Source organism: Mixophyes fleayi, chromosome 3 (assembly GCF_038048845.1).
Source record: "Mixophyes fleayi isolate aMixFle1 chromosome 3, aMixFle1.hap1, whole genome shotgun sequence".
NCBI lineage: Eukaryota > Metazoa > Chordata > Amphibia > Anura > Limnodynastidae > Mixophyes > Mixophyes fleayi.
In genome coordinates this window covers 95,375,153-95,519,331 of record NC_134404.1, presented here as the reverse complement: position 1 = coordinate 95,519,331, position 144,179 = coordinate 95,375,153, and the positions used below count along the sequence as shown (strand labels likewise).

Genomic DNA, 144,179 nt, shown 5'->3' with positions numbered 1-144,179 from the left:
ATTTATTAGTATAGTATGGTACTACTGTACAGGTATGTCTGTAAAGCACATAAATGCCAATAGTGTTGATGTTGGCACTAAGAAATTAAAAGTTATTGACCTGGATTCAATTTTATAAAAGTGGGCAAACTGTTCCCTCCATTACACATTCACTGGAGTTTGCAAATTCCATTACTACTGTGAAAACATGTTATATAATGGAACTTACCAGTGGATGTTTTAAAACCAAGACAATGATCCTTTAATTTTGGCAAACTGCGTTATCATAAGCACGTCTTAACTGAAGACAGTGTTGCCTGCTACAAACAAAAAAAAACCTTTCATCCAGCCATCATGTGATAACATTGTAAGATTATTATGGGTCATGGTTTCTGAATATTCTTGTGACATATCTTCCCTGTTCATCTCATGCAGACCAACCATCCAACGCTCCATTTCCTGCAGAACATCGCTCCATCCCCTTAGCCCGTGCAGTCACAACCGAATCATTTGCTCTGAAGGTGTTGCTGTTGCCTGTATTATATTGTACTATAAAAGGTTAAGGCTTTTGATAATGATACTGTATTTTATTACTGCAGCATGTAATAAACCTACAGTATAGTTTTCTTTATATTATTTTATTGTTTGTTTTCTCCTGTAATTTGTGTGGTCCCCAATTTAGCAAAAACTGAGGAAGTACCTGATGAAAATGTTATTTTAAGAATTTTTTGATGGCCTTACTTTGTGCAATGTGACTGCAGCTTCACTACCATAAGCCCACTTCTTACTACAGCCTTGGTTACAGGAGCCAGAAGCAGGTCCTGCATGGCTATTTCTTCATCTCTTTAGATTGATTAAGTGTTTGCTAAGTACACGGTATTAAGAATAATGTCTTATGATTTGTTGAGTACTCTTATCTTTAAGTAAACACAGAAAGTACACCTGATGTTTGTTATTGTATTCCCGTTAATCGTTATCATAGCATGTCATTGCTTTCCTACTGGTGACTAGATTTGCAAGTTTTGATTTTGAGCACACACCAATTAAACTGAGAAGGTGAGCAAGGCGTTGCAGCATAGACGACTAATTAAATCCTTTGCCCCATATGTTGAGGCTGATCTAATTTGATCAAGACACATGCATTGAAATACATGTTTAGAACAATTTGACAAATCTCTACACAAAAACACACAAGTTACAATTTTGCAAACATATTATAAATTATAAATGTCATCTTATGCTATGCCAAAAAGTTGACATATAGAGATACATTTAGCACTACAACCTTCCTGTATCAATTCCACAGATCCATCACTTTACTAATTTGTTCTGCTTTTGTACCCTCATCCTAGTTAATTCAGACTATGGCTTCCTTCTTGCCTCCATTCCGCATGTCACATCATGATATTCACCTAGACACATATAGCACTATCCTCACTTAGACAATCACAAGATGGACAGGGCACTGCCTCACACAAGAACAATGTATTTATCTGCTGAAATTATCTTTACTACTGTGAATTTTCTGATGATCTGCTTGTTCACAGGCTGTACTATACCTGAACTCTTCAGGGGCAAATGCCAGATTTCTAGATTGGGGATTTCCATGCAACGCCATCAGAGTAGGCATGAACATCATGGAAGGGGGGTGGCTATCATTTTAAACAATTCTAGGTTGCTCTCTACCTCTCCCATCCCTTTCAAATAAATGAGCACTGCTGCATGCATTACTTTTAGGTGCACATAGTTCCCCCTTCACGATCAGGGCAGTGTAATGCGGGACATACCTCCAACTGTCCTTGTATTCGGACTAAAGCAGGACTGTCTGCCAAATTCAGGACAGTCCTATGAGAATCATTACAGTTGGCAGACTATACTGCTTTCTACTACCTGTTCTTGTAGCTTTCGCTACTTGTGGGTGCTGGTGTCTTAAGTTCAATTGCTGCTTGTCTGTGTTTTGTATTGTTGGGGCCCTGTTTTTTTTTTTTTAAAAAAAGATAGGTACATGAAATATGGATAGCCTAGCAATGAGCGAACACTCTAGGCCTCCCCAGCCAGCACAAACATTAAATTAGTAGTATTTAAAATTAATAAATAGACCTATTCCTCCCAGCATGCTCTGACGTTAAATTAAGAGTATTCACATTTAATGAATACACATATTTCCTTTCCAAACCTCCCCAACATTGAATATAGTATTCACATTTAATAAATAAATCTATTTTCCACAGACTGCCCAACATTAAATAATTGATGTTCACATTTATTAAATAGACCCCCTTCTCCCCAAACTCAGCCTCACATTCAAATATCACCAAAGCACTTCAGCATTAAAAAGATACCATCACCCTACTTTAAATTAATAGACACTACCATGACCCCACTATTAAGTTAAATAGTCTTCAGCACCAAATAAATTGTCCCCACCAATAAATTTATATTTCGCACCCACTCCTAAATGATTAGCACCGACCCTCACCATTAAATTAATAGCCCTGCCTCCACTCTAATATAGGAAGATCCCTCCTCCCACACTTACCTTGTTGTATCATCTCTCTTGTTTCCTACACATGTGGGGCGGTGGGCACGTCAAATGGTGCATGCTGCACATGTAACATGCAAGGAACATACACACATTTTTTTCCCCCAGCACACTGCTATAGCCAGCAACAGATCTGCCATTTCTACTGTAGATAAAAATGCAAAAGTCTTTGTTGCACACATTTGCAAATGTATGTTTAAGCCATCCTGCCACGCCAAGGCGCTTTTGCTAATAGGATGGTCCTACTCTAAACAATGAGAGTCCCATATATTTGGGCCATACATATGTGTTTTTAAATTGAGAGCCAACTTACCAAAGAGGTACCCCAGAAGCCTCCAAACAGCAATTCAGTGCCAGTACCCCCTCAGTAGCTGAGAGGGGTAAGATACTGCCTCACCTGCAGCCCTTTCATATGGTGACCTCCATTTCACCCACACCCCCAGACCTGGAGGCAGACAAGGAGGTGCAGTTGGACTACTTCTCTTCTCACAGTGCACATTCACAGTTCTACCAAATGTCCCATCACTCATGTGTAACGCCTGCAGTGGAACTGGACAGAGGCACACAGATGTCTTGGCTTCTAAACAATGACCGCATACCATCCACTTCGGATTCACCCCAGCCACTCTCCGTCTCAGTACCGTCTTCAGTGAAGGTCTGACTTCTGGACCCTGCAGGTGAATACACTAAAGGAGACAGGTGCATACAAATAATAAACAGTTTGGCAGTGACCACATTACCAATGGTCACCAGCTACTTACCTGGGAACAGACGGATAGCGCTCCTACTTACCTGCTCTGGGCCACTCGTGTCTGCTAGAACTCAGCCACTGAACCCCAGCTGTTAAGCCTGTCTTGTCTTGGGGCTCAGGACTTTAAGTGCCCTGTCGGACAGATGAAAGGGGCCTTATATGCCACTCTCAGCAACTTAAACATTTAACTATCAAGGGACCAAGTGTCCCCTACACTACCAAGGACCTAGCGCCCTGCTAAACCAAGGTCTACCGCCTTCTATCAACTATAGGGGCCTAATGCCCTGCTAACAACCGGAACTATAGGGGCCTACTGCCCTGCTAACAACCGGGACCTACTGCCCCTCTAACCACAAGGGCCTAATGCCCTTCTAACAAGGACCTAACGTTCCTTTAACAATCAGGGGCTGCTGCCCTGCTATCCTCTCGGAAGCCTTGCGCCCCACTAAACTCAGAGGCCTGTGCCTCTCTACACCTATGTTCTTGTTTTACATATGTCCTGTTTTATGTATGTCCTTGTCTTCCCTACTATACAGCGCTGTGGAGCACTATGGTGCCTTACAAATCTACAATAATAATAATAATAATAATATGCCTCTTAGTGAAGCAAATGATACACAGAGTAGCCTGCATCTGAAAAAGTGACGTTCTTGGGTACGTGCTGCTGCTGTCCCTGCTGGTGAAGGCGAATCACCAACCCAGTGGGCTGTCACAATCATATAATCTTAAATTTGCCCAGTTCCACTTGTCCAGATATCTGTCGTTAAGTGTACAGTGGGTAGAATGGCATTTTGTAGCCAAATAAATACATTTCTACAAACCTTCTGGTAGAGGCGAGGAATAGCTTTTCTAGTAAAATGGTGTCGTGATGGAATTTGGTAATGGGGACAGAAGACCTCAAGTAACTGTCTAACACCAGCTGCATTAATAGTGGATATTGGACGCAGATCTAATACTAGCATAGTCGCCATGACATCTGTGATCCGCTTTTCGACTTTCATACTTGCTTCCTCTTGCAAAGGATTGTTTAACAGTCAATTGTTGTAAACTACTAGTCTTCTTCTTGGTCTGCTTCTGGGTTGAAATCCACCCCCAGCAGCAGGAGCAGCAGCAATGGGCCTAAAACTCAAGGATTCTTCTGAGGAGTCCTGGATAGGGGAGGAGTCATCTCGCCTTAGCAACTTGGATGCAAGACTAACTCCGATCACTTGTGAGGATATTGATGATGAAGGTGTTGGGGGTGTAGATTGCAGATGCTGGGATCTAGCTGAGAGAAGGGAGGTAGCTGATGCTGGACTGCTTGTTGTTATATTTTTCGCATAAGCTTCTGATTTTCCCAAGAGCTTTCCATGAACTCGCTTTAAATGGCGTAACATGAATAGGGTTCCTAGATCGTTAAGGTCCCTACCTCTAATGACTGTGGCTTTACAATGTTACAAATGTCTAGACAACTGTTGTCAGGATTTGTGCACAAACAATTGCACACATAAGAGGTGGATTTTTTTGGTCTTATGACCAGGCATTACAATGGCCTTCTTCTTATCACTGGCAAAAACTGCTTGCATTGGTGCATGCTTGTTCTGTGGGGGCCCAAACAAACCAAGCACTTCGGCCACAAAAGTGGCACTGCTTGTCGCTGGAGTGCTTGCATTGTTAAACTGTACATGTCCTTTTCAATATCTTACATAAGGGTGGGTAGGAGGGCCCAAGGACAATTCCATCTTGCACCATTTTTCTTTTCTGCCACTGCTGTGTGGCAATGTTTCCTAGATGTACTATGAACTGCCGTGTGTTTGTGTCATTGATCTGTCGTTTAGCATTCAGCCAGGTCGCTGCTGTTTTTGTTTAAAAGTGTATGAAAATAATATTGTGAGCTGTGAAACGGTCAAAATTGACTGCAAATGACTTGGAATTAGTGTTATTGAGGTTAATAATAATGTAGGGGGGGGGGGGGGGAAATAGGGATTAAGAAAAATAGGGATCCAAAACCAAAACACGCAAGGGCGGTTTTGCCAAAGCCAAAACCAAAACACGAAGTTAATCCAGATCCCAAACCAAAACCAAAACCAGAACATGGGGGTCAGTGAACATCTCTTTTGACTAGCAAACTTGTCATACCAAGAAACATACAGAGACAGGGAAACACTAAAATAGAAGGTTACACTATCAGCAAAGGAAGATGCTCCTTACAGTAAGTGTGATTACGCTGTGGAATTTCTTACTGAGGTGGTGATGGCAAACAGAATTTTAAAATAGAGTAGAGATTATTAGGTTTATTCATCCAGGGGATTTATGTGATTTTTAACCACCATGGGACAAAATTTCCATCTGTTACTCTAGGGTTACTCTGGGGTTTTCTTCTGAATCAGAACAATTATAATTTAACTTGATAATCCTGTGTATTTTTTCAACCCTACCAAGTGTATAACTAAGTAACTGTGTTTAATGAATTAGAGATGCTCACTGACCCCCGTGTTCTGGTTTTGGTTTTGGATCTGGATTAACTTCGTGTTTTGGTGTTGGTTTTGGAGAAACCACCCTTCTGTGTTTTGGTTTTGGATCCTGATTTTTTTTTCTAAAATCCCTATTTATTTTTTTTGCTAAAATCACATATTTTTGTTTTTTCCCCCCCCTACATTATTATTAAGCTCAATAACACTAATTTCAAGTAATTTGCAGTCAATTTTGAACACCTCACAGGTCACAATATTATTTTCATACACTTTCAAACAAAGACTGCAGATTTAGAAGACCAAGCCTGCCAGACCTATTCTGCAATGACAATTAGCAATGGAGCTCTCATCTTTGTATGTTACCTTACATAACACAATGCAATGTGACTGCAGATTTAGAAGACCAAGCCTTCCAGACCTATTATTTCTATTTCAGCAAAGATAATTAGCAATGGAGCTCTCCTGAATGTCACTGGAGACTTTGAAGAACACTTCTACCCCCCCCCCCCCCTCTTTTCTACCTATGACACTGCCCAACTGCACTAGACACTGCCAAGAACTGTGCTTCCCCTTCTGTGTTCCTCTGTGAAATGGTTCTGGATCGCCATGTAGGGCGGTACTTACAGACTCCAAAGCTCGCGAGATCCGTCATCCGACGACGTAGCAATGACGTTTTGCCTGGTTTTCAATTCCGGACGCGCGAAAGTACCGAGCCGGGCCTCGAAACTGCTAATTTCAGGTGTGTTCGGTTCTCGGGGAACCGAGCTTGAGCATCTCTATAATGGATACAAATCTCAGAACTGTTCTTATTTTCTATTTATGGACAACTGTCTATTACTAATGCTGTATGTAACTTTCAATACATAGCACATTGTTTTTTTTGTAGACAGCTCTAAAGTGAAGCTTATTTTGTGCTGTATTCTGAAAATGTGCTAAAAGTACTTATAGTATATAACTAGCGTGACCCACAAGTAATTTATTTGTAGTGCACATAGTTCATCTGATGTAAGGTGAATGCATTGTCTGTACTTTTCATTCATGATATCCCAGAATGTGTTTTTGGATGGGGAGAGGAGCCTTCCAATTTTGTTATTGGTCCCAGTAATGTATAGTTATTATGCCCCAGATGTGCTGTGTTTGAGATTTCCACTTGTATGTAACATCCATGTCATTACACCTACAACACTTAGGAGTATATTTACTAAACTGCGGGTTTGAAAAAGTGGAAATGTCGCCTATAGCAACCAATCAGATTCTAGCTGTCATTTTGTAGAATGTTCTAAATAAATGATAGCTAGAATCTGATTGGTTGCTGTAGGCAACATCTCCACTTTTTCAAACCTGCAGTTTAGTAAACATACCCAATAGAGATGTTTATACTGAGTATACTGTAGTAAAGGTTGATTATTGTAATGTATCTTTTATCTAGAAGTACAGGGCTACTTTGATTTATACTTTAGTCAACTAATTTTTACTAACCATGCATTCTACACCTCACTGGCTTTTATTCATTTATTAAATTCCTGGTCATGAACTACATAAGCATAAATTAGCATTACTTTAATTCTTACCGTGGGGATGGATGAAGAGATTCTGTATTTTTCCCTCTGCAGTGTGATGACATGGCATTGTGATAGCAATATCAACTATTATGACTATGGGACTATTAATGATGTGGTCTGACTTTAATGATACTAGATTAATTGGTTCACTGTGGCATGATGGCATAAAATAACTGCAAAGAGTATAGCAGGCACAAACCGTCCTGTAAGAGGGGGAGGACATGACAACTTCTCAGCCAGTGAAGGCAGCCACAAGAAAATGTCTCAAGTCATTACTAGTGTATTATATGTTTACAGTAATAGACTGAGAAGAGATGGACTGTAGATGTAAATAAAGTTAACAAGCCAGACTTTTAGTGAATTCTTATATACAATATTTTATATGGGCCAGTAAACACTCACATTGTCATACTCAACTATTACGATTTTCATTAGCTGAACAAGATGGTGCTGTGTCTGAAGTGAGCAAAGTTTGAGTAGATTGGAGCAGGATTTAAGTGAATTGAGGACCTGCACTAATGTGTCTTGACCTTCCGGTAATGAAACAGGTGTGCAGAGTGACAGTATACAGGTACTATATATGGTGTCTGTGCATTGCTGAGTATACAGTACTTTATGTAGAACCGGAGGATGCAATGCCCCCCAAACACCTTCCAGCCCACCCCCACTTTACAGTGACAGTTATATTTATTCTAAAATATCAAGGTAGCTGAAGTCAGTATACATCTGTCTGCTTGCAGGTTTCTGGTTATGATCTAACCCACCATATCTTTTGGGTAGCACTATATAATAATGTATCTGAACAAGATAACTTTCAAGTTAGTGAGATGAATGAGTCATAGTTTGCATTGACCAGTTGCTTCCACATAGTAGAGGCAGCCTTTATTTGACTGAACCAATATTCAGCTTATAAATTCATTAAGAATTAGTTAAACTGCAAGGTTGCAATCTCACACTGTTTTAGCCCACCAAATGGCTGCATCCCCTGTTTGTAGATCATAGATTTTTTTTTAGAACTCTCAATATCTTGATCAACCTAACACAGAATTTTTGGATATGTATAAGATTGAAACAATGGCGGCCGTCAAATCACTTATTCCATGCTACTGAAAGCAAGTTGATGTCCCCCTCTCTGCCTTTAAACAACGTGATTGGTATGTTGTATGTATGGAAAAGATCACATATTAGCTCCATGACAGACCAGGGCATACATTTATCAAGCTGCGAGTTTGAAAAAGTGGAGATGTTGCCTATAGCAACCAATCAGATTCTAGCTGTCATTTTGTAGAATGTACTAAATAAATGATAACGAGAGCCTGATTGGTTGCTATAGGCAAGCCAGCAGCTTTATAAATTTACCACAAGATCTTGTTACAAAAGTATGCGCTTTTAGAGAAGATAAGTCTTCTCTGACTATTTCTCCCTTGAGCAGTCCCATATTTGTATTCAATGTGGCCAAATCTATTGATCCACAATATAGGTCTCTCTCTGTCACAGCTCATCTGTCCATTTGCAACCATTAATATCCGTGATGCCTTCCATGCTGACCTCATTTATATTTGGGAGAAAATGGACTTTGTACTATATGTGTTTTTATTATTATTTTATTATATTATTTGTAACTGTTACTTGTGTCCGTTGAAAATAAAAAGAAAAAAAAAGAAACAATAATATTAAAAAATGGGTAATTTACCTGAATAGCAAACACTGCTTTCTATGTTAACCATAGAAACAGAAAACCATCCTGCACTCACTATTGTAGTTTTAATACGGCAAATTGGAATTTGTGCTGTTACTATCTCTTATGCTTTGCACCAGCAATTGTGAATCATGTGCATAACAATTTGCCTTTTCATGTAGCTGTGTGAATATATTAAAAACACAGGATTATTGTTACATTTGTAAATTAAAAAATGAAACAAAACAATATTGATATACTATTATTATTATTGTTATTATTATTAACAGAAGATGTGGGTCTGTTGGCCTGGTATTAGCTATTATTGTTTACTATATGTATTGCAATATAGCGAGAGACATTATTGTAATTTAAATTCTGAAGCAGCTCACTCATGACTGGAAGTTACCCTAGGGCCCCAGGTAAAGTACTTAACTAATGTATGTTTAAAGTTACATTTACTTTTGCTTCATTAGGAGATTCTGACCACACATTATGATTACTGTAAACAGATATCTGAGCAAGATTCCTGCAGAAAGGTTCAATACCACAATTTTATGTTTCTCAAAACTCACATTTATGACTTTTTGTAACATCAATACAACTGGGTATTACATATTTTTCCAGCAGAAAGGCCATATGGTTTCAGTGGTGAGTTTCTGCCAGCTTGAGCACAGGAAGTGCCTTGGCTGTTACATTATTACAATTCTTCCCAGGCTGTTTGCCATCTGCTACTGGCAAGGAAGAGTTTCACTGTTGATTTATCACGTGCACAAATATTTTGACAAAACAGACAGAAAAAAGATGATCTGGTTTCTGCCTTGTCATACAAATCCTTCCATAAATGTGAGATCAAGGCATTTTCTGCTATAATATGTACCATGAGTGGAATGATGCATGGGTATGCTGACTCCCCGATTGTCAGGCCAGAACTTGTGGAGCACTTTGAGATACCAGCAATGCAGGAGCGACTGACTGCCCCTTTCTGAGTCATTATTGTATGTGCATCTGATGTTTTTGCTAATGGTGGGAAACTGGCTTTGGTGTGGCATGTATTAGTGACAGCATAAACAAATTCATGACCATTTTTAATTGCTGGTAGACTCATTTTTTTTTTTATTTTTTTTTTTTACAGATTGGATTGGTGGAGCCATGGTGCTCTGCAGTGATTGAAGGGCAAGATAAGACAGCCTTATGTTTTAAGTAATATCACAGCTTAATCACCCTGATGCTGATGATACAATTATTTTCCTACCTTATAATTTTTTGCCTAATATTACATGTTGAAAAATATTTTGGAATTAGGTTTGCTATCTTTGCAATTCATCATTCAGCTTCAGTCTTTGCTCACCTGATTTCCCTTTTACATATTTTGCTACATTTCTTATAACTCCTCAATACATTTTAGTGCTTTAAGTTTTAACAATGTAAATGTTCTTTTTAACCTTAGTATATCCAATTCTTATTTAATCTCTGGTGACTAATCTCTGTTGTACAAAGAGCCATCTTAAAAGTGTTAGTAATCAGAGACACCTTTACTGTAATCGAGCAATTGCTAGGAGAGATCTAAAACTGTGTTTCCTCTAACAGTATGAAGAGATCTCTGCCTGGCAACAAAGGATTGCCATTTATGTAGTTAAAAGAAAATGATGTGTTTAGGTAATCAAGAAATCTATTACTTCCTGATAAGTTCTAATATAAAGAAGTGTAAACTTAACCACATAGTTAGCATATTTAAACCAAACCTTCAAACACCTTTCTTATCTATCACATACACACATCTGTTTATACTTATACTATAAGAAATTACACCTTCCACTTGGTGGGAAGTTCGATATTCCCTACCCTGTTATTTTCAAAAAAAGCTTTTTCAAATGTGGGTTGGCAGTTCCTCTCTGGACTTCTAGAACACATGGGACTGGGCCCTGTATGTCTACATCGATTTTTCTCACTAACTCCCACAGCCAGAATCAAAATTAATGGTTCTCTCTCAGATCCTTTTAGTAAAAATCCCAGTGTCTCTGGTGTGCACGTAGTGGATCAACTGGCCTTATTTGCCGATGATCTCCTGGTGGTGGTTACTAATCCAGTGATGTCTCTCCCTAATTTGATGTTGAAATTTCAGACAATTTGACTTATTTTAAAATAAACTATATTAAATCATTTGCTACTAATCTCTCAGTCCCACCAAATTTATTAGCAAGGATCAAACATGCCTTCCTTTTTGCATGGCACTCGAGTCATAACAAATATTTGGGGATATTAATCACTAATGATCTTTCCAACTTGCTTGGAATGAACTTTATTCCATTACTCTCCAAATTACACTCTGACTTTAGGAAATGGCATTCCAAAGGCTTCTCCTGGCTTGGGAGGTTTAACATTGTCAAGATCTTATACCTTCTCCAAACACTCCCTATTCATATCCCTCCCAGATACCTCACTGACCTGCAATCATTGGTTTGCAATTTTGTTTGGGCAGTGAAAACTCAAAGGATTCCTCAAGATGTACTCTATAGGTGGAAATTCCAAGGGGGACTTCAACTCCCGCTATTCTGTAAATATCCCCCGGCAGTGCTGCTTATTTAAATTCTGGAGAGAGCCCGTGCCATAGTTTCTTTTTAAGAATGGATTTCAATTGAGGGTCATGGTCTACAGTTGCCTCATAGTCTCCTTCCTCCACTCCACAAATTGCCCTGCATATCTCACCCCACGATTGACCATATTCTCCAATTTTGGTCTAGGCTGAGGATACACACATACTTTTTTGCCCTTGTCTTCTCTCACCCCATTGACCCACAATTCGGACTTACCACCAGGTTTACAGTCAGGAGCCTTTTAATTGTGGCTCGAAGGGAAAGTGATTAGGTGTGACTAACTGATTCTGAATAAAAATATTTGTGCCATACTTGAATGCCAAGAAATGCTAAACCTCTTCTCTACAGAACTCTGGCTCTATTTTCAGGCTAGACACCATGTCCAGAATCAGACCATTCTTGCTAGGGTGGGTCAGGAGCTGACCATCTTTGAGCATCTTTGCTGTAATTCTCGAACAATCCAGCACGATCTCCCCTATTTATCAATTGTTGATTGCAAACTTATAGGACTCATTACCAAGGTACACCAAGTCATGGGACCGTGAATTGGGGAGACTAGAATCAGATACTGAACCAATTTGCCCTAAAGTGTTCCAGTTTAGCATAGCATACTCCTCAAACCTCTGTGTAATTGAAATACAGTTCAAAATCCTTTCTAGGTGTTAAAGGTGCCCCTTGCAACTGTGCAGGATGCTTCCAGGTGTTTTCATTTCCTGATGGAGATGTAGCTTGGCCATTGGATCTTCTTTACACATCTGGTGGACCTGCCTCAGACTATCCCTTTTCTGGCTTAAGATTAGAGAGCTCACAGTGGAAATATTAGGTGGACCAGTACCAGATGGCCCAGATCTATGGCTTTTCAACCTATCAGACTTCCCAATTTCCTAGTATAAAATGTCCCTACTTAAGCACTTCAATCAATTCTGCGAAAGCCACCATTCTGGTACACTGGAGTTCACCATCTCCTGGCGGACCAGGATTGAGTTCTGTATGACGATATCTCCATGTCAAGCTAGGATCGATTTGCTGAATTTACAGCTACATGGTTCCGATAGTTAGAGTTTATGGAATCCGCTTCATAAAGCTCCCTAATGGCAGATTGATGTTGTTTTTGTTTTGGTGATCGTGCCTTACTTCCTGCCTCGGTATGCCGCTAAATGATGTTGCTGTTCTGACCACTAGTAGAGCAAATAGAACTTAGTCTTAATTTCCTTTGGCAACACTGTCTCCAAGACAATACATGCCCTGAGGCTTTCCCTACCCTCCTTACACCCCCCTATTTCTTCTCACCTTTATCCTTACCTTCCCCCCATCCGCTGCTCTTCTGGTTTTGTTTTCTGATAAAAATTGCAAACAAAGATACTCCACATCTTGTTTCAAATTGTATACAAATGCTGTATGTTTTTTAATTCCTCAATAAAGACAGATTAAACGGAAGGAAAAAAAAGAAGTTACACCTAATGAAAACCTTTTCTTGCTGCTGCATAGCAAACAGCGAATCTAGTGAATAGTGTTTAAAGAAGACCTTCAATCTGATGGGTAGTGTAAAGCAGTCATCCAAGCTGGTGACTATTAGCTCCATGATGTGCTTCACACTAGTAAAGAGCTAATCAGAGAAGGGGTCTGGGACAATAGACTTTTAGCCGCAGGGTCCCTCAATGATAGCCCTGTTTGTCAAAGGGGAAGTTATTTTTGCTGGTTCAGGTTCTACAGTAGAATAGAACATTTTGGAAAGCATAAAAGTTGCACATAATATAGACATTTTCAGATTCATAAGTAACTGAAATAGGTGAAAAGCTATTGTTGAGTGATATCTATGTATTTTTTTGTTTTATTTAGGTTTTTCCTAAAACAGTCATCAATAAATACAGAGGCATCAGTATCTGCATCCCAGAACCTTAAAATAGTGGAGTTGTACAGCTCCAGATTTTATAATCTATATGCTTAAATTTGAGTATTTATTATCCGTGATTATGTGTGGATTGTTAATGGATGTACTATCATATGACCATATACTGCACAGTGCACTTACTGTTTATAACAGGAACAGATGTACCTGCCCTGTAGCAAAATCTTCCTGGAAATGGCATTTATAGGTTGTCAATTAGGGTTACAGGATTATGGCTCCCATGTGCCCTGTTTTTCCTGGACAGTCCCCTTCTTTATACAAGAAATTTTTTACATTTAACTTCCTACAATTTTCACTCCTTATGCACCCAAACTAACAGTATAAGGGCAGAGGGGAGGGGGCACGTGGCACCCAAAGAAAGGAGCAAATTTTATGACCACAGCAAACTTTAGTTCATGTGGGTGTCTCAATTTATGGATTTAAACATTCTGCAAACCCTCTACATAATACATATTGAATCCATATTCTATATTCATTTCCTAACAATTTAGTCAATATTAAAAAATAATGCTATGTTTCAGGCAAGTTGCTCCCCTGAGACAGTGTAATTTGCACATAAACCACAGGCACGATAAGTGTCATTAGATAGTATTGCATTATTGCAGGAAAGGGAACATGTCATTAGAAAGTCCAGTGCAATTATTCCTCTAGTTGTTAAAACATATGAATGTAGATCCTTCTCCAGGGAAGCTCATGAAGCTAGAATTATTGTTATTCCTAAGGAGGGTAAAGATCCTTCAGATTGTGCCAATTACAGAACCATCTAACTCTTGAACACAGAAGTTAAAATATATGCAAAGGCACATGCGGAGCGTCTTAATGAAGTGTTACCACAGCTAATCCATAAAGATCTAGTCGGTTTCATACCGGTCACACAAGTATGCAACAATACTAGACGTACCATCAATCTTATACACTGTTTTAACACCTCCAAGGCCCTGGCCAATGTGCTCTCTTTGGATGCAGAGAAGGCCTTTGAACAAATCAGCTGGACATTCATGCTGGACACTGAAAAAGTTTGGATTTGGTGGTAACTTCTTGCATGGGATTCATGACCTTTACTCTAGTCCCTCGGTGAGGGCCTTGGTGAATGGAGTACTCTCTTCTTTACTCCCGATCTTAAACGGCACCTGACAGGGATGCCCATGATCACCGCTGATTTTTGCTCTTGTGATAGAGCCCTTGGCGGCAAGGATACATCTCTCCCCTGATATTAAAGGTGTTGCAGTTTGGTCTGATGAGTATAAACTCAGTTTATTCGCAAATTATATCTTGCTTACATTGACCTCACCTCATACCTCCATTCCAATGTTATTCAATGTCCTCGCTGCTTATGGCTCTCTCTCGGGATCTAAAGTTAACTTTTCCAAGACTGAGACCCTTTGTACTTCATCTTCCACCACCTACCCTGGATCTCCTTAAGAGTAAATTTAACTTTTCTTGGCAGCACTCCAAATTAAAATACTTGGGACTGGGTATCTATATCACTTACAACTATGATACTTCGAACTCAACAAACTTCCCACATATTATTAACACAATTAATTTGGATCTGCTCAGATGGCAAAAAATGATTATTTTCTGGCTGGGTACCAGTGAAGGTACCCAAATCTACTCTGCTACAGCTGCCCCGCTGGTTCTCCCAATTTGTCTGGCGTTACAAACCCCCAAGTACCAGCTTTGCGACTTTGCGTAGAGTTACACACAATGGAGGTAGGGGGTTTCCAGATGTCAGTCTTTAGTATAACGCTACCCACTTGGGCCAGGCCATGGCATGGTCTCTGGGGGACTTGGCCAATGGTCGATAGATCTGGAATCCCCCTGCTTACAAGGTGTCTTTCCTGGGTTCGACATTGGGGATGCCAGCGAGCGGTAAACCTAAAACTATGAAAGATCAAACTGTTATTTCCTTTACTTCTCCCATTTGGGACTATTGTAGATTTAATTTTAAGACCTCCACATTACCCTCTCGAGGACCTCTATCTCCTCTCTTGTGATAGAAAACACTTCTATTTCAGGTGGTACCTTGTCCCGGCTAGGTTGAAAACAATATATGGGACCACATCTGATCTATGCTGGCGAGGATGCAGCAAATGAGGATTGTTCCTCCACATCTGGTAGTCCTGCCCAAAGATTGCTCTGTTTTGGGATGATGTGGCTGCCCTACTAAGTTACACCGATTCAAATTCCTTTTGGGCTCTCCACTAGAGGCTCCTGATAGGTATGCAGAAAAGCTGTCCATATAATTCCTTAATGCGGCCAGGTGCCTACTGGCTAAAAACTGGAAAAAATCAGACCCCCCCATCTAGACAGCACCTCATAAATAAAATTTGGTTCCTGGCATCGATGGGAAAAAATTCGGCATTCCTAAACAATAAATCCCACAAACTCTCCCAAATCTGGTGCGATTGTTTATATACAATAGTCCCTCCAGTTCACACGAGACCAGCGCCCACCCTCAAGATACTTTACCCCTCTTCTTATAACCTGGCAAATTTGATGTCATATGCTGATTCTGTTTTCCTTAAATAGCAGAATGCTGGCAGCCGGGAGTCCCAAGTCTACCCCGCCCACATCCCTCTCCCTCCCTACCTTATTACATTACAGAAAATAGACCCCACACCACAATATATCATTCCATGGTTTGGTATTTAATATAAAGGATGTGGCTGCCAAACAACCCCCTCCAGATGTATATGATTTCACCTATTTTGGCCTACTTTGGCTTTCTACATTGTATGTGTACACTGTTTGCTGGTACTTTAGAAATAAAGTTATTAAAAAAAAATATATATTAATGAAATTTTGCATAGCAATGCATAACAATAGTGAGACATTCAGGCAGTGCTCACTGTTAAACATGGTTATTTTACTCTCTCCCATAGAAATTATTTCTGGAAAACACTGTTTATATAGCAGCCTTGTTAATCAATGCACCAATTACAACATGACTCCAACTGCAGACAGATTGGTGTCAGATCGCTTTTTGCCTCATCAGGACATGAAGAGCCATAGGGGCCTATTTATTATAGAGAAAAAAGCCCTTTCTCCATCGAAAACAGAAGTTTTTGCAGGTGTTAGGTCATCTTCCTATATGTTATGGGGATAACGCAGGAGAAAAGTACTGCGAAGAGAGCTTGTACTGTGGCAGTACAAGTGCCCCGTTACTCTTAGTGCTAACGCCATGACAGGATAGCATAGAGAAATTATTGAAAAAAAATCTTTATTTAAATAAAGCATTTTTTTCCCTTAGGGGTTCCACACAAGTATTTATTTATTCTTTTAATATTTTTTTTTGAGGGGTTGAGGGGTTTGAATTAGAAGCCTAAGTCACATGCACAAGTCACATGCACAGAAGCAACTAGGCTAGCTAAAAGACAGTAACTGGTAAGAAACTTGTCCCTTGTCAACACTTGTTATATTTTGGTGAAATTCGATTTGCTATTACTGCTATAGGCGGCAACAGAAAATCTTAGTTATCGTCGATGGATATTAATCAGAGGCCATAATGTGATAACTTCTCCAACTCTTCAAAGATGTTTGGCAGTCTATTTGTGGGAAAGTACTAATTAAGCAGCACACAAAGGGCTAGATTTACTAAACTGCGGGTTTGAAAAAGTGGGGATGTTGCCTATAGCAACCAATCAGATTCTAGCTGTCATTTTGCAGAATGTACTAAATAAATGATAACTAGAATCTGATTGGTTGCTATAGGCAACATCTCCACCTTCTCAAGCCCGCAGTTTAGTAAATCTAGCCCAAAGTCTGCTGAGCAAAATGTTTAGTAGGTGTGGTTACACAAAATGTGAGTGTGACTTTTTTTAGGGCTATTTGTCTCAGATGGAGAAGAACCATTGCTGCTCTCTCACATGCTGTACAAGACTTGTCACAAATATTTCACCCTGCAGTGAAGGGGTTACTTTATAAACATAAGCAGCATCTGCAGCATATAATTAAGTAAAACTGTATTGCTCTGGTGTTATCTGGAAGCCATCATGTTGAATATGAAAAAAAAAAAGTGTAGAGAGAGGATTTGAAACCTGGCTGATGGGTGAAATAATGAGTGAGTGACTTCATGGTTACTAGGAAAATATTAAAGACAAATTAGACACTAAGGGAAGGAAAGCTTGTTGATTCTGTGTAGATAAAATATTCTTTATTGTTATAGATATTGCTGAGACGCTGATTAATAGCGTTTCCCTCTGCAACATGTCCCACACAATACACCTGCTGTTATTCTTGCCGCTGTTTCTGGCTTTGGTCAGATAATCTTCTCAAAGTGATAGTGGATACTAGGATTCAAATTGGCTGGAAAGGTAATGAATAAGTAATATAAGGAAGTAAAGCAAAAAGCAGATACCAAAGCCCAGTGGAAAACTGGGAAATCACTCACCAGCAGATCAGATTACAAAACCCTACTATGAGGCCGGTAATAACCTGCTGTATTTTATGTAACACTAAAATTTGATACACAGATATTTTCAATATAGACATGTTTGTTTCATTATTTTGTTATATCAGAGATCATTAATGACACATTTCCATGGTAACTTTAAAGGGATTTTCCACATCATCATCATATATTTATATAGCGCCATTAATTCCGCAGCGCTGTACAGAGACTGTCACTCACATCAGTCCCTGCCCCATTGGAGCTTACAGTCTAAATTCCCTAATATACATACACACAGACAGAGAGACTAGGGTAAATTTGATAGCAGTCAATTAACCTACTAGTATGTTTTTGGAGTGTTGGAGAAAACCTGGAGCACCCGGAGGAAACCCAGGCAAACACGGGGAGAACACATGACCCCAGTGCTGTGAGACAGAAGAGCTAACCACTAAGCCACTGTGCTGACCAATCATTCTCTTCTAGTAGATACATTGCTCCTCATCCTCTTGATGTTATATCACCTACTTCATATCACTGTAATGCTAGCTCCAGGGTAAACTGATTTATACACTGTCCTTTCTATACTTCCGTCAGTATATTTAGTAAGCGCTGTTCACAACAATATGTATCCTTATACACAGTACAAAGCTTATCCTTACTGAAACTGCTCATCTTCCATTTACCTCACAATAACTGTCAAATTACAACTGAGCTCTGCATACTCAATAACTGTCCTGGCTCATGCCATCACCTTCCTTCCCTTCTCCCTCAAAGCATGTTGGGTGTTTTAGTTCTTCAGTGCACAGTGGTGCATGCGCAGTAACAGTGCTGCCGCCTGGGTGACATAAACAATGTCTTGAAAGCAAAGAGCAGAGTTAGAAAAATTTGCTGTTTAAAATTGGATGCTTTAAGTTTGGATTCTGAAGTGCATCTGAATGGTATTTATAAAGGACAATGGACAGACATTGGCAAACTGTTGTACAAACTAAGAATTCATACAAGTCTTACATATTCTCACAACTAGAACAATATCCAATTTTGGAAGACTCAAATTAGGGGGAAAACTCCCAAAACCCTGAAAGAATAGATCATTTTCCTGGAGAGTGCTTACTTAGCTCAAAGTTGGTAGGGACATGATGCCATCATGCCCCACTAACCTCAATGACAACTGAGTGGCAGGGACATTGTCAAGTCCTATACTGTGCAAGTTTCATATACTCTGAGGGCCTCACGTTAGTCTGCAGGAGTCACCATTTGAGATCATGCCTCTTCTCTGACATGGTGTGGCTGCCTGCTGGTGCAGGGTTTTTCTTTCCAATACCCAGGAGGAATATGTGCTCAAACTACAAACTCTGGGTTGCAGAAGTGCAGCACAGTGAGACACAGTCTCAGTTACCAACACCTGGCCAGTTCATTGAGCTTTTTCTCTGTGAACCAGCATTCTTGTACCTGGCTGCTTACTTGACCACTGGCTTTCAGATAAATACATGTCTGACTCTTGACCCCTGGCTCTCAGACCACATGATTATGTGAATCCCATCATCAAGTCAGGATCACATGTGCTTTAAAAGTATGTACCGTATATACTCGAGTATAAGTCGACCCGAGTATAAGCCGAGGCACCTAATTTTACCTAAAAAAACTGGGAAAACTTATTGACTCGAGTATAAGCCTAGGGTGGGAAATGCAGCAGCTACTGGTAAACAGGAGACATATGTGATGGAGGGGAACTAATATCTTACAGTTTCTGGTGGATCCAGCAGGACATGGCAGATAGGTTGGGAAAATTGGAGTCTAATATCTCCCTGAATATGTTACCTAAACTAACATTTTAGTTCTTGTTTTTAGCAACCATTGCTACCAGCGCCTGAAATATGAGCAAATTGATGCTGTAGTGATTAAAACCCTGGTTGTGGCAGGCTACTAAAGTTGCTGCACCTTACCAGAATCATGGAGTTTTCCTCCCTCGGGGTCTTCTCCACTGCGCTGTTGGGATCGCTAGATTTTTATAATGAGTGTCCACAATTAAGGGTCCAATGTGCAAATAGGCTGCAAGTCAAAGCCCCAGTTCCATGTCTCCTCATTGCGCCAGTTAATTACATTTGATGCTATTGTTGCTGAGACCTCAAAGGTCATCAGCTTGAAGCAGTACAATAAGTGATCAGGAGGAGGAGTTCAGCCTTTTACTTACCTCCACAGTGGAACGCATGTGCGTTCCACAGACAGGAAGTTCGGCGTTCCAAATGCCGAACTTCCTGTCAGTGGAACGCACATACGTTCCACTGTGGAAGCTAAAAGCTGAGGGACGGGAGAACAGAGTGTGTAAGCCGAGGAGGGCTTTTTTCAGCACAAAAAATGTGCTGAAAAACTCGGCTTATACACGAGTATATACGGTAAGTATAGGCTATGCTTTTGAACAGGAGAGGCTTATTTGAACCCATTAGAATGCTGGAAAAATGCATGGTCAGTATAAATGGGAAACTTGGGATAGTTTTTTTAAAAAATAATGAGACTTTTGTTATAGATGATTTAAACAGTAACCAAAAATATTGCCAAACTGAACAGTCAGAAACTAAGGGTTAGTTTATTAAGTTAAGTTAGTAGAAATAGGGGTTTAAATCAATTTCTCAGTTTATTTATATATTCTTTTGCGCAAGTCCTTTAAAATTGTACTATTACAAAATATTTCACAATTTCACAGTAATTTCATATGTAAAAAGACAACCTTCAGGAACTAATTCTCTCTCTTTTCTTTTCATGCTTTAATAAATGTACATGTTAGCAGCAGAGATATCAAGTTTCTATTTTTTTCTATGCTGCTGGTAGTAATGTGTTTCCATTACGGTAGAGTCATATTATTTCTTTTAAATGGGTTTACAATATTTCTCTAGAAATCTCCTAAGAGATCATGGCCATAGGATTACTGGTAGCAAGCTCCATTCACTTTAAAAGCACAAGACATGTGACACACTAATGAAATACAGTCAAGATCACATATCAAGGACATTTTTTATTGAAATAGGTGATCAAATGAAAGACACATTGGTAAATTTCATTAACATTACCTTTCCTCAGTAATGAACCATGTTCTTTTATTATCACCCCCCCCCCTCTTTTTCAGTTAATAACACTACCCTCCTTTCTGTCCCTAAAGTCCGATGCCTAGGGGTCATCTTAGATTTCTCCCTCTCTTTCGAATGTCACGTTCTGTCCCTCTCAAAATCCTGCTACTTCCACCTTCGTAATATGTGCATGATGCGGCCCTTTCTCACCACATAAGCCTCCAAAACTCTTATTCACACCCTTGTAATCTCTTGCATTAATTACTGCAACCTCCTTCTCTCTGGCCTACCCGACTCCCACGTTTTCTCACTTAAGTCTAACCACAATGCTGCTGCCCGCCTTATTTTTCTCTCTCTTTGCTATCCCTCTCTCTCTCTCTCATTGGCTCCCTATGGCAGACAAAATTAAATTTAAACTCCTCCCTCTAACCTTCAAAGCTCTCAATCAATCCTCCCCTACACCTCATCTCTACCCACACTCCTTGCCTCCCTCCACACTCTGCCAATGACTGCCACATCTCTAATTCACTAATTACCTCTTCCCACTTCCACCTCCAGGACTTTGTTCGGGCTGTTACCCAACTGTGGAACAATCTCTCACGCCCTATCAGGTTATCCTCTACTCTCTGAGGCTTCAAGCGTGGCAATAAGACTCATTTCTTTTTTCAAGCCTATCAGTCTTCCTCTTAACTCCCTTGTCTTGGCATTTACCCCCACTCTCCCAATCGATACCACCGTATTTGTTCCTTCCCCTTTCCTTCAGGATGTAGGCTCTCACGAACAGGGCCCTCTCTCCTTGTGTTCTCCTTCTATTGTTTCATCATCCTCTGTACCTCTTGGCCCCTTTTCCTAGCCCTGTTTTATTGAGCTCAGGCCTACATCACGCTGGTCATTACCATCACTCCCATATATAATTTGATCTGCATCGCTACTGACCTGACCACAGCTACCACCAGTCAAAGCCTGCCGCAGGAATCACTCTACACCCCCCCCCCATCAAGCATCGAAGGAAACCAGCTCCACAAGATTAACAACCCGGTACGACCACCAGACTCACTGAAGACAGGTCAGCACCTCTTGCAGTTAACAGGAGGCTGAAATCATTTATCCAGGAACGCTGCAGACATAGCAGATGAAAGGGTATGTGAATGGCAGCGTCTAGCTGTGCTACACCTTTATATTTTGGCATAGTATCACTATTAACACAGTATCAATCAGTGTTTTTCTGGACTGTACAAAGGAACTGTTTTTCATTACCATACACGGATATTGCAGAACATTTACTGGGGCATCATTAGACTGTTTCCTAAAGTAAATAATATTGACTTTTATACCAAGAAAAAAACATTCCCATTTCTTTCTTCTTTTTCCTTTTTTCTTGTTACCTTAGCAGAGTGTGCGTTTTTTTTATTATTGCATCGTTCTACAACTAGTCACTTTTTTATATTGACTGCTACCTGTTCCCCTTTTTTTCTCCTTTTCCCCTGTCTCTTCCTACCTCTTTCTCTTTGTTTTCTTTCTGCCCCCCCCCCCCCCTGATTCTATCCACTGTACTTGTTTGCTTACCATTTGTTTATGTTTTTGTCCTTTGTGCTTGTTCTATGCAAGTTGTTCTGTATTAATGGATTAATGCATATACATAATAAATACACCCTGAATTACACGAATAATATTTGTTTGTTATTTTACCATTATCTCCACCCAATCACACTCAGACCCTCTTTTTGCGCCAGGGAAAATCTGTTTATCTTTGCCACCCAGATTGGGAGTTACACATCTCACAAATCTCAAATAGGGAGCGCAGATCAGATAATACTGCTGCATTGCCATGTTATCTGTATATTATTTGTTTATTCTGTATGTCTGGTATTTGCATTCTGTATATATCATGTACAGTGCTGCAGACCTTTTGTGGCGCCTTATAAATAGAAGATAATAGTAATAATGTTTATTATTTTTTGGAGATTATTAACAACCGGAAAGGACATTACCAATAGCAGCCATCAGATTTTAGCTTCTGTTTTTCACGCTGTATCAGAAAATTGCAATTACAAGCTTATTGAGTGCTATGGGTAAGACCATGATTGGCTATATAAAAATAAACAATAATAATACTAAGTAAACTCAATTATGAAACCGAGAAAAAGCTGGTTAGTATTTTTGCTTCTTCTTATTGGTGGAGCTGGAAGGACCCAGGTGTCCATTGCTGAGTGCAGGCTAGATGCAATAATGCCCCTGAATATGTGCAGAAACAGAATCTTATATAGTGGGATGAGGCATTCTAATTAACTTCTAAATGGAGAGGCATTTAGTGGTGTCCACATGGCCTTTTAGCACTACAAAATAACTTGATCGATCATTAACCACAACCATTTGGAAATCAGGGATTTTAGGCAATGCCTTGATCTGCACAAGATTAGTCCCTAAACTTTGATATACAATCAATATATTGTGAAACTCTTCCCCTTTCTCATCACAGAAATCCAAAGTATTCTGACAGAATTCAGACACCCTGCCCAAAGGCAGCCATGACGTATGTTTTTTCCAAATGATGCTTGAACCAGGCTGTCCCTGACAGACTCTGATTCCAGTGCTGTCAACCAGAACTGTTGTGATTTGGGTCCTGGTAGGTTAATACTAGAGATGGTCACTGACCCCCGTGTTTTGGTTTTGGTTTTGGTTTTGGATCTGGATTACCTTCGTGTTTTGGTTTTGGTTTTGGTTTTGCAAAACCGCCATTGCATATTTTGGTTTTGGTTTTGTTTGGTTTTGTTTTGCCATTTTTGGTCTAAAACAACCTAATTTAGTGCTCAACAAGTTTCTTGGTAATTCTAAAGCTAATAAATTATCCAAAAAACAGTTTAATCCCTGGTAGGCCGTCCTTAATGCGAACACTTGCCTGCAAATTATACAGACAAAACTGGTTGTCTACCTCCTCCATCTTTGATTATTTGCAATGTAGCCATCGTCTTTGGGTGTATATTACATCCTCCACTTGTAGTTGTATCGAAAAAAAAACAGCCTGCATAGACTGTGGAATTAGAAAGTAAAAATAAATGGACCACGGCAGTTTGGTGGCTATCTATGCCCCCCCACCCCCCCGCCCTCCACTTAAAGTTGAATACAAAAAAAAAGCAGCCTGCATAGACTGTGGAATTAGAAAGTAAAAATAAATGGACCACGGTAGTTTGATATCTGTCTGCATCAGACCCCCTCTCCACTAGCAGTAAAATAGAAAACTATTCAGCCGTTATAGAGTCTAGAATATAAATAGAAATTGAGAAAGCAATTTGGTATCTGTCTGCATCATAATCATCAACATCATCATTAGTGCCCTCGTCGCCTACACAAATCTCGCCCTCATCCTCTTCTAATTCCAAAGTGGCATCCTCAATTGGTGTATCACCGGCTACACTCGGGCTATTCAGGCACACATCAGCAGAACTGCTGAAAGGGCCCCTCTTTATGGGTACACTGTCACTAACAGAATGCTCACGATTAGACATCCCACTGTTGGATGGACTCTCCACAGGGATTGTTGTCATTTCTGATTCAGAGCAAACATTATCCTCTAATGCCTTACTGTTATCTTGCAGCTCGGCTTTGACGCGTAACAGTAGTTGTGCATCACTTGTAGGCTCGGTAACATTTTTGATCTGCCACTAATAGAGAAAGGCAAAGGCCTCATTCTCTCTTTGCCACTGCGTGTGTAGAATGGCATGTTGGCAATTATTTTTTTTATCGCCACTTAACTTTTCCTCAGTTACACTTCTATTTTGCTTCAACACAGTAAAAAAAAATTTTGGGTGTGTTTTTTTGACTGATTTCAAAACACTGTGTAGTTTGACATTGCCTTGGCCAGATGACGTACTGGGAACACTACCATCAGGACTGGTGACAGAACCTGGTTGCTCATTCTGCTCATATGTGGACTGCTTTGAATCCATTCTGAGCCCAAAGTACTTGTAGTGCTACAAATTGTTTTAGATACTGCTGACAAATATGACTTTTGACAGCCAGAAATATTTATGCACAATTATGGGGGACACCCCAAAGCACTTGGGAGTGCTAAAAATTATTTGGTAGATACTGCTGACAAATATGACTTTTGACAGCCAGAAATATATATACACAATTATGGGGACACCCCAAAAGCACTGAGGAGTGCTAAAAAATATTTGGTAGATACTGCTGACAAATATGACTTTTGACAGCCAGAAATATTTATGCACAATTATGGGGGACACCCCAAAAGCACTTGGGAGTGCTAAAAATTATTTGGTAGATACTGCTGACAAATATGACTTTTGACAGCCATAAATATTTATGCACAATTATGGGGGACACCCCAAAAGCAATGGGGAGTGCTAAAAATTATTTGGTTAATCTGCTGACAGATAGTAATTTTGACAGCCAGAAATATTTAGGCAAAATAATGGGGGACACCCAAAAAGCACTTTGAGTGCCAAATATTGAAAAAAAAAAAAAAGACTCCTCTATCCTCCTCTCTTCTCTAGCCATTTTTGTTAGCACAATTGGAATCAGAATATTGTATTCTCTGTCCCTGCTCTAATCAGCCTGTGACTACACCCTGCTCTCTCCCTCTGTCAAATGGCGATGGATTGCTGTGGAGGCGTGTATTTATAATCTTCAAGTATCGCGAGAACCGAGCCCCGAGTTCCGACGACGTCACGATGACGTTCGGCCTCGATTTGGATTCCGAGCGGGCGGGAGAGTACCGAGCCTGCTCGGCTCGGTACTTGGATAGCCAAAGTTCGGGTGGGTTCGGTTCCCGGGGAATCGAGCCCGACCATCTTTAGTTAATACACAGTGCTTATTCTGTGCACTCTGTAACCCACTGCTGGAGATGCTGTGGAATCCCTAGGAACTCACAGCGACCTAGACTTCTTCCTTGAGGGAATGGCCATAATAGGGCAGGAGAGATGTGATCCATTGTCTGGGTAGATTACAAAAGTGGGATCTGGTCTGGTCATCAAGTAGTTAATGACCTAATAGGTAGTTAAATTGATATTTTTTTCTGTACAGCATTATGAGATATAAGGCACACAAACTCTTAAACCCTTTTGTGACAGGAGGTTGTTCACATGTTAATGAAATATCAATGTTTGCGTTTTCTGGTTGCTTCGCTGAGAACACTTCTTTAATTCTTAGCCTAATTAAGCGAATGTTACTTTTTCAGGACAGATAGGGCTTTCAAGGCATATTGAAATAGATTTTTTTCTTTTCAATGGGGAAAGTTAAAACTATAATACATACACTTTGCCTGAATATTTTCCTTAGTTACATTCATGTAATTGGTGCATCCCAGAAAATTGCTCCTAACTCTTAGCTCTCCAGAGTATTGAGATATCTAATATCATTACCTATTTCATGGTCGGTAGCAGTTGTAGAAACAATTGTATGTTCTTTGTTCCTTAGTTTCCATGTATTTCTTTTATTGAAACATGGGGAGATATTAAGAAGTCCTGGGAAGATATTGTTAGTTATGTGTGCACGTGGACGTGTGCCTATTTTTCCTACTTGACTTTTGTTTGTTGTATCTTTTTATTACATTGGTCAAAGTGCATAGAAGTGGAAAGTGCACCCGATATAAATATCGGAATGAGATCTGATCTTTGAGACCTCAGGGGTCGTGGAAAATACAAGTCCTTTTGTAGACAGGAAAGGGTTGTGCCGCCTCCCGCAAGACAGGGGACGTGCCTGTAAATGTGCCCTTTTCACCCCTTTATCTCATTTAAAAGAAGCAGTTCCTTTTGAGTGACCCCTGCAGATGGCATGAATGCCAAGGTAATTTACTATTGGAGAACGGGTTTTGCTTTTCTTCATAAACAATGGTGTATTACATATGATCACGTTTTGTTATCATATACCGTATGCATCTGTTCACTGAATATGCATGCTTACTGTAATAATGAAGAGTAACACGAAAGACAGTACAATATTATCATTGTCTGCAGAGCAAGTGGGAGGTCTCCCTTCATAGTGTTCATTCAGAATTGTGTTTTCTGTTGGCAAAACATCTTCTATAAAAATAAATACCAAAGATATAATTTGTAAAGTTCACCCATCATGCATTATGTGTGCTGAACCAATGCTAATAAGAATGCAGTCTATTACTTAATTAGGAACCAAATGAATAACATATATCAGGCCTCTTGTTACCTGTACTTACTGAATTCATAGGGCTAGATTTACTAAGCTGCGGGTTTGAAAAAGTGGAGATGTTGCCTATAGCAACCAATCAGATTCTAGCTGTCATTTTGTAGAAGGTACTAAATAAATGAAAGCTAGAATCTGATTGGTTGCTATAGGCAACATCCCCACTTTTTCAAACCCGGAGCTTAGTAAATCTAGCCCATAGTCTGCACAAATCTGCATACAGATAAAGGGGGTGGGGTTTAATAAGGGGCATAACAATTATTTTCCAAAAACTTGACATTGGTAGTTTTGCTCATAAAAATATAGTTTCCCGTATAAGGTATACCTGGTTGGTGACAAAAGCATAGTATTGAAAACATATGTCTAACTTCAGCCACCTCCAAGCATATTCATTTTAAAGGAGAAAAGTGGTTTTGTGGCCCATCTAAACAGGGGACAATCTCTTTTAAATATCTTGATGCACCATACATTTTGTTTCATACGTGGGAGCAATACAAGATACTTGTTTGAGGCTTGTCCCATTTCAGAAAGGAGCACCTCTAACTGCCTGACTCCTCCCATCAGAGGGATTAACATATTGAACCCCTGCAATTGATTCCATCATTGAGGTACTTTGTTACTCCACACTCCATTAATAGTGTAGGAGGGAGCAAAAGTAGGCAATGCACAGCATGTGATACACTATCTGTTATACCACTAAACTGTTGCCTGATACAATAAGCTCACCTTGCCTTCTGGTCATCATGGTCCCTTTGCTACTCTATGATACATAAAATTTCAGGATTCACGTTTCCAAAATTCTTAATTGCATAAACACTGCTAAAATTGACCCAACAGTGACAATCCATGGCAGGGGAATGTTTTTCACTGATTGCACAACAGTATTGCCTAGTGTTTGACGTGGTATAAATGGAAGTTTTATACAGATAGGTTGGTTAAAAGCATAGAAGAATAATCTGTGTCTGTGTGGTGTAAATGTATGTACCGATATTAGTGCAGGTTTGGGGACAGAGTTTAATGTTTTGGGATTTAGTGAGGGAGAGTGGGCCTCCCATTGTGGGTGTGACAATGGGGGTTGTTTATAAATGAGTGGAATGTGTAGGGATATTACTGTAGACAGTAGAAGGACTGTGTACTATATGTGGGTTATTTATGTGTTGTCAGTTTGTTGGTTATACTGTATGTAGGTAGATGTTAGGAGTGTGTTCTAAGAAATGTATTTATATCATGTGCCCAGCTGTCATCTTGTGTATTATGTGCATTAGTTTAGAAGTGAACGGTTTAGCTTGTTTATTCAAACTTGCATACACTACATATAGGTCTACAAGTTAACCCGTGCATGATACTCATGCATTCTAGTCAAATCAAGCTACTTAAGGTGTTAAAAAGGTTCTTGTCATGCATTTGGGCCATAGCCCAGGCCTCAACCACCAACCTCTCCCCACTGTCACCCCCGGCAACCACCAACCACTCCCAACTGTCACTTCTCCTTCAAGAAATATATATATACATATTTTAAATCTTTATAAACACTTTTAACAATTAACAAATTAAATGAACAAATTAAAAACATCTTAGTATACCAAATTTCAGCCCTTTCTGATTTTTTTTTTCCACACACACTAAGAATTTAGTAGGTCAGTGTATAACTCCGCCCAGCAGGTGGCGCTGCAGCTTGGTTTTATTTTTTCCACACACACACACACACAGACAGACAGACTAACACACGCCACTAGACATTTATATATTAGATACTGTGTAATTAATGGGTGTTCAGCGCAGTGTGCAAGGGTATTACAATAGAGATGGAAATAATGGACCAATGTTTACTAAAAATGGCCTTTCTTCTCATTATCCTGGCAGATTCAGATATTGTCACAACATGGGGAGGTGAATGAGCCGGAATTGGGAGAAGCAGTCCTGATAGTGGAGGCTCCTTATCGGATGACCCTCAATGTATTGTCCATGTTTACTTGGGTAGCCGAGGATTACATTGAGAAAGAGCAACAGAAGTCCTAGGTAGCCCCTAGTGTGTCAGTATGTGATTATGCTCTGACATTTGTCACACAGCCTCCAAATCAGAGAGTTCTTAGCTTCCTATTGCTTCACAGGGTCACATCCAAATAAGTTGGGACAAATGTCACATAAATGGAGAAGCTCTGGGGATAATTGCTTTAGTGTGCAGTTCCCAGGGCTCTGCTGAGAGGAAGAAACAATTAACTAGAAGTGCCCTAATAATTACTTCACATACAGGAAGTGCAAATATATTGCTTGCCCCGGGGCACCTAATAACCTTGCTACACCTCTACAACATTTCTTTCCATTTCTGTTTGCTAATCACATGTGGACAGTGTACATGATTAAAATGCACTTCTATCGTATATTAAATAATCAACAAATCCAATACTCAATAAATCATAACATTATGAAAAAATACCATTTTGAGAATAAAATTCAGAATATAGATTAAAATAGGTGGTAGTACGCAATATAGATTTATTTTCACAATGACAAAGTTATTTTGAAAATAGACAGCCTAAAATATAGCTTACCATCTCTCTGACAAATGAAGACCAGTATTCAAACTTAGATTTTCCTTTTAATAATGCAAAGATGTCCGTATGTATTTTACCCTGCTCCTTACTCTGTCTGGCAAGAGCAGGTTAATGAAATTTCCTGAATACATACTGTACCAAAAATAAATATAGAAAACAATGTGCTACTTGAGCAATTTTCCCAACATGTCAAGCCAGTCCTGGATATTTGGTTTGCAGATATTTATTTTGGAAATAAGTTTAGCCTGCTTCTTACTTCCTGCATTATTTAAAGGTTTTACAGTCATATAAAATGTCTCTACTATGACATGTCTTGTTATGAGTTTACGCAGACAAATTGTGTTTGTCCATTCTTTCATATATTTGAAAAAAATATTATAAAAACATAGTATATCTTATATTACAATGCAGAGTATGTGTCCTGGTTTTTGCATCAAAAAGATGATGTGGCCTCATCGAAAATTGTCATGGATTAGGCATATCAAGCATGATTTTGGCAGCTTATTGAAGAGTTTGGTCAGACTGGGAATGTGGGGCTAAATGTATCAAGCTGAGAGGTTTCTGGCAGGTTTGAAAAACCAATCAGATTCTAGCTATCATTTATTTAGTACATTCTGCAAAATGATAGCTAGAATCTGATTGGTTGCTATAGGCAACATCTCCACTTTTAACACCTGCTTACCAGTTTATACCCCTAAAATTTGCTTGTTACTATGATAGAAAAAAACTCAAGCACCAACAGGTTTTTGGTTAAGCCTTCCTCCCTTCAGCTTGCTGGCCATACATCCACACACCACTACCCCTCCAGATAATCCCCAAAAGTCCTTGAATTCCGCTGCTTCTGTGAAAAGCTTCTGTCAAAACCCACTGGTCAGGTGTTGTGCAACCATTTACTTGGGGTGTCTTGCTGTCATGCGGTATCCCACTCACTTTTGCCTCTGTCCCAGCTTTGGCATGGTTGTGGCATCTGCAACAAGGGGGTCCCCTCAATACTCAGGGATTTAAACACAGCTGTGGTGGTCACCAGTGGTGTGCACTGCGAAGTAAAGAAAATGTTGGGCATCAGACCATCACATAGCAAAAATAAAGAGTTTTTATTTTCCAACACCTTCTTCTCCTTCGTATATCATAACGGTTGCAATGGACTTCAAACTCCCCCACCACAGATTACAGTGGTTATAAGCACAACTTCTCCAAAAGCCTCCAGAATATAAACTTCAGAAGATTACTCATTTACTCTACCTGCACTTCACTTCCTTCAGTCTAGCATACAAAATTACAGAGCTGTGTACCCTGGATGCAGTAGTTCCACACTTCCTAGTAATGCTGTGTTCCCTCTGACAGGTGTCAGCACACAATGGGCATACTTCAGAGGTTCATGCTCACAATACGACAAGGATTAACTACCATTCCACACAGGGACCCTCTTACTCCAGGCCAACTGCTGCTACTGGCCACACTGCACTTGCAATTGACATCCCAATATCCAGGGACCCTTCCATACTTGGGTACCATACTGCACTACTGTGCAAGTCAGGAACATTACATATTCAGACAGACAACTTAAACTTCCCAATAGCCAGGAACTCTGTTTCAGTAGTTACAGTATCCTATCACAGGACTCCATCTACTTCTCACTGTGGGAATTTCTTTCCTGCAGAGAAGCCGACTGCCTAGTTGCAGTGACCCCTCCCTTCACACTATTGAGGCCTTTTCAAGCAGGCTCTCTTACAGGGGAACCTCCTCTTCTAATTTAGCTCCTGTTAGCCATCTGCCTCTGCAGAAATCCCGCTCATAGTATGGTGGTGTTTACAAGGGGGCTCTACACAGTGTTTTTCCACAGAGTGCATATGACTTTCAGCCAATTACACTCATCCCTTCCAAGGGTCTCTGTCTGCTTTTCAAGCCTTTCTCTCCATGCACTGTCATCCAAAGCTCTCCTCCTTAAGGCCTTTGCTGGAAGAGACTCTCCCCCTCTTGTCCAAGTGCAGCTCTAATGCACTCTGGCACCCAGACTCCTTATCTAGTGCCTCTTCTAGGGTACCACTGTAGGTGGGGATCCTGATTTGTAAACTCTACCTAACTCAGGGGCTCTTTCCCAATTGGGGCCCTTACTCCCCTTACTGGGGTAAACCAATTGCGCCTGTTGGCATCTGCCACGCACCCCCCTTGTCGGTCCAGGGACCTCCCACCTCCCGGTTCCCTGCTTCTAAGAATGGCTGCCAGCCCCTAAATGCCAGCCAAATGGCTGCATTTTTGCACTGCACAGCTATGCTCCGGCTAATAATCTCACGATGACTAGCTATGATACATCTTCTATTGACCTTGTCTGCCATCACTGGGGAAGTGGGGCCACCATAAGAGTAATGCTATATACACTGTAGACTGCAGTTGGCGGTAACAGAAGTTGGCCACATGCATATGCTCAAGAAGTGACAACCATACCCTTATGTCACCCTTAATTTCCTTAAAGATCTTTATGAAGTAGTGTTGCTTCTATATACCTGAGGTGGTCATTTGCAGTTTGCAGCTGAATATCCTCACTATGGGTAAAACTGTATGTATGAAATTTAGGAGACTGAATTGAAATGACTGAGAAGGAACTGTGTGTTACTTATTTTGCTACCAAGAACATGACTAAAAAAAACCTTGTCAGATGGCAGCCTACAGACTCCCATTGAATCCTATAAATGGAATAACTGTCTATGCCCAGATATGTGAGTATTGTGCTTGGCCCTTGTCTATCTCCAGCCATTGGAACCCCAAAGGTTTTTAGCAATGCCTCTAAGCAAAATGACATTTCTTGACATTTGCTTGCATTAGCTGAGCTAGCTAGAAGAAGTCATTGAAGTTACCTTACCCTAAAGTAATAAGGAACTGAACTTATGAAGAAGGAACATGAAATAGTGCAGCATCAAGCAATAGCACTTTTTGAGCTTAAAGGCCATACATTTTTTTTTTGTTGCAATGGGAAACAATATTAATGCATATTTGTTTTCTACCAGTTATAATATAACCAACCCAGCCCTGGTAAAGGCTGGTGCTGGAAGCCGCTTCTTTTTATATATCATTTGTTCACATAACAGGAACAAAACATAATCATAGCATGAAATCGCAAAAGACAAAGACCAGGGCCTAGATTTACTAAAGAGCGGTACAATGAAACCCCCAGTTTTCAGTCTTTTTCCTGGCGGCTTTAAACCCGCCACATTTACTAAAGGCCAGAAAGCCAATAAAACAGCCAGAATGAACATTTTTAAAAACCACCACATTACAGATTGCCATCTTGATTTTACACTGAAGAACATACAAACAGCTGGATTTAATACGCTGGGGTTTGCAAAACCGCCACCAAACTGCCATCCAAATAGCCAGAACAGAAGAGGTAGTTATGAGTAAAGAAACTGAAGAAATCACATTTAATTAGGTTGCAGTTAATCGTGATGCCTATAAAAACGGCCGAACAAGTGTTTGCAGGTCTGGGTTTGTTGGAGAATGGCATTTTCTGGTATTGTTGTTCACTCATGCTGCTTTTCATTTGATGGAGACAGAAAAGAGGGAGGAGGAGGATGATGATGATGATGACGCTGAGCAGTAGCCCCAGGATCTGTGAAGGCCACACCGACCACATGCAGCACGTGTATTTGTATATTGTTTGAACCTGGACTCTCTGATCAGGAGGTGGTGCAAATGTTTCACCTTATCCGCACTAACCTACTGAGGCTTTATGATCAAGTGAAAATGGATTTGAAGCCAGAAACATCACACTCCCATGCAGTGTCTGGGCTGCACAAATTATTGTAAGCTGTTCACTTTATGGCCATGGGCTCCTTTTAGTCTGTGACCTCAAAAGTGTTAGGGATAACATAGGCAACTTTTTCCAGACATTTTTCACAGGTGTTTAGTGTGGTGCCCCAAAATCTGAGTACCCTGGGGTGTATCTATATGTTTTTAATTTGTTAATTTAATTTGTTAATTGTTAAAAGTGTTTATAAAGATTAAAAAAATAAATATTTCTTGAGGGAGAAGTGACAGTTGGGAGTGGTTGGTGGTTGCCGGGAGTAACAGGAAGGAGGAGCGTGTGTCATAGCAACAAGTCCACTAACTTTGGTAATAACTGTGAACTCCCAGAAGGCAGTGGGAAGAGGAAAGTTCTAGACTTCTGAGAGAGAGAGATCCCTGTGTCTGCATAGACTGAGAGAGAAAAATAGGGACAGAATGAAAATCGGACAAAGTGATCTATAAGCAGATTAAAAGTGAAGTAAGTGTAAGAAGAGAAGAAGATAAGAAGTGAGCCAAAGAGAGGTGTGAGTAAAAAGGAAAGTACTGAAAACAAATAAGCAGTATAGAGATCTGTGACATCACACTAAACAGACTGAGCTATGTACTGAGAACAGTGTGAGAGGAGAGAAAATAGAGAGGTCTGTGAATACACACAAAAGAGACTGTGTAATACAAAAGATCATCAGTTTATTTGGCGTGAAAAAGTAATTTATGGGCCCCAACCACGTGCAGCACTTCTACTAAATTCCTGTGCACAGTTCAACCCAGGACTGAGTGTAAAATATAGTAACGTTACCAGGGATAATATTGGTGCACCAAATGTTTTAGTTGAATGTTAATGTTAAGTGATTTACCTGAAAATTGATTTATTGTATATTATATGTTAAATGCCATTGTGCTCTATATTGATCAAATGAGTGTTTTGTCATTGCCATTGAGTTGAAGGGGTCAGTGGCGCGGTGGCTTACCAAAATTATCTTTACCGCATTATTAATAAACCCAAGTTATTTGACCAATCCTTGTCCCTCTCATTGAAGTATTATCTCCTGACCACCGGATGTCCGAATAAAAAAAAAACCTGAATCGTGTCTGGAGGACAAGGTGGGAAGGAAATCCCATCAGTCTCGGCCACCACATTTAGTGTCCTAAAAAGAGTATTGCATTCATCTATTTGCTTCCCCCGCCAGGAGTCACAGTGGCATGAGTTGAAGGTAGCTTTTTATAGGCTCTCAGGATTACCTAATGTTTTGGGAGCTATAGCTTGCCCTCATATTGGCCTGAGATCACCTCACCACAAGGAGGATGTTTTCATTCATTACTACTGCAGATGTCTGCTATGTGTGGTTAGAGGAAGTGACTTTACTGCCATCCACTTGCTATTCTGGAAGTGCAAGCTGACAGGAAATACCTGGCAGCCATCTTGAGCTCTCAGTATATACCACACAGTAAAGACATGTTCTCACAGTTCTCCAGCCTTTTCTTATTGATTTGAACTCAGAGAATTCTACAACTACCACTACCACTCCCTGAATGTGCAGGATGTCTGTTATGCTAACATGCTTCTAATGAGTGTTTTTGGCTGGGTATCCTAGTTCATGTCATAATACCTATATCCTGAGGTAGTCCGCCCTTTAATGCCAAGTTTGAGAATGGAGAAATACCAGAGGGATGGCATTTGGGTATGTATAATGCATAATTTTAGGCAACCTTATCCTTGTTTTTTTTGCGCTACCTGTTGTAGAGCATTGTGCATTCAATGTTAGTTAACATATGTATCTAATTTCATGTCATTCAGGATATGGATGTCGCTCCTGGTTGATGTCTCCACTGCTGCATCTGCAAACTCCTGCCCAGCACAAATGTAATGAGGCACACAAAGCCACTAGAGGTGTGATAGAATGTACCTTTGGACTATTGAAGACCAGATTCAGGTGCCTTGATAAATCTGGTGCATTTCTGTGCCCCTGCAAAGGCGTCAGATATTGTGCTGGTTTGCTGTCTACTGCATAATCTGGTTTTACACGAAATTACCCACAGACTAAAGCAGTAGAGAGTGAATAAGTAGGTGTCCGTGAACCATCTGGTGATGTGCAGACTACAGAGGGGGGGGGGGGGGGGGCAGATCTGATTGACAACTGCTTTACAGGTAAGTTGATAATAATATCATTGGTCATTTGTGTTATGTGTGAACAATGCATAAGGGGCCACATTTACAAGTTATATCTATGTATACTTTTTCCTTCACTCTCAACATTAACAATCCCACATAGAGTATAGCTATAAATCAACACACATTATTTTACCACCATACATTACAATATATTCACCACTATTTAAAATAATAACACTAATATCTATATATACAGTATATAAAAGGCTAACTCTGCTCCTCACCATTATAACACACCTCTGTACATCTCCAATAGAGGGCAGTGTTGCTATATGTACAGTGATGCACATTGAATGTATCACATATTGTTGTTAGTTTACAATATTTATGTTATCAGTGTTTGTGTGTCAGGTAGAATATAAAGTGTCTTTATTTTAGACCTATGATTAAATATACATTATAACCTGTTTAGGGAAGTCACATCCTGCCAACATGGCTAATTTATTTGTTCTGAAAGCAGAATGCTTGCTATATTTTCCTAAGAAATGGCCATTATCTTCAATAATATCAGTTTACAGCAAATCTTCCCCCACACACCTACAGCACGCGCACACCTCCGCACATCTAAAGCACACACACAACTCCGCACATCTACACCACACACCTTCGCAACATCTTCCCCATGCACATCACCCCCACGCACACCTCTGCACATCACCCCCACGCACACCTCCGCACATCACCCCCACGCACACCTCCGCACATCACCCCCACGCACACCTCCGCACATCACCTCCACACACAGCTCCGCACATCACCCCCATGCACACCTCTGCACATCACCCCCACACACACCTCTGCACATCACCTCCACGCACACCTCCGCACATCACCCCCATGCACACCTCCGCACATCACCTCCACACACAGCTCCGCACATCACCCCCATGCACACCTCTGCACATCACCCCCACGCACACCTCCGCACATCACCCCCACGCACACCTCTGCACTTCTCCCCACGCACACCTCTGCACATCACCCCCACGCACACCTCCGCACATCACCCCCACGCACACCTCCGCACATCACCTCCACACACAGCTCCGCACATCACCCCCATGCACACCTCTGCACATCACCCCCACACACACCTCTGCACATCACCCCCACGCACAGCTCTGCACATCACCCCCACACACACCTCTGCACATCACCCCCACGCACAGCTCTGCACATCACCCCCACACACACCTCTGCACATCACCCCCACGCACAGCTCTGCACATCACCCCCACATATCTACACCACACACACCCACACATCTACACTGCACACCTCCGCACATCACGCCCTCATATCTACACTACAGACCTCTGCACATCACCCCCACTCACACCTCCGCCCCTTCGTTGGTGGGGGGAGCAGAGTTGTAAAAAAAAGGATGGACAGTGATGGAGAGCGGGGGCAGCATGGCACAGTGATGGAGAGGGGGGGCAGGATGGCACAGTGATGGAGAGGGGGGGCAGGATGGCACAGTGATGGAGAGGGGGGCAGGATGGCACAGTGATGGAGAGCGGGGGCAGCATAGCACAGTGATGGAAAGCGGGGGCAGCATGGCACAGTGATGAAAGAGAGGGAGGGCAACATGGCACAGTGATGGAGAGGGGGGCAGGATGGCACAGTGTGATGAAGTCAGGGGGGGCAGCATGGCACAGTGTGATGATAAGGGGCCAGGTGAAGGGGAAAAAGTAGCATGGAGGGCGCAGTGTGATCATAAGGGGGCACAACATGGTGCACAGTAATGTGTATGTGATGGCACAGGGGGCTTGTGGCAATGTAGTGTGAGGTGGGTGGTGGCTAATTAATGGGTGCAATTTTGTTTGTGGGGTGATGAGTGGGCAATTTTATAGTGCGGACTATTAATTTAAGATGGGGTGGTTTGGGGGCTACTGAATGTGGGCGAGAATAAGGTCTCTTTATTAAATGTGCCTATGCATTATTTAATATCAGTGATAGTTGCGGGAAATAGGTATATTTCTGAAATGTAAATACTATTTATTTATAATGTGAATACTATTATTTTACTGCTGGGGCTGGAGGAATGCCTAATTGTTAAACGTGGGTGCTATTGATTTAACACTGGGGCTGGCTGTAATTTTCTAAATGTACCCATTTTTTTCCAAATAGGGCCCCCAACATTCCAGGATCCAGACAAGCCGCAACTAAGGAAACCTGCAGCGACAGGTGGTGAAAGTGAGAAGAACAGGTAGGAGAGAGCAGGAGTGTGTGTGAAATGTTGTGATTCTAGTGGGACAATCCCAATTTTTGGTGACACAACAATGCAAGTTTTTTTTCTGTAAGAGGGTTTCCTGGGCACGCCAAGTAATTCATAGCTATGCCCCCAATTGTATGACCACACCCATATTTTTGTGGGTGTGGTTGTACAATTGTGGGTGTGGTCGTACAATTTTTTTGTGGGTGTGGTTGTACAATTTTTTTGTGCCGCACAAAAATTTTAGGGTCGTACAAATTTTTGCATTCTCAGCTATAAGGGGGGCCCCATGAAGTTGTTGTACCGGGGCCCTTAATTCCTCTTGGCAGCCCTCGGTGCCTCCCCTTAGAAAATGTCTAGATTAGTCCCTGCATTCTAAGCATCAGAACAAGTATATAAATTATTTGATCCTGCCACAAATCATGCAATGCGGCCTGAGATGGCACTATTAATTGAGGCAAGCAATGTTACCCTGTCTACTAAACAGTGGTCCGTTAAAGGGGTGCTACACCTTATACAGATTATCCTTCATGTCTCAACTTCATTGTTCTTATGTCTGAGCTTCATCATTCTTAGCCTTTATGGATCTTATTATGACCACGGTACATATGCACATGTGAGGTAAGATTAGCAGGAAGGCCAGGTTTTGTAATATCTTCCATGTAAAACAAATGCAACGTCTCACTTTGAAAAACCAAGATGTAAAATAATAATGGGATGGTAACACACTGCAAGGGAGAATTTTGTAGGAAACGGGGATATGTGTGTAAAAGGAGTTGGCGATGCACGATATTTATCAATTATTCTTTGATAGAAGATTGCATACACAGACTCTTGCTTTTATTTTTCTTCCTATTGAGAGCTAGAAGCAAGCTCCACCCTCCTGCAGCTCTGAACTGAACAGACTGAGTCAAAGAAGATCTCACTCTACTACAGTCCTCACAGAGCCAGCATGCTTTGATTGTATCCAGCACTCCGCTTTCTCTGCAACACATCTGCCAATCTGCTTATGTTTTGCAGGATGTTGAAGTAACAGATGGAGATGTTGCCGGCTTACCACATTTTTACTAGATGGATTGTAAACTTTAAAGATGATAACAGGGCATTTTATATAACACAAAGTGTCACACCGAGTTTAAACTGTTTTGTCTATTGATGAAACTCTTCCAGTTGACATAATCAGTGACTTAAATGGAACTTTTCCTACAGTGAATATCTGCACCTTTTGGATGGAAAAGTAAGTTTGGAAGGAATGGGTGATATGTGCACTGAGAAGATGATTTAAAGGAAAGTGGAGAATTATGGCTGCCTCATTTTCAGCTTGTCCTCTCATATAGTAGAATACAAACTCTTCAATAATGTCTGTGCCAGCGACTCCTCTCTATACAAATAGCACCAGGTTCAGTACAGAGATGCCAAAGTCACCATCTACTTCAAATGCATTTCTTTTTTGTCTTACTCTTACACTGACGCTCATTGTCTTAGTGAGCACTGTTTATTCTCTGGTGTCCTTGTTAAGGATCAAAAATAGGTCGTCACTCTCAGTGCTTGTAGCTTCCTTGTCTGTGGATGACTTACTGAGTGTGGTACCTGTGTCTATCTTCATGCTAAAACAATGGACCGGTGATCCGCTTTCCCAGCCACTGTGCACTGCTGCAGCGTTCCTCTACCTGTTTCAGGGAGTGTCCAGCAATTTAAAGGCATCTATAATTATTTCCTACAACTTCTGCACATCTACCAAACTATCAAACTATCAAACTACAAAATTGCCACCGAAAATATCATGGACAATTTTAAGCACATGGGCTGTTAGTTTGTCAATAAGTGCACTGCCTTTTTTTGGCTGGGGTGCATTTAATGCCACCTCTTGGGGATGCCTTGTAGACTGCACTGGCTCTTATGTGCTGTTTTTATTTGCTTTGTATTCTATCTGCTTCTGTGTTCTGAGTGTCTTCTCCGTCCCCTTAACTCACCAGTTGCTTTGCTCGGATAGCCAGGAACAACTACTTTATCTGAATTACAGAGATATTGCTAAGGGTTCTCTAACCCCCAATACACCTTTGGGCAGCAATGCCTCATCTGTGCCTCCTGATAATCCTGCTGGAAAAACCTTGAAGAATTTCAATGAGAATTGTTTGAGCTCAGAGGCTGTGTACAAGAGGAGCCTGGGTGATGATCAGCACTGCACAAGCAGCATGAGAGGTAGCAGGAGCATGACAGTGCTGTATGCTCAGAAGCGCTTTTCCCTCATTCTTGCTTTGATTAAAGTAATTCTGTGGCTTCCAATCATGGTAAAGGCATATTCTTTAATATTGCAATTTGTTGACTATGTATATTAAAAAAAAAAAAAAGCTCAAGGCAATTTAAATATTCTGTTTGTGTGCCTTATACTTATTAGAGTCACTAGCATTTATATGATAGCTAATTGGCTAAGGAACATAAGCTTTGGAAGGGTTAAACCACCTTGTATGGATAAGTCTAAGGATATGACAGGATTAAATACTTGTGACATGCTACCTTATCACACTCACTGTAAGTAAAAGTCAATTTGTGCTTTTTGTATTTACAGCCTTGACATGTCACCAAGAGGCATTGCTCTGGCAGTGAGCTGAGTAAAAATACATGTATTATTAACTACTTGCTTCTCAGAGATGGCTGTAATGATACATATTATTGTGAGCAGGTGTCGTTTGTAAGAGAAAAGGTTAATTAAACAATGCCAGAGGCAGTCTGCCTCCAACTCTGAAGATCTGGTTTCCTTATTATAATGGATGCATTCATGTTGTAGGTTGGTCCAAATCCATAACATTTAGCATTATTTGTTGTTTGTTACTTTTTTTCTTATAAATGTTCAGTAAAACAATTGCATTAAATTACCTGAGTGAGAGATGCCTTACACTGTATCTTCAGTGGACATCACATAAAATATCCTCTAGATAGTTAAACGGAAAAAGATAAAATATTTCCTTAAAATACTTGATTGGTTTTATTGAGTAATAAAATGTCAGCGCAATTTCACTAACTTGGCAGTACCAACGTTTTGGTGAAATTGACAAAATATATAGGAGGCAGCATTCAAGGATTTCTAATACCATACTCCAATATTACCATGTATTACTTAGATACAGTGGTGAAAGTGGTGGTGTATACAGTGGTATGTCATACCGCCACTCCTCTTACTGCCTCCATTGTAAATCTAGCAAATTCCATTCACTTACTCTCACATTACATTTTTTATATCACCACTGTGTGTATGTATGTATATATTTATATATATATATGTATATATTTATATATATATATATATATATATATATATATATATATATATATATATATATAATAGCTATCTAGCTAACTTTTTACTTAAGGCTACCTGCCCATATTTCCCAACATTTTGGTCCTGCCCAAGAGATCTTAGTGGTGATGTTCAAGAGATGAGTTTGGGGGTATGATTAAGCAATTTGCATTATCATGACCATGCCCATCATCTATACAAGAACACAGTTCACGTCATAGCACAATTTGGGGGGGAGGGGGAGTTGCATAATGACACGATTCACACCTAGGGATATTCAATTCTCTCTGGAGTCTGCCGGACATTTTGGGAGAGTAGAGAAATATGATCCCACTCCAGTTGCATTTGTGTCCAGTCTCAATTTAACCTTTTCTTTCACTTGCAATCTCATTACCTAATACTTTCCTACTCTCCAGGAAACTCAGGAATTTCGAGGATTCCTCCCTGGCAGAGTAGCCCATACTTCTGGACCCCACTTCACTCTAATCTGAAGTGGGCTGGGCAGGACCTTGATGATGCAATTTAATGGAAATTGTATCATCATAGCCCTCGTACTTAGATCTGTATTCAATGAGACATGTTTATTGAGAGGCTCTGGAATTTGAATTCGAGTTTAACTGTGTGCAATTTCCGTCCATTTTAATAAAATGCAAATTGCTTTCAGTTTGTGTTCCTTGATGAACCAGGGCTATAGAGTCCTAAAGCCCGCTTACTCTCAATTACAAAATGAAGCTGGAATGAACAGTATTTTAGAACAAAAATTTTAAAGATGAAATTAGTGAATGGGGTGGTCCTAAAGGGTTATTAGACTGGACTTTGAAGTAGAATGTTTATGCTTTGCGCAAAGTGCATTTCCATCCGAATCTGCAATTCTACAAGAATAGGCACAAAGGGATCTATTTTTTAAAGGGCAAAATTTCCTAACCCTTTATAGATTGAGCTTCACCATATCTATTAAGGCATTAGCGCCACTGTAGCACCTGCCGGATCTCTCCAGTGAAAGTTTCCCCATCAAAGCATGGGGTGGCCTATCTAACAGGGATTGTGTCAGTACAAGCAATCCTGAGGCGGTGATAACAGAAAAAATAATAATAAAAAGTGATTTATTTCAATAAAGAAAAAAATTCAATCATCAATAGGTTTATTTTAATCTTTTTTTTCTTTACTATATATTTTATTTTTTATTTTTTTTATTAGTGGAACTGAAAGCCAAAGTCTGGGCTTTCATTTCCACTGAACATGCGAGAACCGGCTAGCAAGGTCACACATGCAGATACCCCCTTAGACTGGCCTGGTGAAGTGGGTAGTTAAACCATACCCACCATTACTCCGTTGCGCCAGTGATATCTCATTGATAAATTGCACCAATAAGTAATATTTTACCATGTTGATAAGCGGCGACAGACAATCATCCTTATCGCTACAGATTGATAAATAAGTCCCTATGCTCTTTCCAACACTTCTGTCTGTGCAAGTGTGGGGCAAATAGGTGAATAGCGCAATATGAAATGGACTGTGGAGGTGCATTTACAGTTCACAAATGAGGACCATTGTTTCTTTTATTTTTTTCTGTGGTTTTGTGTTAGATGTCAGCATCTACTGGATATGAAAATATTATAGATTATTTTACGTCTCTGATGGACATTAATAAATCATGTTTACCTAATTATGTGCAGAAAATGTCACCTTCTCTATACAGTGTTATTTGAAAGCCTCCCAAAAGCCTGATGTAGAAATCATATATAATGCATCCATGTGCTATTTCCAAGTCTTTACAGTGATATTTGTTTTGTGTTTAATCTCCAATATGAAGGTAGCATTTCAGATGTGTTTACTGAACATCTGTTGTATGATTCTCCACCTCACTAACAAAGAATTAAAAGTCCATGAAAGGCTTTATTTTTGCATATAAATCAATGGTGATATTTGTAAAGTATTAAGTGACATTTTTCAGTTTACTATCTAAATGTTGTGTGTGTGAGGCTTTGGAAAACTTAATACAGTCAAATATTATAAGCGGAGCACATCTGAGTAAAATGCCTGACTACTTAAGACTATAAACATAAATTAGCATTAAAAAGAGTCATGTATGGCCCTAAAAGACATGTTACTGGCTTTAAGCATACCCCCTAACAAACTGAAATGCTAGGCCTCCCCCAACCACCGATAAAACACCCTTGATTTGTAGCGAGCACCAAAGTCATTTGCCTCTGGGCATTGAGTGGGAACATACATACAAACTGCCACAAGAAAAGAAGAAACATGTTGACCACAAATCAGGACTGTCCTGACAAAATCAGGACAGTTAGGAGGTATGCTCTAAGTCTAATTTTGAATAATTTGTAAATTAAATAAGTTTATGCCTATGTATTATTAATAAAGGAAACAAAGAGGTATATAGAAAAAAAATGGAAAATGATAAATAGTTTTAAAAAAATTGTCCAGGAGGTAACTCTAATTGCAATTCAAATGACATCTAACATCTCTTGTTTTTGATCATTTGTAGAATGTTATCCTTGACTTCTGTTTGTGGATTGGACAGTTTACTATGTGAAATCTCTCTTACAGATACAAATGGTTGTTCAGCACATTGTTGGCTTTCAGAACCTTTCTTTTGAGACATTAAGTTTTCTTCTGACTTTGCTAGCTGCCACCACCACTCCGCTATTTGTTCTGTCTGAGCACTGGATTCATCTCCCATGTGGCTGCATCATTAACTGCAAGAGGAATGGATACCCTATGTCATTGGAAGATTGCCAAGGTGGGATGTTAATATATTTCTTTGATTTTGGCTTAGAAGATATAGTATAAGAATATAAAAATACATCATATTAATTAACTGCATTAATTAAAAGCAGCATATATTCAGTGCACATAAAGGTTATACATAATATTTTTGATTTTTTTTTCTTACATCATGAAATTAAACAGATTTATTTGAGAATTCTTGGCACTGATCAACCCACTAAATATTTTACAATAATGTAATGTCAAATAAAAAAACAACAATATTTGATTATATAACTATTCTTGTTTTCACAAAGATACACAATAATAAACCCTGGTGCAATCAGTTGTCTTCACAGGTCATATAATTATTTAGAATCCACATGTATAAAAATTAGGTTTTTTAATTAACTTCAAAATAATATATGCGTGTTTGTGAGGTCCCACAGTTGGTTAGTGCAATTTCCAAGCAAGATAAGAAACATTTAAAACAAATCCAAGAATAGGAGAAGGACATAAGAAGATTTCAGAGACTTTGAATATCCCTGGGTCACTATATATGAAAACAATAGGCTCCACATTAAAAGAAAATAGAGAGCATAAGGCAAAAATCTGAATTTATCTAAAACAAGCCGTCCTCGAAAAATCATCATCCCTGTGAGAAAGGCATTTGTTGGGAAGGCCACTAAATTCCCTATGGCACATGAAGAAAATTTACATGATATCTCATCCAATTTTTTCCCAAAAAGTATTAGGGAAGTCTGCCTCATTGGATGGTACAATTTTAGACTGGGCTGCCTGTGGCCCTCTAGTTTATGACAGCAGCTGAAAGGCAGGTGGAGGTTTCTTCATGGTTTTTCCGATTGTGCTTTATTAGAAACTTAATCAGAAAGGCTGGGTTGTGTGTTCTACCTTTTCTTGGCCTTCAAGAACTGCCATGAACTGTGCAGCCCCATAGTTACTGGGTATGGCGGCTTTCCCATAGTTACTGGGTAGACAGCTTCCAGCATGCTGACTGATGGATGACACAGGATATGCACCGATAAGAGTACCAAGTGGTCCTCACACACTGATTGGTGAATGGCTAGAACTATCCACCAATCAGAATGCTGGAAGTTATATTCTGGGTATGATGTGGTGCCAGCACAGCCAAACCTGCTCTCTAGCACACCACAAAACAGTGTGAACCAACAGGAAGGGTTTACTTGGGCCACCACTATGCATCTGAGGTTTGAATTGTGTCAAAAAGATGGGTGCTACATTTAAAACCATCAGTGGTCTGGTGTCTCTATAGTAAAGTCACCATAGGTATGTGGTCTGTATAATAAAACCATCATAGGTCTGGGATCTGTATAATAAAGCCACCAGATATTAGGTGACTTGCATTATAATGCAACCATAGGTCTGTGTTCAGTATAGAAATATACGTAATACAGCGCTCAATCTCAGGAGATAAGGTCTATACCTATAAATATGTAAATATGATTGTGGAAATTAGCTTAAATAAAATATTAAACTTAATAGTTACAAATTATATATGTGAAACTGCACACAACCATGTGTTTAATAAAGCAAACCTTGTGTGGTTTCATTGAAATCAACCTTATTGTTGTGTATCAAGTGCTTTGTCCGAATTTAGTTTCCTGACGTGGATAGTCTTTATATGCAAACGTTGTTAGTATCTTTACTCCAAGTTTCATTAAAATATATAGAAAAGGAGGATATATAACAAAATAGTTGCAAACATTTATCTGTCCATGCTCTAAATGGTGTGATATCAAAAAGCCCACAAGAAATATATGGGGCCTGCATTGTAAAGCCACCAGAAATGTGAGAACTTTCACTGTAAAAGCAGAAGAGGTTTTGTGGTCTGCATTATGGTGGCCATTAGAATACTGTTTGCATTGAATAATAGTCACTAGCATACATTGTGTTTCTCCCCCCACTAGTCGTTGTATTGTATAGAAATCATTAGAATGTGCTCTGTATTGTATATAGATGCTGTCTGTATTGTGTTTTGGCTATAAAGATGCTCGATGTATTGTAAAGAGGCCAGTAGAATGTTCTCTATATTGCATTATTGTTTATTAACATTTAATGTGTATTTTATATTGGTAATTAAGATGGTATTGCATATCAGTCAATAGAATGCTATCTGTATTGTATAGAGATCACTACTAAAATGGTCTGCATATTGTATAGAGATAACTTGAATGCCCTTGTATCATGGTCACTAGAATTCTCTTGGTATTCTACTGAGGTCACTAGAATGCTCTCTGTATTATATATGGTGATTAAGTTGCTCTCTGTATTGTTTATCGGTCACTATTCAATCTGTATTGTACATTGGTCAATTGAATGCTTTCTTTATTGTATAACAGTCACTAGACTGTTCTTTGTATTGAATTTAGGTCACAAGAGTTGTTTGTATTATATATAGGTAATTGGAATGCTCTCTGCATTGCATATAGGTCACTAGAATAGTATGCATTTAATTGTGTATTTTATTAGAGCTCTTGGACAACAGTTTTTCGTATATTTAATTGGCTATTTAAAACCACATACCCATTAGACAAACCATGCCCATCTTTTTATTGTTGGTTAAAGAGCTTGGAACATGTACTATTCATCACACTTCCATAGTATGATGAGACCAAGCATATTGTTATGGCTAAAATTTTCTTCTTCAGGGACTGGAAAATGTGTCACAATAGAGGTCAAAATTGGACAAAAAACCAAGCATACTCTTTGTATTAAGGAAATGGTGAACCTGTAGGTATATCCACTCTTTCAATTGGGAGAGGATCCATTTGCATGTCACCAAAGGGGTGCATGCCCCCCTCCCTGGAGTCCACCAGCTGGCCAGGCTGGAAGACCCTGAACTCCATCCATTTTTTGAAAGTCACAGGGTCTAAGCCTGGTGGAAATTGTGGATTAGCCACAAAAGTTATCAAAGTAAAGATGCCTTTCCAATATCTAAGACTCTTCCAATGTGTAAGAGTGGGAGAATGCGTTGGGTGGATAAGTAATGGTGAATTAGGAATTTAGGGGACTACCTTCACCAGTAGTTTCAAGGCAAGTTTCTCTTTTACAATCCACAGGTTGGAGTCTACACCTCTGATCCTCTCTAGTAATCTATTTCACATATTAACATTATAGGAACTTGTGATATGGAAAGCTGGAGACCCCCTAGATCTATACATTTCTTCTAGTTTTAAATGATGCCTCCTACCACTTTAAATTAAGTTTCTTCTTTTTTAAATGTATGTGTCTGGATTCCCAGCTTGAACTCCAGAGAGATTAATAGTGTGAAAACAAAGTGTCTTTATTAAGTAGATATTCACAGACAATGATTGGTGCAGTCAAATAATAAATGGTAACTCAGTTCAAGACAGCAATTTGAAAACAGCAGGACTGGCAGTTATTGCATGAATAACACAGGAATTCACAAGTGGTAACACATTCGTAGAGGCAGAACAGAGTAGCCAGAATACAAGGTCTGGCTCAGAGGTTGGAGAAGCAGGGAAGGGAAAGACACAGGATGAACCACAGGTGTCAGAATACCTGGTTGACTCAGGAGGCATGAGGCACTGGATGAACCACGGAGGGCAGGATACCTGGTTTACTTAGGAGGCATGAAACACTGGATGAACCACAGGTGGCACAATACTTGGTTTACTCAGGAGGCATGAGGCACTGGATGAACCACAGGTGGCATGATACCTGGTTTGCTCAGGAGGCACAAGGCACTGGATGAACCACGGGTGACAGGATAACTTATTTATGTATGAGGCATAGGGCACTGATTGAACCACGGGTGTCAGGACTCAAGGTTTTTGTCAGGAGGCACGAGCCACTGGATTGATCCACAGGTGTCAGGATAAAGGAGGGTCAAACAAGCCAAAGGGTCAAAAGCCAGGAGAGCCACAAAGATACCAGGAAATAGGCAGGAGCAAAGTCAAAACGGAGCAAGGGTTTGTTCAGAAGATAAGCAGCAATACCAAGGAGCAAGAATGGATCAATACCAGGATGTCAGTCAGGAACAGGACACAGGATTACTCTGGAGAACCAGCAGCAGCAGTAAAGGCTATACATGAACTGCCTCAGATAACTGGCAGCACCTCTAGCGGTAAAAAGGTACATACTCTTTGCAGACAGGATTTGCGGAAGGCAAAGCAGCATCCCCATAGAGGATGCTGCAGTGCTGTTGGAGGCAGATCGTAAGAGTCTGAGAGCCACATGGAGGAATGTGTATAGGCAAGGTTTGCAGAAGATAATATTAGAGAGTTCATTTTGCGAATGCTGGTCTTAGATTTCCATCCATTCAATTCCTTGTGCAATTCAGCAATGGCAAGAAATTAGCAAGAAGGAGTTGGGTTAAATCTTAAATATCTCATATATCTCTATATGAGTTTGGCAAATAACTTCACATCAATATTAAATGGGGCAATACGGCAGTAGCACATGCTGTAGTAGTAATGTGTGCCTCCAGAGATTGGTAGGAGAAGGACTCTTGATCTGAAATCACACTGCATGCCTGAATTAATAGAGGGGCAATTTTTTTTAATGTTTTGTAATAACTCATTGTTGTCATGAATCCGCTAGGATGAGTGAGATCCTGCTGCTCTCGACTGGGATTGGCTAGACTCCACTCAGAGGCGCGGAGTCTAACAGAGCAGAAAGTTTTCACCAGGGATCCCCACAAGGGAATTTGGGTTTTGCTGCTCCCATCCTGCAGGTTGCGGCCCTCTAGGGAAGTTCCCAGTGAGACGTAATAGAGAACTGACACGAGAGATGAGGATAATCCCCAAGTAGTACTAGGGGCAGGATGAGATAATGCTGGGAGACAACATGCTAGGAGAAGTAGGGAGCAAGAATCTGCGGCAGTTACCACTAACCAGTGGAGCAGGTAAATGACGATCTGCGGCAGCACACTAGAGAGAAGGAAGCGATGATCCACGGCAGATAACTCTAACAAGTGGAGCAGGTAAGCGGAGATCAGCAGCAGTACACTGGATAGGTAGCAGGTGATGATCCACAGCAATTACCACCAACGAGGGGAACCGGTAAGCAGGGATCAGCGGTAGTACACTGGATAGGTAGCAGGTGATGATCCACAGCAATTACCACTAACGAGTGGAACAGGTAAGCAAAGATCAGCGGCAGCACACTGGATAGTTAGCGGCCAAACACCATGTGGAGGAGAGGGAAGCTGCTTCCAGGCCAGAAGTAGACACGAAGAACCAGCACTGATAGGTGAGGGGAGGAGCCTTATAAAAGGATGTCAGGAAAGTACAACCAATGGGAAAACAGGGCAGGTACAACAGATGAGAAGGTCTGCGCAAGCGTAGGACCGCCGCCGACATGACAGCCGACAAGGAAAGTGAAGAACCAGGAGGAGGGTAGGCACGCCGGTCCTTGAGTGGTGGCCACGGGAGGCCGGCGCATGACAGTACCCCCCCCCCTTCTTTAAAGGTGGTCATCGAACACCTAGGACCAGTTTTCCTGGGGAATTTGGCGTGGAACTTCCTTAGAAGAAGAGGCGCATTGACATCAGATGCCCGCACCCACGAACAATTCTCGCGGCCGACGCCCTTTCAATCCACTAGTTATTTTACTCCGCCTTTAAAGTATGTGGAGTCCAGGATCTGCTTCATCTCGAATTCTTCAGATTGTTGAAGTTCAGGATGAGCAGAAGAGACAACAGGATATGAGAAGCAATTAATGACAAGAGGTTTTAACAATGAAATGTGGAAAGCATTAGCGAGGGAACTAGAGTTTAAAACAAACAGGAGAGATGACTCGAATAATTTTGTAGGGGCCAATGTACCGAGGAGCAAATTTCATACATGGCACTCTGAGACAGATTTTTTTGGTAGATAGCCAAACTCTGTCACCAACTCTCAGGAGAGGGACGGCTCTACGCTTCCTGTCAGCAAACAATTTATAACGAGTAGATTTCTTCAAAGCCTTCCAAACTTGTACCCATGTGGAGAGGAAATCCTTCCGTAGGGAATTAACTGCAGGAACCTGGGTGGCCAGTAAGGCTGAAAATTCAGGAATTCGAGGGTGTAAACCATACACAATAGAGAAAAGGGTCGCTGAGGTGGACTCATGAAAAGCATTATTGTGCACGAATTCAGCCCAAGGTAACATATCGACCCAATTGTCCTGGTTAGCCGAAGAGAAAATTCTGAGGAAAGTTTCAGATCTTGATTGACTCTCTCCGTTTGGCCATTGGTTTGAGGATGGTAAAACGAGGAGAATTTTAGGCGAATACCAAGAAGGTGACAAAGAGATCTCCAGAACTTAGAGACGAATTGGACTCTGCGATCAGAGACGATCTCAGAAGGGCAGCCATGGAGGCGGAAAATCTCCTTCACAAAGTGCTGAGCCAAAACCGCTGAGAAAGGTAGCCCATTTTGGAAAAACGATCCACAATAACCCAGATGGTATTACATTTTTTGCTAGTAGGTACATCCGTGATGAAGTCCATAGAAATTGGGTCCAAGGCTTAGTGATCAATAGGAGAGGATGAAGAAGACCCAGCGGAGGTTGACAAGGGGATTTGTGTTGAGCACAAACCACACATGTGGCTACAAAGTCCTTAACTTCAGACTGATACTTGGGCCACCAACACTGGTGAGAAATTAACTCGAAGGTCTTCCGGGCTCCCAGATATCCAGCAAAATGTGAAGCATGGAACCTAATCAAGACTCTTTTCCCATAGGTAGGGAGGAACAAATGTTTTCCCAGGGGGAGGAATGGAGGGCGTAGATAGTTTGACAGCATTAACACATTTAGGATCCAGAATGGGACGTTCAAGGAAGTCTTTAGGTTCAGAGTTCTCAAAAGCTCGGGATAAGGCTTCAGCTTTTTATTCTTCAGACCAGGTTTGAAGGTGCCATAAGATTGAAGCATGAAAAGAAGAGCGACCAGCGAGCTTGACGAGGATTTAAACACTGGGCAGACTGGAGATAAAGAAGATTTTGTATGATCCGTGAAAACAGTGACAATGTGTCAGGCTCCTTCCAGAAGATAACGCCATTCACACAAGGCTAGTTTTATGGCTAGAAGTTCCTTGTTCCTATGGAGTAATTCCTTTCAGCTGGCAGAAATATGTGGGAATTCAAAGCACAAAGATGAAGTTTCCCTTGACTAGACCTTTGAGATAGAACGGCTCCTACTCCAATAGTAGAGGCATCGACTTCAAGAAAAAACAGGAGAGATAAGTCAGGCTGTTTCATAACGGGAGCAGAAGAAAAGGCTTTCTTTAGAAAAGAGAAAGCTTTGACAGCCTCTGGTGACCAATGCTGGGTCTTGGCTCCTTTCCTGGTGAGAGCCACCATAGGGGCCACGATAGTGGAGTACCCCGAGATAAATCGTCTTTAGTAGTTGGCGAACCCAAGGAATTGCTGGATAGTTTTGAGGGTGTTGGGACGAGGCCATTCCAGAATTGCCTGAACTTTTTCCGGATCCATCCGAAGGCCTGAACCAGAGACCAGAGAACCAAGAAACGGTAGTTCAGAAGCCTCAAAAGAGCATTTTTCCAACTTACAAATAAAGGTGGTTCTTACGAAGTCGAGTAAGAACCTCCGCAAGATGAAGACGATGAGACTGGAGATCCTTGGAAAAGATTAAAATATCATCATGGTACACTACCACGGAAGAATACAGGAGATCACGTAAGATTTCATTAACATAACTCTGAATGAGGGCAGAGGAATTGCAGAGGTCGAAAGGCGTGACTAAATATTCGTAGTGACCATCTCGCGTGTTGAACGCTGTCTTCCACTCATCTCTAGCTCGTATTCTGATGAGGTTGTATGCCCCCCGGAGATCTAACTTGGAAAAAATGTTTGCTCCTTTAATGCGATCAAATAATTCGGTGATCAATGGAATGAGGTAACGGTTTTTAATAGTGATGGCGCTCAGACCCCTGTAGTCCATGCAAGGCCGTAGGCTTCCATCCTTTTTTTTACAAAAATAAAAACGGCTCCCGCAGGAGAGGTAGAAGGTATAATGAATCCTCGCTGCAGGTTTTCTTTGATATAATTAGCAGTCGCCTCAGTCTCCGTTAAGGAGAGGGGATAGACTCGTCCTCAAGACGGAATTTTCCATCGGAATTAAATCGATGGGACAGTCCCAGGTTTGGTGAAGAGGCAATCGCTTAGCATTCGACTTATTGAAGACATCAGAAAAGGATGAATACTTGGGAGGAAGTGTGGAAATGGAGGAATCTGATGTGGTATGAAGGGTCCTCAAAGGTTTGACCCGAGTAAGACATCTCCCTGTGCAGGCTTTGCCCCAGGCCAGGATTTAAGAGGGGGACCAGTCCAAATGTGGTGAGTGGAGATGAAGCCAGGGTAGGCCTAAGATGAGAGGACTAGTAGTTTGAGGAAGAAAGAGAAATTAGATTTTCTCCCAATGTTGGACTCATACTTGTAAGGAAAGTAGTTCCGTACGACTATGGATAAGACCATTAGTTAGGCATGCTCCACCGATGCCAGTAATAACAATAGGTTCTTTCAGTGGGACAGTAGGGAGAGCCAATTGTTTCACTAGGAGTAGTGAAATAAAATTTCAAGCAGCACCAGAATACAACATGGCACAAGTACGGGCAGATTCAGAAGCCCAATGTAAGGTGACGAGAAGAGCAAGTCTTCCCAAACTAAAAAATCCGGAGAGTGGTTAAATGCCCCTAGCCTGACCTCTCCTGAGCAGGCTAAAGTCTGGCATTTCCTGACCGTTTAGGACACAATTTTAGGAGATGTTCAGAGTCGCCAAAATAGATACATAATTTATTCATCATTCTTCCATCTCTTCCTTCGGGAGTTAGGAGTAAATGACCCAACTGAATTGGCTCATCAGAGGAGCTAGAAAGTTGGAACCGGGGAGGTGGCCGGAATGGTGGTCATTTTAAAGTTTCCTTTTCAGAAGATCTTTTTCGGAACCTGATGTCTATCCTGTTACATAAGGAGATTATGGAATCCAAAGTAGCGGGCAGTTCCTGAAAGGAGAGAGCATCCTTAACCTTGTAGGAGAAACCCTGCCAGCAGGTAGCTACCAGGGCCTTGTCGTTCCACTGAAGTTCAGAGGATAAAGTCCGGAATTCAATAATGTATTAGGCCACAGAAAGTGATTCCTGGTGTAACCGGAGGATACTGGAGGCTGAGGAGATGACTCACCCTGGCTCATCAAAGATTCTTCGGTATGTCGAGATAAAGGCTGAAAAATTGTTAAGGAGATTATCGTTCCGCTCCCAAAGGGGAGAAGCCCAGGCCAGTGCTTGCGCTGATAAAAGGGAGATGATATAAGCAACCTTGGATCTGGAGTTGGGAAAGTTCTGCGGAAGGAGCTCAAATTGAATTAGAGATTGATTTAGAAATCCCCTGCAAGTCCTTTGATTTCCATCAAACTTAGAAGGTGTAGGAAGACGTAAGGCAGAGGATGCCTCAAGGACTACAGGATGAACCGGAGCCTGTGCAGCGGCAGGAGGCGGAGGAGTCACTTGTAAGGTGTCCAGACTGCAAACACTGAAGTAGTTGAATTTGTATAGCATCTTAACAGTCAAGCCTACCAACAAGGTGTTGGAGTTAGTCTTTAGCAGAGGGTTCTCTATCGGGATCCGTCATGGCTGGTTCTTACTGTCATGAATCCGCTAGGATGAGTTAATTCCTGCTTGTCTCGACTTGGATTGGATAGACTCCAACCAGAGGTGCGGAGTCTAACAGAGCGCAAGGTTTTCACCAGGGATCCCCTCAAGAGAATTTGGGTTTTGCTGCTTCCACCCTGCAGGTCGCGGCCCTCTAGGGAAGTTCCCAGTGAGACGTGATAGAGAACTGACACAAGAGGTTAGGGCAATCCCGAAGTAGTACTAGGGGCAGGATGAGCTGATGCTGGGAGACAGCATACTAGAAGAAGTAGGGAGCAAGAATCTAACAAGTGGAGCAGGTAAATGATGATCTGCGGCAACACACTAGGGAGAAGGGAGCAATGATCAACAGCAATTACCACTAACAAGTGGAACAGGTAAGCAGAGATCAGCGGCAGCACCCTGGATAGTTAGCGGCCGAACACCATGCAGAGGAGAGGGAAGTTGCTTCTAGGCCAGAAGTAGACACGAAGAACCAGCACTGATAGGTGAGGGGAGGAGCCTTATAAAGGGAAGTCAGGAAAGTACAGCCAATGGGAAAACAGGGCAGGTAAAACAGGTGAAACGATCTGCACAAGCGCAGGACCGCCGCCGACATGACAGACGATGAGAAAAGCGAAGAATCAGGAGAAGGGTAAGCGCACCGGTCCTCGAGTGGTGGCCATGGGAGGCATGTGACAATTGTGAAGACTTCAGGCCCTGTTTTTCTGCCTGTCGGGAAGGAAGAAATTGTCTCTTCTGGTTTGGTAAGGGTGAATGGCTTCTCCAGATGTCCTATGCAGGAAGCCTTGGGAATTTAATTGTAGGGAAATATGCGTCTGTAGCCTCTTGCTTCTCATAGGAACAAAAAAGGCAATATCTCTTGTTTCATTTTTCGTTTATCCCTTATCTTTGAAGCAGTGAGTGAAAGTCAAATCTCTTTGAGCCCTATGAGCCCTGGCTAATATTTTGTCTGGTTTATTCCACCAAAGGAAAAATATCAAATTACACTTACAGAGTTTTTATTCTGTCATTTAATAATTTGTGGAGAGCAGTTCTTGCTGCCACCAACTTTGTAAACATACCTCTGAATAGAAGACTTAATCATCCGCAACAGGGAATCCCTCTGGATCTCCTTTTTATTTTTAAGGAAAGTGCCAAGGGGTGTTATTAAGATCTATATATATTCATCGATTGCCACCTCTAATTGGAATCTATAATATGTGTCCTGTACCAGTGACTCATGCAATGTTCAAAATCAGTTCTTAAAGGGTGCTTGACATGGACAGTTCTATAGATCTTATGGGAATGAGAGTAGATAGCATAATCCTTATAGTCTGAGTGGATAATTCTTCAAGAGTCAGCCAGCTGGTGGCTATGGGTATAAATGTTAATTGTAAATGTTTTATTGAATATCTAACATTTCAGAAGGAAACCCCTTCTCTAACCTCTGTTCCTCAACATCCAGTAATGGCAGTCATTTGGCTAAAAGTATGGCAGCTCTTTTTGTCTTTTCTTGAAAGTTACTACTAAAATAAGCATGAAGAAAGTATCTGTTGCTTAAACGTGGGGAGTTTAGTACCATGCTTAAAATGAGTCTCTTGGACCAACTATCTCAGCCTGCAGGGTGGATTTTGTATGATTTAGCCCAACCTAATTTAATCAGATATACTAAACCAAATTATCTGCATAAATGTAGGCTTATAAAAGAACCCTATCTGACATGGGAATTCTTTAAGAACACAAAAGACTTTTTTTTGAGGGCTGTATTTACTAAGAAGCTGTGAAAAAAAGATTTTCTATCACCACTTATTGCCGTGATAGAAAACCTTGTATCACTGCAATTTACTAGGAGTAGTTAGAAGCCCTATATTTGGCAAAAACACCTGTCCTTCTCATTGGTTCTTTACTGACATGTATGTATAATTGAAACACTATAAAATAAAATCATTCAATCATAAATTGTTTTTACTATAGTAATAAATATTAATGATTGAATAATTCAGCCAATTCTCCATAGTATTTTTTTTTTGCAATGACTGAATAATAATGGTTTAATTTTATAGTGTTTTAAACCTGGTGCTGTCCCCATCTTATGATTTATGGTTTATAATTGGGAGTTGGTAATGCTTCAGGAATGGCAACAAGGGGTTATTAACACAGTTTATAGAGGGATCTAATGTTATAATAACATTTTATTATGTATTCAGTGCCTGACTCCTTTGAATTGTTAGTTTTATAGTTACAAATTTCTACATCCGTTTTCTAAAGCTGCTGCTTTTCTTTATATGTACAGATCTTTTCTTTTCCTCCATCAAGTTATAATCGCATGAGGGGAACAGGTGCCGTCTCCTGAGGTAGACGACAGGGGAGGGCTGTCAAATTTTAGCTCCTAAATAAACACTGTGCTGTCCGGCTCTAATTAAACATTAGTCACTCCTGACAAATAAACTAAAATGAAACACAAGTAGTTTCAGCACAGTTCACTTACAGGCAAATATGACCAGGGCCTGATCAGCCAATAGGCTGACCAGGCTGCAGCCTGGGGCGCTGGAGCCTGGGGGGCGCAGCGTCACAGAGATTAATTTTTTTTCACTGCCTTTTTTTTTTTTAATTTAGGCAGCGGCGGGCCTGCATCATCGGGATCGCCCCTGGTGTAAAGGGGGCGGCCCGACTGTCACTACTACATGACAGACAGTCTAGCAGCGATCGCTGCTAGCTGCCTGTCAGGACGGCCGCCGGAGCTTCTTACTGTGGTCACGTGAGATCCGCATCTCACGTGACCACAGTAAGAAGCACCCGTGGCCGTCCTGACAGGCAGCTAGCAGCGAGGCGGGGGGAAGGGGGGCGCTGCGGCGGTAATAGCCTAGGGCGGCTGGTACCCTTGATCGGGCCCTGAATATGATGCTTTTCTCTAACAGAGACTATGCAGCCTCAGACCCCAGACAGTGAGAGTGACTCAGCCTTTTACCTGCACCATTCAGGTGCAACTCCTGTTTGCTAGCAGGTTCACAGGTAACCTGGAAGACAGGCTACAGGACTGGTTGGAGTCGCCTTTCTCTCTCTATCCATAAACCCATGGACCCTTTTTCGGCTTTTCAACCAGCCTATAGTCCTTCAGAAGCTCACAGCTAGTACAGTCACACATTCTCTTGGGGTTTAAAAACAGTAGGTTAGGAACCTACGTACAATATACCTGTTTTCATACACCACACCATATATATATATATATATATATATATATATATATATATATATATATATATATATACATATATATAAATACATACACATACATATATCTAATATATAAATGTCTTGTGGCGTGTGTTAGTCTGTCTGTCTATGTGTGCGTGGAAAAAATAAAACCAAGCTGCAGCGCCACCTGCTGGGCAGAGTTATATACTGACCTACTAAATTCTTAGTGTGTGTGGAAAAAAAATTCAGAAAGGGCTGAAATTTGGTATACTAAGATGTTTTTAATTTGTTCATTTAATTTGTTAATTGTTAAAAGTGTTTATAAAGATTTTAAAAAAATATATATATATTTCTTGAAGGAGAAGTGACAGTTGGGAGTGGTTGGTGGTTGCCGGGGGTGACAGTGGGGAGTGGTTGGTGGTTGCCGGGGGTGACAGAGCGAGAGGAGTGTCATACTCAGGACCGCTGAGAGAGATCCCTGTGTCTGGATAGACATCTGGATAGATGTGGCGATGAAAATGAAGGATGAGGTGATGGAGAAGAATGATGAGGTGGTGACATGTGAACAAAACCACGTTAAAAAAGGGCGCTTGCGTCGGGAAGTAACGCTCTTCCCCTGAGGAGGCCTGGGCTAGGGCCCAAATGCATGACAAGAACCTTTTTAACACCTTAAGTAGCTTAATTTGACTAGAATGCATGAGTATCATGCACGGGTTAACTTGTATATATATACTTATATAGGGGTCAAAGTGGAAATTTAGTGGTGGCACTATTGAAGTTTAGAAGTGGTGGTATAAAAACTGGCAATAATAACATGCCATTGATTACTCTTCTGTAAAAACAGTGCCTCTCTGAATAATAAGGGTAAGGTGACATAAAGCACACTCCTCAAGTATGTTTGTTTCCTTCAGCAAAATATATTAACCTCTTGTTTGCTTCAGATTGTAGGACAATACCATATTATTTTATACTAATCCCATACTTGCCTACTCCCGGAATTCCAGGAAGGCTGCCGAATTTCAGGGAGTCCTCACAGACTCCCGGAAGAGTAGGTAAAACTCCCGCATTTGCCGAAATTCACGACAGTGAATGGAGGGGACGGGTCTTAATCGTGTCATTAAGCTCCACCCCTCCATTCAATGCCGTGAATTTCGACTTGTTTTAGTGGGGATGGGGCTATGGTGACGCGACAATGTCACCACTCCCTCCTCCTACCCCATCACATGATGACTTGCCTTAAGTCTGGCCAGGTAACTAATGCCTTTCTTTAGGAGGCCTCTCACATTAACAGCCCATTACCCTTCAACGCCCCCTGTGCACATATGCGGTAAACATTAAAGCAATTTGATCTAACGCTATTTCTGCATAGGAGCCATTTTTGCAGTCTACATCTGACATCAGTTTCTATATTCTGGCTGAAGTTATTTACTGTTAAATAGGTAGTAGTGTTTTTGAGAGGTGGTTTTATATTGCAGCTCTGAGTATATGAAAAATACCAGCAGTAAATTAATAAATGTATAAAGGCAATCTATATGGAAAGAATCTATGAAGGCAAAACATTTTTAATAGTACAAGGAAATTACTAATTTTTATAATTTCATTCCCCTGTGCTTCAATCCCAGGCATTGCTCTGAATTACCCTGTCTATTACCTGACAGTGCTCGCTTCTGCTTATTTGATAGAGCCAAGTGTACAAGAGCACTTTCACAAGCACATGCAATATAGTGTGACTTCTATATAATGTGACTCATAAGCATTATTACAAGAAACACTCTGCCAAAGTCAAATTATAGTCTGTATTCCTGAGCATGTTTCACAATATAACTCCAATGATCTTCCGCACACATTACACATGTAAAGTGTTAGCAAAGAACAGAACATCCACTGAAGTCAAATTAATTACAAACATGTTCTTTTTTTTTAACAGATGTATTATATTGTATTTTAGAGTGTACATATTACTCAATAGTCTTATCAAATGCAACTGAGAATATGTAATATTAAAATACTGTGTAACATTTATGTTTTTAAAATGAAAATAGGAATTTCAGCTGGTATGTCAACTAAGCATAATTTTACATGCATTTTAACTACTGAAAATAGTCATTTTAAAATGTCAATAATGTAGCTATGTGTTTTAGCTGCAGAAGTCTTGACCCATTTTACTGTTTTCCATTAAATTAAAAACATTATTTCAAAGAATCACACATTTTGCTGGATGTATTGTTATACCCAATTGAAAAGGGTGTGGTACGGTATCCTCATCCTTAGGATACCGACACCGACTATACCTACAAAAAACTCAGAACAGTCAAATCACAACATAATTATAATATACACTTATGTTAACACCGACGGAGGACATTACCAAACGAAATGCTATGCGACTACTACACAATCCGAAGATGCTGATGCCAGCAGTTTATTTTGACGTCACCGACGACAGAAATGTTTGACGCAGAATAACCTTAACCCTAACCCAATGCCTAACCCTAACCCTAACATTAACATACCTTTTTGAATGTACATGTCGCTGCCTTCGGTGATATCACAATAAAGCGCCGGCATCCAGCATCTTCGGATTTTCCAGCAGTCGCATAGCAGTTCTTTCGGTAATGTCCTCTGTCAGTGTCAAGGTAAGTGTAGATTTTAATTATGTCATGATTTAACTGTTTGGGGGTTTTTAGTAGGTATAGTCAGTGTCGGTATCCCAAGCATCGGGATACCGATTACCACCGAATGAAAACTGCTATAAAAAATACATATTAGTCCCAAAGTTGTTTAGTTTGTGTTTTGCAATATATGCAACTATTTGGGAGTGATTGCACCTATTTTTTTATAAATTCATTCGTGGATTACAACTGCATGATAGTGGCAAGTATGTGATGAGCAATTATTTGGTATATATGATGGGCAGATTTGGCAGGACGTAGGAGGATTGGGGAGCTCTATGTAGCATGCAGGATGTCGGGCCTGATTCATTAATGAAAGTAAAACAAAAAAATGAGTAACTTTGAACCTTGGCAAAACCATGTTGCAATGCAAAGGGTGCAAATTAGTTTATTATTTTGCACATAAGTAAAATACTGGCTGTTTTTTCATGTAGGATGTAAATACTTGATAGTTTTATTTTTACACTGACATTTAAAGTTGATCAAGGACATACTTTACCCCAATTATAAATCTGTCCTCACATTTTAAATTTACCTCCCCCTTCCAATGCAACATGGTTTTGCCAAGGTTCAAATTTACTCATTTTTTTTGCTTTACTTTCCTTAATGAATCAGGCCCATCATCAATAATGCGCTTGATTATGTGCAAAAAATACAAAAACAAGATTTAGTATGTGGAATGGGATATTATAATGAGCTTCAGGGGTAAATATTGAACATGAAGTTTTTTGCAGGGGTCCACACGTTTTTAGCCACACTTTACAGGCAGATTTTTATGCTGCCTTGCATAGCAGAATAAAATTGAAATCCATCAAATAAGAGCTTCAGATATTAAGTGAATTTGGTCTTGGATAATATGGACACCTCCCTCCTTATTATTAAAGACATTTTACTGTGACCTGCCTTGTTTCCCTTCATTTTAAATTAACCAACTTCTGACCAAATGTACCTCACTGAAATATTATTCAGTTTGGATCATGAGTTTTCAGATGTGTTCTTTCATACTTCAGGAAGAACAAACCTGGTACTGCATAATATTATTATGCCACCAGCGCTTGTGGTTTGACAAACCCCCTTTAGACTCCCAAAGGGGAAAATGGAATTGATGAATAAAGAAGTATGAGCGGTGCTGAGGTTAGAACTAACTGGAGTATCCACTTTGGCGTGGATTTTTGTAAGGTTAATAGTGTCTCAAAGTATATCCAAAGCCACACGTAGAAGAGCTCCTAGACAATCTAGGATCAATATATTTTTACCTTGAATTTCACAACAGGAAACTGTCAGATTGAGATGACAGAGAAAGCAAAGCACAAACCCACTTACCCAAGTCTATGCGGCTGTTCTGTGAGGATTCACAACACTAGCTCCAGATGACATCTGTCATAAAACCGTACACAATGACATCTACGAACATCTTCTAGCAATTCCTGTAACCAGCACTGATGAGCACAGCAATGTAGCTAGTCACCTCACCTGACTACTGAACAGCTTCCTTTAGGCTGCAATCAGCCCTACAGTGAAAAGAGCTAGTCAACCAGAACAATATTTCTCACCTTTTTTAGAGCCGTGGAATGATGGATGATGAGCATGGAATTTTGGGTCTCCAAACGGCTTGCAATGTCGGCAGCCACGCTGCTTTTTAAGATCCCTGCTGAATGTGGACAACGCAATATTCTCCTCTGAGCACACCAGTCAGAGGAAATGGTAGCAGAAAGCAGGGAGCTGTACCAGCAACTTTGCCATTTGTTTCACCTATACACTTACCAGTCTTAAATTAAACAAAAATTTGCATTTTACAATAGCTGTGGGACAAAAGCAGATTATTTACCAAACTATGTCAAATGTTTTTAATACACCAAAAAAGTTTGTTATTGCTAGGCTGAAAAATTGTATGATTTGAAATAGAGAAGTTAGTGCAGGCTTAAGTTATTTTCTGAATGGATGTTGTGTTTTTATCATTGTCATCCTATTATTTAATAGTCAATATTCAGTGACTCAGAGAAGTGTTATTTGGAGATCTGCACCAACTTACAATTTAGTGGAATAATTGTGACTTTGGTGATGGACGCTTTATTGAATGGTTATAGATCCTGTCATTGAATAAACTTTTGAGTAATATGTCACAAACCATAGATCATAGCATTTAAATTTTGCCATTTCTATACGGATAAATCTTTAAACTGCAGGGGTGAGCAACCAAAGTCACAGTAGGTCAGCAGCAGTTGACAAAATAATATTACTAGTTTAATGATAGATGAGGTTATAATTATTTTGTTCATTTAAATATTATACATAAGCATAAGGATGTTGTCTGTACTTCATGGAGTACAGACTGAACACCTAGTTAATGCGCATTTCTTGCACACATTCTCAGCATTGGCATTGCATATTAAATGAAACATCATTAATTATGTGGGACATTTGTGCTTGTAGCAATAAATATTAGACCCCAGATCTCTGGGGTCAACACAATTAAACTACTTTCCCCTTCTATGGCACCTCAGTTCATTACAGTTTCCTGCACTCTGGTGGCAGCCAGTCGGCCCAAAAAAGTGAAAATTGGACTGCCACCTTGCCCCCCACCCTACCCTTATATGCCACACTACAGCTTACCTGATAATTGATTTAATAGAGCACCCTACATTAACAAATAAAGTTTTTATCCATCCAAACTATGTCCATACAATGGATCTCCTGTTGGGCACCTGTTATGCAAAGGACTTTGGTGACTAGGGGCTAGATTTACTAAGCTGCGGGTTTGAAAAAGTGGGGATGTTGCCTATAGCAACCAATCAGATCTCAGCTTTCATTTATTTAGTACTATCTACAAAATGACAGCTAGAATCTGATTGGTTGCTATAGGCAACATCCCCACTTTTTCAAACCCGCAGCTTAGTAAATCTAGCCCTAAGTCTTTTCATGAAGAGCAATGGTGATACCTGTTCATTTAAAAAAAACATACATTACCACAGCAAAAAAACAAAGGGTTACAGATTACTCATCAAATCCCCAAACATTCGTTGTACGACACTGGATATCCAATTAGCTACAGCAGCTATTAATAGAGCCTGCAACTCTTAATAACCAACCAATCAATGACAATTTAAAAATGGCTAGCAGTCTCCGCATAATATACTTTGATAATTATGGTATATAGTTGTTACAAAACAATTGCAATAATATATTAAGGTAGAAGAAACTCCTTGCAGACGTATTGGTGAATGATGCAAAAATGTAACAGTCAAACATAAAAATTAGGAGACCAGAGTAGAGCACGCAGTTTAGCCAAGGGTATGTTTGCACAAAGTCCTGTGTCTCTACAAAGATAGTATTCTCCTCCAAATTAACTGTGCTTAAAGCAGACTTGTTCCAATTATGACATTTTAATCCTCCTTTTGAGGCACATTAGGTTTCATTAAACGCCACCAAGGAAGATGCATGTACTAAAAATATACAGATATCTTTTGCTGGCTGAATCCAAGAGCTCTTTTGTGTAAATAAAAAGTTGTTTCCAACAATTTTCTTACTTGCTTACACATTTCATCGCTAATGATACAAATTCAGTGGAATAATACGATCTGTCTGTGTCTCCTTAAATAAATGCTTCAATGATCATTCAACTGCAATACATTATTTGCAATTATGGGTCTCGAACAAACCAATGCAATTAAATAAAAACCAGTTTAATAAAAATCTATAGCCTATAAATCTCAGGAGACTGTAAAAACAATAAGATACCGAAAAACTGCTGAAATTAATCATATTTACAAGACCTAACTAGAACTTTAAAAATAAACCTTAGTGGAATTCTGGATTATTAATCATATATCTCTCTCGCAATGTGGACCAATTTAATATATAAACCCAAAAGCCTAAACTTGAATAAAAATCCACAACAAAATGTTCTGGTGGGTAAAAACTTTCTAAGCAGATATTATTTAAAGGCTGTATCATAAGTGTAGCTTACTAGTGGCTGCACAGTAAAAGCTCAATTGACTGTTTTCAAGCATCATGTGACCTGAAGTCACCAATCAAGTGCATGTCTTACTCCATAAAACATATCCTACAAATAACTGGGATTGTAGAAACATATAACTTTTTGAATGAAAGATGTAGCCTCATGAGTGAAATGGATGTGATATGCTCAAGAGATTAACTCTCTTGTATAAAAACTTAAACAGATGTGAAGAACCTTAAATCCCTCATACATTTCTCATGTACCTTAAGCATTACAATATTCCCACCTTAATCAATAAATATGAAAATAAATATAATAAAATGATCATGATTCTCATATCATAAATTTTACTAAAATAGTTAATATAATGCCAGTTTGTACCTCATTGCTAACATGTAAATTACAAGCTTACTCAAAGAGCTGTATATACCTAGTCTCTTGTTATTTGTTTGCTGTAATTAGACATTATTAAAATAGAGGCAAGTAGAGCATCAAGTTCCATTACGGAACAGTGTTCATTATTATTTACAACAATGGAGTAGGAATAGAGAGTATGTAAAGGAACAGTGGTACCCATAGAAAACTCAAATCAGTTTATGTATCTCAATTGTCACACAAAAGAAAGAAAGTAAGGACTAAGTAAGGACTTCCCTCAAATGTCCTATAAAGCAACTTATTCCTGGTTTAGATTTAAACTGAGGTGGGGCTCTTCCAAGACTGCAAGGCTAGAGTTGAAACAAAATAAGGGACTCCAGTCCAATAAATTTTAAAACCACTTTGAAAGGTAACTTTAAAAATGATCCATCAGGGGATAAAGTTCCAAACTGATAGATCCAGAACGTCTCCTGATTGCCCAGCCTCTTATACCTATCACCACCTAGCACTGTTGCTTTAATATGTTCCACTCCGGTTACTGTCAGACACTCAGTTTTACCATTGTGTGTCTCAGCATGTCTGGAAACACTGTGGTTCATCACTCTGTTTCTGATGTTTATTCTATGCTCATTAAACCTAATCTTCAGCATCCTGGTGGTTCTACCGATGTAGTATAAATTGCAACTACATCCCAGTAAATATATTATAAAACAAGTGTTGCAATGCATAAAACCAAAAATCGTATATCCTTTTTCTCCTGATCGAGATGTAATCAGATGAGTTCTATTAATGTATCTATAAATAATACAACATGTGCCTCCACACTTGTAGCATCCTTGGATAGAATCCAGTTTACCACTTTATTTGTCCCCCCTGCACCTATCTGTTTAGCAGGGAGGGACTTTAAAAAGCTGGGGGCTAAGGTGGTCTTCAAATTATTCCCTTTATTAGAAATTATGACTGGATTGTACCGAATAACATACTTAAGCATAGGCATATCTTTAGCAACAAATTAGGTGTCAATATTTTGAGTAACAATGGAATCACCACAACATATTTGATGGTTAAAAAATTATACTTCCCTATCAGAATGGAATAGTCAACAGTAAGGTAACAGTGACAAGATATTAAAACAATATAATATGAATTCAATTTTTATATTAACCAGTGAGATTTATATGCAAAATAGAAAAATGAAAACTATTCTTAAGAAGTGCAGCCAATAAAATAATTTACTAACAGTTATTTAAGTAGCCCTTGTTTTCTAATAAAGATTTATTTATATTTTTAAAGGTTTTTTGCTCCACGGGAGGTTTCTGTCCTCCCTGAGCTCGCCTTAGGACACCTGGTTTACGGTTTGACCGCCCCAGCCAAATTCTCCACTTGCCACTATCCTCGAAGCGGGGAGAATGTTAAATCATTCACATCAGTCCCTGCCCCAGTGGAGCTTACACCACACATACACAAGAATTAATTTGGTCAGAATCCAATTAACCTACCAGTATGTGTTTGGGGTGTGGGTGGAAACGGGAGCACCTTGGGGAACAGGGAGAACATGTGAACTCCACGCAGATATGGCCCTGGTCAGAGTTGGACCCATGACCCCAATGCTGTGAGGCAGCAGTGCTAACCACTATGTACCTGCTGCAAGGTAACACTCATAATGTTTGCCTGAACACGGGTTATATTGGGGTCAATTGCAATTTAGGGGATACTCTTACTTTTTTAGAGGTTTATTATAGGGAGAAAAGTCCTAGTTTTCACCAAATTTAAGGCTTTTCCCAATTTAACAAAGCCTCCAAGACGGTGAAGACTATTGCCAGTTCGCTGAGGGCCTCCAGTGAAGCGTCCCATTGAAAGCATGGGGATGCCTGATTAACAAGTACTGCTGTTGTATTTCTATTTTTACATTTATATTCTTACATTACTTGTTTTCTTATGACTCTGGAACTGGAAGTCAAAGTTCGGGCTTCCAGTTCCAGCGCACAAGTGAAGATTGACCCCAGGGGGTTAGCTGAAGTGGTCAGAGCTAGTACTGCCCAAAGCTGAGTATCACTCTGCTGCAAAAAGAGTATCGCTATGCTGCCACTTACTATGAAACATGCATGTGTATGTATGCGTGTGTGTGTATATATATATATATATATATATATATATATATATACACACACATATATATATATATATATATATATATATACAGATATATATATATATATATATATATATATATATATATAGATAGATAGATAGATAGATAGATAGATAGATAGATAGATAGATAGATAGATAGAAAATGTACAGATTATTAGAATGGAAAGTTAAGTTGAAAGCTGAACAATAACTAAAAGTACCTGTGGGGAACAGAAGTCTATATGCACTCTTCAATTAATATATAATTATTTTAGTAGTAGTATGATATGTTAGTAGGATAAATATAGTGCAGTACATTTTGTAGTATAAGGCATTAAATTAAGATGTTTATGTATAAACACTGAAAAGAAGAACTTTGGCTTTTGGGACATTATTCATCAAGGATTGTTTTTTGTTTTGTTTTTCAAATGGCATATTTTCTGTGATTTTTTTCCATGTATTTAAAGGTTTTACATTTAATCACATTGCCGTTTTACATCCCAACTACACCGACTCCTGGTTCAAGTCTGTGACATTGAGTACAGAGAACCCCAAAAACCAAGTCCAAAATAATTTGGCTTATTTTTACATTTGATACAATTTTTAATTACATACAATCCCACTATAGCAAAACATAAGACCAGACAAATTAAAACCACTATGTACACTAATATATATATATATATATATATATATATATATATATATATATGAAGTTCATTTGCTTGTTGGTCAATATCTTCCACAGCTAGGTAAAGCTGCCAACTCTTACATAGTTATTTAGCTTCTAAAAAGTAACCTATTAGACCACATAGTGACAATGCGATAATGTGACTGAGCGACAAATATTGAAAACATTAATTTTTGGTTGTAAACAATGGTTTGACTGCTGGAAGGAAACTTCGCCACAACACGACATAGCGACAATGCAACAAAGCAAAAAATCTTATTTTCTAAATAACATTTTTGGTCTATTTACCACTTAATATGCTGATATATAAAAACTGCTACACATTACAAATCGGACCCGTGCAACGCCGGTTTACCCTGCTGGTAGTCTATAAAATAAAAGTTATATGTATTAATACCTGCATTGATGTAGCAATATCTAAATCCTCCTACTGTCAGTCCTCCAAACACTACAGTTAATGTGACATGTCCTCCTGTTAGTATGTCTTAAAAAATGAAAGCTGTAACTTAAATTAATTAAATGTCTGCAATAACATCTAACATCCCAAATTGTATTGGTCAAATATATTATTGTAACTGCCAACATTTCAGATGTTTGTATTTTTCGCTTAAAAAAAAATCATTCCTTCAAATGTCTCTCAACTCTTAAGTAGAACCAAAGAAAGGTCAAATCCATTCATTGTAAATTGATTACCTTAGTTTGTAAGTCTTGGAGAAGTACTGTAAATGAGGACAACTATAGATTATTTGTAAGGAATATATTATGAATCATTTAAACTAAAGTAGATATGGTTCAAAAGCAGTGAAAAGCTGTGAACGATATACATATTTGCACTATGTTGTTCCAACTTGTTTTCCCTCTATTTCTAATTTCATAGCTGAATTCACTTCCAATTCAGCAAAAAGTTCAGCTGTAAATTGTGATGAATTATACTATTTTAGCTTTTGAGCCAAGAGATTAAAAGCAATTTGCATTCATATGGTGTGGAAGGGTTTCATGACTTCCTTTTGATTCAGCAGGAAAACATCACTGTTTTTAATGACAGAAAGAGAGTTCTACATCAGGGACACTACTTAAAGAGGAGACTTGTCCATCTGTCACATAGATTGCCAGATCGCTTAAAGGAAAAGTCCACCTTTGGGGTTAAATGGGCAAAATATTTTGCAAATATAACCTCTATCCTATATCTAACCGTATGTTATATACACTTGTACTTTCTTCTGTAAATTCTCAAAATGTAGGGGTCAGGCAGTCGTATTGATCATCCTTCTCCAATTAGCATATTATATAGCCCAGTAACCAGCCTGTTATTTAGTTCCAATGACTAGTATTACGCAAGCTCAATGATAAACATATTATATAACCCAATGACCAGCATAATAATGACCCTCAATAGCTAACATATAATTCAGTCCCAATGGCTAACATTGCAGCTAGTTCCAATGACCAACATACACCCCATTGATAAAGATCTGTCGATCAAAAATGTCTTCCTTAACAACTGATTTGTTTAGTGCTGCCCATCATTTAGAAAGACTGCATATAATGCTGGTGCTTCCTATGTGTCTGTACAATCTGTGAGATGAGTCATCTGATGTGATTGTGGGGTAGATTTATCAACCCTCTAATAGATTGTACTAGATACATGATAGCTAGAATCTGATTGGTTGCTATGGGCAACACCTCCTACATTTCGTTTCTCGAACGTTGATAAATCTACCCCAATGTATGTAAGGGTGGTGTCATGCAACATTTACTTTAGAAGAGTGCAGCTTTGGAAGAAATGAAGCACTATCATGGTGATACATAAAAGCAAAGTGCAAATGTTCTTCCCATGTTGCATGAGACTGATTCAGAAAAGACCATTTCTCCTTCACTTCATCAACATGGGCACTAAATATATAACTAAATAGACAGAAAAATATTATAAAGCATGAACTCTAGCATACTAGTTCTTACTGTGTCTTTATCATATATAGATAACATCTTACTGCAAGGTTTGATTCTATCTTATAGGTTAATTCTTTGAATGCAGTGTTACATTATTTTGATATCCAGGAAGGGGTTTTTTTTTGCTTAGGAGAGTAGGGTCAAGGAAAGATAATTGAGTTGGTGTCTACATAAAAGACCCCAGATGGGGTATTTATATATTTTAAACTTCAATATAATCATCCAGTATTTTGATTTCCACATGACATGTGAATGTTCTATAGCGTGTAAGCAGAGCCCTGTGACATCTTTTAGTAATGTTTTCTCTCTTGTTTTTTAGTTAAGAAAGGAGGATTGGATTTCAATTTGTCCTTCAATAAAGGCTATGGGATTTATAAGATATCTCAGGAAAACAATGCTACTGGAGAAAATTCTATTTCCTACCATAATTTGATTAATTATGAATGTGAAAACACAAATGAACATTGTTGTGACAGAATCCTCAATTCAGCTGTACTCGATTTCAGCACTATAAGTCTGCAGGACAGCTCCATGCTTACAGATGTCGGCAAGATCAGAACTCTCCACACAGAGATACAGCCTGACCCAGGGAAAGACAAGGCCATTGGGCGTCTCCTTTCTGAGAAAATCGGAGTGTTTAAAAGAGAGGATATTAGAAACTTTGATAATTCTGGGTTTTATGAAGGCCAGGACAGAAGACTCTCTCATGAAGAAAATCGCAAGCCGGAACTCACAGACTGGGAGTGGTGCAGGAGCAAATCTGAACGGACACCTCGACAGGTAACAATGCCATTACAGTGCATGCAGAAAATATATATGAAACCTTGAGGTTAAATATATGGTAGTGCATAACTATAAATTATATACAGCTGAAGTTATTTGTCGTATTCACTCATAAGTAACATCTAGCTCTAAATAATCAAAGCACATTAAAAGTTTCGATTGGCACAGCTATATGTAGTCCTATTCCACTATTATAATAAGTAATCACCCACAGACCTGCAACTTGTAGTGCTCGCTGCTGTTTGTATGCTCCCTCCGGCAGCTCTGTTGTATGTTTGCAGCCGGGCCGTGTTCTATAGCCGTGACCACTCTCCTAGCTGCAGCCACAATGAAAGGTAACAAAGAAAACTCCAAATTATTTCCATGTTCTGCAATGACTCTAAATATTACACAAACCTTCATAGTAAATATACAATAGTGTAGACATATAATACATGTACAAATATAATATGTTAACTTTTGTGTTACCTGTGTGAACTGAACTAGTATACTATTCTCACTGTGCTTTAACAGTAAAAAAGAAAATCTGTTATTGATGCAGAAATATAACTCACTGTAGTACTCTTATAAAATATAATGTAACTGTAATTTTACATACTTTCAATATATTCATATCTACATAGCATTACTGTATCAGCCAATTAAATCAAGACACATATGAATGACAGAGACTACTTGACTATAATTAGTTCAGATGCAGTATTGCAGTGCAGAGTACAGCATGGTCAATTTAGAAGACGTTTCACACCAAAATCTTTCTGCATCAGTTATACAGGGGCCTGACATCACTTCTCTGCACTTTTGAAGTACCCTGCTTTTCCACTATCTAACTCTGTGGTCTTTTACTAGCTTCAACTTTTCTCCTCATATCATATAACACTGAACTTATCGCATGCCACTCTGTCCTCACTTACACAATCATGAGTCAGGTAGCTACCTCCTGCAAGATCAACACACTCATTTCATGATATATGATGTGCTGCTGTGACTATTCCATTGATTTGATTTGCTTCTGGTTGTTCTATTTCTACCTACCTCAAAACTGTGGACATCCCTGATGATTAGGAGATGGAGATGAAATACAATTAATCAATGTAATAAAATGTCACTTAATATGACTATAAGGTCTCATTTAACTTATTGTCACAGATAAAATACATAACATTTTTATGAAAGTTCTTGTCAAACATATTTTCCATATTTTCCATGTAGTTTTCAAGTATTATGTTTTATATAATCTATTGTACGTGTTCTAACATGTAGAACATATTAACACATGATAAATATGATGTGCAACATCCAAAAATGCTTAACACAGCGCTAAAACTTTAGAATGCCATGGTGCGAATGGTACAATTAAATCTTATTTGTCACAATTTTAATGTTATTTTTGAGTTATTATTCATAGTTGCCAACTCTCCCGAAATGGAGAGGCTCCAGAATTTTTTTGAGTTCTCCCGGACTCCCGGGAGAGCAGGGCAACCTCCAGCAGCCTGCCCTCTTTCGTTGGTAAAGTGGGTGGGGGCAGGGCTAAACGCCCCCATAACGGAGCACCCTCCCGGATATCATGACCCCAAAGTTGGCAAGTATGTTTTTAATGCATAAATAGGTGCGAATATTTAGCTCACTACTATGTCATGAATTTTTTATTCCATCACTCTCACACATTGGTCATAGCATAGTACTTTCTACAAATGGGAGGTGGATCAACCTAGTCAAGTCAAATCTACATCAATGCCAAAAATACCAGGTTGTATGTATAAATTCATTAATATATAGGAGGGTGAAATATCTAAGGATGAAACGCGTTGGACCACCACTACACACCCCGCTTAAGACTCCTTGAACACTCACCTCTGCCCCTGGAAACACCACTCGCATAACTCCCCAGAATCGAAGTTTGAAGCAGAGAGACAAGAATCAACCCAGCCCGCAGTGGAACACACAATGCGCTCAACCAACACCGGAAGTCCGGCGCAAGCGCTTTGAGGTAAACCAGCAGTACCTGCTCGGCCCCAGTCACGCTACCGCTCGGTACATGCTACAATCATTTCTGACTGCAGCGCCTAACCACAGGACAGAGAGACCGGCTGGCGACCACCAAACTGCTCTTGTAAGAGCTTTCCAAGCAAAAGTAATTCCCTACCCGCATCTCACAGCATAACCCACCGGAGCAGAACACATAGTCTCTATCACCTCGCATAACAAACCTGCCAAACATATTATTTAGCATCAGCATATCACAGCACATACTAACACATATATAAGAGGCAATCACAACATTTACTGCCTCTTTTATTAGCTCTTACTAACCAAGAGCTAAAAACACCCCCACAGACCTATAGACACACCCCATACAGAGGTACCAATCCACCACAATATACATTGCATTAGGGCTGTAAACAGGGCAAAGAGCTATAGACCCACACCAGCAAAACAAGCTATAACCTACCAGGAGTATATTGTTGGTACCGCATCTACACTGTGTTCTCCACACACCACCCCTGCCCCCCCCCCCCTCTCTCTCTCTTTTCTCTCCCCAGGTTGCGCCACGGCACAAACAAGAAGTTTATTTTTTGAATGACTGTGTTAATTTTTTTGTGCTGTAAATATGCTTATGCTACTGCTTAGTCTAAACCTGTGAATGTTCTAATACTTTGATTGGCTACTGGCTGGACTAGCCCTCATATTGTAATATTCTGTTTAACTACATGTTACTTTAACCCCAGTGATTGGCTGCAAGTTGAATACTGCCCACTTCAACTATAAAAATAGGCAGCGCTAAGAAAAAAAAAGCATGTAGTAGGTATTCAGATGTAATTAATTGTTATAAGAACGCTGCATGGCAACGAGGTAGTGTACATTTTGTAACATTTCCTGAGATTATACAATGAAAATAATTTTGTTAAATATTAGCCATATGCTAAATAGAATTTGATAATGACAAAATCTTAAGCTCATTATTTCATATTAATCTATTAATGTTTTATATATGTCAACAATTTCATAGACTCAACCCAATGTTTTTTCTTTGTGGACTAGAATCTATTTTTTGACAAGGAATAACTGACAGCTCTTAGGGCAGCAGGGATTGGAAATCAATTTGTGTCAGACAGATAAAAATAATAGCTGTTGGCTCTAAGTCTATTTATATGAATATATACATATAATATATATATATATATATATATATATATATATATATATATATACATATACATATATGGTGAAGCGTTATGGTCATAAAGATGCTACAATTCTTACTGGGAAGGTCAGACAGAATCAGTCATGATAGATGAGCAACTTCTTGAGTATAATACATACATAGTTATCTGTCATCACCTGTCTACCACATAGTGTTCTGTTTTGTTTCATACAGAGTATTGATTTTCTGGATAGAACTGCAGTGAAGTAGGTAACTATATATGGATTCATTGTAATGTGTTTACAGACAGTGACATTTTGGTTCCTGTGAAGACTCTGTCACAGGCAGAAAAATCCTTACCCAAATTTGCATGTTAAATAAAAAGTCAGTTTGAGGTGGAGGTCACTAAGTTACATAGTAATATGGAATGCTAGGTACCTGCGGTAAAACTTTCTTTCTGATGGGTAATGCTATACCTGTAAAGGTCAGCGAGGCAATGCTTACTCCTACTGCAACTTATCTTCTACACACACAACACGCATTCTTGATGCCTCTCCAGACCATTACAGTTATTACTAACCTGTTCTTCAGGGTGTCAGTGGTATATTTATCCATATGTCATTCCTGTTAATTGCAGTTTTTCAGGTGGATTTGGAAGAACTGAAACATGGCTGGATATAGCATTATAGAAGCTCTGTTTTTCTTCAAAGACTGAAGTTTTGACCCTGTACAATCTGGGCCATGCAACTATAGCTAATGTCTTAAGCATACATTGCAAAGAACGTCTGCCAGTGTAAGGATATTTGTTACCTATCCAGTGTTGGAAGAGTATTATTTGGGTCTATTGCTGATTTAAGAACTATAGTTCTTGCTTGGACTTAATTCTGGATTCTCAGTTAGTGAAACTTCGATGCCCAATAGTGTGCTCCTAAGCATGCCCATCAGCTTTGACCAAAGATGCTTATTGCTTACTGGGCTATGCCATCGTCACTCCCCTTTTATGTGCTTTTTGGGGAGGCATCCTACATAGATCTAGTCCTACATAGCCCATTGAGTAAGGTAAATGGTTTCTGCTCAGGCCTGGGAATTTACAGATCACCAGGTTTATTAGTGGGTAAATATGTATCATGTAAAAGTAACATAGATTCTTCTCTTCTCCCCATAACACTTACTCCAGGATTGATATGATCCTGCTCAGCCACGACCTCACTCTTAAACTTAGCTCTTCCCAGATCTTTCCTGTCACCTGGTCGACCATGCCCCCGTTTCCGCTGTACTTACCGCCCTCGTCCACCGCCCTCCCAAAGCAACCTGGAGAATTAACGAGTCACTCCTACATGATAAAGAAACTATTACTCACCTTTAATCTCTTCTCTCTGAATATTTTGAGACGAACGACACCCCGGATATGTCTCCTATGACTCTTTGGGATGCTCATAAGGCGGTAATACAGGGTCATCTTATTGCTCTGACATCTCAGACTAAGCGACTTTGCCTGGCTAAAACTATCCAACTGACGGACTCGTTGAGAGCTCTAGAGCACCGTCACAAATTGAACCCTGATCCCCTAGTTCTCCAAGAAATTGCTTCTGTGCGGGGTGAATTAAATCTCTTATTATCCCACCAGGTTGCTAATAAACTGAAGTGGCTCAATCAGTGCTTTTATGAAAAGGGCGATAAGGCCGATAGATTACTGGCCACCAAACTCAGAGCTAAGATAGCGGCCTGAAATCTCCTGGCTATCAGGGACTCTGATGGAGTTTTACATTATGACCCTCAGCGGATACGTGCCGCCTTCCAATCGTACTACACCAAACTTTACAACCTTCCCCAGCCCTCTGATCCCTTGATCTCCCAGCAACACTCGCAGTTGATTGAGTCTTTTCTTTCTTCTGCTAAGCTTCCAAAATTTTCTCCACAGGCTAGTACTCTACTGGGGGGATGAGATTACTAGTGAGGAGATTGAACAGAATATAAAGTCCCAGAAATATGGAAAGGCTCCGGGGCCTGATGGCTTCACGGCTGTCTACTATAAGAGGTTTGCTGGGCTTCTGGTCCCTCGTTTGCACACCCTCTTCAACTCAATCCTGACTGGAGGTTCTTGGTCCAGGGATTCTTTGGAGGCTCGGATCTCTGTCATTCATAAAGAGGGTAAAGATTTTCATGACTGCGCTAGTTATCGCCCTATCTCCCTACTCAATACAAATGTTAAATTATATGCTAAAATTTTGGCTAATAGATTAAATTCGGTCCTCCCCTCCCTTGTACATTACGATCAGGTTGGCTTCATACCGGGCCGTCAGGCCAGAGACAATTCCAGGAGAGTCGTTGATCTGATTCATATCATTAATACCAGGAAGGCTCCAGCTATTATTCTCTCCCTCGACGCTGAAAAGGCTTTTGACAGGATCTCTTGGAGCTTTATGTCCCGAGCCTTGTCGGCATTTTGCATCTCGGGTAGCCTCCTCACTGGTATTCAAGCCTTGTATTCTCGACCCTCTGGAAGAGTCATGATCAACGGCTCTCCCTCGGACCTTATTACCATATCCAACGGTACCCGCCAAGGTTGTCCTCTGTCCCCTCTCATCTTTGCCCTTGTTATAGAACCTCTTGCTGCCTCCATCCGGGCCTGTCCAGATATACGGGGTGTGCAAACGGGGGATCTAGAAAGTAAGCTCTCTCTCTTTGCGGATGATGTCCTCTTGACATTCCAGCAGCCAGGGGAGTCGCTTCCCGGACTCTTCAACATTTTACACCATTATGGGCACCTTTCATGTTACAAAATTAATATTGCAAAATCAGAAGCCCTCCTCCTTAATATCCCCTCCCTGGAGGGACTGGCACTCACCTCCCATTTTAACTTTCGGTGGCAAAGAAAGAAAATTAAATACTTAGGTATTTTTGTTACCGACTCCTACGACTCTCTGTATCGGGAGAATTACCCGGGCCTCTTTGCTAAAATCAAGTCAGAACTTTTCTCCTGGCGCTCATTGATCATCTCGTGGCTGGGCAGGATCATTTCTGTCAAGATGAACCTCCTTCCTAAGCTTCTTTATTTCTTTCAGACCCTTCCTGTTAGAGTCCCCCTTTCGGATCTTTCATCTCTCCAAAAATGTCTCTCTGGATTTGTCTGGAACGGTCGGTCTCCCAGGATTAAGCTGGCACTCTTAAAGAGACCCATCAGATGTGGTGGTAGGGGTTTCCCGGATTTGAAAACTTACTATTGGGCGGCTCATCTGAGCCAGATTGTAGCCTCCTTTGCCCCCCCGCGACATTGTCGTGGGTCGACATTGAATCCGCCTATCTTAAATTTCCAGTTCTTTCTTGTATTTGGGGTCTCTCAAAACAAGCTAGATCTCCCCTTACATGCCGATGCCCCACCTTATTATTTTCAGCTATGATCTGGGATACCTGCCGGCCCCATTTCAAAATCCCGGTGTCCTCATTTCCTGTCCTACCTCTTTGGGGTAACCCTGCCTTTCCTCCTGGGCTCTCCTCTGCCTTCTATAGTCCCTGGGTCTCTGCAGGTGTTCGATTTGCAGGGGATCTAATATTTCATGGTGCCTTTATCTCCTGGGATGATCTGCACTCTAAATTTCCAAGTCTCCATCCTAAATTCTATGAGTATTTCCAGTTACGGCACTTTGTGGGCTCTCTCCTCGGGGGTACACCTTCCCCCTCTCTTGATTCCCCCTTTGAAACTTTATGTCTCTCCTCACCTTTAGGTAAGGGCACGATTTCCTATATCTACTGCCTTATTCTTGATGTACTTTTACTTCCGGGAGGTAGGCATGAGAGGGAGTGGGAGAGGGACCTGCCCCCCCCCCCGGAGGAGGATTACTGGGAAACCATAAGGGAACAGGTTGTCACCAGTTCTATTTCCACTTTAGTTAAGGAGAACGCATATAAAGTATACTATAGATGGTACAACACCCCTGACAAACTTACTAAAATGTTCCCCTCTAGTTCTCTATTATGCTGGCGGGGTTGTGGCCAGATGGGTTCTTTCTTACATATCTGGTGGTCCTGCCCTAAAATATCCTCCTTTTGGAACCGAGTTAGGGCCCTCCTCTCCTCCCTCCTTCCGTGCCCCGTCCGGAAAGACCCATGGTCTTTTCTTCTCTGTTACCCTCTGATTGATGATGATAGACAGTCTGCGAAATTGGCTTCCCATGTCCTTGCAGCTGCGTGATGCCTAGTGGCTAAGCCATGGAAACAAGTTGAACCCCCCACTAGGACGGCCTTACGATCCTATATTTGGTTCATTGCACAGATGGAACAGATTACATACCACCTTCACGATAAGGACGATAAATCTCACCAGATTTGGGCTCCTTGGCTTTACTTGTAACCCCTTAGCTCCTGCACCAACTCCTTCCTGTTAAGTGATGTACATAGGGGGCCTGACTCCTGAAGCTGTTACCCCTGTCCCGAATACCTGGGTGATACTCTCTTCTGAACTTTTTTTTTTAAATAAAAGAAGAGAAAGGGAAGAATGTTCTCTTTTTATTTTTATTCTATTTTTTATTTTTTTTGGGTGACGACCAGGGCCCCCCCCCCCACTCCCTCACCCCCACTATACTATTATAAAATGTTATTGATGTTTGAATATCCTGAGTAACAATGGTATACTTACATGTTTCCTCAATGGCATTCTGTTGATGTCTTGCATATCCATTACTTAATTTTCTGTTACATTGTTATTTACTCATGTTTTGCTTTGTTTTCTGTTTTGTTTTGTTTTTTCTACTTCTGCAATTTACTGATTTGCTGATTCGTATCTGTATATCATTGCAATTTCTCAAAATAAATAGTTAAAAAAAAAAAAGTAACATAGATATACATGTAAAATACCAGGGTGGAAAAGTATCAAGATGCGGTTTTTGAAAACCACCAGTTTTCTGCTATTTTTATGAAAGAGCAAACTGCTGGAAAATCACCATTTTCAAAAGTACTACATTACAAATAGCCATCCTGACTAACAGCCATGATAAGAATACAAAGCGTGAGATTTATAAAGTATTGTTTTATAAACCGCCGGGAAACTGCCAGAAAAATAGGTTTTGATAGGAGAGATTTCTCAGACAGCATGCTCTTAGAGCTAGTAGGGTGGCTTGGTGGTTAGCACTTCTGCCTGACAGCACTGGGGTCATGAGTTTGATTCCCAACCATGGCCTTATCTGTGTGGAGTTTGTATGTTATCCCCATGTTTGCGTGGGTTTCCTCCAGGTGCTCTGATTTCCTCCCACACTCCAAAAACATACTGGTTTATAGCTGCTATAAAATTGACGGTAGTCTCTCTCTCTGTATGTGTAAGTTATGGAATTTAGACTGTAAGCTCCAATGGGGCAGGGACTGATGTGAGTGGGTTCTCTGTACAGCGCTGTAGAATTAGAGGTGCTATATAAATAGCTGATGATGATGATACCCTGCCAGTCATAACATAAAAGAAGGCATCATAAACTTATGAATTATTAGGCAAGCTTTATTTATTGATTAAGGGAGCAACATTAATTTATAATGAACTAATGGAGACCAAAAAAATTTATAATAACATTATTGTGGAAAAATTAATTTGTAATGAAATGAAGGTAACAATGTTACTTTGTAATGAAATTAAAGGTGAATGCTTAGAAGAAGAGTATTGGTCAACAGGTTTGAGGACCAGGATATAAGAAACATAGGGCCTGGTTCATCATGGTACTTATCTGCTGATTTTGAGCGTAGCGCACACAAAATCACTAGAACTGGGACATACGCCACTAAATGCAGCCCTGTCCGCTCTGTCTTCGAATGTAAAGGACACGTACTACAGCCTACGATTTTGGTGAGTGAACGGGGCAGGGAAGGTATGTTTGGCTGTAGTCAATTTACAGTTAGGCGTCAGTAGACATTAAGATCATCTTAAGAAATATATTTAATGGGAAAAAATAAATAACCCCCTTTTTAAAAAAAATAAAATAAAATGTTTCTTGCTTTATCAGTAATGCCTGTATTATCAATTTCTGTGCTTTCTTTTGTGAATTTATAATCCACATAGGCTTTGGATGTATCGTGTACAGTCTTGTGGAGTAGTGCACAGCAGACCTGCCCCCGAATTCATAAGCGCACGGCTTGACATCCATGCCTTGATGAATGTGGGAGTACGCAGAGCTGATTTACGTGCGCTCACTATACATGTCTTGATGAATCTGTCATAGAGGAAAATTCAGTTCTCCCCGAATTACGGCAGTATTAAACCTATTACCGTTATTACGGTAAATTTAACCTGCCTTTCTGCTCGCAGCTCCTAGAGCTGCAAGCAAAAAGCCAGCATTGTCTCTACCATAATAATTGTATTTAATAACGGTAATAGTGCGCAGGGAACGCGTCCAATTGAATTCCCCCCTTATAGTCTAAAAAAACCACAAATGGGTTTTATGATTTAACGATTTGTATATACCGGAAATAAATCTTCTTTAAAATATGAAAACATGTTGGGGTAGTTGGTTAAGCTCCCCTTATGCTTTACCCTCCATTTCAAGATCTTATGACATGTATTAAACCCGCGGGCATCCATTATAATGCATTTTATGCACATTATTTTCTTTATAATCTTTTCTTTATATTATATGCATTTTGTATTCTATAGTCTTTGTATCCTATTATTCTGTAAGAAATATGAATAAAGAGGTTGTCATATTACCTTACAATACCAGCTTTATAATCGATATTATATTATGTACAACAATGTTATGTGATGTTTGTTTTGATTTTCTGTTTTTGTTGGAAAAAAAAAGTCAGGTTCAGATTTACAGATTGAGCTAGAGATGCTCACTGACCCTCGTGTTTTGGTTTTGGTTTTGGATCTGGATTACCGTTGTGTTTTGGTTTTGGTTCTGCCAAACCGCCATTGCGTGTTTTGGTTTTGGTTGTGGTTTTGTTTGGTTTTGTTTTGCTATTTTGTTTAAAAATCAATGTTTTTGGGCATAAAATAACCGAATGTAGTGCTCCACCTGTTTCTTGGATAAGTAAGGTAATTCTAAAGCTAATAAATTAGGAAGAAAACAGTTTAATCCCTGGTAGGCCGTCCCTAATTCTGCACACAAACCTGATTGTCTTCCTCTTCATCTTAGCCTATTGGCAATGCAGCCATCGTCTTTGGGTGTATATTACACCCTACACTTATAGTTAAATATATAAAGAAATGGACAAAGGCAGTTTGGTTTCTGTTTCTCTAGGCCCCTCTCCACTTGTAGAAAATACTAGAAAATTAATCCGTTATAGACTGTACAATATAAATTGAAATGGACAAAAGCAGTTTGGTTTCAGTCTCTAAAGACCCCCCCCCCCCCCCGCCCTCCACTTGTAGTTGAATAGAAAAAAAGCAGCCTGCATAGACTGAACAATATACAAAATAAAATGACCAAGGTAGTTTGGTGGCTGTCTATGCCCCCCGCCCTCCACTTGTAGTTGAATAGAAAAAAAGCAGCCTGTATAGACTGTAGAATTAGAATATAAAAAGAAATGGAGAAATGCATCAGACCCCCTCTCCACTAGGAGTAAAATAGAAAACTATTCAGCCGTTATAGACTCTAGAATATAAATAGAAATTGAGAAAGGCAATTTGGTATCTGTCTGCATCATAATCATCAACATCATCATTAGTGCCCTCGTCGCCTACACAAATCTCCTCCTCATCCTCTTCTAATTCCAAAGTGGCATCCTCAATTGGTGTATCACCAGCTACACTCGGGCTGTTAAGGCACACATAAGCAGTACTGCCGAAAGGACCCTTCTTTATGGGTACACTGTCACTAACAGAATGCTCACGATTAGACATACCACTGGTGGATGGACTCTCCACAGGGATTGGTGTCATTTCTGATTCAGAGCATACATTATCCTCTAATGCCTTACTGTTTTCTTGCAGCTTGGCTTTGACACGTAACAGTAATTGTGCACCACTTTTAGACTCCAAATTACTTGGTCTTTCTTGGTCACGAGTGACCGTACAAGAAGAAGACTTGGTAACATTTTTAGATCTGCCACTAATAGAGAAAGGTGAAGGTCTCATACTCTATTTGCCACTGCGTGTGTAGAATGGAATGTTGGCAATTATTTTTTTTATCGGCAGTTAACTTTTCCTCAGTTACACTTCTTTTTCGCTTCAACACGGTAAAAAAAAAATTGGTGTGTTTTTTTTGCCTGATTTCAAAAGACTGTGTAGTTTGACATCGCCTTTCCCAGATAACGTACTGGGAACACTACCATCCGGACTGGTGACAGAAGCTGGTTGCTGATTCTGCTCATATGTGGACTGGTTTGAATCCATTATAATGAGGCCAAAGCACTTGTAGTGTTACAAATTGTTTTAGATACTGCTGACAAATCTGACTTTTGACAGCCAGAAAAATTACAGTAAAACACTGGGGAATATGGAACACCCCAAAAGCACATGGAGTGCTAAAAATTGGTTTTTATACTGCTGACAAATAGGACTTTTGACAGCCAGAAAAATGAATGCAAAAGAATGGGGGATACCCCAAAAGCACTTGGAGTGCTAAATATAATTTTTTTTAGACTGCTGACAAATAGGACTTATGACAGCTAGAAAAATTAATGCAAAATAATGGGGAACACTCCAAAAGCACTTGGAGTGCCAGAAACTGAACAAAAACCCTCCTCTATCCTCCTCTTACTGCTGTAACAACTGGTATTAAGATTAGAATGGTATTGAATAGAAACAATAATGTGTCCAATTATTGCTCTGTCCCTGCGCTGATATAGCCAGTGTGACCTAACCCTGCTTTCTCCCTTTGTCAAATGGCGATTGATTACTGTGGAGGCTGGTATTTATGCTTTTCAAATCTCGCGAGAACCGAGCTCAGAAATACGAATACGTCACAATGACGTTTTGCCTCGATTTCGAATCCGAACGGGCGGGAGAGTACCGAGCCGAGCGGATAGGCTGAATTCGGATGAATTCGGATCTCGGGGAACAGAGTCCGCTCATCTCTAGATTGAGCAAAATGACTAAAGTTTGGGTCAGCTCCACCAGTGCATGAAAGACCCTAATAAACCACACTTCAGCAGGCATCTGATGAGTTCAGGAAGATGCTGCAGAGCTGGCCGGGAGCATCAACGAAGTATAGTTATTCAGGTGCTGGCAAGGGCAGATTGGACATTCAGCTGCTCTACTGACTGAGAGCAGCCGCATCTTGTGATGACCACTGAACAATGCAGGGAGCTCAGTGTCACATACAATCCAATCAGGAAAGGAGGAAGGCAGAGTGTAGTGTGCTCTTCCTCCATCCTCTGTGTGGGCATGTAAGGAGCATGTGATGGCATTTATGGAGCATGTGGTGAGATATGCTGGCATGTGGTGAGGTCTAATGGCATGTAAGGATTATGTGTGAATATCTGATGACATGTATGAGGAATGTGGGTAGCTCTAATGGCATGTGTGGAGATGGGCATTAAAGGGTAGGGTGGAAAGGTCTGATGACATGTAAGTGGCTTATGGTGAAATCTGGGTGCAGGTGGGGAGGTCTGATTTGCGTATGGAGAGGTATAATGGCATGTAGGGAGGTCTGATGCGGATTTCTGTGGCATGTGGGTAGATTTGATGGCAGGTGGGGAGATCCAATAGGCATATAAAGAGGTCAGAGGGACACGTTAAGAGGTATAAGAGATTGCGGATGCAGTAGTAGTGTGTGCTACTGTGAAGAGACTATAGATGGCCCTTTGAACCCTTCTCCGCTGGACACAGCAGCGAGGTAAGAGCTGTGCTGATTATATGATTATTCAGAAAACTTTTGGCAATGTTGTTTTCTTTTTTAGATAGCAGGATATTGCAAATTATGTTATATTTTCAATGTAAGTGTATATGGTATGTATGTGCAAGTTTATACTGGATATATGTATATGCACACACATAAAAGGTAATGTTGGCTCTTTGCAGTACATATAGATAGTTTTTGGCTCTTGGTTTCAGACTGGTTGGCCACCCCTGTTGTAAAGCATCGAGATAAGGCACTTGGAGGTGTGGTTGTGGAGGCAGAGTTTCTCTATCTCTAAGTCAGAGAACAGAGTGAATACCCCCCGGCCAAGAGAGGTTGATCATGAAAAGTATGCACACTTTTTTGACCACATCCATATGTTCATGCGCAATGAAAAAGGTTCTATGTCCACCCAAACTCTGGCATCGGAAGGGGAATGCCACTGAATGGATTATGCTAGGTGGGCTGTGTAGTAGTATTTATGAAAGTCCGGTATGCCCAGGCCACCTGAACCCGTGGATCTCTGGAGGATATAAGCCTGTAACTGGTTCTACCGAACCAGATGAAGTACATTATCAGCTTTTGCAGAGAGGAGAGGACATTGGCGGACGATATTCATCTCTATCAAGGTGATTCGACCAATCCAGGAGATAATCAAGCCACTTCATGAGGTCAGATAATTTTTTTATTCAAATCAAGAGAAGGAGGGGATAATTAGTTTGAAGATTTTCCACTTTTTTTAGTAAGAACAATTCCTAGATACTTAATCTGATTGGAGTGCCTATTGAAGTTAATTTCTAAGAGCTGTTTTCTCTACAGAGGGATGAATAAATCTAAAATCTCAGTCTTGGTTGCATTTATCTTAAAATTTGACAAAGACAGAAAATGTTGAATTTCGTTGAACAAGCGAGATCAGGGGATTTGTAATGGTGAAGAGAATGTCATGAGCGTAGAGAGCTATATTTTGGTTTACACAGGCTATGTCTGTGTTAAATCTAATCTTGATAGCTAGGGGCTCAATAGTTAGGGCAAAGATAAGGGGGAATAGAGGGCATCACAGTCTGGTACCATTACTAATAGGAAAAAAAGAGCGGTGTACCCATTCACCAGGATCGAGGCTGAGCGATTGCAGAGCAGAGCCGAAATAACTGTAAAGAATTTATCTTCAGAGCCATAGAAGGCAAAAGCTCCCATCATAAAGGGGCATCCAATGCGGTCCAAGCCTTTCTCAGCACCCAAAGGCAGGAAAGGGGATGGCATCCTGTACTCATTTACATGGTGAACTAAATCAATGATCTGCCTGGTACTGTCCACGGCCTGACTACCAGAGTCAGGGATGGTAGAACCACATTAAGGCTGCTAGCGAATACTACAGGGGGATACACACTTAAACATTTAAAATATTTTTTAGGTCCATTTTTTAAATGTTGAGGAATGTCTGCCTTTCTATGAATGTATCTGTTATTCAGACAATAATCTTACATTTTGTATCCCTCTTTGGCTATTTCAAATGCTGTAAGAAAAATAAATGGTAAATAGGTAAAAGAAAATGTATTCTGTTTCTATCTAGGTACAAATAGGGTAACTTTCCATTTCCCTGCTTGTAAAATATTGTTTCAGGTGGAAAACTGCACTGCAATGTCCAAATCCCCAGTTCTCAAATGTGTTGTGTACAATGAAACAAAGTCAAATTACTGGACATCCCCAGAATCATAACAACACTTTCATTTCACAGCGAGATCTGAAGCTGGAGAGAAATTTGTAGTAATTCTCTATTTGTGCTAAGTGTCCTCTGAGCTACATAATGCTCTCTCGTATTTGGCACAACAAGTAGTCCGCTTGGACTAGAATGAGTCAATTCTTTTTTCATGCCAGCAAGCATATATATGTTATAATAACTGTCCCTTCTTAACATATTATTTTTTATGGTTTGAAAATCCATGCACTGGGTTTTCTGTGTAAAAAGACAGCAGTAAAAAATAATTTACTCATTTCTTGTAGGCTATTCTGAACTAAACTAGCCTAAAGACTCAACTTGAATGTAAAAAAAGTTTAAACAAAAAGGTTTGAACAACATATGTATTAACATTAACAAATCTTAACATTTTATGTTACTTTATTTTGCATTGTAATAAAATTGTAATTAAAAATAATAAAAATAAAATAAAATTTATAAAATGTACCGTATGGATATTTTAGGATTCCAGGAAATATCAAACAGAATCTGAACAGAATCTTTACCCAAAATTGCATGTTAAAGAAGAATTCCACCCCAAAATGAAAATTAAATGACCTGTGCCGGTCCTGCCTGTAGTTAATTTTTTTTTTTTCAGATTTTTTTTTTAAAGTACTTTTTAAAGCACCCGTGACTGGGGGGTGGGGGACATAGAGCAGGGACTGGGCACCCATCTTAAAGAGCAAAGAAGTTGGAGTTCCAGTATGTCCCACTAGCTAAGTGCAGTCGGCAGGGTGGTGCTATATGCTGCGCAAGATCGGCTGCAGTGTCTGAAGGAGGAAGCTTAGAGCACTTTACACTGTGCTACCACAGGCAAGTTAAAGTTTACATAGAGAAAGATGACTGTGTAATACTGAGCAGAAACCATCTGGAAATGGCATCCTTTTTTAAAATATGAGCAAACATTATTTAATGAATAGAATGAATTAACTGATGACCTCATTTTTAAGATGGTTATTCATCTTTTGCAATCAACTTAATGAATTAACTGATATATTGAAATATGCGCCTGCAGGACTACTTCTATTCCGCTGCAGAAAGGGTTGCACAATGCCATTTATAGGCAGTGCATGGCCTTATAAGTTGTGCACCCTTTATCCTCACCTCTACATCCTTTGTGTTTGTGTCTCTCTGTCTCCACATTCTGGGTGTTTGTCTTTTCCTTCGCCCTCTTTGTGTGTCTATCTCCCCACCTTCTACTACCATTTCACAGCATCTACTTTTCCCTGCGCACAACCATGTCCAATGTCACTTTTCACTCCTGCCGCCAAGACTTTTCCTGTGCTGCTACCTAATTATGGAATTCTCTACTACACCCAATCAGGATTTCCCACAGCCTTCAAATCTTTAGACGTTCTCTAAAACCCCATATCTTTTTTTAAAGCTTACCTTGTCCCCAATGATAATATTCATGCTAATACACCTTCACACCTACCCTACTCCCAGCTATAATATTCACACTAATACACCCTCCACTCTAAGCCACATTTGCTCTTCTTGTTTCAGCTGTGTCCTCTTCCACTTGAAATGTTAGTTAGTAACTCTCTCTCTTTCATGAATTATAATACTATGCACTTAATTTTAGCCTTGATCCAAGGACAGTGTGTGTCATCATACACTGTCAAGCAGCCTGCAGAGAAAGCCAGGAGCTTCAGATCTTGCGATATATCTTGAAATCTCACAAGACTAAGAGCTTCCCTGCTCACTTTGAAGGACTTTTCTACTCTGATGTCAGCAACATAGGTAAGTAAAGTGGGCTGGTGGTATCATAATATATCTGGGGAGGGTTATGTGTCTTGGGGAAGTCGTAATGTACTTTAGGGATGGCATGATAATGTGCCTGGGGGGCTGCCCTGATATTTCTGGGGGTTGGCCTGATGTTTCTGGGAGTCGGCCTGATGTTTCTGGGGGGTGGCGTGGTGTGATCTGGCAGGGAATGGCGTGATGCGTGATGTGGCAGAGGGCGGCCTGATGATTGATGTGGCAGGGGGTGGCGTAATGCATGATGTGTCTGAGGGGTGGCATGATATAGCTGGGAAAGGTGTGATAAATGTAGTATTTTATTATAATGTATGTATTATGTACTGTGTGATCTGTGTTATGTACGGTGTTCACTTATTGCTCGGTTTTCCACATTTACATTTTCCAACAGGTCCCAAGAATCCAGGATCCATGCAAGAATCCAGTACTAGGTTGTGAAAGCTGCAACAACAGGTAGGTGAGAGCAACACCATTTGAATACATAATTGGGAAATTCAATTGACCGTGATGTGTCTATAAAATGTTCAAGGGAAAATGAGCGGAGATTGGTATTGAAATTACTAGCAATGTGCGCTGCGCGATGTCCGTGTGCCACATCGCCGTCAATTAAATCTCCCCCGATATTTCATGTCTAAAGAAGCACAGCCACGCCCATGTTGACCATGCCCCCAACATTATGTGGCCACACCCCTTTGACACGCACCTCTCTTCCTCCTTGCCTATGGCAAAAAGTTGCTGCACCAGGGCCCCAAATTCCTTTTGACAGCCCTGCGGTAGATGTAGTGTTTTTCTCATAATTTATTTATTTAGAGGGGAAAGTGTTTCTCCCTCAATGGACAGTGTACATTCATTTAACATGCGTGTCTAAGGTTGGTTACACACTTCAAAAAATTTTGGTCGATTTGTTATCTATAACAGTTTTACCAAAGACTGAAGTTCCAAGCAACATGCCGATTCATGCGTACACACTATCCATGTTTTAAATGATTTTTGCATGATTTAACGTACGGGCTGTGATTTTTGTCTGTTGTAACATCGTCTGAAAAGATAGTGACTCCGTACACACTGTACAGATATATGACCTACCAGCAGCAATATGATAAACAAATTTAATTTCCGCGAAATGAAATACATCATCATCATGCATTCTATTGGACATCTTTGTGCATAGTGTACGTTCATTAACTCCGTTAGTAACTGCACAAATGCTGCGATTTACAATGGCCACAATACATGAACAGAAAGCTTGTGGTTTGCTGCTTCTCACTATGGCAAAAACACTGCAAACACAGATCCAGAGGGAAGAAAGAAGACAGAAGAAAGAATCGGACTTGTGGTTCCTGAGGAGACACTCTTTTTCACTTATGCCCCTGCTACAGGAGATATGGGAAAACAACCCAGATGACTTCAAGAATTTCTTGTGAATTACAGATCCCACATTCGTGGAGCTGCTCCAACTTGTCACCCCACTCATCCAGAAGGAGGGCACCTATTTAAGGAGACCCATATCAGCAGAGCAGAGACTGGTTGATACCCTACGATTTTTGACAGTGCACCACATGATACAGGTAGAGGCAACATCATAATTTAAATATAGAGGCGTTGCTATTGGAGGAACTATTACCAGTTTGTCGGGCAATTTGTCGTAAGTACATACACAACGTCATTCCATCGATGAATGAGATTTTTAGCCTGGTTTGAAAAGGAAGTGAAACGATATTATGTGCTTTGGAAGAATGCTCGTTCACCATTGGAGCGTTCACATTAATGCAATATTGGGCCAAGCACTCGATTATCAGGTGATTGGCCCAATAATTGGCTAAAAACACTGTACTGTGTACCCAGCCTAAGCAATAGTTCAGTCACACAAACTTTATAAAACTGTGTTAAACATATGAACATACACAAGACATACAAATGAAATAAAGAGTATCAGTATATATTATTTGGCTGAAAATAAATACTACAGACAAACTTTTTGTATTTTAAAGAGTTAATGGACATGTTGTGAGGACACCAGGGTTAGAATCTAAGTTAACTAGATACCTGGCCCTCTAGGTTCATGGAATTACACAGGTAAGGAGACAAGAAAGAGCTCATGATTGCTTTATTCACACAAGTTTTCACACAGAGTAAATGCAAAAACAGTGCACCACAAAGGAGAAATAATCCCCTCACCAAATATACAAGAATGTTAGCTAATAACCAGTGGCAATTAACCCTTAAACACCCAAACAGCACATAGGAGAGGTCTCATCACACAGGAAGTTTCACAGTGACCCAGTCAGGCCACAAATGAGTCCCAAATTTATTCCACAGGATGTCCAGTTGGCTGGTCTCAAGTAGTTGTTGTCCAATCTTGATGATCCTGGCCGCTTGGCCAACTCTCCACTATCTTAGTGGGACCCAAAGTACCAGTCTCCCTACTCCAAGTAGGCTCCCCACTTTTCTCTGGATCACGAGTGACTCCCGATAGAGAAAGAGTTCAACAAACTTCCTCACTGGGATAGCAGTGTCCAACCAGTATTTGTCCCCTGGTAGAGCCCTATCCCAGTCAGAATTCCTTCTCATTCAAAAGTCCCAGCACACACACACCTACCCTACCCCGGGTCCCGTGTTTTTATTCCTCTCTCCCCCTGGCCCACCCCCCTCTTCCACAGTCCACAGTTATTGGTAATAACAGCATAGGGGTGGTGACCGGGATGTGGTAAGGAGTATGCTTTTAACAAAGGCTAACCTGTGGTTTTCCTGCCTGCAAATCTGAGGGGTTAGGTGCTTCATGTCAAGTCCACAACCATCATAAAATCTGCCCCCTGTACTTAGATCAGGCCTGATGCTCCCCTGTTTAACCCCCTGCCCTACTTTGTGATGTCACAGTGGCTTCAGCTGATCCAAGCTTCCTGTATAACCCCTGCCCCCCCCCCTTCTCCCTCCTGGGACCAGTGTCGGACTGGGGCATGAAGGGCCCACCGGGGGACTGCAACGCTAGGGGCCCATCAGTGGGGGTGTGGCCGGCCATCATAGAGGCGGGACCAGACACTAGAGGGGGAGTGGTCAGCTCATGAAGGACAGCTAGTACCATAGTGTAGTATATAAAGAATGCAGTGTGTATATAGTGTACACAGTCTTGACCTGCCCCTTAGATTGGGTAGAACAGTTACCAAAAATTGGGATTGTTCCAGTAAACCAGGCTTGGCTAACCTGTGGCACTCCAGGTGTTGTGAAACTACAAGCCCCAGCATGCTTTGCCAATATATAGCAGCTTATTGCTGGAAGGGTATGCTGGAACTTGTAGTTTCACAACACTTGGAGTGCCACAGGTTAGCTAAGCTTGCACTAGACTCAGAACATTTGACAGACTGTCCTACCTGTTGTTGTCACTTTTACCACCTGTGGCTTCTGGTTTCTTTAGTTGCATCTTGTCTGTATCCTGGAATGTTGAGGGTCCTATTTGGAAAAAATAATGGATACATTTAGAAAACACCAACCATCCCGGCTATTAAATCAACAGCACCCACATTTAATAAATAGGCCTCTCTCCAGCCCCAACATTAAAGTAATAGTGCTCACATTTGATAAATAGATCTATTTCCCTCCAACCGACCCCAACATTAAATTAATACTATTCCCATTTAATAAATAAACCTATTACACTCCCTCCAAACAGCCCCAGCAAGAAATTAATAGCATTTACGTTTAATACATCCATTTCCCACATTAAATATTAATATTCACATTTAATAGATAGCCCTCCTCCCCACACTCAGCCCTACATTCAAATATAGACCCAAACCACCCCAGCATTAAATTAAAGGTCCCATCACACCCTCCCTATAGTGTTCTCTGTACAGCCCCCCTCCCTATAGTTTAGCAAAGGCAGCCCCCTCTAATTATAGTTTAGCATAGGCAGCCCCCCCCTCACTATAGTTTAGTATAGATAGGCAGCCCCCCTATGCCACATAGTAGTGCCCCCAAAACAATATTATGCCACACAGTAGTGCTCCAAACAATGTTACTCCACACAGTAGTGCCCCAAACAATGTTATGCCACACAGTAGTACCCGAAATTCACATATGCCACGTAATACTGTCCCCAATTCATATTATGCCCACAATAGTGTCCCCAATTCAAATTATACCCTCAATAGTGCCCCCCAATTCACATATGCCATGGAATAGTGCTCTCTCAATTCGCGCACACACTAATATATATATATATTGTTATGTGCGTATTGTCGCTAACCAATAACGATTGTCGAACCTCGATTTATGTTTCCAACGCACAAAGATTTATTCGCAATAAGTAGAATAATATGCTCAAGCGTAGTAATAATAAATACAGCCGTTACTTATCGCAGGCGCTCTGGATCCAGTGTGCAGTCATTCAATCCTAAAGTCTGGGGACAAGATGTCTGAACACTAGGGGGTAAATGTATCAATATGCGGGTTCTTCAACACCCGCGTGTTCAGCCTCTTCCGCGATTAAATTTCAAGTGGCGCTGCATTGTAAAGGGAAGTTAACCCTTTACAATGCAGCGCCGCTTGAAATTTAATCGCGGAAGAGGCTGAACGCGCTGGTGTTGAAGAACCCGTATATTGATACATTTACCCCTAGATGTGAAGCTGCTGCTTATATACACACAGAAATACAGTAATACAATGAAGATGGTATAGCTTGCATCTATTGGTCCAGGTCTCAGGAAGGTCCAAGGGGTTGTCAGTCATTGGCTAGTTCGTCCTAAGGAATCCAAAGGAGGGGGTCACCTCTCCAGGGGGTATGCTCTGCTCTTCCCGCCAAGATTCCTTAGTCTTAAGTAGTTCATAATTCCCTATCATTCATAACCGAACTGGGTGGCCAGTGTTACACAGTACCCACCAGTAATAGAGGTGAGATAATTTAGTACCAGTCTATGTTGCACCAACTCCTTCTTGTACGCTTGTAGCTCCCTTCCAGTATACCTGAAAGTGTCATCATACATCTCGGTGATATTATCTATTACTTTAGCTAGGTCTTGGATATATTTAAAGTTTAATGTTCCCCGAGCGGTCCTGGTGAGGTCTAGAGCAACCATAACTTGAAAACCAGCAGTTTCACTAATCAATTTTGTAGCTATGGGTTCAACCAGGGTCTCCTCACCTCCCACCCTTTGTGTCTCTAGAGACACATACAGAAGGTATGTAGCTGGATTTAAGGTGCTACATCGTTTGATGGTGATGTTTGAGGGTGCCATCAGGGCTAGTTCCCACTTGGTGAATCTAGCTGAAGAAACATGTCTGGTTTGGGCTGAATTTAACAGAGCTGATACAACATGGGGTGTATAGATAGTTGAATTATGTCCTAATACTACGTACTCGCTCTTACTCACCAGAAGAGCCGTTGCTGCTACACTTCTGAGACATGTTGGGAGTGATCTTGCCACATTGTCTAATTGTGCACTGTAGTATGCTACCGGTCTGCTAGCATCACCATGTTTCTGTGCGAGGACACCTGCTGCACAACCATCAGCTTCTGTACAAAATAGCTCAAAAGGCTTTTCATAATCAGGTATTCCCAATGCAGGTGCTCTAGTCAGACTGTCTTTAAGATTAAAGAATGCTTGCTCTGACTCTTCTGTGTGTACAACACGTTCTGGTTTTGAGGAAGAGACTAGCTCCTGCAATGGTAATGCCAGAATAGAAAAACCTGGGATCCAGGATCTACAGTATCCACACATCCCCAGGAAAGTACGAATCTGCTTCTGGCTCTGCGGCAGAGTCATGTGTTGTATGGCCTCAATCCTGTCGGTTGTCAGGTGTCTTAGCCCCTTAGTGAGGCAGTGTCCTAAGTATTTGACCTTAGTCTGACATGGCTGTAATTTATCCTTTGCCACCTTGTGCCCTGTTTGTGAAAGATGAAGCAACAACAATTTAGTATCATGTAAACATGACATAAAAGAATCAGAGCACAACAACAAATCGTCCACATATTGAATTAGAACAGACCCATTGTGGGGTTGAAAGGATTGCAAACAGTCATGTAAGGCTTGGGAGAAAATACTGGGGCTGTCAATGAACCCCTGGGGTAGTCTGGTCCATGTGTATTGCACTCCCCTGTAGGAGAATGCAAAAAGGTATTGGCAGTCAGGGTGAAGAGGGACTGTGAAGAAAGCAGAACATAGATCAATGACAGTAAAATGACTGGCAGACGGTGGAATCTGCATGAGGATGACAGCTGGATTCGGCACTACGGGGAATTGGCTCTCAACAACTTTGTTAATTCCCCTTAAGTCCTGGACTAATCTATAGCCCCTCCCCCCACTCTTCTTCACAGGGAAAATGGGACTATTTGCTGTACTGGCTGTACGAATTAAAATCCTTTGTTGTAACAGCCTCTCAATAACAGGATATACCCCTAGTTCCACCTTCGGTTTTAGTGGATACTGTGGGATTTTTGGAGCTATCCTACCACTTTTTAGATTGACCATGACAGGGGCTACGTTTGCCATCAGTCCAGTGTACTGTCCATCTCTGGTCCATAGGGAACCTGGTATTTCCAGCAACATCCCCTTTACTTGAGATGGACTGTGTTCTATAACAGTAGAGTGTAACATTAACCTTTGAGGGGTGTCCAATATGTCCTGTACCTCATGAGCGACCTTCTCGGGTATATCTAGGAATACACCATCTGAAGTACAGTATATGACACATCCCATTTTACATAACAAATCTCTCCCTAGCAAGTTAGTAGGAGCCGCTGCAGCCAAGAGAAACGAATGCTTAGTATGCAGAGGCCCGATAGAAACTTCAGCGGGTTTAGTTAGAGGATAATGTAACACTCTTCCCGTTACTCCCATAGCTGGAATGGTTTTACTGGTCACCTGTAGATTAAAAGGAGAGGTTATCACAGATCTGGCCGCCCCTGTATCTACAAGAAAAGTTTGTTTTCTACCAGCTATGTCAACTATCATTGTTGGTTCTTCCATCTGACTCTCAGTTAACCTCAGTGGCTGTAGACTACAGGTATGACCTGACCCCTAGCGCTGACTATTGCTTTCCCGTGCAGCATTTACTGCTGCGACATGCGCGGTCAGGCGTGAGTCTTCTAGTCTATGTGAATCCCTCCTTGGAGGATATCTATGTGACTCTTCATTAGGATTATACCTTCCCTATGTACAATCTTTTCTCATATGTCCTTCTTCTTTGCAATTGTAAGATCTCAACATTCTGCGTTTCCCGTTATGTGGGTTATATGCTGGTGGTCGTGTATGCATTCCCTCTAATGCCTGTATACTCACCGTCATCAACTTGTCACTCTTTTCTTCCCTTTTCCTAAAATAATTTTTGCCATGTTCCACAGCAACTTCTCTAAGAGAATCTACCGTGCTGCCTCTCCAACCAGGGGTTGAGGTTTGTACTCTTGTTTTTAGATTTTCCTTTAAACCATCCATCAGTACTGTTACCGCTACTTCCCTATGATGTGGGTTCTCCCTTATATCTGATACCCCCGTAAACTGTGTCATTGATGCAAGAGCTCTGCCAAAATAATCCGCTGCAGTTTCACTGTCTTTTTGTTTTATGGTGAAAATCTTACTCCAATTTACCACTACTGGAAAATATATGGCTAAATGTTTGTCAATTTTTTCTATATTCCCTTGGTTAATCTCATCAGTCAAGGTGTCATCTTCTTCCAACGAACAATCTTTAACAAATTTTTGTATGTCAGTATTGGGAGGAAGACAAGCCCTCAACACTACACGCCAATCCTTATTGGTTGGTTCGTGAGCATTTCCTAAGTCTTTAACAAATTTCTGACACTTAGCCAACTCTTTTCTAGGATCTGGGAATTCAGTCATAATGGAACGCAATTCTGATCTAGTCCAGGGACAATGCATTGTAACATTTCTTAAAGGAACTACACCATCCTAATCCGGTTTCCCATTGGGAACTGATATTGTGCGGACTGGATACGCACCCTCTGGTTCACTGACTTCAGGGGACACTACAGGATTTGTTGTTTCAAGATTTAGGACGCTTTCACTCCTAGTGATCACGCTACTCTCACCTATCTCAGCCATTTTCTCATACTTACGCTGAGCCTCTAGTACACTAACAGCATGGGCAATGGCCGAAATCACAGTGGGTTCATCTTCATTTTCTGATACACTTGTTTTAAACTGGCATAAAACAGGATACAACTTAGCAATTTTTCTTTTTTCAGTTTTAATAACGGCTGTACTTACTGCTTCCGCCACATAAGGTGGCGGGGGCGCGCTTGCGCTGAGTTCGCCACGCTTCTCAACAGCTACTTCCGCTTTGCGCGCGCTTTTCGCCACACCTACTTCCGCTTTGCATTCGCTACTCTGCCACGTGTTACCTTCCATTTTCCACAATTTTAAACAATCATTATGTTTATTCCTCACTTTCGTTGAGTTAATCAACCATACTTTATCTTTTACAGTATTTAGTACCTCTGCATTAAAACTCCCTATTGTTGGGAAAGGCCTATCACAATCTTTGGTCATCTTGACCCACGTGTCGCAATACGCAGTTGCGTATGCACCATATTTCTTACACATGAGAAATCTCGCTGAACCAATAGGACCTTCCTTAGGCAGTACCTTGGCCTTCTCTAGCGTTTGCTTAGAACCCATATTGAACAATAGGGTCCCAGAAATATCACAATTTCCTGCCACAAAATAGGGGTTCCAGAAATAACACAATATTCAGCCACTAGTTTTCAACACTACCGCTAGAGATATTTTACCGGCCTGTGGACGTATTTGCTACAAGCCGCGTCCACTCGCTTCCTCTTGTATTAAACAAGGACCCTTAATACAGAAATATCAATGTGGACTAAAGGGTTATCAGCTTCCTGATCGCCCCTGACTCTTCAACAAAATCTGTTGAGTTTATTACGCTTGGCAGCATCCTGTAAAGTCAATTACCAGCCTTACTAACGTAATTCCTCCCCGTTACCCCCAAGTCGCAATCACGGCTTTCCTTGCCGTGCGGTGCAATCGCAACGCTTAAAGCTAGTCTGTAAGTGATACGATCGCCCTTGGGTGAACGTCGCAAAAACTTATTCAGTTTCCGCCCCCAGGTATACCTGCTTTGTATACCGTACACCAGTTGGGCACCTGCCTCTTCAAACAGCAACTGACACTCTATTTTAAAATAGATAAAACCTTAGTGTATTTAAAGTCAACAAATCACATGACATACACCTTTTCTGCGCATAAAATAAAAGAATTCCCAACAATAGTAATAATATCCCAGAGGTTTTCACAAGTGATTTATACTATGCATGTATAACTATCAAACCAATTGTTTAACCACGTGGCAAATCTACCGGAAGTTCGCATACGCACAGCAGGAAATACACATACGCTAAGCAATGCAATACAGTTAAAATGCACAATGACAGTAAAAAGAAACAGTTTTCTCTTTTGTCCCTAAGTTCTAGTTAGCGTGCCCTAGACAATGCAAAACGGACATTCGGTTTCACAACACAGAGTAAAATTCAGGTTTTGAACACATTGTGTTCTTACCCGTATATGACGCGTCTCCACCCTTTGTTGCGGAACCGAAATCCGTTGGTCTTGCGTATCATCGGCAACGAAACCTCCAAAGCTCACGAGCCCCCAAATTGTTATGTGCGTATTGTCGCAAACCAATAACGATTGTCGAATCTCGATTTGTGTTTCCAACGCACAAAGATTTATTCGCAATAAGTAGAATAATATTCTCAAGCGAAGTAATAATAAATACAGCCGTTACTTATCGCAGGCGCTCTGGATCCAGTGTGCAATCATTCAATCCTGAAGTCTGGGGACAAGATGTCTGAACACTAGATGTGAAGCTGCTGCTTATATACACACAGAAATACAGTAATACAATGAAGATGGTATAGGAAGGTCCAAGGGGTTGTCAATCATTGGCTAGTTCGTCCTAAGGAATCCAAAGGAGGGGGTCACCTCTCCTCTTCCCGCCAAGATTCCTTAGTCTTAAGTAGTTCATAATTCCCTATCATTCATAACTTGTGTATGCACTCTGCGATTCCTTCGCAGAGTGAACCAAACAGTAGGAAATGTAAAGAGGTTTATTATGATACCACATATGATATGATTCCTTCAACCTGTTCCGTATATTTCACTAATATGCATGTAACTTTAATATAACACATAACTACTACTATATTTCAACATAACTGACTATGTGTTGCAACTTCCATTAATGTATACTATTTTATTAGTATGCGTGTTTGTGTGAATGTATGGTAAAAGACCAATTACTGTTGCTGCCACGTGTACGCATCTTTTCAGACAAAGACAACCAAGTTTGCTCGACTTTAATTGAAATGACTTTATCCAATTTGCTGACTTCGACAATATATATATATATATATATATATATATTCTCTGCAGTAAGCCTCTGCTTACCCAGTAGCTAGAGAACAGATGAAGGATATATATATAAGATAATTCTGTGTCAAGTGAAAGTCCTGGAATTTGGAGGAAATTAAAAGACATATCCAATAATATTAAATAAAAATAAGAAAATCTACTTACCCATATTTTGATTGATGCAGCCTCTGCTCCTTAGTCCTTCAGCGGCGGCGGGAGCATAAGACAGTCAGCTGACAGGAGGAGGAGGGGGCAGGTCACATGATCGCAGCTGCGATCACATTTGAAAGATGACTGCAGTCAGTCATCTTTAGCAGCAGGGACGCCGATCACCAGGTGAGCTGACACCCCCCCCTTTGATCCAGAATGTGGCTGCCGGCTGGATGACAGGATAGGTATGTTCAGCAGCCATTCATTAATTCCTGGTTTAAGTTAAATATTCTACGAGTATTCCCTTTATTATTCCGCTCACGCTCAGACAGTTTGTGTGTAACACACTTACTGACAAGAAGTCTGATGTGCGTAGGGGGAACTGTTCCCTGTGGTCAAACCTTATCTGGAAATATCTGACAAGAATCCCTGGACCTGGTCTCCCAGCAGGCACACGCTCCTCTGTCTAACACGCTGGCAGGATCTGGGCACACGTACTGCGTGTAACACGGGTGATATCAGGATGGGGATTGGGGAACTCTCCACACCAGGCCGGCAGTGAGAATGATTACAAAGGTTTATAACAGGCAGACGAGATGAACTCTGTACACACAGCAGCAGGGACGCCGGGGAGGGCAGCAGGGATACCGAACATGTGAGCTGAATGGGCTCCGCCCACTTCTAGAAGGGGGTGTGGCCGTAAGGCAGAGGGGCCTACCGGTGATTTCTCCGATAGTCCTGTGGGCCAGTCCGACACTGCCTGGGACACATGTTGTACCGGATCTGTACACCGGATGAAATTTAATAACAGTACAATTGAACCGATATCCTTGGTCGGGCCCACTCATGACAGACCAGGTTGATCCGATTTTATCCCAATGGAATCTGGTCTCGTCACACATGTATAGAAGCACTTTGATCCATTCACTTATCACTGGAATCAATAGCCACTGTATTTTGTAAATGCTTATATAGATAAGTAACAGCATTATTTATAACATATTTTAAAGTGCCCAAACATCTTTGATATGTTTTCTTCATGTGCTAATGCATCAAACGCAATATGGTAGTATGCTTTGATAAGCCACTATTTTAGTGTCATTTCTATACACATTTTGAATTAGAGGCGTGTAAGGCTTCACATTGGAATATACGATTATCTTGTCTAAAACATCTCTCTTGTGATCTTCTGTTGCTAGGTTTATTTTTCATTATGTTACATTCTATCTCTTCAGTGAAGAGTGTCTGATTTACAAGTAAATCATAACCATCTGGATTCAAGTGTTTTCAGTATTTGTATCTGCTTGAGAGCTTTTTCATAAATAGGTCTCTATAGGCTTTATCTTTGCTATTTAATAATTTCTAAATGCCTTATCTTTAAAGCCAGAAAATAAATAATGTAATAAGGATATACCTTTATTAAAGTGTACCTCATACTTACCAAATCTTTACACCTACCTTCCAGGATATCCTGGAGAGAAGAAGTGTGAGGATGAAAAAGGTCGGGGCACAGCAATTCGAGTTATTTTGGCCCTGCAAAAGCGTCATTTCACCGCATGGGGCGGGGCCCAAATTACACAGCTCACCGGGAATCGTATCATGGAGGTTCCCATCCTGCCCACTTCACTAGGAAGTGGGCCGGATATGGGAGAATGGTCTGCACAGTGGATGCAGTCTATCAAATCATTAGAAACCATTGACACCACTTTTCATAATTATGAAGATAATATATATTCACTGGTTTTCTGTATACCAGTTGTAAAAAACAAAACAGTAACATAAGTTTATATATCATTTATGCTGTATTTTTATATTGAGTGTTTCTATAGTATTATTAAAAACTTCAGTTCAAAGCTGGTCTAATAAATGTGCTCATTGTAACAGCTTGTTTAAAAGCTTCAATCCACAAATTATAAAACAACTTTTTTTTTCCTGTGAAGCTGGTAAAATCTAAAAGTTATTATTGAAGATGTAGAGCGCAGAAAACCAGTAGTCATGTATGTTTTAAGGATTGCTGAAAGCATTGGATCTGTAAAGAGATGCACAACACTTTTAAAAACTGTAGTTTGACTGAAGATAAGTCAAACCCATATAATAGAATAGTGCAGTGTGTACAGTAGATGAGTGGAGATGTGAGTAAATACTCACTCCACAGACTGTTCTGGAGACAAATTGTCGAACCTCGCCCCCATTTGAGCTCACAAAGTGACCAGTAGTGATAAGATAAGCTAAACAATTACATGAATTCTTGTATTAACAGTATGGTAGTTTAAGGAGAAATCCTAGCTTATGAGCAGTGTGATGCAATAAATTTGTGATGCACAAGGTAACACTTGCAAAATCCAGGGGCAAACGCAGGATTTGAGGAGGGGGGTTTCCACACCACGCCACCAGTGGGCGTGACCAGCATGCATGGGGGCATGGCTATAATTGTAGACAGTGCTAAGCTGCTCTCCAACTCTTCCAATCCCCCTTCGAATACACAGGCAATGCTGAAGTTAGGTGCACGCAGCTCCCCCTTTATGAGCAGAGCAGTGTGAAGCGGGACATACCTCCCAACTGTCTGTAGTCGGGGCAAAGTCCTAACTGAGTGGGTCAGTCCCCAAATTCAGCACTGACCTACCAGAACCAGGGCTGTTGGCAGACTGCCCTGCACTCTCCTACCTATTCTTGCTACTTTCACTACTTGTTGCTGCTGCTCATGTCCTAAGCTCAGATGTGCTTGTCTGGATCCCAGAATGTTAGGTCCCTGTTTGGAAAAAGGATAGGTACATGAGATATAGAAAGTCTAGCAATGAGTGAACATTGTACTGCTCCCTCCCTCTATGCAGTCTGACATCAAATCATAAGAACCTATGTTTTATTATTAGTCCTCCCTCCTTGCAACCAGCCCCACCGTAACTTAATTGTATTCACCTTTAATAAAAGACCTATTTCCCCCAAACTACCCCAACATTAAATTAATAGTAATCACATTTAAGAAATAAGCCTATTTCCTCCCAGATATTAAATAGCTTGCATTCACTTTTAAGAAATAGCAATCCTTCTTCTCAAACTCAGCCATACATTCAATTAATAGCTCCCAAACCACCACAACATTAAATTAATCATACCACCCTACATTAATGAGTCTGCACCAACCCCACTATTAAATTAAATTGCCCCACCATCACCCCACAAATAAAATAGCTCCCATTAATTAACCATTACATACACACACAAGCCCCCTGTACCATCACACACACTACATTGCCACAAGCCCCCTGTGTCATCACAATTACATTGCCACAAGCCCCCCCTGTGCCAACACACACTCACACACTACATTGCCACAAGCCCCCTGTGTCATCACACACATACACAATTGACATCGGCCCCCACCACCTCACCCGCTGCCCTCACACTTACCTTTCAGCTGCTTCCAGATGCACTTTCTTCGCTGCTCACATGGGACGGCACCTATCACATGGTGCGCGTCTCATGTGATATCTACTTGTAATCCGCACATAGAAGGAGGGACGCGTCCCAGACAGGAAAGGGGTTTCCAGACACTAGGAATGGACTAAATGTTAAGAATTTTATCGTAATAAAAGCAAATTTAGAGAACCTCCACTTCCGTCCCTTTCAGGACACTGTCCGAGGCACAGTACTCACCTCGCCCTATGGCACATAAGTCCTTGACTATAGGAGTACAAAATAGCATTTCTGGGATGCTGCGTCTTACGCAAAGCAGCCAAGGTACAGCGCAAAACCCTTTTTGATGAAAACATACACCTCGATTTGTGCTAGTGGACCTAGATTTCCACCAATGTGCATCAGTTTGCTGAGCAATATGGTGAGTTTTACAAGAAGAAGTTTATACAAGCCGGTGGAAGGAGTTGGCCGGAGTGAGGGTATTGATTGCTAAGTACAGGGTATGCAGCTAGTTTTAAGGGATATTGAAAAAGCAAAATGACTAAAGATGAAGGGTTTGAGAGGGTACATTTTAAGGCGCATTATTTAGTTTGTGGAAGGACACACAGCCATTTTCAGTCTGCTAAAATTGAGGACTATAAGAATCCCCCCTGAGGATTTTTAGATACAATTTATATCTGGCTTCTTGAGTTTGCCGAACCAAATTTGAAATGCTTCATAGAACTAAAATTAGAAATATTCCCTATGTTCATTGTCACTGTCAAAAGAGCAGTAAGGACATTTTTTCACTGCTTTGTTACTTTTAATATTAGGGATATTTAAGCTTGTTAAAATTTAATGCACTGCTAAATTTGACCCATAAGTGAAAATTGTGTCCTACTTTCTAAAGGACATAATAGCTGAAATATAATCCAGACAGACTGTCATATTGATTGAGAGTAAGTGAGAAACACTGTAGTTATATAATACCGCTGTTTGCAGTAATAGTCCAAAAGTGAATTCTAGAGCATATGATATGATTCATTTACAGGATCAGGGCTTATGAGTATCAGGACCTGCATACAAGTTTCTTTGTCTGGCTTTCCATCATTAAAAATGAAAATCCTTAGTGAGAAAAGTTTTGTAGAATGATCTAGGAATAAAAATAGCAGGAGCAGTAGCAGTGCGATAGCCAAGTGATAGAAAGGGACAAATGTTGAAGGGAAGCTACTCAGAGGTGATGGAAGATTAGAGAGAGGACAGCACAACAGGCCACATGGTAATAGTTAATATCATTACAATGTATATGCACCCTAGCCCATAGCCTACAGACACTTCCCCAATCGACAGCTATGCAAACTGGTAAATATGGAGCAATTTGCAGATCTTTCCGTCATTTTTGCTTAGATACATAGAGCCCCATGCCGCTCTTTTCTCTAAATCCATGCTGAACTGTAACAAATGTAATAAATATCACTATAATAGAAGCTATCTCTCTGAGGAAATTGAATACTATGGAAAACTGATTTGCCCTTTTTCTGCCTGTGTATTGTCTGTTGTGCACTCGCGCCTCCTCCTATGTCTTTTCATTGCCTGTCCCACCTCTCCCCTATACCTTGAAACCACCTAAAGTGCCATCCAAGTAAAGCAGAAGGGAGAAGTGCCACTGTGGCATACCACTGTATACAAGCCACTTTTCTAAATTTTCAATAACATTTATATATATATATATATATATATATATATATATATATATATATATATATATTTATATAGATAGATAGATATAGAGGATGAAAGCATATGATGCCTTCTGGTTTAGTAAATTAGGTCATACAGATTAATATCACGTCTTATACAGTAACACCACCTCCACCTTATATGTATGTGAGCGTACCAGATATATAAGGATTATCCACTTATCTGTAGTAACCAATCACATGAAGAATCCAGCAAGGTCTGTTGTTATGGTAAGTAGTTCTAAAACATCTGTCTGTGGAATATGGAAATTTATCTCTATTGTGGTCTATATTTTCTGTATCAGTTGGCCAGAAAACTCCTTTCTTTTGCTGTGTCTTCCACTCTCAGTCAGCTTGCAGATAGGAGCCCTTGTAGTTTACAGTGAAAAATACAGGTGTGTGGTGTCAGTGCCTTCAGGTGAACACAGAAAGAGAGGGCTAGAGGTCTTAAGCTAGTCAGATGAATGCAGTAAGGTCTACTACTATTACAGAATTCTGGTTGGCTGCCACCTGTACACGTGGAGGTGCTTTTAAGTATAGACTTTATCAGACTTTTTGACATTTACCAAATATCGGGTTAAGCGCAATTTAGATATCTTGTAATTACATTGTATGTGTATGTATATATAATATACTAGCAGAATACCCGGCGTTGCCCGGGATTTAAAGAATTTTAAGACACAACTGTGTTACAAAGTGTTTCTCTGAGTTTGAAGAGACCAGTTACTGGATGAAGCGGCATTAAACCATTTCCAATATTTAACAAATGATCAGCAAACTGACCGTCCATTGTGTTGCCATGCAGAGAAACTCTCATATTTGTGGTTAGTCGCAAAGTGCGAACATGCCTGCAAAGATGGGATGATTTAAGGCATGCATTAATTTCATCCGCCATTGTTTCTTTTGGAATGACCGGCAATGTTTGTCGAAAATCTCCAGCCAATACAACAGTGACTCCACCCATTAGTAAATCATTGCCTCTTAAAAATTGAAGTGTTTGATTGAGGGCCTGTAAAGCATTTTTGTGTGACATGGTGCATTCATCCCATACAATGACCTGACATTGCTGCAGAATCTGAGCTTTTTCTGTTCGTTTAGTGATATTGCAGACGGGAGTTTCACTTTGGGCCAGATTAAGCGGTAACTTGAAAGCTGAATGTGCTGTTCTTCCACCAGGGAGCAAAGTTGCAGAAATTCCAGAAGAGGCCACAGCAATAGCTATTTTGGAATGTACTCGAATTTTAGCAAGTAATAACTTGATGAGAAACGTCTTACCTGTTCCTCCAGGTGCATCCAGAAAAAATATATTTCCCCTTTTTTTTGGAACTTCTTCCAAGACATTGTTCCAGACATTCCAGAGTTATGGTCGTTTTCGATGATTTTTAGGTGTTACCCCCCTCGCCACCCCCACCCTTAGGAGTGCTATGGGTGTCTTGCCCCCACAATATTTGTTGTCAGACTATAAGTCATATGTGTACCAGGTTTGGTGTAAATTGTTCCAGACATTCCAGAGTTATGGTCGTTTTCGATGATTTTTAGGTGTTACCCCCCTCGCCACCCCCACCCTTAGGAGTGCTAGGGGTGTCTTGCCCCCACAATATGTGTTGTCAGACTGTAAGTCATATGTGTACCAGGTTTGGTGTAAATTGTTCCAGACATTCCAGAGTTATGGTCGTTTTTGATGATTTTTAGGTGTTACCCCCTTCGCCACCCCCACCCTTAGGAGTGCTAGGGGTGTCTTGCCCCCACAATATTTGTTGTCAGACTGTAAGTCATATGTGTACCAGGTTTGGTGTAAATTGTTCCAGACATTCCAGAGTTATGGTCGTTTTCGATGATTTTTAGGTGTTACCCCCCTCGCCACCCCCACCCCGTAATGAATTTCAAATTTAAATTTTTTTAGTTGCCTCCGTCATGTTTTAATACACTCGTATGCAAAATTTCATGATCTTCGCTTGAAAAATGTGGATTTGTATAGAAAGACAGACAGAAGGACAGAAGGACAAATTTTCTCTTTTATATATTAGATATATATATATATATATATATATATATATATATATATATATATATATGGGTCTCAATTATGCCAATTATATAAACTCAGACTTTTGAACATGAATTAGCCTTGTTAGTAACTATATTACAAAATGACATTGGGGCCTGATTCATCAAGGCGCCTATCTGTCAATTTTGAGCGTATCATTCGCAAAATCACTCTGCGCATGCATCTCTTGAAACATAGAATTTGACAGCAGAGAAGAATCGCTTGGCCCATCTAGTCTGTCCATTTTTTAAACTAACCTATGGTAACCTCAAACCCTATTTGGTCCTTTAATCTTTGTAAGGATATCCTTATATCTATCCCAAACATGTTTAAATTGCTCTACTGTACAGTAATAGCTTCTACCACATCTGATGGGAGGCTATTCCACTTGTCCACTCCATGTCCTCGTGTTCTAATATTTCTCTTCCTTTGAAGAATGTTTCCCCCTGTACCTTGTTAAAACCCTTGATATATTTGAATGTTTCTTTCATGCCCCCTTTTCCCTTCTCTGCTCCAAACTATACATATTAAAATATTTTAGTCTTTCCGGGTAAGTTTTGTGATGTAGGTCATGCACCATTTTAGTTGCCCTTCTTTGTACAGTCTCTAATGTATTTCTTTCCTAATGGAAATATGACCTCCAGAACTGAACACAGTATTCTAGATGAGGCCGTACCAATGACCTATACAGTGGCATTCTTACTTCTTTATTTCTCTCCCTATGCAACCAAACATCTGACTGGCCTTCCTCATTGCTTTGTTACATTGCTTACTTGCCTTTAAGTAATCTGAAATAGTGACTCCTAGATCCCTTTCCTCATCAGTAGTTTCCATTATAGTGCCATTAATACTATATTTAGCCATTGGTTTTTTGATACCCAAGTGCACGAATTTGCATTTTTGCCATTAAACTGTAGTTGCTACTGTCTTGACCATTTATCTAGTCTAACTGGATCATCAATTATTTGTTTTATCCCTCCTGGTGTGTCTACCTTGTTGCATATCTTTGTGTCATCTGCAAAAAGTCATACTTTCCCATTAATACCATTTGCAATGTTACCAATAAAGATATTAAAAAGCACTGGTCCAAGCAACAGTACTGCACTGGTAACCTTTCCCTGCTGTAAATACTAAAACGTTCTGTTTTATATCCTGCAACCAAGATATTATTAATTCAACCATCTTAGAATCCAATCCCAAGCTTTCAAGTTTATTTAACAGTCTGCGATGTGGGACAGTGTCAAAATCCTTACTGAAATCCAGATAAGCTACATCTACAGCCCCTCCTTGATCTATTACTTTAGTCACCCAGTCAAAAAAGTCAAGAAGACTGATTGGGATCCTGTAAGTTACTGGATTTGAGATATTCTACAAATATTTTTTTAAGAGTGTTTCCATCAGTTGTCCTACTACTGATGTAAGGCTCACTGGTCTGTAGTTGCTTGCCTCTTCCTTGCTTTGTGCAGTGGAACTACATCTGATTTTTTCCAGTCTTCTCGAATTACTCCTGTAGCTAGTGACTGATTGAATAATTCTGTTAATGGTGTTACCAGCACCCATTTAAGTTCTTTTAGTATCCTTGGATGTATTCCATCTGGCCCCATTGATTTATCCACTTTTAGTTTTCAGTGTTAGGACCTTCTCCTCCATAAATATACTTGTACCTACCTCATTTTTATGAGTAACTTAACTGTGGTCTATTTCCTGCTCTTTCTGTAGGGAATACTAAGCAAAAATAAATATTAAGATGATCTGTTATTTTCTTGTCTTCCTCAACAAGACTCTCACTCTCTGTCTTTATTCTTATTATTCCTTCTTTTGTTTTTCTCCCTTCTCTTATATACCTTGTCAGGGATAAGCCCCTCTAGCTACTCCCTGATTAGATATCTTATCATATATTCCAACAGTCATACAATATATCACATCTATTTTGTCAGGAAACCTCTCCTGAACCCCTTTATCTGTTACAAACCGCCCTCTGCGCACTTGTGACTTGGAAGCTTACTGTAAGGGAACACACAGGATTCCAACCCAAATCTCACGCTCACCTCTCTCTAAGGCTACAGATTTTGCTGGTCCCTTTTCCCAACACAGACACATGCTTCACACCGCTCAGCAACTGCCACCAGCTACGTATAAGGTCCGGAGCAAACCTATGACTTAATCACCCAATTGTGCACACTCTGTGCTCAGGTAGCTAAACAGCTAACCGTTCACACACTGGTTTCTAAAGAGTTAATCCAGCCAAGCAATCTGTCTTTTCTAAACAGGCAATGGATGGTATGGTCTTCACAGGGGCTGTGTTTAATGCCAATAGGGGGTTGTGGCCCATGCCACTTTTTCAATCACCATGTGCATGTTGCCTGATTTACTAATCAATTCTACTATGTGATGTAACTTTTTTGTAGAGCCTCACATCGATCCAATTTTATCATTAATAAATCCCCTATGACTCTGTCCATCTTTTGATATCAAACACGTCTAAATACAGTGTAATTGCAGAGCTTACACTTATTTCCTTCATTTCTCTGTGGGGCAGAATTCTTAATTCAACATATGAGCTGCCCTTCCTCATGCTATTGAGGAATATGTGGTTGATCACTACTTTTACTGATTTTAAGTGGCATATTTTAAAACTGAATTATTTTTGTCTATACTACATATAGCCTATGTCAGCACATGGCCTCCTTGAGCCAGACCAAATACTGCGCGGCACCTAAACGTCTATTCAGGTGTCACAACCAGGCTATATCTCACCGCAGGAGCTCTTTGAAGCTGCCCCAGTGACACTCCTATCTTCTCACACTGGGATGTGCAAAACCATCCAATACATTTATCAGACTCTCTGACTTCACATTTTACACTTTAAATAAACTTATCAATGGATTCATTTGATATAACCTATTTATACTGCAGTTATGATTTATCCCTTATAAATAACTGCAAGCTCTCTATGTTCATGACACCTTCCCTTTTTAAGAGCTGGCATGAGGATTGACTGACAGGTCATTGCCCAAGCCATCTTCCACAGATTCTACCTGGTTCAAATGGAATAGCTGTTAGCTGGGTCTCAATAGGTTCTCTGGGAAGAAGGGTTAAGAAGGGGTTAAATATCTCATTTAGCTGGGATTTCTGGTCCTTCAATATCTGTGCGCTAACCTCTGCATTCTTATCTACCCTCTCTGTACCTCTCACTGACTGTGTCTCTTTGTGGGTGCTGCTTGGGAGAACGCCTCCCTCCCACAAAAAATCCTGTAAGTGGGAACCCTTTAATCCTGGCACAGCAGAAGACCTACTTCCACTCTGTCCTGCTCCCCAGTTACAAAATTCCCTGTCTATGGGACACACTATGCAATTCTTATCTGGGGGCTACTGAATAGGACACTCCCCTCCCACTTGAACTTATCTATATGGGGGTGTAAATTAACAGGGAGTTTGGGGCCCTCATCTACCTCCTTTAAACCGTTAGACTGTTGACCAAGTGAGTGTGGGCTAGCAACTGACCCCCTTGTCTCTATAGAAAACTCAGGCGAATGGTCAGAACTCAGATGGAGATCTGAGTGGTGAACATTCGAACTATAGGTCCCAGCAACAAAGTAAGGATTGCTGTAACTTGCTAATTCCCGTTGGTCAGATCTATGTGTCTCCCCCACATTCTCAACACCCCTGGGTACAGCTGGTTCAGGCACAGAACACACATCTTCACTCTGCCCTCCCTCCCATTTACCTTGTACCCCATTTTCTAAGCATCATATCTGGGTAGAAACATTGTCTTTCTCTAACACAACAGAATTAATCACATTGTCATCTGTCCCATTTCTAGCACGCATATTATCTACACCAGAATCAATGCCAATATTTGCAGTAACACTGTCATCTTTCCCTACGTCATGACAAGATGTCAGTGGAAGAACATGTGTAGATTCTAATGCAATACTAGTTTTGGCATTAACATCATTACTCACTTCAGGTACAATAGAAGATACCCTTTCCCTGTCACATCCTGGTGCCTGGGGAAAAACGTGGTTACTCACAGCAGGTTCTGATACTGTAACATGGGTGGCATTGAAATCATTACACTCTTTAGGCATTCCCTTTCCCTGTCACATCCTGCTGCCTGGGAAAAAAAATGTTGGTATTCTCAGCTGATTCTAACACAATGACATGTGTGGCATTGGCTTAATTACACTATCAGGGGTTTCCAAATTATCCCCTATTACCTCAGGTTCTTCCCATAAATCATCATAATTGCCAGAGTTAACACTGGCACCTATCCGCTTGTCACCCTCACATTTCACTAGCACATTACTAGATGCAAAATGATCACAGAGCATTTCGGGTTCTTTACACAAAGTCACATCATTGCCAGGTTCAGCATTATCCAATACTACCTGAGATGAGTCACACAGTAAAACAGAATTAGAGATAGCGGGAGTAACATTTGCAGGAACATACTGAGAAATTAATCGTCCAGGATCAGTACCTACTAAGACATTTGTGGGAATATTTTCAGACACTTCCATTTCTCCCACAGAAATAGTCTTCACAACAATTATGTCCTCTTTACAATCAGCCTCATTTAGTAGCAATTTCTTTACAGCCTCTGGTAGTACGCTGCTAGCATCATCCCCTTTCCCCAGCAGAGTAAACGGGGGCTCTTGATGAAAAATCTCTGTAGCATTTCCCACATTAGAAATGAACAATTGCGCTATCTTTATATGTATAAAGCAGCCAAAGAGTAGAACCTGCAAATGGACAGGAGGGAATCCCTACCCTCCCAAAAGGGATTGATACGCGGTATATCAGGTTCTGGGTGCTAGAAGGTAAAGCATGTGTGGCAAAAAGGGGTGGTTGATGTTATTTATTTAACATAATGTATAGGATGAGTGTTCCGGCCGGAACCAAGGAAGATGTAACATAGACACTATGTAAACAATGTATGAATCAAACAAAAATATACATATATGGACAGATGGTGAAATGGTATCAGTCCGTACACATCAATGTCCACTGGGTGGTGTAACCCGTGTTATAAAAATGTCCAATTCGTCAATATAGACAGATGCCCTTTCAACCCTGTTGAAAGAAATGAATCAAATGTCCCAAATGTCCCAAAACGGTACTGTCATTTGAATGAGTGCACTAAGCGGACCTAGAGGTCATGTCCATGGAGGCAATGTTAAAAGAAAGTTTGTATGAAAAAAAAATATGTCCCAAAACAGTCTGTTTGGAAATCCAGGGTAACTTACTTGATGTTGCTTGGTAGTAGATGTACGCTGGGCGGGGGTCCCTCCTACAAACTGACAGCGTCTCCTGCCTTCAGTTTATACAGTGGTGCAAGGCGCAGACACACAGCCTGTGTTTAACGGAGGTAGCGTATGCACGCTCTAGGAATCCCTCACAGACAGCGGTTCGGTGAGTTGATGACGCTTGGTAGTGGATGTACGCTGGGCGGGGGTCCCTCCTACAAACTGACAGCGTCTCCTGCCTTCAGTTTATACAGTGGTGCAAGGCGCAGACACACAGCCTGTGTTTAACGGAGGTAGCGTATGCACGCTCTAGGAATCCCTCGCAGACAGCGGTTCGGTGAGTTGATGACGCTTGGTAGTGGATGTACGCTGGGCGGGGGTCCCTCCTACAAACTGACAGCGTCTCCTGCCTTCAGTTTATACAGTGGTGCAGGGCGCAGACACACAGCCTGTGTGTAACGGAGGTAGCGTATGCACGCTCTAGGTATCCCTCGCAAACAGCGGTTCGGTGAACTGAAATAAGCGATCTAGCATGCTAGAGTGAAGAGAATGGAAATGTTGAGCACTTGACAGTGCTGAATGGATAGATGTAGGTGTAGCATTTCCCACATTGGCTGTAGCCGGCAGGGGCAGCTTTCGTGGGAACCGCCCAGCCACACGCTGAGTGGTACCTAAACTCTATTCAGGTGTCACAACCAGGCTATATATATCACCGTGGGAGCTCTTTGAAGCTGCCACCAGGTGTCACTTCTATCTTCTCACACTGAGATGTGCAAAGTCATCCAATACATTTACATCAGACTCTCTGACTTCACATTTTACACTTTAACTAAACTTATCAATGGATCCATTTGATATAACCTATTTACACTGCAGTTATGATTTATCCCTTATAAATAACTGCAAGCTCTCTATGTTCACAACATACCTAAAAAAAGTTTCCCCCCCTCTATACCTACTGACTGGGCCATATTCTCTTCAGCTTTGGCCTTTGCACGTCTGATTACCTTCTCAGCCTCCTACTGTTTAACAAGATACACCTCTTTATCCTTATTATTCTAAGTCTGCTTATATTTCCTAAAAGCCATTTTTTGCTTTCACTATACTCGCTACTTCTTTTGCAAACCACACTGGCTTCCTTTTCTTTGTACTTTTCTTAACCCTTTTGATACAAAGGGCTGTTGCTTTAAGTATTGCACTTTTTATTTTTTCCCAAATCTCCTGCACTACTTTTAAGTTCTTCCACTCTGCCAAAGAGTCACTTACACATTTTCCCATCTCTACAAAGTCAGTCTTCCTAAAATCTAATACCTTTGTTTTTGTGTGGTATAAGTCGGTCTCTGTCATTATACTAAACTATACTGCTTGATGGTCACTGAATACTAGGTTCTAACCCACATTTAAATCAGATATTCTGTCACCATTTGTAAGAACTAAATCTAATATTGCGTCTTTGCGAGTAGGCTCCCTCACCATTTGCTTGAGGGATGCTCCCTGCAAGAAATTCAAAATGTCCCTACTTCTAGTGGAACTTGCAAAAGACCCCTCCCAATTCACAACAGTCTCCCATTATTATTACTTCTCCTTTCAATGCCATTTTAATGATGGCCTGCAAGAAGTTCCTGTCCAGTTCTTCTTTCTGATCTGGTGGTCTATAGATCACCCCAGTATGAAGAATAGCCTTGTCCCCCATTTCTTTGGTCACCCAAAGGGCCTCAGTTTTTTCTTCAATACTTTGTATTAAAGTAGTATTTATGCTTTTTTTCACATACATTGCTACCCCTCCTCCGATTCTTCCCACTCTGTCCTTCCTAAATAAGTATATCCTGATATAGCTATGTCCCAGTCATTTTGTTTCCTAATCTCCTAGCATTTGCACATATAGCTCTAAGAGTTTTGCTTGTGCATCTTCTGTTCCTATCATCTATGTTTCTATGTTTATTTCTCTCTATGTTTATTTGGTTTTGATCTGCATTGTCTTCTGTTGCTGTTGATATGTTTCTTGTACTATTAGTCTGCAGAAACAATACCTCTTGGTTGGGGGAGAAGATTGCTTTATTCCTGTTTAGTTAACTGCCCCTCTCTGCTAGTTTAAATAGTTCCTGATGAAGCTTACAAACTGCTCACTTAGTATTCTGATTCCCCTTGAAAATGGGTGCAGGCCGTCACTTTTGTAAAGGCCACTTTCTTGCCAGGTGGCATGACTGTGGTCTATTAATCCAAATCTCTCCTCATAAAACCACTTCTTTTGCCACACATTAAAGTTTCTAATGCAGTGAGTTCTGTACTCAGCTCTATGCACTGGCAATACTGCTGAAAAAGTTACAGTGGTTGCCACCTGTTTTGGAACAGTCCCTAACTTTGTAAATTCATCTTTTACTGCCAAGACTTCAGCATTAGCCAGGTCATTTGTCCCTAATTTACAATGACATCCACCACCCCATCTTTTTTTGCTCCTTTCAAAATTCCTAACATGCGCTATTTATCCCTTGGAGCTGTGGCTCCAGGTAAGCGCCTCATTTGTACTTCAGTAGCTTTTCCCAGATTTAGGCCTTTTATAATAGAATCCCCCAAAGGAAGTGTAGTTCTTTTTGGAGATTTAATTTTCCTGTTACACTAGTTAGAAGTCCCCATATCCTCATGTTCTGTGTTACCTGTATTATTTGTACATTCCAGCCCTGAAAGAGCAGCGTATGAGTTTTTCAATGGCATAGTTTGTGGGATGTTTCTGTGTCCCTCTGGATATTTTCCACTTTCAGAGCTCACAGTAGTCCAGGCAGAATGACTTCTGGGGGCTCTCTGAGGCAGTAGTGGCTTCAAGGATACAAACATCCTACATACCTCTGCCTGCAGTTTGGCTATTTCCTCCCGCAACAAAGAAAATTGTTTGTAGATTGGACAGTAGCTAAGTTTCCACAATGTCTCCCGCAAAACAAAAGCATTACATCCACTGCACTACACTAATCCAAACAGTGTGTCAGATATTAATGGTAGTGTCAATATATGTGCACCTGTTTCTGTATTCTAACTCACCTGATTGTGTTTTAAATTCACAATTCAATGTTTTTTCACTTTAGGATGCAAGCTACTACAATGAGCAAGCTCCAATGAGTCTTCTGCCTATTTATATCATACTTGCCAACTCTCCCAGAATGACCGGGAGACTCTCGGATTCCGGGTAGGTCTCCCAAACTCCTGGGACAGTATGGCAGCCTCCCGCATCTGCCCACTTCACTAGGAAGTGGGCAGAATTGGATCAAAATGGCACGATTCTCGGGGAATTGCAGCATTTGGCTTCGCCCTCCGCTGTAAAATGACAAGTTAGCGTGATTACGTTGCGGGGCTGTGGCAAAATTGCTCGATTTGCATAGCCCCACCCCTGAAATGCCCACTTTCCCCAGGAAGCTCCCGGATGCCAACTTGAAGTCGGCAAGTATAATTTATATAGAATCTCGGACAACTGATTACTGTAGACTCAACCCCTCCTTCTAGTTTATCTTCACGCCTAGTTTTTAACACCTAGTAAGAATGCACAACACAGATACAAACACAAACAGATTTCACACACAGATAGATATACTGTAGACAGATAGAGAATAGTCACCTATTTGAGTTTCAAACTCTAAGTTCACTTAAGGATGCAAGTTGTTTCACGTTAGAATGCGAGCTACTACAATGAGCAATCTCCAATGAGTCTTCTGCCTATGCTCCAGCTAAAGGGCTAGTCTAAGTGCTGATCAATAGTGTTGACAGTCTTGTACGCATGCTATAACATGTGTTTGCATTCACAAGCAACTGTAAAAATGTATTTAATGTTCAGTGTCATGGTTCAAATACAAAGCATAGCTCTGGAGCCAGGAATGAGGTGAAAACACACAATGTTTATTGCAGGAATTACAACCTGTAATACTGAGCATACAGAACAATGCAGGAATAAATACCGGGTAGATGGCTGATGCAGGTAAGCGGTGATATGGAGAGATCCCAGGTAGCATGAAAACCACAAGCACAGCAGAAGGCAGGCACAACAGAATGAAACAACAATAACCAGCAATGAATGCTGGGAGTGACAAGTATATATAGGGGAAATGAGAACACACCCAGGTGCATGGGATAATTGGTGAACAGGTTAACCCCTAATGCAAACCAGATGGGCACGATAGCAGCACCTCTGGTGATCAGAGGTACTGCTGCAAATACACAATAATAAAGTCTAATAGTCCTGTAGGCAGGAGCTGCCAATACAAAGCAGAAAGCTACAGGCAGATCGTGACAGTACCCCCTCCCTTAAGGGCGGATTCCAGACACCCAATTACCAAAAATGTCTGAATTCATCGAAATCATAGTCCAGAATGGGGGACCTGGCAGAAAAGTCCTCGTCCATGGGCGGAGAGGCAAAGGAGACCATGCCAGATGGAAGTTGAAGCACTGCAGAACCTCCTTTCTTTTTACGTCCTCCCTTTTTACGGGACTTCTTCGGGATTGGGACCTGAGCCAACTGGGTGGGGCACAAAGGTAGTTCTAGGGCTTTTCCGCTGGGTAGTGTTGCCGAATACACCGGAGACCCACAAAATGGAACTGCAGGAGATGGTGAAAACTTGCTAATTACCACCTTAATAAAGGATTGCAAGTCCGATAGGATGGAGTGATCCGTCTCAATAAATGGGTTTATCCATTCCAAAGCCTCTCCTCTAAAATGTGAAATAAGAAAGAGTACCAGTCTTTTAGGGTCATTAACAAGGCTAGGTATAGAGGGAATATATGAAGCGGAAAACTTCAGAAGGGCACTAAGTTGGAAAAGATACCCCTCAAAGAAAAGTGACGGGTCAGACTTGACATCCTCAGCAACGGATAGCTCGGACCGGGCGGAAGGCTTGGCAGCAGGCCCGGACTAGGCGGCAGATTTGGCAGCAGGCCCGGACCGGGCGGCAGACTTGGCAGCAGGCCTGGACCGGGAGGCAGACTTGGCAGCAGGCCCGGACCGGGCAGCAGACTTGGCAGCAGGCCCGGACCGGGCGGCAGACTAGGAGGGGACAGCGCTGTGAGAAGCCTCGGAGGGGACAGCGCTCTGAGAAGCCTCGGAGGGGACAGCGTTGTGAGACGCTTCAGAGCAGACAGCACTGTGAGAAGCCTCAGAGCAGACAGCGCTGTGAGAAGCTCCAGAGCAGACAGCACCAAGTGGTAACTCGGGCTGAAACGCATAGAGTGGCAACTCGAGCTGAACCGCATAGAGTGGCAACTCGGGCTGAACCGCATGGACAGGCAACTCGGGCTGAACCGCATGGACAGGCTACTCGGGCTGAACTGCATGGACTGGCAACTCTTCTGGAGCAGAGTGGAGGGACAGGACCCTCTCTGTAACAGGCTTTAAGGATAGCGCCCTTTCTGGAGCAGGCTTTAAGGGCAGCGCCCCATCTGGAGAAGGCTGTAGCTCAGAAACAGAGACAGGAGCTGGAGAGTCGGAACTGGAGGCAGCGGCTGGAGGCTCGGAACTGGAGGCAGCGGCTGGAGACTCGGAACTGGAGGCAGCGGCTGGCGCCTCAGGACTGGCGGCTGGAGCTGGCGCCTCAGGACAGGTGGCTGGAGCTGGCGCCTCAGGACAGGCGGCAGGAGTTGGCGCCTCAGGACAGGCGGCTGGAGCTGGTGCCTCAGGACAGGCGGCTGGAGCTGGCGCCTCAGGACAGGTGGCTGGAGCTGGCAGATTGGGTCTCATTCCAGAGAACAGAAATGGTGGAGTGTAAGCAAATTCGGAATGCGGAGAGGAAACAACAGAGGATGGATCAGTAGGCTGTCATAGTATACAGAGAGGACAGTCCTGTAAGAAGTGTACATTGCTGGCACAGTAGAGGCACAACTTGTTTGTTATTCTGTGCCGCTGCTACTCTTCGGTCAGATGGGGCGTGGACCACCTGTGAACTGGGAATTTGTTACACCACAGTTCTTAGTAAACTGCAAATTTGTATAAACATAATTGAGAGGTGCTGTTTGCACAGGTTCAGCAGCAGAAAATGTGGATTGAGACAGATCAGCAGCTTTTATATTAGGAGAGACAGAATCAGACAGTCTCCTGTCTACAAGTAAAGCGGAAAATTCAGCAAGCTGTGAGCGTAGTAAGAGAATGTCCATTTGTAAAGTTTGTAGCAGTGGCAATTCCAAGATTTGTGAAACAGACATGTTGCAAAAAACAAATAAAAAAGAATTGGAGAGAAAGGTCCCAGAAAAAATATCTTCCACACAACTCCTAAGCTGTTTTTTCTTTTGGCTGGTTATACTGTTACGGTTCAAATACAAAGTATAGCTCAGGAGCCAGGAATGAGGTGAAAACACACAATGTTTATTGCAGGAATTACAACCTGATGGTGTAATACTGAGCATACAGGACAATGCAGGAATAAATACCGGGTAGATGGCTGATGCAGGTAAGCGGTGATATGGAGAGATCCCAGGTAGCATGAAAACCACAAGCACAGCAGAAGGCAGGCACAACAGAATGAAACAACAATAACCAGCAATGAATGCTGGGAGTGACAAGTATATATAGGGGAAATGAGAACACACCCAGGTGCATGGGATAATTGGTGAACAGGTTAACCACTAATGCAAACCAGAAAGGCACGATAGCAGCACCTCTGGTGATCATAGGTACTGCCGCAAATACACAATAATAAAGTCTAATAGTCCTGGAGGCAGGAGCTACCAATACAAAGCATAAATCTGCAGGCAGATCATGACATTCAGTAGAGATTAACAACATTCTAATAAATGTATTTCATGGGAAAAAAATGTGTTTTGTAAAAAAAAAAACTTTTTTTAATTGTTTTATCATTAATGCCTATATTACTAACAGATGACATTAATTCTTTAATTTTTTTAATTTTTCTGTGCATTCATTTGCGAATTTATAATTCACATAGGTATTGGACATATCCTGCAGCGTCTTGTGTAGTGGAGCTCAGCAGACCTGCCTCCGATTTCAAAAGCACATGTATCTAGAGATATGTGCCTTGAGGAATCAGGCCCCTAGACCCTATTCAGGGCCCTACTTCTTGGTGCCTCTATTTCCAGTGGACAGCTAGGCCACTTAGCACTTTATCTTTAGTGCTTCAACATAAAAATGTCCTTATGTTGCTAATGTTACCTCCTTAGCCAGTCATTGTAGTCACTCTCTATCTTTTTCTCAGAAACACGGAAATATACTTAGCTCATGTCTAGCAGAATCCAATTCTCTTGTTTACAACTGGTCCTCTGTCTCAGCTCCATACCTTCCTGCCTCCTTGAGGTCAAAACATCTCCTAAATGAGTTGTAAAACTCTGTACTGAGAAACCTCCACGACCCAACACTTAGCTGTCTCCTTGGTTTGCTCACTGAGCTGTCTGAGCTCCCTACTGAGCTGTGCTGATGAGCTAAGTGTAGTCATACACTTTTTCAATCCTAAGTTCCAAGGCCTGAGCAGTTTAAAAACTAGAGATATCTAACCTGCAACCAAGACTGTAACTAGGGATGTACAATAGGGACGGCTGCCTAGAGTGCAACGCTGAAGGGGGGCACAGTTTATGCATGTTTTAGGTTCATTTGGTTAAAATTGAGGGCTAGGGGGTTGGTATTCTTGTTTCTCGCCCCAGGCGTTAATAGTTTAAATTACGGCTCTGCCTGCACCCATGACAATATATGATAAATACCTACTAACAATTCAAGAATGCAGCATGTATGTTTGCTATGTGCTTGCCTTAAAACGGCTAATTTGACAGCCACAGGTGCAGCTGTCATATAAAGCATATTAATATAAAGTCTATCTGTTATAATAAGTTGGGCTTATTAATTTTGTTATGGATTGAAGTGAACAACACAACAAACAAGAACAAACTTTTGAGCATACTGGTAATGTCTGCATATTTTTCTGACTAAATAATGTATGGTCTGAATTGATGCTCTTTAATTCACATTCCTTCTTGTCTCTATTTTATGTGCTTGCTTTCAGTCAATTGCTGATAGTATACACATTTTTTATCAGTATTATTGTCTATAGTTGATTTTGATTTTGTCTTCCTTTTTTGGTTGTTTTATGTCTTGATAAATATCTCATTAGTATCTTGGAGCTATACTATAGTTGAAACATAATAAAGAGATTTACTGCCAGTAGTAAAGCATAGCGCCCCTACAGATTGCCCAGAAACTCATCAAAAAACAACCACATTAAAATAGGAGTTAAATTGAGACTAGTAGAATAGCAATATCTTTATATTATTACTGTTTCTTTGTTGGTCAGTGTGCTAATTATATAATGCCCAATTTGTTCAATACAGAGTAAATATTTTAAGTTTAAATGAATGTCAATGTTCTAGTAATTTAACTAAAGTATAAAATTATCCTGGTTATTAAAATTGTTTTATTTTTTCAGCGCTCTGGAGGGGCTTTGGCTTTACCACTGTGTGCTTTCCAAGGGACAGTGTCACTCCATGCACCCACTGGAAAAACCCTTTCTTTATCTACCTACGAAGTAAGCAGCGAAGGTCAAAAGATTACTCCTACATCTAAGAAGATTGAAGTCTACCGGTCGAAAAGTGTAGGCCATGAACCCAGCAAAGAAGATTCTCCCACGCAGTTTCCAGACACCAATGTCAAGATTCACCTAGAAGTTCTGGAGATTTGTGACAATGAAGAAGCCATGGACACTGTATCGATCATCAGCAATATAAGTCAATCTTCTACTCAAGCCCGTTCTCCTTCACTGCGCTACTCACGCAAGGAGAACCGATTTGTCTCTTGTGACCTGGGAGAAACTGCTTCCTACTCGCTCTTCATTCCAACCAATAACCCGGACAGTGACATAAATATTTCCATTCCAGACACTGTGGAGGCTCACCGGCAAAACAGTAAACGGCAACATTTGGCCAGAGACAGCTATCAAGAGGAAATACAGTTGCTGAACAAAGTGTACAGGAAAAGGGAGGGAGATGGGGACAGTTAAAACTATGAAACTTACTCAGAATATGAACTTTTCTTTAATTCTGAAAACAACTGATTTATCCACATCAATTTGTAAAGGCACAGCTGAACGTCTTAACCGATTGCTTTGTGCAAGCTTTGTACGTCTTATTTTTCTGTAGCTTTGATATGTCAACTTTCAACTCTGGTTATCTATAACTATATATTATTATTTAGATGGTAGCACCTAAAGCCAGAGTAACACATATCTTACCATTAATGGAGCAATAGATTATCATACATAAACCACTCTGCTGCATGTGAACCTAGTTAAAATAAAACAAGATGCACAGAAATATAGGCAACAATAGAGCACAATATATAAACACTGTGCAAATAGAAACAAACATACTGAATATTGTATATGTATGTAGAATTATAGCATTTTGTTTTAATCATGTTTTTTTAGGTAACATTTTCCCTAGCCAAAGAAAGTATAATCTGATCTAGATTGTGTTATTTTTTTCTCCAACACCTAGCACCTGATTTATACTTACATACTGCCATTGAATGTTTCTAAATTAAAATATAGCAAAACGGGAGATAATTATATTAGGACAGTCATCCACTGGTTTTACAAATCACACTTTTACTAGAGTTTTTTTAATGCCAGTAAAAGCATGTAAACAAGTATAGGGAAGGAGCATAAGATTTCCCCATTCCCACTTCCACTGTGTTTGGGAGCAGCAATGTCTTTTGGACACTGTCTGATCTATTCACTCACGTTCAATGCAAGTCCTCCTATGACACTCCTGACTGCAGGTGGATGCACAGGTTACACTACGCATGTCACATGTGGTGTCAATGGCACTTGGTAACCACTCTTACACAGTTTAGCCATGTACCAGGTGAATATGGCTTCTCAAGCAGCTTTAATCATTTCAAAATAGCAATCTCAGCAAAGTGGTGAGTGTCTATAACAAATTTCTGAGTATGCGGACATGCACATCAGATAATATAAAATATAGATTGCATATATTTATATCTATGCCTGGTATAATTTCAACGCTCTGGAATTAATTGAAAGGGGCTGAGTCTAACAAGTAGAGTTCAGAGAAATCCATTTTGGATTTTGTACAAATAAAATAGTATTCTTTAAAATTTGAACAATTGATGCTTATTTAACAAAATGTGGCAAGTGACTTGAGATATTGTGCAAAAATAATTGATTTGATATGTTTTATATTGATTTGCTCTATATGTGGGTTCTGTTTTAACAAAATATGAAAAACGGGGACACCTTGCAAAATTGTTCTGCATATCAGCATATTCACTCACAGATAAATGTGTAGCCACAAGAGAGATTATTTATTATTTATTTATCAAGTATTTTACCAGGAAAAAAAATACATTGAGAGTCGCATCACATTTTCATGTCCTGGATACAACAAATACAATTACGACCTGGTTACAGAGAAAAGGCATTAAGCATTCCAATTATAAACATGCTGATAGAACCGAGTGAGCCATATACACCCTAAAGAGCTTAGGCAGGTGGCAGATTTAAGTCAATCAGATAGGTTGTTACAGAAATGGGAAGGTCAGTAGGACATTAGGCAGGTATTTGCCTAATTTGTTCAGAAAGTATAGGAAGGAAAAGTAGTTTAAGGGGTATATTTACTAAACTGCGGGTTTGAAAAAGTGGAGATGTTGCCTATAGCAACCAATCAGATGTTAGCTATCATTTATTTAGTACAAAATTACAGCTAGAATCTGATTGGTTGCTATAGGCAACATCTCCACTTTTTCAAACTCGCAGTTTAGCAAATATACCCCTAAATGTACCTGGACTCCAGGGACAGCCAACCTAAATTTGATAATAAGTGACAGTGGTGGGTTTTGTAGTTACACAGCAAAACAAAACTGCAAGTTCAGTTGTAATCAAGCTTGTCATGGTGAATTTGAGAGGCTGTTGCATAAAGTACACCCACATAGTCTATGATAGGTATTTGCATAATTTGTGTGATTCGTTTTCTGGAAATGAGAATTAGACATGAATCTATATGGTAAGCTAAATTTGGAATACAGTTTGAATGTTGGGGGTCTATATGCAAGTCAAACAAAAGACTAGGGTCTAACCATAAAGCCAATATTTATATGTGGACACAGATACAAGATTAGTCTTGGAGTTTGCTCTAATCAATAGCCTAGGTGAAATATACTTTAGTTTTTGTCCCAAAGATCATAGACTCTGTTTTATCTGATTTCAAAAACAGTTTGGAGTTATCCATTGTTCCACCTGAGAGAAATGAGATTGCAGTACATGTTAAACAAATTGTTTTAGTAAGCCAAAATCCAGTTAATCATCATTCCTGTTTTATGATCCTATGTATTTTTAATTAATTTTAAAATGATTCACTTCTCTCCCAAAACTACTGTGGATGCAATGATTTGCTAAGTAATTTACCCTACCAGAAGTAATTCTTTAATTTGAATAATTTTCATAATTTCCCTACCTGATATTAAACTGTCATTTTGTATGATCTCTAATACATTAAAGTGATGAGCACTGGTACAAAGTAATCATTTTCTAAATCAAAGAGGCTTAATAATGTTGCTTTTTAAAAGCGCTGGCTCCAATTACAGTTTATGTAGTCATCAGTCAGTTACATATTGATATTTAACCTTCACTATACAAAAAAGAAAACACTTAACACGAACAAAAGTCTATAATTTTAGTAAAGTTTGTAGATGTGTCAAAAAATGAAGACATCATATAAACCAGAAGAATAAATAAAATAGTTTATCACATAAAGAGTCTTATTAAATATTTTAATAGATGGTGAAACAAAAAAAAAGTACTTATTACACAGCTAAAGGGAAGACAAAAGAAATATGTACATTGAAAGCATAATATGGTGAATATTGATAAAGAGGCTTTAAACCAATTGGGATGCATCCCTTTATATATTAAGATATTAAGCTTCTTTCAAATTAAATGCAAGGTGCTTTAATCTTAGAGGGACATGATAAATATTATGGACCACATTTAGAGTCGGATGCCAAGTCCGTGTAAGAAGTGTAGGAGTGGGAGTGTGCCGCAGCTTGGTAGGGTATTACGAGTGACAAGCAACCCCAGTTGCGTCCCTCTCTTAATACCCTATCGAGCTGCGAGCAGTTCCTGCAGATAGCTAACGCTTGCGCCACCTATTTCCTGCCGCACAGCTTTAGCCCTGTTTTGACGTTTGTTGCGTCTGCGCCTCACTGCGACTAGGATGTATTTACATGGTCACGCCTTCACAATTCCGTGTTCCTCCCATTCTCTTGTAGTGAGTCGCAAGCTGTCGCAAGTGTTAATTGCATCCAAGAAGCAGGCGGATTTGGTGCTTTCTGCACATGCGTGGTAGTGCTTTTTTGTTGGATGCGCCTAAAATGGACTTTGCGTCCTACTCTAAATGAGGTCCTATATGTCAATTAAAATATAATGGAAAGAAATCATTGATGTCATCTTTTCAGGTTTAGTTAACATAAAATAGGTATTCTTATATTGTCAGTGCATATATCTAATATTATTTTTCATAAAGCATGACCATAATGACCTTTATTTCCTGTAGCAATTGCTTTGTAAAGTGTACAGATGGAAAAGATTAAGCCAGATTGCAAATTAGCCTTAAATGTCAGCAATGAAAGCATAAGATAGAATTCTGTGTACTCTCTAGGTGTTCACCATGTTTGTAGAAGCATCTGGTTTATACACTGCGCCATGTGGAATAGATATACAATAGCAAGTGATAAACTCACCCTGACATGTATGTACAGTAGCTATGATGTTCTGGCCACTTGGCGATACAAGGATAGTGCAGTTTTTAGGTTCTACTATACTTCTTCAATACTGTGTTGTTGATGTGGAATATAATAATAAAAGTATCCAAGATCACTTGTGCTGGGGTAAACTGAATATCTGTGCTTCTCTCTGCCAAAAATGCAATCATTTATTTAAACTGCTTAGTTCATATTTGTTCAAAACTGTAAGAAATTGTTGTTGTTTTTTTAATATCTGTTTAATATCCATAATGTCTGGAGGAAAAAATGGTGGAGCTGAGAAATATAAACAAAATGCATACTTGTTTTTACTTACCAAGGACCAGAATCTAGTACTCTAAGCACTGTCATAAGTAATTTAACAGAAACAAGATAAATAACATCTATTATACATTATACTCCTCAGAGAGTACATATGTGAGTCATATCATTTGCTTATAAATACTCTAATTTCTAAGATTGCTAGGCAACTACACAGAAGCCATTGAAAGAGAGCAAGCCACTGTTAAGTGGAATTTTCCTATTTTTTACCTATTTGTAAATATTGTATTTCTTTCAACCAACTATTAGGGTGGTGGCTATCTCACCTCTGGTAGGCCCACTGCATTCAGGCATTGTGAGTAAAACAGGTAGAACCAGGGCCTAATTATTCAATAATAGGATAACTAGCCTGCAGTCTGGGATGTGAGGTTTTAATCTTGATTTATTCCTATGGTAAAGACTGAAGACGATGAGTAATACTTGAAACAAAAGGATGGGACAAAGATCAAAAACAAAAGAATACACAGCGCTGTAGCTGGCTCACTTGATGAGCAACAACAAAAACCAACGCGATGTTCAAAACACATTCATTTATTGACAAATCTCAAAATTAAAATTAGTAATACAGTGAATTGGATACATCAATAGCAATGTTAAAACTGTCAATCACGCTATAAAACACTTTAGAAAACAACAGATATATATATATAAAAAGATGGATATGAATATCCTATGGGTACCTAAAAGTCACAAATGCAAAAAAGGCCTTTGGTTAGATGAAATCTCCAGTATTAATATGAGTATCACTAGTCCCAACTGTTCAGAGTTGACAGCAATGGACATAAGAAACCTCAGCTGCTTTATTGAATTGAGATATCAGAAATCCATGATGGTATGCGCACATCAGTACCAGCTTATTAAGGTCTTTTACATAGAGCCATCACACAATGAATTGTTCAAAAGTTATACTGTAGTGGTGTTATAGTGCTCATCTGCACAAAAAGCAGTACCAGCAGAGAGCCGATTCACCCGCATCCACAGCAAGGTAAAAACTCTGCTGTATCCTGCAGCAATGCAGACAATTTAGAAACAAATGTAGTATTGAGCTGGTGAGCTAAGATCACCACTGCCCAGAATGATAATAGCTGTCCAAGCAAAACTGATCCGACTGCGACCACAGCAAGGCAGAAACTCCGCTGTAACCAGCAGCATGTAGAGAAATGAAGCTGCTGCCGCTGTAGAATTGGCTTCTTTCACACCACACATCCTATCAATGAAAGTAATCTAACAAAACAGCATACACCAAACCAGGAATTTGGAGTTCTTAATCTTTGAAACATCAGGCGTCTATTTATTATTGGGTGAAAAGTCCTAACTCTTACGAAAATGGATGTTTTCCCTGGAGATAGGGCTTTGCCTTATGCATCAAGGGGTTACTGCTGGTGATAGCAGTGCTGTTGCCGGTGGTTGTCCCCGTCAATGGTAAGTTTCACGGGTCTCATCTGCGATAACTTACCCAACCAAATCATGAGAAAGCCTATTTAACAAGGATCTTGGTGATACAAGTAGCGCCACTATTAATGAAATATGCTTTATTCATTGAATAAAGTATCTATTTTAAAGCTGGGGATTAGTTTTAAATATATTTTATTTATTTTTAAATATTTTTAATCTATTTTATTTACAAAGTGGAACAGAAAGCCCAAGTGTTGCTTTTCAGTTCCACTGTGCATGCGTGTACCAGCTAGCCGGGTGACACACGAACAGATCCCCTGGCTCGGTGAAGCAGCAAACTAATCCTTACCACTCCGAGTATTGCTTGGCTACTCCGGCGATATTTTACTGATAGATTGAATTTTAATTAATAGACCCCTATGCTCTGGAAGTGATAACTGAAGTTGTTAAGAAAAATCAAGAGTGCAGGGTTGAACTGAAAAGCAGATTGTCACTGTAGCACTTTAGTGTACTTGCATTCTCCACTCCTGTTTCTGTTGATGCACTCTTATCCTGCTTTGGTCTGTCACTCTGAATTTGCATTAAATGCAGCAGTGAACAGACTAACTTATCTTCATAGGAAAGTGCATTGTAGCAATGTCCTGATACCAGGGATGCAGATTATTATTATTATTATTATCATCATTTATTTATAAGGCGCCACAAGGTTTCCGCAGCGCCGTACACAATACAAACAATGGACAGTACAGGGAATAACAGTACAAAACAATAAATGAGTAGTACCAAGACTTCAGAGGCTCCAGATAAGGCAATATATGGAGGTTGGAGCAGAAGAGAAGGTAGAGAGACAGGAGGGACAAGGGCCCTGCTCATACGAGCTTACATCCTAAGGGGAGAGGAGACAGACGACAGGCACAGAGGGTTTCGGAGGAGGGGAACAAGCGCTCCCCTCTACTGAGGAGGAGCGAAGAGAGGAGAGAGACCATGGAGAGAGGGTTAGGTGGAAAGCTGGTAGGCTAGGCAGAAGAGATGAGTTTTGAGTGCCCGTTTGAAGGAGCACAGGTTGGGGGACAAACGGATGGAGCATGGGAGGTCATTCCAGTGCAGGGGGGCAGCTCGGGAGAAGTCTTGAATTCTGGAGTGGGATAAGGTGATCAGAGTGGAGGAGAGGCGACGGTCATTGGCTGAATGAAGGGACCGGGCGGGAGTGTGGATGGAGAGGAGATTGGAGATATAAGGGGCAGTGGAGTGGGAGAGAGCCTTGTAGGTGAGGGTGAGAAGTTTAAAAAGGATTCTGTAAGGGAAGGGGAGCCAGTGTAGGACAAGGCAGAGAGGGGAGGCAGAAGAAGAGCGGCGAGAAAGGAAGATAAGCCTCGCAGCTGCATTGAGTATAGAACGAAGCGGGGCGAGGTGAGACCGGGGGAGGCCGGTGAGGAGAAGGTTGCAGTAGTCCAGCCGGGAAATGATAAGCCCATGGATAATAGTTTTGGATGCTTCGTGAGATAGGAAGGGTCGGATGCAGGCGATGTTGCGAGGTTGGAAGCGACAGGATTGGGCAAGGGATTGAATGTGGGGGGCAAAAGAGAGAGAGGAGTCGAGGGTGACTCCCAGGCAGCGGAGTTGGGGGACAGAAGAGATAGTGGAGATGTTGACAGTAATGGAGAGATCCAGGTGGGAAGGGGAATGAGACAGAGGGAAAACAATGAGTTCGGTTTTAGCAATGTTAATTTTGAGAAAGCATGAGGACATCCAAGAGGAGATGGCTGTGAGGTTGAGAGGCAGTCAGAAACACGAGAGAGGAGGGGGGGGGAGAGATCAGGAGAAGAGATGTAAAGTTAAATATCATCGGCGTATAGGTGATACTGAAGACCGAATGAAGTGATGAGAGCACCGAGGGAGGTAGTGTATAGTGAGAAGAGTAGAGGGCCAAGAACAGAGCCCTGAGGGACTCCTACAGGGAGGGCGGAGGGTGGGGAGGATGAGCCGGAGATGGAGAGAACAGAGAAAGAGCGGTTGGCGAGGTAAGAGGTGAACCAGGTGAGGACAGAGCCAGAGAGACCGAGAGAGCGAAGGGTCTGCAGGAGGAGGGGGTGGTCTACGATATCAAAGGCTGCGGATAGGTCAAGGAGGATGAGGATGGAGAAGTGACCCCTGGATTTAGCACAGAGGAGATCATTAGTTACATTGGTGAGGGCGGTTTCAGTGGAGTGGAGGGGGCGGAAACCAGATTGGAGAGGGTCAAGGAGGGAATTGTCTGAGAGGTGACAGGTGAGGTGGTTGCAGACAATTCACTCGAGAAGTTTAGAGGCATAGGGGAGAAGTGAAATGGGGCGGTAGTTGGCAAGTGAGGTGGGATCAAGAAAGGTTTTTTTTAGAATAAGCGTGATAAGGGCATGTTTGAAGGAGGAGGGGACAGTGCCAGAGGAGAGAGACAGGTTGAAGAGGTGAGCTAAATAAGCACAGACAGTGGGGGAGAGGGAGCGGAGAAGGTGAGAGGGTATGGGATCCAGGTGGCAGGTGGACGGGGGAGAGGAATGAATGATGGAGTTGACTTCATCACCCGTAGTGGGACGGAAGGAGCACCAAGGTGGGATGTGGGAAGAGGGGGGAGCGAAGAGAGAAGCAGGAGAGGGAGGGGAGCAGGAGATATCAAGTCTGATGGCCTCAATTTTGGAGGAGAAAAAGGATGCAAAATCAGGAGCAGAGAGGGAGAGTGGGATAGGAGGAGGCGGAGGGGTGAGGAGAGAGGTAAACGTGGCAAAGAGACAGCGGGGATTAGAGGACTGAGAAGAAATGAGTGACTTAAAGAAGGATTGTTTGGCAAGGGAGAGGGCGGAGCAGTAGGAGGAGAGAATAAACTTGAAGTGAAGGAAGTCAGCCAGGGAGCGAGATTTCCTCCAGAGGCGTTCAGCCGTACGAGTGCACTTCTGAAGGAAGCGGGTGAAATTGGAGTGCCGGGGTTGCGGAGTTAAGGGGCGGCGGCAGACAGAGGTGGCAGGGGCGACGGCATCCAAGGCAGTGGTGAGAGAGTGGTTATAGAGAGAGGTTGCTTGGTCAGGGCAGACCAGGGAGGGAAGAGGGGGGAGTAGGGTTTCAAGAGTGGAGGAAAAGGAAGTAGAGTCAACAGCGTCAAGATTGCGCCGAGTATAGGTGATCAGAGAGTGGGAACGGAGAGTTGGAGAAGTCGGAGAGATCACTTCGATGAGAGAAGACAAGATCAAGGGAGTGAATGGGAGAGGAGGTCCACTGTGTGAGGCCAAGGGAGGAGAAAAGGGCGAGAAGTTTGATGGAGGCAGGGTCAGAGGGGAGATCAATAGGGATGTTGAAGTCACCAAGTATGATAGAGGGGAGGTCAGAGGACAGGTAGTGGGGAAGCCAGGATGAGAAGTTGTCAAGAAAGAGGGAAGTGGGGCCGGGGGGCAGTATATGACAGACACAGAGGTGAATGGGGGAGTAGAGGCGGATGGCGCTGGCAAGTCTAGGGGGGAGGGATTCGGTGGATCCAAGGGTACAAAATGTCTAGGAAAAGTGTCCAGGGGAACAGGGAGAGAGATCAGTGAGGACCAGAGAGAGGGTAGGGCAGGAGAAGAGACGGAGGGGAGTTCACTGGGTGTCCGTGGGGACAGGCAGCGGCAGCAGAGGGAGACAGGAGGTAGCATCAGGAGCCCGGTCAACAAGAGGCAGATGGCAGGAGGCAGCAGGACATCGGAGCAGGAGACAGCAGGAACAGCTTGAGGAAGAAGAAGGCCGAGTGGCAGCGCCGTCGGGAGGTCCAGACCGTGTCCTGGAGTGGTAGCGCCGTCGGGATTAGAGCGGGAGGTGGCGGCGGCAGAGCAATCGGCTGCAGGAAGTCATCAGGCCCAGACCGCGTCCTGGAGTGGCAGTGCCGTCGGGATTAGAGCGGGCGGCGGTAGATGAATGGACTGGAGGAGGTCATCAGGCCACGGACAGCAGGCAGCAGGAGAACGCAGAGTAGAGGTGAGTAGATCACCCGGAGAGTAGACCTGAAGCCAGGGGTTGAGGTAGATGGCGGCCGATGGACGGATAGTAAGCCTGGAGCCAGGGGTTGTGGTAGATGACAGCCGTTGGACGGAGCACTCAGGGGAACCACAAAAACCACCCATGGATGGGAAGGCTGGTAGCAGAGGCAGACAGCACAGAAGGCGTCTCCATAGGCATAATTCGGGGCCCAGATGAGAAAGCAAGCTGGGCTCCAGCGGAGAGCTCGCACGGCACGTCTGCCCTAAGCAGGAACAGGAAGCTATAAGATATGCAGATAAAGACAAGTGCTTTTGCAGAAGTTGCTAATGCTGTGTTCTGTCTGCAATGTGCCTTGAGCAATTTCTAACAACATGCTCATCCGAATGAGCTACTGGCTTGAATTTCTCATTAGATTAAGCTTTTTAACTTTAATTTAAAGAGCACAAAATTTAGAAGGAAAAGCTATCAGTAAGAACATGTTAGCAAGAGAAATTGTTTTTTCAGATAACACATTGATAGACAGCAACCAAACTACAAATCAAATATTATACAGCATAGTTTATGTATTATCCTACCTTTTACCATTGGAGGCACTAGTCTGAATGAAAGGAGTATGCACTAATCCGATAAGATGAGAAAAGGTTTTGCTTAAGAAGTACAGATGCCTCCAAAGTAAAGTGTTAAATAAGTTCTTGTTTTATGATTATTCTTTGTTCTACATATAGTTTACTGCACAATATATCAAAAGTTATTTGTCATTGGGTAGAACTTTCTGTAGATCTCTAAAGAAGTTTGTTGTTGTTCAAAGACTATGACATGAAAAATATATTGCTATATTGTCTTAGATATTTAAACACTTGCTATGTTATTCAAATCTAATAATTATTTTTTTTTGTTCTTCTTTTTAATCGTCTTTCTTGGTCCTCTCTGCTCTCCTCTATGCTCCATTCAGACTGAATGCCGGGCGTGACATGATGATGTCACGCCCGGCATTCAGTCTGAATGGAGCAGAGAGGAGAGATGCCGGCGGCGCGATCACGTGTTACAAATGTTGTACTGCTGAAGAACATGGATGCAGGATTCAGAGGATCAGCACAAAAGTGGTTAAAAAGAACAATATCCCTAGATTTCATCACAATGGATAATGAATAGTTTCCTATTATATTCCTCTACATATACAATGATGTTAAACAAACACTGCAATTGTCAGGTATTCTCACTGTATCCTGTTTTCTGTGCCTGATATATTTTAAAACAATCGCTAAAATAACTTAAAAGAAAAACATCTAAAGATAATTAAGTAATCCTATGTGGCAGTAAGTACATTTGCCATATGTTTAAATGTATTTGCCTATGGGGGAAACTTGAAATTATTAGATGTCATCATGTATTATCTAATTTGTAGGACTGAATTAAGCCTAAGGGGATAATGAGCTATTGGCAATGTCCAACGACTGAGCCCAGCTGGTGAAGTTTAAGTTTTCTGTGAAAATGATGTACATTTCATTTATTTTCATTCTAGAAGATAATTCAAGACATTCACAGCTTTGTTCTTTTCACAGACTTAATGCTGCACTACCACATAGTAAATGTGGTATTGTAGGAGCTCCTCTCCACACTTCAAGCCCCGGTGGTAGCTGTATGCGGACACTTGTCCTGTAACTGCCAGTTCTATAATGCAGAACCAGCGAATCAAATTTAATTGGCCTCAATTTCTACCTTTAAATGGTAGCAGAGGGCAAATCTGAGCGGGAGGACCAACTACAAGTTGCGATCTATTGATCTTAACTAGGGATGTGCACCGGCCACTTTTGGTGTCACGTGTTTTGTGTTTTGGGTTCGAATTTTCTTGATGTTTTGGGTTCGGATTTGTTTCGCAAAACACCTGTCGAAAGGTTTTGGTTCGGATTTAAGGTTTTGGATTCGGATTTATTTTGAAAAAAGCATAAAAAGTTCCAAAATCAAGTGTTTGGGCTTATTTTCACTCCTACGCTATTATTAACCTCAATAACATTCAATAACAATCATTTCCACTAATTTCCAGTCTATTCTGAACACCCTCACACCTCACAATATTGTTTTTAGTCCAAAACGTTTTACAGAGGTAGCTTTCTGGACTGCCTAGTGGAGTGGTCCCGGTACCCAATTTGGTACAGGGGCCACAATATATCACCCTCAACTGGTCTCAATTCCACCAAAAAAGTATCTGGACTGCGTAGTGGAGTGGTCCCCACAAATATAAAAAAACACTCAACTGGTCTGAATTCCACCAAAAAAGTATCTGGACTGCGTAGTGGAGTGGTCCCCACAATATAATAAAAAATCCCTCAACTGGTCTGAATTCCACCAAAAAAGTATCTGGACTGTGTAGTGGAGTGGTCCCCACAATATAATAAAAAATCCCTCAACTTGTCTGAATTCCACCAAAAAAGTATCTGGACTGCGTAGTGGAGTGGTCCCCACAATATAATAAAAAATCCCTCAACTGGTCTGAATTCCACCAAAAAAGTATCTGGACTGCGTAGTGGAGTGGTCCCCACAATATAATAAAAAAAACCCTCAACTGGTCTGAATTCCACCAAAAAAGTATCTGGACTGCGTAGTGGAGTGGTCCCCACAATATAATAAAAAAACCCTCAACTGGTCTGAATTCCACCAAAAAAGTATCTGGACTGCGTAGTCGAGTGGTACCCACAATATAATAAAAAAAAAAAATTGTTCTGAATTCCACCAAACAAGTATCTGGACTGCGTAGTGGAGTGGTCCCCACAATATAATAAAAAATCCCTCAACTGGTCTGAATTCCACCAAAAAAAGTATTTGGACTGTGTAGTGGAGTGGTCCCCACAATATAATAAAAAATCCCTCAACTGGTCTGAATTCCACCAAACAAGTATCTGGACAGCGTAGTGGAGTGGTCCCCACAATATAATAAAAAAAAAACCAATTGTTCTGAATTCCACCAAACAAGTATCTGGACTGCGTAGTGGAGTGGCCCCGGTACCCAATTTGATACCAGGGCCACAATATAATAAAAAAAACTCAATTGTTCTGAATTCCACCAAACAAGTATCTGGACTGTGTAGTGGAGTGGCCCCGGTACCCAATTTGATACCGGGGCCACAATATAATAAAAAAAACTCAATTGTTCTGAATTCCACCAAACAAGTATCTGGACTGCGTAGTGGAGTGGTCCCCACAATATAATAAAAAATCCCTCAACTGGTCTGAATTCCACCAAAAAAGTATCTGGACTGCGTAGTGGAGTGGTCCCCACAATATAATAAAAAATACCTCAACTGGTCTGAATTCCACCAAACAAGTATCTGGACTGCGAATTCCAGTGCACAGATGGCGGACACCGGATGGACGTCTAAAACCAACATAGCAGTTAAGGGCGCAGTTCCTCTTTTTTGTGACTGCACAAACAATTAACGTAGTAATAGAAATGACAGGGTTTTTTTTTTAAATATAGAAAGAAAGAAGGTAGTACTAGAAATGGCAGTTATTTTATTTTTTTTTAAATAGAGAAAGAAAGAAGGTAGTAATAGAAATGGCAGTTATTCGAATCCCAAGGAGAGTCTAAGTGGAGTGAGCCACAGAGAGATTATTTCCCTCAGTTTCTCTAACAGGTTGTCAGTGTTGTGCCTCTTCTTAAAACCTGTGATACATAACTACACACACTCGGCAAAGCTTTTACAAATTATCTGCGGCACAGGCGAGTACCACTGGACTGTACTTTAATAGCAGTACCTATTATTTTTGGGTACAGCAACAGTGAATGATCGTAGTTAGACTTTTAAATAGAAGTACAAGCTAGATTTTTTAAAATTTTGTAATATTTTTTTCCAATTATTTTTGAAAAAAATTTTATGTTTTTTTGTTTTTTTTTAAATTAATTTTTTATAATTTTTTGTATAAATTTAAATTTGTTTTTTTAGAACTTTTGGATAATTTGGAAATAACAATGCCCTCGTCAGAACAGACCACAGGACACAGGAAATACAGAAAGAAAGAAGGTAGCAATAGAAATGGCAGTTCCTCTTTTTTGGAACTGCACAAACAGTGATGAAAATGAAGGTGGAGCTGGTGGCATGTCACGGTCCTCTTCAGAGGACAATCTCCTGACCAGCAGGTCTTTGCACCGCTGTAGACTTGTGTCCGCTGGAAACAGAGACACAACATATGCTTTAAACCGAGGATCGAGAACGGTGGCCAGAATGTATTCCTCTGACTTTAAAAGACTGACCACCCTCGGATCCTGGCAAAGCGTACGAAGGGCTTCATCCACAAAAGCTACATGCTTGGTGGAATCGCAATGGTGTACCAGCTCCTCCCTCACTTTCTCCAGCTGCTTCTGCAAAAGCCTGATCAGGGGAATCACCTGACTCAAGCTGGCAGTGTCGGAACTGACTTCTCGTGTGGCAAGTTCAAATGGCTGCAGAACCTTGCACAACACAGAAATCATTCTCCAGTGTGCTTGACTCAGGCGCATCCCCACTCCTTTTCCTATGTCATAGGTGGCTGTGTAGGCTTGAATGGCCTTTTGATGCCCCTCCATCCTCTGCAGCATATAGAGGGTGGAGTTCTAGCACGTCACTACCTCTTGTTAATTTAGATTGCAAGGCTTGTAAATACTTTGAAGATAAAAAAAGCAGGCTGCACAGACTGTGGAGCTAGAAAGTGAAATTAAATGGACCATGTTACTTTGGTGGCTATCTATGCCCCCCTCCCCCCCGCCCTACACTTGTAGTTGAATATAAAAAAAGCAGCCTGCATAGACTGTAGAACTAGAAATTCAAATATACAAAGAAATGGACAAAGGCAGTTTGGTATCTGTCTGCATCAGATCCCCTCTCCACTAGGAGTAAAATAGAAAACTATTCAGCCGTTATATAATCTAGAATATAAATAGAAATTGAGAAAGGCAATTTGGTATCTATCAGCATCATAATCATCAACATCCTCCTCAGCGCCAGCTACATCAATATCCTCCTCCCGGTGTACAACATTCACACCTTCATTAGCCAAATCTGTAACTGGACTGTGGGTGATCCTTCCAGCATATGCAGAGGGCGTGCTGCAAATGGTGGAAGAAGCCACCTCTTCCCGTACAGTGATGGGAAGGTCAGGCTTCTCAACCACCAACACCCTTGGACTCGCCTTGGGGATTTGTGATAATTTCTCTTTAGAAGGCAGAGTTGTTTGCTGTTTTGTTGCTGACAGCATAACTCTCTTAAATTTTTTGAGGGGGGGGAGGGCTTAGTTCCTTGGTTGAAGCTGAACCACAAGTCATGAACACGGGCCAGGGCCTAATCCGTTCCTTGCCACTGCGTGTCGTAAATGGCATATTGGCAAGTTTACGTTTCTCCTCAGATGATTTTAAGTTTCTCTTTTTGCTACTTTTACTGAACTTGGGCCTTTTGGATTTTACATGCCCTGTACTAGGAGATTGGGCATCGGGCTTGCCGACGACGTTGATGGCATTTCATCGTCTATGTCATGACTAGTGGCAGCAGCTTCAGCATTAGGAGGAAGTGGGTCTTGATCTTTCCCTACTTTATCCTCCAAATTTTTGTTCTGCATTATATGTAGCACAAGAGAGTGTACCCCGAAGCCACACACACTCGGCAAAGCCTTTAAAAATTATATGCGGCACAGGAGAGTACCACTGGACTGGAGTTATACAGCAGTACCACTGGACTTATACTGCAGAATGAGTGAAATTTGTAATATGGCAGTAACAACAATGGACTTATACTGCAGAATGAGTGAACTTTGTAATATTGCAGTACCACTGTACTTATACTGCAGAATGAGTGAACTTTGTAATATTGCAGTACCAATGGACTTATACTGCAGAATGAGTGAACTTTGTAATATTGCAGTACCAATGGACTTATACTGCAGAATGAGTGAACTTTGTAATATTGCAGTACCACTGGACTTATACTGCAGAATGAGTGAACTTTGTAATATTGCAGTACCACTGGACTTATACTGCAAAATGAGTGAACTTTGTAATATTGCAGTACCAATGGACTTATACTGCAGAATCAGTGAACTTTGTAATATTGCAGTACCACTGGACTTATACTGCAGAATGAGTGAACTTTGTAATATTGCAGTACCAATGGACTTATACTGCAGAATGAGTGAACTTTATAATATTGCAGTACCACTGGACTTATACTGCAGAATGAGTGAACTTTGTAATATTGCAGTACCAATGGACTTATACTGCAGAATCAGTGAACTTTGTAATATTGCAGTACCACTGGACTTATACTGCAGAATCAGTGAACTTTGTAATATTGCAGTACCACTGGACTTATACTGCAGAATGAGTGAACTTTGTAATATTGCAGTACCAATGGACTTATACTGCAGAATGAGTGAACTTTATAATATTGCAGTACCACTGGACTTATACTGCAGAATGAGTGAACTTTGTAATATTGCAGTACCAATGGACTTATACTGCAGAATGAGTGAACTTTGTAATATAGCAGTACCAATGGACTTATACTGCAAAATCAGTGAATCTTGTAATATAGCAGTACCACTAGACTTATACTGCTGAATCAGTGAACTTTGTAATATAGCAGTACCAATGGACTTATACTGCAGGATTGTTTTGGGATATTTTTTCTTTTATTTATTTTTTTATAATTACTTTTTTTTGTAATTTTTTTTATAACTTTTTTTGAAATTTTTTATAATTTGGGAATAATGGGGAAATAACAATGCCCTTAGAAGGACAGAGCACAGGACACAGCACCACTGGACTGAACAGGACACAGCATAGGACCCAGCAGCACCACTGAACTCAGAAGGACAGAGCACAGGACACAGCACCACTGGACTGAACAGGACACAGCACAGGACCCAGCAGCACCACTGAACTCAGAAGGACAGAGCACAGGACACAGCACCACTGGACTGAACAGGACACAGCACAGGACCCAGCAGCACCACTGAACTCAGAAGGACAGAGCACAGGACACAGCACCACTGGACTGAGCAGAACACAGAGCACAGCACAGCACAGCACAGAACTGAACAGCACGAGATATAGCAGGACAGAGGACCACCTAACACACCCTCCCTCTACCCTGATCAATGCCCGAGTGAAGATGGCGGCGACTAGCGGGGAATTTATAGGATCCGAGTATCGCGAGATCCGACAGCGGGATTATGATTTAGAGCCTCGGTTTCAGTTTTGCAATTGGCGGGAATACCCGGATCTGTCTCGGATCCGGCTTGGATCCGCAACGTTCGGGTGGGCTCGGATTTCAGAAATCCGAGTGCGCTCATCTCTAATCTTAACCCCATCCCGGTTTTTGGCTGGTACTGCAGTAGGAATGGAGAAGCCTGTGTCTACTGCTAGCTTTTATTAGGTGTTAGTGAAGCTTTAAATAACAAATCATTGTTCAAGTCAAATGCCACATTACATTTTAAATATGGTTTGAATGCAAGGACTAATTAATGGCACTGCAGTTTTGGGGTTTTTTTCCAGTTTTTTTTATTTTATGTTATTTAGGTAATATTTTTTGGCTAGGGGGATTGTAGTCAGCTATAATCACCCAAACAGTCTTGTGTTACCACTACCATGGGCTGGGTATCATTACATTAAATCAATGATCAAAAATAGTATCAATTTTTAAAAAAAATTATAAGTAATATAACAATACAATAAAAATGCATTAAGGAAATATATATGAAAGATTAGCATAACACCCATTCTGGACTTCTTACTTTAGAAACAGGTTCTAGCTGCCAACAGGAGTGGCATAGTAAGTATGAAAGGAGCCTGTTTCATAAAGCTATATATAATACTGTGATTTTAACAGGGGTGACTAAACCCTTTTGCTTTTGGATAACCCCACTGCTGGTTAGAAAGGCAATAGTCTACATGTCAATTCAGTTACCGATAACTATTAAATTGGAAGGATTATTATTATCTACACCTGTCTGTAAAGATGAAAGTACTATGGTGTAGCTTTTCCCTACGAACAAAATAAGCAAATTATAACTCTCAGACAAATATTTGAATTTAGTGCGAAACAGTGACATTTATAAATGTCTTGAATTTTTCCAAAATGGCTCTAAAACCCAAGTTCATTAGCATTAATCTAGTCCTTCTATATAATAAACATTGATGGCTGACATATTAGTTATTTCACATATTTAAAAGAGTACATAAACAGGATGTCACATGGATTTATTTTATTTATCTGATCAGTTTCTGCAGTACATCACATCAAGATATAGATTTATCAAACCCTCTAAAAGAAAAAAGGGGAGATGTTGCCCATAGCAACCAATTAGATTCTAGCTATCATTTTCTAAATAAATGATAACTAATGTTAGATCTACTAAAGGGCGAGTGACATAATAAGTGTTGCCCCATCATAAATAATTATTGCCCCAGTTATCAATCAAATATAATTTCCCCTTAACATAGTTATATATTAATTTTGCCCCATATTATAAAAATACAATAATATTGCCCCATTAATATAATAAAATATAAAAATTGTCCCCATAAATTAATTATAACTTATTTATTGCCCATAATCAATATATAATAATTGGTGCAATAATTCAATGGTGCCTCCTTATGTTCTGAATGGCAAGATTGCTCAAACAGCATGTTTGAACTATAAAGATTATCAGAAGAAGGTATAAAAAAAAAAGTTATAAAAAAGCTGCATTTTTTCTGGCGGTTCTTGATTAAACTGGTGTCGAAGTCAGCAATTTGGATAAAGTCATTTCAATTAAAGACTAGCAAACTTGGTTGTCTTTGTCTGAAAAGATGCGTACGGTACGCTACGGCGTGAAAGGGCGTACGCATCCACTACACGTGGCAGCAACAGTAATTGGTCTTTTACCATACATTCGCACAAACACGCATACTTATAAAATAGTACACATTAATGGTAGTTGCAACACATAGTCAGTTATGTCGAAATATAGTAGTATTTATATGTTATATCAGAGTTACATGCATATTAGTGAAATACATGGAACAGGTTGAAGGAATTACTTCTTGGCGGGAAGAGCCGAGCATACCCCCTGGAGAGGTGACCCCCTCCTTTGGATTCCTTAGGATGAACCAGCCAATGATTGACAACCCCTTGGACATTCCTGAGACCTGGACCAATAGATGCAAGCTATACCATCTTCATTGTATTACTGTATTTGATTGTGTATATAAGCAGCAGCTTGTGATCCAGTGTGCAGACATCTTGTCCCCAGACTTCAGGATTGAATGACTGCACTGGATCCAGAGCGCCTGCGATAAGTAACGGCTGTATTTATTATTACTTCGCTTGAGCATATTATTCTACAATTTGCGAATAAATCTTTGTGCGTTGGAAACACAACTCGAGGTTCGACAATCGTTATTGGTTAGCGACAATACGCACATAACAATTTGGGGGCTCGTGAGCTTTGCAGGTTTCGTTGCCGATGATACGCAAGACCAACGGATTTCGGTTCCGCAACAAAGGGTGGAGACGCGTCATATACGGGTAAAAACGCATTGTGTTCAAAACCTGAATTTTACTCTGTGTTGTGAAACCGAATGTCCGTTTTGCATTATCTAGGGCACGCTAACTAGAACCTAGGGACAAAGGAGAAAACTGTTTCTTTTTTCTGTCATTGTGCGTTTTAACTGTATTGCATTGCTTAGCGTATGTGTATTTCCTGCTGTGCGTACGCGAACTTCCAGTAGATTTGCCACTTGGGTAAACAATCGATTTGATAGTTATATATGCATAGTATAAATCACTTGTGAAAGTCTCTGAAACATTATTACTATTGTTGGGAACATTGTTGATTTTCTGCGCAGAAAACTAAGGTGTATGTGTTTGGTGATTGTATGATTTTGAAGTGAAAGTTGATTTACTGTCAAAAAGACAGGGATATCGGTTGCCATTTGACGAGACGGGCTTGCAACCGAGGTAGTATACAAGGCAGGTATACTGGCAACAAAAGCCCTGTTTGAAAAGAGAACAGTCATAAAGCTTTTGGAAACTTTCTCCCCAAGGGCAATCGCAAGGTTTAGCGATAGTTAGTATTGCTAAGTGGTGCGATCGGACCTCATGGTTTTGCAACCGTGCTGGTGACTTGGGTTGAACGGCTGGAGGATTTACGCTGGTACTAACGGGTAAACTCCGGTACTACCAGTTCAGTAATACTCAACAGAATTTTGTGGAGAGCCAGGATATCGAGGAGCTGATATTTCTGTTGTCCATAGTGATATTTCTGTGTTAGGAGGTGTGTGGGCGTAGCCTGTGAAACCATCCACGGATAAAAAAAATTCTAGTAAGTTCTGTTTGAAAGGAGAACAGGTAAAAAGTCTTTTTGCGTAGCGTTGAGAAATAGGTTGTTTTCACAATGGATGCGAAGCAAACGCTAGAGATGGTTGATGTTGTGCTGCTTAAGGAAGGACTGCTGGGGTCAGCTAGGTACCTTATGTTTAAGAAATATGGTGCATACGCAACTGCGTATTGCGACACGTGGGTCAAGATGACCAAAGATTGTGATAGGCCTTTCCCAACAATAGGAAGTTTTTATTCAGAGATACTAAATAATGTAAAAGATAAAGTATGGTTGATTAAATCAACAAAAGTGAGAAATAGACATAATGATTATTTAAAATTGTGGCAAATGGAAGGTAACACGTGGCAGAGCAGTGAATGCACAGCGGAAGTAGGCGTGGCGAAAAGCGCGCGCACGGTGGAAGTAGCCGTTGAGAAGCGTGGCGACCTCAGCGCAAGCGCGCCCCCGCCACCTTATGTGGCGGGAGCGGTAAGTACAGCTGTTATTAAAACTGACAAAAGGAAAATTGCTAAGTTGTATCCTGTTTTAAGCCAGTTTAAAACAAGTGTATCAGAAGATGAAGATGAACCCACTGTGATTTCGGCCATTGCCCATGCTGTTAGTGTACTAGAAGCTCAGCGCAAGTATGAGAAAATGGCTGAGATAGGTGAGAGTAGCGTGATCACTAGGAGTGAAAGCGTTCTAAATCTTGAACCAGCAAATCCTGTAGTGTCCCCTGAAGGCAGTGAACCAGAGGGTGCGTACCCAGTCCGCACAATATCAGTTCCCAATGGGAAACCGGACAAGGATGGTGTAGTTCCTTTAAGAAATGTTACAATGCATTGTCCCTGGACTAGATCAGAATTACGTTCCATTATGACTGAATTCCCAGACCCTAGAAAGTAGTTAGCTAAATGTCAGAAATTTATTAAAGACTTAGGAAATGCCCACGAACCAACCAATAAGGATTGGCGTGTAGTGTTGAGGGCGTGTCTTCTTCCCAATACTAACATACAAAAATGTATTGAAGATTGTTTGTTCGAGGAAGATGACACCTTGACTGATGAGATTAACCAAAAAAATATAGCACAAATTGTCAAACACTTAGCCATCTATTTTCCAGTAGTGGTAAATTGGAGTAAGATTTTCACCATTAAGCAAAAGGATAGTGAAACAGCAGCAGACTATTTTTCTAGGGCACTAGCATCAATGACACACTTTACCGGAGTAACTGACATAAGAGAAGACCCACATCACAGGGAAGTAGCTGTAGGAGTGTTAATGGATGGTCTTAGAGAAAATTTAAAAACCAGAGTACAAACCTCATTACCTAATTGGAGAGGTATCACAGTAGACTCTCTTAGGGAGTCTGCTGTGGAACATGACAAAAATATCTTTAGAAAGAAAGAAGAGAAAGGTGATAGGTTGATGACGGTGAGTATTCAGGCTTTAGAAGGATTACACACACAACCACAAACATACCAAGCATACAACTCAAGCAAAAAGGTAATGGTATGTTTTCGTTGTAAGAAAGAGGGACACATAAGGTGATTCTGTCCAGAGGCAAGGAAAGAAACATCAAGGGGGGAATCATATAGGTATCCTCCACGGAGAAACACACATAGGCAAGAGAACACACAGCTACCTGCGCATATTATAGCAGCAAATGCTGCGAGAGAAAATGATAGTCAGCACCTGGGGTCAGGTCATTCCTGTAGTCTACAGCCAGTGAGGTTAACTGAGAGTCAGAGTGAAGAGCCAAAAATGATAGTTGACATAGCTGATAGGAAACAAACTTTTCTTGTAGATACAGGGGCGGCCCGATCTGTGATAACCTCTCCTTTCAATCTACAGGTGACCAGTAAAACTATTCCAGCTATGTGGGTAACGGGAAAAGTGTTACATTATCCTCTATATAAACTCGCTGAAGTTACTATCAGGCCTCTGCATACTAAGCATTCGTTTCTCTTGGCTGCAGCGGCACCTACTAACTTGCTAGGGAGAGACTTGTTATGTAAAATGGGATGTGTCATATACTGTACTTCTGATGGTGTGTTCTTAGATATACCGGAGAAGGTCGCACATGAGGATCAGGATATATTGGACACCCCTCAAAGGTTAATGTTACACTCTCCTGTTATAGAACAAAGTCCATCTCAAGTAAAGGGGATGTAGCTGGAAATACCAGGTTCCCTATGGACCAGAGATGGACAGGACACTGGACTGATGGCAAACGTAGCCCCTGTCATGGTCAATCTAAAAAGTGGTAGGATAGCTCCAAAAATCCCACAGTATCCATTAAAACCGGAGGTGGAACTAGGGGTATATCCTGTTATTGAGAGGCTGTTACAACAAGGGATTTTAATTCGTACAGCCAGTACAGCAAATAGTCCCATTTTCCCTGTGAAGAAGAATGGGGGGAGGGGCTGTAGATTAGTCCAGGACTTAAGGGGAATTAAAAAAGTTGTTGAGAGCCAATTCCCCGTAGTGCCGAATCCAGCTGTCATCCTCATGCAGATTCCACCGTCTGCCAGTCATTTTACTGTCATTGATCTATGTTCTGCTTTCTTCTCAGTCCCTCTTCACCCTGACTGCCAATACCTTTTTGCATTCTCCTACAGGGGAGTGCAATACACATGGACCAGACTACCCCAGGGGTTCATTGACAGCCCCAGTATTTTCTCCCAAGCCTTACATGACTGTTTGCAATCCTTTCAACCCCACAATGGGTCTGTTCTAATTCAATATGTGGACGATTTGTTGTTGTGCTCTGATTCTTTTATGTCATGTTTACATGATACTAAATTGTTGTTGCTTCATCTTTCACAAACAGGTCACAAGGTGGCAAAGGATAAATTACAGTCAGACTAAGGTCAAATACTTAGGACACTGCCTCACTAAGGGGCTAAGACACCTAACAACCGACAGAATTGAGGCCATACAACACATGACTCTGCCGCAGAGCCAGAAGCAGATTCGTACTTTCTTGGGGATGTGTGGATACTGTAGATCCTGGATCCCAGGTTTTTCTATTCTGGCATTACCATTGCAGGAGCTAGTCTCTTCCTCAAAACCAGAACGTGTTGTACACACAGAAGAGTCAGAGCAAGCGTTCTTTAATCTTAAAGATAGTCTGACTAGAGCACCTGCATTGGGAATACCTGATTATGAAAAGCCTTTTGAGCTATTTTGTACAGAAGCTGATGGTTGTGCAGCAGGTGTCCTCGCACAGAAACATGGTGACGCTAGCAGACCGGTAGCATACTACAGTGCACAATTAGACAATGTGGCAAGATCACTCCCAACATGTCTCAAAAGTGTAGCAGCAACGGCTCTTCTGGTGAGTAAGAGCGAGGACGTAGTATTAGGACATAATTCAACTATCTATACACCCCATGCTGTATCAGCTCTGTTAAATTCAGCCCAAACCAGACATGTTTCTTCAGCTAGATTCACAAAGTGGGAACTAGCCCTGATGGCACCCTCAAACATCACCATCAAACGATGTAGCACCCTAAATCCAGCTACATACCTTCCGTATGTGTCTCTAGAGACACAAAGGGTGGGAGGTGAGGAGACCCTGGTTGATGATGAGTTAGGCAAGAATACTGACACGCATGACTGTATGGAATACCTGAATCAGACCTTTACTGCAAGGCCCGACATACGTGACACCCCCTTAGAAAATGTAGATTTTACGTTTTATACAGACGGAAGTTGCCATAGACAGACAGAGACAGGAGAGCTATGTACTGGTTACGCTGTTGTAGACGATCAGGATGTGATAGAAGCTGAACCCCTTGGTCCACCTCACTCAGCCCAGGTGGCGGAACTAGTAGCACTAAGGAGAACGTGTGAATTGGCAGAGGGTAAATCAGCCAATATATATACTGACTCTAGGTACACCTTCGGGGTAGTGCACGATTTTGGGGCCCTTTGGCGTCTTAGAAACTTTACGACAGCAGCAGGTACACCAGTGGCACACTCACAACACATAAAAGGACTTCTGACAGCGATACAGTTACCCAGAACAGTAGCCGTCATAAAGTGCAAAGCCCATACCTTTGAAGAAGACCTAGTGTTATTGAGCAACAACAGAGCAGACGAAGCTGCTAAATGGGCAGCAGGGCAACCTATGACTGTATCGACCGAGACTATGATGGTTTTTCAGACATTAGACATGCAGAAATTAATTGAAATGCAAGATTTGTGTTCCCTGCAGGAAAAGGCGGTCTGGAAGGCGAAGGGATGTGGTCAAGAGTCCTCAGGACTCTGGAGGGATGGACAAGGTAAGCCTGTAGCTCCCCGAACATACTATCCAAGCCTGGATGAAGCAGCACACGGTCTGACTCACCTGGGTAAAGAAGGTATGTGCAAACTGGTAAGAGCATACTGGTGTGCTCCCGGATTTTCCTCTCAGGCTGGTAAGAAAGCAATTTCATGTCTTACTTGTTTGAGGAAAAATGTTGGGAAAACTATTCCAACTGAGCCATCCCACATCCCTCCTACAGACGGACCTTTTCAGGTAATACAAATTGACAATATCCAATTACCACCGTGCAGGAATTTAAAGTATGTGTTAGTGTGTATTGATGTGTTTTCCGGTTGGGTAGAAGCATATCCGGCAGCCACTAATACTGCTGTGTTCACTGCAAAGAAAATTGTACAAGACTTTGTGTGTAGGTTCGGTATCCCTAGAATCATTGAAAGTGATAGGGGTACCCATTTTACTGGTGATATCTTCCAAAATATGTGTAAACTCATGGGAATCGGTAGCAGACTTCACACCCCTTACCGACCACAAGCCAGTGGTAAGGTGGAGAGAGTAAATGGTACTATAAAGAACAAGCTTAGTAAGATAATGGCTGAAACTGGGTTGGCATGGCCTGAGGCTTTGCCGTTGGTCCTCCATAGCATTCAGACCACTCCTAGACCTCCTCTTAATCTGTCCCCCTTTGAGATACTGTTCGGACGACAACCTCATTTGATCGTGAGTCCACAAGACGACTTGAAGTGTAATAATGAAGTGACTGTACAATATCTTATAAGAATGAGTAGACAGCTAAAACAACAACAAAAACTAAAAATGCTGTCACCTGGTATGCCAGAAACGAACTGTCATGATGTTGAACCTGGAGACTATGTTATGATCCGCAATTTCTTACGTTCAGGTTGTTTAACAGACCGTTGGGAAGGCCCGTACCAAGTGCTGCTGACCAGTACTACTGAAGGTTGCAAAGAGAGACACTTGGGTCCATTCCACCCACTGCAGGAGAGTCCATAATCCGGAGAAAGTGCAAGACAAGATTCAGACCGACGACATAGAGCTGTCACTTGTGAGCCTGTTCCGGGAGACCTAAAGCCTGCAGTCGAGACACCTGAACCAGAGACGTTGCCTCAGAACTATCTTTCCAGCGATGGAGTGGCAGTTTTTGTTTTTCTTTTGTTCCAGGATTTTCCTTGTTTTTACTCTTTCTAGGACATTCTATTTTTGTGAAGGAGGATGGAGGACGGAGGAGAGTTCTGGGAGTGATACGGATGAAATGGAGGCAGAAGAAAAGTTAATAGGATACTCAGAGCAGCCCATTGTCAAACTTGGTCCAGGGTTATGAAAAGGTCTGCTAGCTCAGGAACTCGGAGGCAGTGTGAGGGGCTATTGTCTGATGAGTATTGTATCTGCAAGTTCTGCGACTCCTTAGTTGAAGAGAGATGCATTAAACAATGCCAGTCCCCCAGTACTCTGAATATAGGCGGGCATCCTTTGGAGGATTATCACTCCCTGGTGGGTAAGGTGCTAAACCAAACCGAGTGTTGGGTGTGCTCTCACGTGCCGCAAGGGCAGCATAATATAGGACTCTAAACATATCTGAAGTACTCGAATTGAGGGGTGGGAGGCCCATAGACGGGAGGTACAATAACACTAGGTCCCCTAGTCTGACGCTTCGACAATACTCCATAGGGAGATCTTTGCTGTGCCTAAACATATCTCATGCAAAGCGCCTGGAGAATTGGGAGGCTGACCTATCAGATCAGACAATGGCTCGCCACACTCATTTTAGAGGGAGACTCATAAGGTCACTACTAGGCAGGAATGTTGATGGAAGTCACAGATTAGGGGGTATAACCAAACATAAGAAGGTATCCATTGGAAAAGTCTCTACAGATAAATGTAAAAATGTCATTAATGCCGACACGTGTCTAGAACAAATGGAGACACTGGGCATGGGTAGTTTTATCAAAACTCTGTGTGATATAATTCATGGGCATACTGTTCCTTATGTTCTCCCCGATGATGTGTATTTTGTTTGTGGGAGGAAAGCTTATTCCTGCGTGACTCCGAGTTCCAAGGGCTTGTGTTTCTTAGCTAAACTGGTTCCTGAAATCATGACTATTACTCATGAAGAAATGGTTGGTATTCACAAGACTACATCACCACCATACATACACACACAGTATGAACACCGTGGCAAGAGAAATATGATTCCTGGTGAGGAACCCATAGATACAAAATTGATTAGTGAAACTGCTAGTTTCCAAGTTATGGTTGCTCTAGATCTCACCAGGACCGCTCGGGGAACATTAAACTTTAAATATATCCAAGACCTAGCTAAATTAATAGATAATATCACCGAGATGTATGATGACACTTTCAGGTATACTGGAAGGGAGCTACAAGCGTACAAGAAGGAGTTGGTGCAACATAGACTGGTACTAAATTATCTCACCTCTATTACTGGTGGGTACTGTGTGACACTGGCCACCCAGTTCGGTGTCAAATGTTGCACATACATTACT

General features: G+C 40.9%; 1 protein-coding gene across 1 annotated transcript; it reads left to right on the top strand.

Moving 5' to 3' along the window:
• Positions 1–38,772: 38,772 nt before the first annotated feature.
• On the top strand, positions 38,773–118,449 carry GPR149 (G protein-coupled receptor 149). Its single transcript, XM_075202023.1, has 4 exons — positions 38,773–40,120; positions 43,696–43,888; positions 68,785–69,245; positions 117,010–118,449. Exons 1-4 carry the CDS (start codon positions 39,188–39,190, stop codon positions 117,577–117,579), a joined length of 2,157 nt encoding a protein of 718 aa, XP_075058124.1. The 5' UTR covers positions 38,773–39,187; the 3' UTR covers positions 117,580–118,449.
• The last annotated feature ends 25,730 nt before the right edge of the window (positions 118,450–144,179 follow it).

Excerpts from the sequence above, each read along its gene's own strand:
- GPR149 (XM_075202023.1), top strand. The coding sequence starts at position 39,188 with ATGTCTGTGCCAGCGACTCCTCTCTATACAAATAGCACCAGGTTCAGT. Across the intron at positions 40,121-43,695 it reads TTCTGTGGCTTCCAATCATG|ATACAAATGGTTGTTCAGCA; the intron begins GTAAAGGCATAT and ends TCTCTCTTACAG. Across the intron at positions 69,246-117,009 it reads CTGAACGGACACCTCGACAG|CGCTCTGGAGGGGCTTTGGC; the intron begins GTAACAATGCCA and ends TTATTTTTTCAG.